Source organism: Numida meleagris, chromosome 8 (genome assembly GCF_002078875.1).
Source record: "Numida meleagris isolate 19003 breed g44 Domestic line chromosome 8, NumMel1.0, whole genome shotgun sequence".
Taxonomy (NCBI): domain Eukaryota; kingdom Metazoa; phylum Chordata; class Aves; order Galliformes; family Numididae; genus Numida; species Numida meleagris.
In genome coordinates this window covers 650,472-779,786 of record NC_034416.1, presented here as the reverse complement: position 1 = coordinate 779,786, position 129,315 = coordinate 650,472, and the positions used below count along the sequence as shown (strand labels likewise).

At 54.8% G+C, this 129,315-nt stretch overlaps 5 long non-coding RNA genes across 5 annotated transcripts; 2 read left to right on the top strand and 3 right to left on the bottom strand.

The window, feature by feature from the left end:
• Positions 22,073-53,790, bottom strand: LOC110403334. Its single transcript, XR_002441622.1, has 2 exons — positions 53,428-53,790; positions 22,073-28,239 (listed from the first exon to the last, which is right to left on the bottom strand). It is a non-coding gene; the product is annotated as an uncharacterized LOC110403334 (long non-coding RNA).
• LOC110403068 lies at positions 54,803-57,506 on the bottom strand. The gene is made up of 2 exons (XR_002441477.1): positions 57,257-57,506; positions 54,803-54,923 (listed from the first exon to the last, which is right to left on the bottom strand). It is a non-coding gene; the product is annotated as an uncharacterized LOC110403068 (long non-coding RNA).
• On the top strand, positions 62,057-64,161 carry LOC110403448. Its single transcript, XR_002441669.1, has 3 exons — positions 62,057-62,098; positions 62,431-62,555; positions 63,717-64,161. It is a non-coding gene; the product is annotated as an uncharacterized LOC110403448 (long non-coding RNA).
• Positions 81,261-91,501, bottom strand: LOC110403388. Its single transcript, XR_002441638.1, has 3 exons — positions 90,981-91,501; positions 83,972-90,884; positions 81,261-83,523 (listed from the first exon to the last, which is right to left on the bottom strand). It is a non-coding gene; the product is annotated as an uncharacterized LOC110403388 (long non-coding RNA).
• On the top strand, positions 94,250-97,394 carry LOC110403413. The gene is made up of 2 exons (XR_002441653.1): positions 94,250-94,608; positions 94,720-97,394. It is a non-coding gene; the product is annotated as an uncharacterized LOC110403413 (long non-coding RNA).

Genomic DNA, 129,315 nt, shown 5'->3' with positions numbered 1-129,315 from the left:
GCCCCCCCCACCCAGTGCAGGCCTTTCCTTCCTATCAGTGACCCAGCAGCCCATAAATGCCCTTTTGGCCTCTCCTCCCATGGAAGCAGAGCTATGCACAACGTCAGCCTTTTTCCAGCACTCATCCTCATTTCTCGGGCACAGTTTCTGACTCGGAGCCCAGCTCGGGGCAGCGCACCCGGCACGGCTGCGTCTCCCTCCATAGCTCCCAGGTGTGACCTTGCCTCCCCGCCCGCATCCAGGCTGTTATCTCCTCATGACTTGGTTCTTGACACATCCTTTTCTCAAGCCGTAACAAATGTGAGGGCAGCCTGCTAATATCCATCCAGAAGGCTGTTACCGAGATAATTCTTCTGGCCCCTCACTGGGACTGCAGCCAACCATAGCTTTCCTCTTCCTCACTGAATTCACCTTTTCACTCCCATCCCCAAAGGTGTTTGTCTTCATCTATCAGACCCTCCGAGAGCCAGCTTCCCCCATCACTCTCTCAGTCAGAACTGCAGGGTCAGCTCTGCCTCTTCCAACCTGCGATAACCAGCTTTTATCATGCACTACCTGCAGTTTCAAACAGATCTGCGTTTCTTCATCTTTCCTTGGATGGGGGAATGCTCCTGGAGATATCTGATGGTGCTCCCCCAGCTCCCTCGCTAACAGCCTCTCGGCAGCACCGGCTGCAGTGTGGGTGTGGAGCTGCCTGGCTGCTGCGGCTGGGGGACCAGGGCTGGCCCCTCCTGGCCCCTGCCTTGTGCTCACAATGGAGGAATCCAGGGACGTTGGCCACCTCTTCCTTTGGGCATCCTCTGGGACAGAGCCACCTCAGTGTGTGATGGAGATGTGTGTCGTGATCACGCAGATAATACTGATAATAATTAATACAACACTCTGGGCAGCAGCAGGGAATTTACAGCACTTGGTAGTGAGGGTTTGGTTTGGAGAATGTCCTCGTAGACAACAGAACAGGAGCTCAGATGTTGCACAGCAAGGCTGTGTAGCAGTAACAGCTCCAGTGTTATTTGTGTGCTGAATGTGACCATGTCACCCAGCTCGGCATTGCTGCAGGCCGGCTTTGCACCTCTTGGTGCTGTGCAGTGGTGGCTGCATGCAGCAGAGCTCCGTGCCCATGCAGAAGGACAGTGACATGCTTGAGGCCCTGGGCTTTGGGGCAGGGCACAGAGCCTTCCCCATGCCCAGGGCCCTGGCAGCTGTGAGCACTGAGCAGTGACTTCTTCTACAGACTGCCTTTGGGTCGAGGGTGTTGTGTGCACTCTTACATTTTGGGGATGCTCCTCCAGGAAGGGCAATATGGAGAAAAATGACCTTCCCTTTCCCAGGATCTGGTTCTGGGACAGTCCACGGAGCAGCTGTTTCTAAAGGCAGTGACCTGAACACCACAGCACACACAAGGAGGCAAGAGCTCAGCTCTGCCCTGTGCTGCCTTCCTGGGGCTGCACCCAGCAGAGCCCTGGATCCCAGGGAGTCCTGGCAGGGGACAGCGGGTTCCAGCCCACATTAGGCCCCTCCATGCTCAGCAGAGCTCAGCGCAGCACGCCCTTCCTCAGGGCATATCCCAAGCAGTGTTTCAATGGCTGCAGACATCTCTTGGATGTTCTCCCATTGCTCTCAGTCTTCTGAAGCTTTCTTGCACTGAAAGCTTTCCTGATCCCAGATTATCTCGCTCAGGGCGGCGTGGCAGGATCTGCCTCTCCCACTGTGAGCAGGGTTCCTGTGTGCTCAGGAAGGACGGCTGCTCTCTGCCTCCCTGACACCCCACGCCTGTCCTCGTCAGACAAGTGAAGCCCCAGCTAAACAGGATTAGAGATAGCTCTGAAACACTGACAATAGGAAGCCTGATGTAAAGCAGTGTGGTAAAAACCCAACACACACCGATGTGTACTCAGAGCAGCCTCACGCAGTGGTGCTCAGGCTGGAGAAGGGCTGATGTAAATCAATGGGAAAGCCGTGGGAATTAGCACAACGAACCCAAGGGCAGAGCCTGCTGCTCTCCCGCAGCGCACGATGCCTTATTCCCTGAGCCACCCATTGATTTCCCTGGGACTCTCCTTGGAGTAAGTCACTGCTAAGTATGAATAATTGGTCTGGCACGCAGCCTCGGGGGCACGGGTGATGGATGGACTTTAACTTTCACAAGTGAGACGAGACCCAGACTGGCTGAAATGAGAAAGGTGCCGACTTTCCTCCCTCACCTGCAATTGAAATGGAAATGAAACTGTTTTCGAGATAATGCAGCCAACTTCATTCTCATTTCTACTACACGCTCTGTCTGCACAGTGCATGCACCCTGCACACATTTCAGGCATCTGCCTCGTAGGAAACATTCCCAATTATCTGCTCTCCCTGCCTGCCCCATTCCTCACAATATGACTCACTCAGATGGTTACGGAGCTGCTCCCAGAGGAAGTCAGAGCATTTTCAGAGGGATGCTTTTTCCTTAAAACCTGTTGTAGGTCTGGGCTGAGCTCCTGGAGCTTTAGATCTACCCAACATCAGCATGAAACCCCCTAGAGTGCACTAAATCAGAAGGGTCTGCAGAGTGTCTACCTCACCCCGCACCCCACCCGAAGGTGCTTCTCCATCTCCCTGGAGGAAACGACACTGCAGAATAAAGGATGAAAAGCAAGAGATCAAAAACCATGGGAGAGGTTGGGAAGCACGGGGGCCTCAGCAGCGCTCACTGACTGCCGCCCATGGGAGCACACCAGGTGCCTCAGCCAGAGCATCGTGGCTTTGGGATTGTGCTACCAAGTGCTTGGATGCCTTGTAACATGCTGGAGCTTACTCAGCGATGAAGCTGAGTGAAGCGCTTCAGCCTCACTGAAGCATAATATTTAGAGAAGGCTTTTTGGGATTTATGCTTGGAGTTTGGGATTCTTATTTCACTGGAAATTTGGAGCTGCTAACATTGTTGTTCAAATATGGGATGAAAGAAAAATCTGCAACAGTGATGTTTTTGGCAGAATGGGAATTCTGTGTTGCAGCCAGCCCTAATAGACTTGTCTTATTTTCCTCCAAACAGAAGATAGATGAGAAACCTTTTAACTTTCCCAAGGAAAGCTAGAACAAACCGTCTAGCCTAAGTTTTCAGAGCTCAATTTGGGGAAAGACAATTCAGTCGACTTCCAAAACCTTTCAGCGCCTGAAGGGAGCTGCGGTGACATCTCCTGTTGGTGGTGGGGAGGGGGCTGCTCCGTGGGACACCCAGCTCCCAGGAGGCTGCTGGGCACCGCGGAGACGTCAGCATTCTGCACGCTGGTTGCTGTCTCTAGAGATGTGAGGCATCAGGAGTTGCTTTAGAAGCATCATAAGGCACACCCCATCAAGGATAACGTTACTGGTAGCAGTGTCCCCCTTAGATTCAGCCCTTGAGTGTGCTTGCGTGTTTTATTTTTATTTTTTTGGGCAGAATTTGCTCATTATCAAATTTCCCTTCCCACACCTCTTCTCCACCGGTTTCTAGCACCGGCCTGGACTTAGCACTTGGAGCTGTGTTACTGGAATGATGGGGAGAGTTACAGCGAGTTGCAAACCCAGCAGGAGCGATGGGCAGGGAGGGCAGCGTGGCACAGGAGCAGTCATGCAGCAGCTTCCAGCTGTGCCCCAGCCTCCAGTGGTGGGGGTGGGCAGTGAAGGCTGAGCATCACCCTCTGCACCACAGGGGGTGTCAGTGAGAAGGGCATTTCCCCTCCCCTCAGCTGCAATGCTCTGTGAGTGCTGCAGCGATGCATGGAACTCAGGTGGGAGGAGGGAGGTGGAGTTGGGAGCTGCAGCGATGGGATCTGCTGTATTCCAGGTGTGGCAGGGATAGTTTTCCTTCTCTCCCAAGGAAACAAGGATCCCAATGAGCTCATGCATGTCCTCATTTTTGAAGGTTCTACAGAGATGCACATCTCCATAAATAACAATGGCCTGAGCTCAGCTCCTTCGTTTAGTGGCTGCTGAATCAATACCCTTGTCCCCAGTTAATGCAGGCAGGAGCTGAATTAAAGGAAGACCCTTTCAGTAAGGGCGGTGTTGGTGGAAGGAGCAGCAGGGCAGCAGCAGCCTGGCTCAGCCACCAGTTGCAGATGGGCAGCAGTAACCAAAGTCTCTGTGGGTGTCCATAGGTGGCTGATGTCACCCATCAGCATTGCTGCTCCTGAGGGATGGGCACAGCCAGCCGCTGGGGATCACAGCAATGAGGACCTCCCCTTCACATGTGATAACAGTGACAAAGAGAATCTCCAACTAAAACATGAACAATGCTGTCTGCATGTGGTCTGAAGAGCTTTGTCTCTGCAGGTCCCTGCTGGATGGGCTGGCAGAATGAATAATGAAGTAGGTGGCTATAATCAAAGCAAAGAGGAATATCCCTGCATCTAGATCAAGACTAAAAGGCAGTGGGAGGGTGACAAAGAGAGATGGCATGTGACAGACAGACCTCCTTCCTTTCTCTAATGAGCTTTCGCAATTAGCTCGAGGTGATTTTGCAGAATTCTCATTGGCTGTGCCTGCCACAGCTCCTTTGCCCTTCTGCAAAGCTGCAGGACAGCACAGCACTGGGGGCAGCTGTACCCGAGGCTGTGACCTGGAGCCAGGCAGGAGCTCTGGGCTCAGCACGGGGTTTGTCTGAGAGCCACACTTACTGCCAGCAGAGGTAAATAAAGTGTGCAGGAGAAACAAATGCGTCATGACGTGGAAAGAGAAGAATGCGTGAAGTTATCCTGTTCTTTGATGAAGGCAAGGCTAAGCCAGCAGTTGGAATCAAGAACATCATTTCTCTAATCCAGATGGCTAATAAATGTGGATTGCTTTTCTAAAACCACTTGACAAAATACAATTACTGCCTGTTGCAGAGCTGCCTGCAGGAGAAACCAGCTTGGGTGCCGACTGTTCTCGCTGAAAAAGCCCAGGGCTGAGTGGAGCTGCTGTGGTGGGGACTTGAGGAGGTTTCTGCCTGGTATCCTGCAGGTCAGGGGCTGACCCAGGTCTCATGGGCACCTCTTCCCATGCTGGAGTTTGGTTTTCTCTGTGATTCTCAGAGAGCAGCAGGGCTGGGCATGGCTCTGAGCACTGGGTGCTGGAGTGCACAGGGTGAGCTGCAAAGCTAGAGCTCACTTTGGGCTTTTATTTCAGTCTTACAGAGTAAACAAGCAGTTTTGAGCTTAATAACATGCTTTCACTTGCTTCTCCATTCTGGCTTGTTTCAGGGTCTAAGCACAATGCTAAAGCATATTGCCCTGGAGGGTTTGCTCCTGTTGCAGATTCAGCCTGGGTTAGAGGTACAGTGCTGGTGGTGACCCTCACTTCTTGAAGTGATTCCCCACCTCCTTTTAGTGTCCTGTTTAAGGCACAGTGGAGAAGGCTGACTCCTGGGGGCTCTGAGCTCAGCCATGCCTTAAAAATGAAGGAACACGCATCAGGCCAGTAAATATCACCCATTCCCTTTGGCAAATGTAGGTCACGAGGCACGGGCCATTGCACAGAAAGGCGGGTTACTGGGGAGTGCTCAAACCTCAGGAGCCCCTGGGCACTGCTGCGTGCTGGTTGCTCCTCGGTGGGGAAGCAGCTGGGAAAGCAGCAGGTAGCCCAGCCCTTTTGCCACCCTTTGGAATAAACATCAACTGAGCCCATGTTATGCATCAGAGCTGTGTGGTTGAGGAATTTTATTTTAATATGCCTCCCCTACCTGGTGTTAATGGGTAGCAGACTGCCCGGAGAGATTTCACATCGCATCTGGTGCAATGGAACAGGGCAGCTCTGCAGGAGCTGATGGACCAGCAGAGCACCCTGCTGCCCCGGGGAGCTCAGATGCATGCTCAGAACCCATCTCACCCCATTTCTCCCACTGGTGTGGTTCTCAACAACCTTGTTCTCCACTCAGACCTGAGTACAAGCAGCTTCTGGAGCACAGCAGCTGTGACTGGTGTCCTCTTCTATGTGGAAATGCATCCTGCAGTGCTCTCATCAAGGAAGTTCCCTCTGGAGGGGACAAAGGTGCTGGCAGAGGAGCTGGGGAGGGCAGTGTGAGCAGGGCCGGGGGGGGGGGGGGTCTTGCTGTCAGCCACTCCTGCCAAGGGAAATTCACACATCTACTACTCACTGCAGCTTTTTTTTTTTTTCCCTTGGCTTTAAAAATGACACTTAGAGATATCCAAGGAGATCAGCAATGCTTTTTTTTTTTTTTTTTTTCTGGAAAAGAAATACAGTTTAAAAATGTTGAGAGAACTGATGGGGTGCGGGGACACCTCTCCCATCGCCAGGTGAGACCTTGCCCAGGTGCACGATGGGCGAGCGCTCACAAACACGGCCCTCCCCTTCCCAAGCCCAGCTTGCTCTGTCCTTATGCCAGCCTCAGGAGATTTCGTGGGGAAGTTACAGCAGCTGAATCGTCCTTGATGCAATCTGCCAGGAAGCACAGCAGGGATGAGTCCGTAGTGAGGGGCTCTCCGATTTTTGCTCGAAGAAGAGACAGCGTTCTTGTCCTTCCGCACACGAAGGATGGTCTCGTCTCCAGACCGAGCTCACGCAGCCTCAGCGAGCTGAAGGAATGTCCGCTGGCAGCTTTGTAGGCCAAACAGTTATTTTGTCAGAGGAAACACTTAAAACTAAAACTCTGCAGAATTTCCCCTGAGGTTACGGTGTTTGTTTAGGCTTCTTCAACCAAAGAATCTCAATCACCAGAGCTGCGAGCCTCCCACACATTCATTCCTCGCACATCCCAGGCACAGACCATCCTCAAAGTTTATACAGCAAACAACAACAGATGAAGAGCTGCTCCCCCAAATATCTCGGCCCGGAGGCTGAGCAGGGGTGAGGGAGAGGAGTGGGATCTGGGCGGCCTGGGGGGAGCAGGGAGGGGGCACAGGGCCCTGGTGCTGCTGCCCCGGTAGGTGAGGGCTGTCCCAGGGGCTGTGGGAGGGAGACTGGTGAAGCAAAACATTAACCCTGACCTCATACTTTTCTATCTAAAAATAACACATTGCCAGGGCACAGAGGCTGCAGCGAGCCCCAGTTTATCACACTGGAGGGAAAGCTGGGGATGTGCATCTGAGAGTGACAGAGGTCAACTTCGGACCATGTCTGGTGATGGTCTGTAAGGAGTAAAGGACTTTTTGGAGACAGAGGGATCTGAGGGTGGCATTTGGACCTCAAGACTGTCCTGGAGAAGGTGGCTTTGATTTTGCATCAAGTCACAGTTGTGCCAATGCAATTTGCACTTGCACAACCTTAACGATAATCCAGTGTTAATTGAGGCTCTCTCCCAGCATGTGCTGGAGCTGCCCCCTCTCTCAGGGAGTGATGCACTTGCACTGCTGCAGAGCAGTCCCACAATTCCCCAGAGGTGTTTGCATCCCCGGGTGCTGCCTGCCCCAGCTGCCAGCTCCCAGCCGGGGTCAGGATGCTGCTCCTCTGGGCAAGGGCTGCAGGCAAGTCAGGGCTAGGAGAGCAATCAATTGTTCGTTAATGGAGTTACGGTAAAGATGTTATCCAAAACCACCGTGGCTGCCTAATTATTCATAACATCCCTCTGGAGATTCTCCTTTTGGCAAACTGTGAATCTGCTGCTTTGTTGTCATAATAATAGCAGTTGCAGGGCTTTAAATGAGAGGGTACAAATTACCGCGCAGCCACTGACAATATGGCAACTACTGAGTATTGGATTACATGGCAATTTCCATGAAATATCCAGGTTATTACGTAGTAAGTGCCATGTCATTACTGGCTAAATGAATGATTATCACCCCTGCTTGACAAATCCACCTGACAAGTTTTGCCTCCTGGTCAGACTATGGGATATCTGTGGGCAGAGCGGTGCTCTCAGGAGAGCAGTGCCAGGGGCGGATGCTCTGTTCTGTCCCCAGCTCTGTCACATCCCACCTATGGGACTGCACTGTGTGCTCCAGGCATGAAGCACTGGGGGCGGCCTGAGGATGCTTTACAAATCTCTGGTTTCGCTGGTGAAAGCAGCTTGAATGTTCCCAAAAAGGGAGCTCGAGAGCTCGAGTGCAGCTGGAGGAACCGTTCAAAACTTTGGAGCTAATCCTGCCAAAAATTATTTGCAGTTTCCTCTCAGCTTTATCATTTCTGTCTTAATATTACAAGGGGAGTGCACACCAGCTCTGCACGTGTGCTGTCAAATGACTCTTGCTCGTGACTGGCAGCTGCTTACTTTGTATAACCTAAGGCCACTTGGAACTGCCGCTGACCTGATCCAGTTTTCAGACATTTTTGGATTAGCCTGCATGAGGCTTGATCAGATCTCATGGATTTAGGGAGCAGACAGACATTAGTGCAGAACATGAACTCAGCTGTTGATGTAGCTCAGGTCTTGGGAATGTCCTGGATCTTTCTATGGAAAGATCTATAGAAAACTACATCTAATCTTTATGTCTTTCTGTAGAAAGATCAGGACCAGGCTTACAATGTTTGAGGTGCATCCAGCATGAATAGCACGGGAAGGGATGCACAGCACTCAGCATTGCTTCCCAGATACAGAGCTTCACATCGGACAACAAAGAATGAAACAACAAGCACAAAGATTCGGGGGAGGTCCGGAACACAAGTGGAAAATGCTGTTCAGCCTTCCTCCAGAAAAATAATTGGAATGGCCTTGGGAGCAGCCCGAGGCATGGCAGCTTCAGAGCAATGCACCAGCAGCTCCTGCAGCGGGGCAGGGCCACCAGGAGCCCTGCAGCCCTATGGTGCTGGGGCTGTGTGCCTTCCTGTGCACCATCTCCCCGTGGCCTGCTCATAATGCTCTGCCATCCTCAGCCCCCTCCACATCGAGCCACCCATCCACATCGAGCCGTGCAAGCATTTCTCCAATATCTCTGCCCCAGGCAAATTCAGAGGTGAAAAGGGACCTCTCTTTGATATTGCCAAACACCCCGTGTGCACAGAGTGCTGCTTTCAAGCACGGATTGCAGGCTGAGGGGGCTTCTTAGCAGGATGTCTGTGTCCTTTGTTCAGCCACTTACATGCACACCTCTTCTCGTTTGGTCCTGCAGAACAAAGCTACAGAGGCCCCAGGAACCTCCTCCTGTCCTGCACTACCAGAGGTACCAGCTCCAACACTGCAGTAATTCCTGGGTAATTAACTTCGTGTTTTTCTACCACCAGCCAGTACAGTATCATGAGATCATCGTCAGCCTCTTGGTGTGAAGATAATTATCCTTCCGTAACTTTTAAGATAATTATAATCTATGAGGACAAGTTGCTTTCCAGGCCTGTGGATGGTACAGCACGGGCTGCAGCAGGGACAGGGATGCTTGAGAAGCTGCTGCTGCTCCCATTAACACCCAGCCTGGGACTTCCCCATGACCCAGAGATGAAGGTGCTGCCCTCCTGCCCAGGCAGGCAGGGTGTCTGCTCTGTGAGAAGCCCGGGGCCGGGACTGATGCTGTTGGCTCTCCCTGCTCACCAGGAGCCACGAGCCCTGATTAAGAGCCCCACTCCATAAGATGCTGCTGCAGCTGCTGGGAGGGAGCATCGGCCTTCAGCAGGCAGCGCTGACATTTAGCATCAAACTCCCCCTCCCATTCCTCTGTGTGAATTTCCTCGGTCACCTCTCAGAGTGAGAAATAAATGTTGCATTAGAGAGAAGGAGAGAGAGAGGAGCATTATTAGCTGTTCATGGGAGAAATTAAAACTGTTCATTAGTAACCACGGCACCGGCGATGTCGGCCTGCTGACGCCAGGCAGTGCTGCTGGCAGCCCCACGTGCCCCGGGGAGCGCTCCCCTCTCCTCCCTTTGCCTGGCACCTGCTCGCACCGTGCTGCCCTTCTGCAGAGGGGCACCTGGGGGACTGCGAAGAAATGTCACTGCTTCAGCTCCAGCAGCGAGCAGGCTCCGCTTCCCAAACCTGAGTCACTCCTCGTGTGCTCAGCATCACCGCTGCAGCTCGGGGCGGCTCGGTGTGCTCAGCCCCGCCGGGATGTGACCCTGTGTCCCCATGCCGGGTTAGGACAGCCCTACTGATGGCACGTGGGGTCACGAGAGGAAGCGGCCAGCAGGACTTCAAAGGCTCTGTATCTCCTCACGCAGCTGCCATAAAAAACAATCCAGGTTTCCGCTCCCGAGTCCCAAGTTGCCCTCACAAGGGACATCTCTCAGGGCAAACGGATAAATCTTTCATCTCCTCGGTCTGGGTTTTATTAAATGCCTCGCACGTACATGTAAAATACAGAATGCTGATAAATACCGGCTAGTCACTGGGAGAGACAGATAGAGATTAACTCGCTGTATTCACCAACAGTCTATTCCTTCCATTGAGATAGAGAGTGCTGAGATGCGCAGTGACCAAAGGGCTCTGCCTGCCCGGGCTTTGCCTGCGGTGGCTTTGGGGACAGGAACACACCCTGGTGGCCTCCAGGCACAGGGCCAGGCTTGGCCATGCTGCAGGGCTGGGTTAGGGAGGATGGAGGCTGAGGGGCTCGGCACCACCTGGTCCGCAGGACCCTAACAAGGGGAGCTTCAGGAAGAGCCCTGCTTCCCATCACCCCAGTAAACCTGTATGGATGATACTGAGTATGTAATAGGGGTTTGGGTGAAAATCTATTCTCCGCACGCAAAACCAAAACCCCTCAGGACCCGGCTGCTAGCACCCCTCTAAGCCAGCCACCTGCGGTCACTGCAAGAGAACAAAGCAGTCATCCCAGGAGGTGGAATAAATGAAAATAGGAGCAAGAAGCCCAAGAATGAACTCGGAATGCCCTTTGGGGTAGCCAGGCGCTTGGGGCTTTCCTAATCAGTAACCGATCCGTTCCCTTAACCTCTGCAGTTGCAACAAACACTTCTAAACAGACAGATTTTCCATTAAGCCAGGAAGAAATGGCAAGCTGCCTTAATGAATGTCAAAGTTAATACCGCGTTTGTTATAGACTGAGACTGCAATGTGATGGTTTTATAAACCCATTCCTTCATTACCGTTATCAATATTATCCTCGGTTGATTCCCGTCTGCGAGCCAGCTCCACATCCCGGCATTCAGCCTTTGTCTGTGGCTCCTTCACATGGGAGCTGGCTGCCGGGGGATCTGTAAGCCATCCTGTACCGGTGCATTTTGAAAACAGTAAAAAGGGGAATCAAATAAAATAAATAAGGCAGGTTGAGCACATAAAGCGTATGTCTGAATGAGTGCTTAGTGCGAAGCATCAATGGGAAGGCTGGGGCTCTGATTGAAACCAGACTCAGGAAAGAAGGACTGTAAATGTTTTTTCACTGCCTGTCCTAAGAAATTTATGTCTCACCCACTCCATCATATCCTTCAGGGCTGCCTTTTTCGCAGCTGTCTTCAGAGACCGGACTGAGCCCCTTACGACGTCCACTCCATGATGTCACCCGGAACAATAACTCACTCACCTCCAGCGCTGTGCTCTGCAGAGGTACCCTATAAATAACGGGCCGGGCTGGGGGTGCTGCGAGGAGACCTCTGCGAGAAAAACCTTCCTGACATCGGAAGGGCAGGGAGAGAAATTCTGTGTGTGTGGTGGTGGGGAACCGGAGCGGGTTTTGTTCGTCAATGAACGCAAAACCGCAACGGCCCAAAATAAATGGGGCAGAAAAATCACTGACACTATTTCCAGCAGAACCTGCTCGGGAGAGCCGGGGCTTGGCCCCAGCTGCATGGATATCCATTATACCCACCAGGGCTCGCCGCGGCCTCTGAAGAAATCAGAACCGTCTGCGGGAGTGCGCGGGCTGGCCACTCCCCCGGCCCAGAAGGTCGTTAGCTGCGTGTGATTAAAATGACTCAGCAACTGGGATGAGTTCTTCCTTCAGTAGCACCCAATTGGTCATGACTAAAATTTGCTCTGACTTACGGGGTTTGCTTGGGGCCCACATCCTGGTCGAGTTGCTGCTCACCCATCACATTTCCAGAGAGCAGGTGTCCACATCAGAGAGCGCAAGGCCCCATGGAAGGCACATATCCCCAGAGCTGTGAAGTCGAGCATAATTGTTTCATTCTGTCTGATAACATGTGGTTTTGTGATATTTATAATACAGCGCTATTAAAAGGGGAAAAAAGAGATCAACTCAAAATCCCTCCACCGCAGTTGGCTCTAATTGTCCCTGTCCCACCACTTCCCCCTCTCCCAGTCCTGCTTGTGGGCTGTTTTGGCAGCGAGGCAAGAGCCTGAACGAGCTGTTGAGATGAAGTTTATCCTTCAGTGAGATGGCCTCTCCTGGGGAGGACACAGTTCTCTGGATTTGCCTGGGAAGCTCAGGCTGCTGCTACCCAGGGCTGTATCTGCTGGGGAGCAGAGAGGAGGAACACCCCATCACACCCTGCTGCAGCCCCACCAAGGCAGGTCAGACTTCTCCCTCCCAAAGGGATCGCTCCACCATTGCCACCAGTAGGCTGAAGTCACCCGGGCTCCTTCTGGCATCTGGAAAATGTATAAGCTGAGAACAAGGCCTGTTCTCAGACCTCCTGCTCTTGGCATTCCTTCCCTTCCACTCACGGGTCTGCAGAGGCTAGATCTGTGGTCTCAGGACTCTTGTTGAACCACAGAGGTCCCCTCCCCACGATGGCTGTTGCCAGGAAAACAAACAAACAGAAAGAAACCAACAGCATCTGTGGGACAGCCACTGCTCTGAGCCACACATGGTTGGAATAGGGAGAGCTTTGTAGGGCAGGAGCAGATTCTGCATTCTCTGCTGTTGGGCCACTAGTCCCCGTGCCTGGAACACTGCCACATGCAGGGTCTGTCACACTGAGAGGTCCCTGGGGACTAGCAATGCTGGCCAGCCTGTCCCCAAAAGCAGGGAGTTGGCAGAGAATGGGATTTTGTGGTGCACCTCTGAGGAGAGGGAGCTGACCTGGGATTTACTGCCCCATCTCCTCTCCTCAGCACATACAGAATGCAGGAAGGCAATGGTGCCTTTCTTTCCTCTTAGACTGAAATTAAAAGCAACAAAAATGGCCCACAATGACACAAGCATCTGCAAGCTGAACTGTGCTCAGTGAGGGTGAGTTGGTACGTTTAAGGCAGCTGATGGATGGATCATTCTTACCAGCCAAAGGATTATTTCTGTGAAAAGGGCTTTCCTGTGTGTCCCTCCACCTCCATACCCTTTTCAGGCAGTTAACTCTCTTCCTTTTTAAAATTTTTTATTCTAAGTTGCATTCAAAGCCGTGAGAATTCCTCCTGCGTAGCCCCGTACAAAAGCTGCTGTGTGATGGAGATGCAGGTCCGTTGCCATGGCACCATGGCAGCCCTGCACCTTCACCAGGCAGCGCTCAGGGATGTCACCCTTCGAGCACATCACCCCTCAGGGATGTCACCCCTTGGTCCCAGGCAGGCAGGGCCATGCATCCCCTCGCTGGGTGCAGCTGCTGGGGTGCCAGCTCCCATTGCTAGGAGGGAGGATGTTTCCCTTCACAGAAGAGAGTGAGGGGTCAGTAACAAGGAGTAGGGGCAGGGATGGAACCCACTGGCTGCCATCTCTCTATCTTGGCATTCTCCTTGTTACCCCCTTCCCTTGTCTCACACCTCCCAGCTCCACTCCCAGCAGCTGTGTCCCACGCTGGGAAAATTGCTTGAACATTGCCATGGCATTCCACGTTTCTCTCGACAGCACTTTGAGGGTTTCTTGGTCCCACTCTATCCCTGTGTCCCTGGGCGGGATGAGCGGTATTATTTCCCCTCCCTGACACAATGGAGACAACGTTATTAAAAATATAACAACAAAAGGAAGGGAAGCAGCAGTATTTAACCTCTTGTGGGCGGCCGGGTGAGCGCTGGCTCCTGGTACAGTCCTGCACTGGGCACTCTGTGTCCCTGCATGGGAGTCAGCAGTGGGAGAATCACACTCAGCATGCTCAAATCACCCCACTGAGATGTCGCTGGAGATAACTTTACACACAGCCCCCAGCAAAGCAGGCAGGGAGCAGATCCGGCTCTGGGAGCTGCATTAGGGCAGCCCCGGGCGCTGTTTGGGCAGGCTTTGTTACCCGGAGGCTGCTGTGGCAAGGCTCCCTGCAGCACCGAGCACTTCGGCTTCCACCCAGCCTTCCCCAGCTCTGAGTGCTGGTGGTGGATCGAGCCCAGCAAGGCGCCCAGCCAGACAGAGCCATACGCTCCCTGAATTACGGGGCTGCAAAGCAGAGCAGCAGGTCTGCAAGCATGTCATGCTAGAGGACAGCTGTATGGGCTGTCGAGCAGTTCGTGCCGAACGTCAGAAAACAATTTCTGGCAGCTGCACCGCAGTGTGGGGCTGCGACATGGGTGGGTCCCCTGGTGGGCCCCAGGCTATCCCCGGGCACTGGGGGGGGAAGGGGTGTCCGCGAGTGGGACCTATGGGAGCAGCGGGCGCCTGCAAGGCCCCGCATGTAGCAGAACATCATCAGATGAAATGCGACCAGCTGGTCAGGGCTGAACAAGAGGCGATGGAAAACTCTTCCCAAACTATCAATTTGGGGGGGGGAATAATTTTGGAAACATCCAAACTCCCACACTACTCTTATTTTGGTGTTGTATGCGGTTTCCATTCCACAGGAGCAATTGTGGTTCCTTCCCCATCACTCCGGAGCATAATGCGTACCCCCGTCACAGCCTTGCCAGTGCTCTCCCTTTATTTCTTCCTGAACTCCTGGATAAACACCATCCAGTCTCAGTGATTTACTGCACTTTCTCCTGTTGCTCCCTGATTTCCTCCTCAGAGACTCCCCTCATTGTTAAGGGCACATTCTGATTTCCTATACACAATGCCTTTGAAATGGAAATGTTTCCCCTCATTGTCTTCTACAGCAAACATCAAGATGAAAACCCACTTCTCCCGGCTTTTCCACCCTCCATAATTGTCCCGCTCTCCCCAGCGACCAAACACACCACGCTCGACAATCACACCAGCAGCATCTTGCATTTTAAGTCCTGAAACGTGTTTCCAGGCCTGCTCTCATCTCTCGGTCTGTTGTCATCCTGTCATTTCTCCGTGTTGCTTTCTGATCCACCCAGTCTTCTTATAAACAGGCTTTGGTGTAACTCTAGCTAGCTCAAAGTGTTTCCTCATCCATTCCTCTTCTTTTTCCATCACGTTCTCCCCACCTATCATGCAGAGGACCGGGGAGGGTCGGGTTGGATGTTAGGGACAATTTCTTCTCCAAAGAGCCGTGATGCACCAACACAGGCTGCTCAGGGAGGGGGGGTCACCATCCCCAGAGATGTTCCAGAACCTCGGGGATGTGGCACTGAGGGACGTGGTGATGGGCACGGTGCTTGGGTTGGGAATGGGTTGGGATGTGAGAGGGCTTTTCCAGCCTTAATGATGCTGGGATTCCACCACACCCTCGTTTGTCCCAGCAGGTCACAGCTGCCCCCAGGAGGCGGCCACACCTCTGCCACTCACATACCATGTCACGAGAGGCAGCCCTCAGCGTGGCTCCCATCCTGCTCCACATCCCTACCAGCAGAGCCATCTGAATGCAGTTTGCCCACGTTCTGCTTGTTAACGGCTGCCCACAAAGACTGAGAAGTCTCAGATGTGTGTCCAATCTGTTGGTTGTGGTAGGGTGATCAGAAGGCACCAGAAAGACTCGTGACTATCTTGAAATGCTTTGAGAAGTTTGCTTGAGTCCCTGTTATTTTGGAACAATGCGCTTCTCTAAGACTTCAAGCCATCCCTCCACAAATTGGATTTCTGCACAAAACCATGTGATGGATAGCATTTGCTGTGTGCTGGGGGGGATAGGATTTCTGCTGGAGCTCAGCTAGCAGAGGGTGTGGTATAATACGTACTGAATTATTTTAGCTGTAGCATGTTTTTCTCTGAGCCCTTTTTCACAGCCTCTCCTGGAACACAAACTCTGCAACATTTGATCTTTTAGCTGAACTTTCAAATCCATCATGTTCAAGTGGGTTCAATATTAGGCCGAAAGAATTTGTTCATTCTGAGGAATTGCTGAAATGCATTAATAAGAGCTCCTTGCACTGTACTGGGAATGCTAAGAAACGTGGAAGAAATGACCAGATCCAAAGGAAACTGAGGATTGCTGGATCAGTAATGCACTTTTCTGCACTGCATCCTTATGTCCCATCACAGGGCAGTGTCTGTCAAAGGGCAGTCTCCAGTTCTCATTAAATTTGTCATTGGCATCACCCGCCACTTGTATCACCCATCAGGAGATCATTACGCAGAGCGGCAGCTATTATTTTTGTATTAGTAATGAAACAGAGAGAAAATTGGTGGCACAGCATTGATACAAATCATGAAGAGTGCCTGACGAGTCCCAGGTCCTGCGGCTCAGCGTGTTCCCTGGATCTATATCTGAGCCTTACAGAAAACCTCAGCCCCCGCAGCACCGCTCGGCAGAGGTCCCGGCTGCCTCCGTCCTGCATGCAGTGGGCACAGGGGGGCTCGGCAGCCACCAGCACAGCCCTGCCTCCCCTAACCCCAACCCCCGGGTCCCACTGGGACAGGAGAGGACCGTGGGCTGCTCTCTGCAGTGACCCCAGTGCTGTCGCCGCTGGGAAAAGCAGGGAGTGGGCTACGGGCACAGAGAGGGCTGAGGGGAGCACCATGGGGAGGGTCGCTGCCCACGCTTGTAGCTGTGTTCCAGCACAATGGAATCCAGGCAGGGCTAGAGCTGATGTGCAGAGCCATCCGCACAACAGGAGCGTGCAGCCATCCACCCCCATTCCCCACGCCGCAGCGGGACCCCTGGGAGTGCTCTCTGCAAGTTACCCACATCGGCTTTCAGCATCTCTTTGCCAGGCAGCTTGAGACAAGGACGCTTGGCAGCGCCTCTCCATTTGGGAGAGATTTTCCTACAAAACGGGAAGGAGCAACCGGCAGCGCTAAGGATGTATGCATCATTCATTAGGATACCCGAGCCCGAGCGCGGTGTGCAGGCCGTGAGCCCAGCCAGCCACAGGAGCTGCTTGGCAGAGCTCCGGGAGCCAGCACATAGCTCTGCAGCGAGGGGCTGCCACACGGCTGGCCAACACAGCATCACTGTGGACCGCAGAGGTGCCTCCAGTCCTCGGCTTGGTGCTCAGGTTTTCCTCTCGGAGCGAGGGAGCTCAAAATAAATGGAAGAAATCACAAATAGTCAGAACATGCCCTGTTGTTGTTGTTTTGTAATCTGATTTTGCTTCTCATCAACTACTGATGGGAACATTTTGGCCAATCCTAATTGCTACAGTGTATGTGGCTCATGGCTCTAAAGCAATACTCGGCTGGCGCGTGCAATTAAGGCCCAGAGAACAGCAGCCATGATGCTTCTGGCCGTGGAGTAGGGAGAGCAAGAAAAACGGATGGAAATCCCGTGCTTGTAACCTGCCTGACCTACCCATCCGCTGTCCTTTCAGCATCCTGCGTGCCTTTGTGCTCCCACTGTTTTCTCTGTTTAAATACATTCCGCAGTCCCTGCTCTGGTCTGCTGATGTACTTTGTCTGGTTGATATTTCTCTGGGGTTGCTTTTTCCATTGTTATTTCTTCAGGGCCAAGAGGCAGAATACATTAAAGCCACTGGGGTGCCAGTGATATTTTAGTCTCTCGGAGTAATTCTTCTCCAAATTGTTACATGCTCACTTCCATTCATTCATTCCGTCCACTTCTGTGGTGGGGAGCACTGGGGGCTGCTCAGGCGCTCTGATTTCTGCTGCTGGCATACAGTGAGCTCCGCCTTTGTAGGGGTGAAGCTGTGGGAACACTGCAGGGTGGCACAGGGAGATGACACCATGGATTCTGCATCAGGACGCACAGAGGTGGCTTGCCATCAGCCACCTGGTCCTGGGGTTCGCTCTGTGCAGAGCTGAAGCAAGCAGCCCAGCCCTGCCTGGTGCTGGGGGAGGTTTTCATTCCCATTTGTCCAGTTTTCCATGCACTCCACAGAGGCTCAGCCATGACGAGGCATAGTGGATTTTTACCTTTCTCCCCCTGCAAAGCACTACATTTAGATGCCTGGCACTTTCTGCTGAGCACAGGCTGGGGCCTCACGGTGCCACAGCCCCACTGCTGGCTGTGGCAGGAATCCTTTCCCATGGGTATTTTGCTGCTCTCTGTGCCGCTGATCTGGGTGAGGAACTGTTGGAGCTTCTGAATGGCGGAGGAAGGAAGGAGACAGAGAGCAGCAGTGCCTGGGCCCACAGCTACAGCACATGGGGAGGGGAAGTGCCATGAGTGGGAGCTGTCAATGACACGGGTCCAGGCCTGGATAGAAACCTTTGGGGCCAGCAGCACGCAGCTCCACATCCACCTTTCCTTGAACCAGATCCCCAGGTTTAAATCCCACAAATCAGGAAAAAAGTCCTGGTTGTGTCTGTGCTCACCACAGCTGCATCTGCCTTGGACCAGCAGAGGGCTGAGACCCCAAATCTCCCTTAAGCCTAAATATTTGCAGGGGTTGACAGCCCCAGCACTGCTCCCGGAGCCTGCACTCCTCTCGGCTTTGAGCTGTGGCTGTGACCATAGCCAGGAGGCAGCCTAATGAGCACCTATCGGCACCAGATCTGGTGTTCTGCCAGGGAAGGAGAATCCAGCTAATCCCACTCCATGTCTGGTGGGGCCACCGTGCTGCTGAACACTGTCACCGGGACAGCCGTAATCTCTGGACACCACATGAATCACTGGCAGGTCTCATGGCCAGCCCTCACCTCGCAGCACCCAGAGCCAGACTCTGGCCAATGAGGAATACATTTTCTGGCTGGCAAAGGAGAAAAGCTGTGCTGGCATGAACCAGGAGGCCTAGAGATGCCTGAGTGCAGGTGGTGGGACACACCGAGCCCACAGCAGGGATGCTCACCCCCACCTGTCTGCATCATTCCCAACCAGAAATGCCATCCCTCAAATGCTCATACGACAGCAGCTCGTCCTCCTCCCTCCTGCTCCGACTCAGAGCGTGGCTGATCACAGCCTGCACTGCTACAAGGAGTCCCAACCAAAGCCGTCAGGCTGATGCTGTGTATTAACCCCCAGTCTTTGCCCCCTGCTCCCCCCAGAGCAGTGATATATGAACGGTGCCACAGCTCCACCCTGCACCCCCTGCCCACAGCCACCCCAGGGCTCCTGCGGGTCAGAGACTGCCCCGGGATTTCCTGGATTTTCTGAATTCCTCCCGCAATGTTTCTGCCTTTCTGAAATTCTATTTTCGGATTAGCGGACATTTGGTAACAATCCGCAGCCTGCGTGCAGCCATGGGGTGACCCCTCCTAATGCTTTCCCCACGCCTCCTCATTCCCAACGGCCAAATCCTCCCCAGGACAACCCCAGGGCCTGTCCCAAGTGCAGTGGGAATGGAGCAGGCCCTGTCTGCCACAGCACAGCTCCCCTCGGCCCCAGACTCTTCTGCTTCCCCCACCTGGCACAGAGAGAGGGGGCAGGGAGGGAAGCAGATGGAGGGAGAGCTGCCGAGGTGAGGTGTGAGAGAGGCAGCAGGAGAGGAAATACGAGGGCAGCGCCAGGAAATTCTCCCGAGCGCAGCGAGGTGTCAGACTGAGCCACTGCCTTCGTGAGAACTGGGAGCAGCCCCGCAGCTCAGGGGAGAGCACGGAGGTTGGGTCAGAGCGGACCCATGGATCCTGTGCTGGCTGTGAGCGGGGCAGAGAGCAGTGGCTCTGGCTGCTCTCCACCCAGTGGGGGTGAGCTGCATGCTTCAGCTCCACACACATTCCCAGCACAGACCCTGAGCCATGCTCTGGCCATATCCCTGCTACCTGGCTGCACAAGTGTAGGGCCGAGCCCCCCACAGCCTCCTGGACCCAGCAGCAGAGCAGCTGCATCCCTATGGACACCACTGGACATCACGTGGATCCATCAGGCTCCCAGCACGGGGGCATCCCTGCAGGCATCACCGGGCATCGCTGCAAGGATGTGGGGAAAAAGAGCTGGGTGTCCACAGAGCAGCCCTGGCTGTTCCCACACTGCCTGCACCCAACAGCTGTGAGCTCCCCTCCAGAGCCACGGTTCCCTGGCAGGCGCCCTCTGTTTGCCGTGGTGCTGAGGCTGCATCGCCAGGCAGCACCGAGCTCCCTCCAGCCACAGGAGGAGCAGGGCATGGCTGATGCGAAGCAGGGGAGAAAATATCCCCGGAGACTTTCTGTCAAATTCATCCCCAAATAATTTTTAGAGAGATTTTTTGTATAATTGGATTAAGTGTGGGGAATTCGTCCTTGCTGACAGATTGCACGGGCACCGAACCAAAATCGTGCAGGGATTTTCACTTAATTTTCTTCTCTTGTTTTTGTTGCGGAAAGAAAATATGCAAATTGTAATATAGGTTTTTGGCCAATTTAGATTTATAAAGCGCTGGTCCAGTGGATGCATTGCTCCCCATTGGTCCCACAAAATCCACTGAAAACTTTTCTTCCTCTGGTTTCGTTTTATGGGTGTGAGTAATTCCACGCAGCATTTTTTCTGAAAGGGTAACATTTTTAACAGCAACTCGTGTTTAAGGTAACCTAAGCCACAGGAGATTCCAGTGATATATACACTCTAAAAAGGAAGAGCTATTAAAGAGATAAGATACTTGGAGAACAGACTCTTTGCAGCGTTAAATAGCAAAGGAGGGAGATAACTTGGGAACTCGGGTAAAGCCACCGAGTATTATGAGAATAAAACTGTTAGAAGAATCAATTTCCCTTAGTGCAGGTCCTGCCTTTCCTGCGTGTGATGTTTATGCACTGGCTCGTTTCCCACCATGCAGATGTTGCCCTGCGCCGGGGCTGGCGGTGCTGGGGGTGGCAGTGCCAGGGGTGGTGGCACTGGGGGCTGTAGTGTGGGAGGAGGTGGCACCGAGGGCAGTGGCACTGAGGGTGGTGGCACTGAGGGTGGTGGCACTGAGGGTGGTGGCACTGAGAGCGATGGCAGTGCTGGGGATGTGTCAGTGCTGGGGGTGGTGGCACTGGGGATGGTGGCACTGGGGGTGGCAGTGCTGGGTCATTCTGCAGGGCTGGGGCTTTGCAAGGCCACCAGGTCCTGCAGGAATTTCACGGGCTTGCCCTGTGCGCAGACATCCCGAGATGCCTCAGCCCCGACAGCTAACAGCCTGAAGTGTGCAGAGCCAGCTCTAATGACAGTTATTTACAGAGCTAGATGGGCCATATCCAGCACTCTTGGATCAGCCCCCGGCCTCATAATGAGATTACCAAGTTTATTTTAGTTGAGAAAGACACCAATAAAAAGGATTTAAGAGCCCCTCGGAGCCCTGCCGCATCCCAGCGCGCCCGGCGGTGGGAGAGCTCGTCCAGCTTCCCGGTTTGTTTTCCTTTCGGAGAGGAGCCGGGGCCGCTGCCTCCCGCGTTTCCGTGCATTAGCTGCGTCTTCCCGGGTTGACCGCATGTATTATGGATGTGCTAAAAGCTTCATGTTCTGAATGGAATCTGCATTATTCATGGCTCTGCTTATAGTTTGCCTTTAAAAGCCCTGCAGCCTTTTAATGAAATGCTCCGATTTTAACATCAACCAAGACCAGATATTTTTGTTTAAATTTTTTAATAGCAACCTCTGTGGATTTTTCTCCCCCGCGCTCCCCCTCTCTTTGAAGACTCAAGGCCGCTCGGAGGACGGGACGGTGTGGGGGGAAGATGTGACGCTCGGGGCAGAGAGGAGGTGGCAGCCACTTGTGCAGCCCCTGGCTGTTCCCATCCTGGAGGCATCAAATGCCCCACAGCGGCGTAGGGCTCATTGCCCTTAGGGCAGCTTCACCCAGGGAGGGTTTCCTTTGGGTTCCTCCATGCCATTTGGGACAAAATGGGTTTTCAAAGCATTTTCCTACCAAAAGGGAAGAGGGAGAGACTGGTAATGCTTCACAGTTCTCAGGGGTTCACTGCTAAATACAGAAGGTACAGGCAGAGGGTGGGGGTCATCGCATCAGGTTCCCTCATACCACAGCCTGGATGTCCCTGGGACTGGGCAGAGCCACAGATAGCTGAGTGCTGGGGCTGGGGAGTGCAGTGCAGGGCCAGGCCAGCACCTGGGCACAGCCCCAGCCCATCCCAGCGCTGCGCCTGCCTCCACCTGCAGCGCATTTGGCCTAACGACTTAACCACAGATCCTGTTTCCATGCAAACATCCCAAGTGTTCAGTCCCTGGTGGCAGGGAAACTCCTTAAATCAAAGCCAGGCGATCCAATAGCGGTGTCCACAGCTCTGTGGTTTATTGATCACATCTGCAGGGCTGGGCTCCACAAGGGCTGGGGACGGGGATGAGGATAGGTCCCCCAGGACAGATTTCTCCCTCCATGGCCCTGCAGAGCTCCAGTGCCAAGTACAGAGAGGAGAGAGAAGAAATGCAACGGTCCCATGACAGTGTGGGCTCACAGTACCATGGATTCCTTTTGTTCCTTGAGTTTCCATGAGTTTCTAAGCAAGCATGCTGAATGTGGTTATTATTGTTTGGTATGGGTTTGTGCTAATTCCTTGGTACCTCTGAGATCAGAGTATAGAAGGGTCTGAAAAAGCAAGAGATTTGAGGAATTTCCCTTTCTCCCCTCCAGAATGTGATTAAACCCAAACCTCCAAGCTCCCTCAGTTTCAGGCTGTGGCACAGGCTCCATGTAGCTCCTGGCTGCAGGCTGGTCTGGAGCTGGTGGGCAGCTGGCTCCCACGGGACATACAGCTGGTGGGTCCCGTGGGGTGTGCAGGCAGCTGGACCCCGTGGGACCCCATGGGACCCCATGCCCCCGCTGCATCGCTGCCCAGGGTGGAGCGCTGTGAGCGATGCTGCACTGCCCTACTCGGGTTACAATGAGAAGAACTTTGAGCCAAGTAAAGGTTTCACAGCTCGATGCCACTGGCGGCTTGCTGGCACTCACCTCGAGGGAGGGAGGGGGAAGGCAGGAGGTGGATTTTGGAGGGGAAAGTGGGGATGAGCGCTTCACCGCTGCCTGGGACCTGCTGCTCCGTGTGCTCCCCCCACCTGTCAGGGGCTGCTGATGCAAGGTGAGCGGCGCGGCCCCCGGGCGACAGCCGTCATGTCCCATTTGGGAGGCAGGATTCTTCCCGTCACATTGTTTTGTCTGTAAGCAGGTCACCTCTCGTTTCCATAATATCACATTTCCAGGACAGTGCTGCCCGCAGACCTGCCATTCATGCTCGATTGGAGAGCCGTTGTTGCTGCACAGAGTGCAGATATAAGTGATGTCTTAATTCATTGCACATTCTTAAATAAAGGAGAGAGAAAGAAAAGGAGCGGCTCAAGGTCAGCACTCATTGCCGAGCGAGATTCCTTCAGCAGATTGACTAAAATAGCTTGTGAAAATAAACAAGAGCGAGTGACGGGCACACCGCATTGAGGCAAGAGAGGGCTGAGATGAAAAGAGCAGTGCCAGCTTGACTGCCAGCGCGGTGCGAGAACAAAGCCCATGCAGCAACGTCCTCAGTTTGTGTTTGAACATCCGACCTGAATGGTTACAAAAAGTCTCAGCAGTGCTGACTCACTGACTTGATCCTTGCAGAGGCCGAACCCAAAGGCTAGGAGAATCCTTCCAAATACGCAACCAACAAAACTCTCAGATTCTTACCAGAGATGGCCAAATTCATTTGCAATCAACAGAAAGACTCTGACTTTCTGGAGCATTGCATCAGGGCCCCTGAAAGCAGCGTGGGACCACGGCCTCCTCCCCACAGCATCCCCTGCCCGGGCTCTTGGTGGGACCGCAGATAGGGACGACATGTTCCATGCAGGATGACCCATTGGGAACGGTGTCAAAACAATTCCCAGGGTGTGTGTGACAACCGTGAAGCATGAGCAGCACATTTGTGTTCGGATGTGACACAGGAGAGGAAGCGGAGCCGCCTGCAGAGGGGAGAACCAAGCTGCTCAGAGAGACGGGCGATGCTGTTGCCGTATTGTGGTCCAAGATATGACTTTCTGGTCAGAAAGAAAATACTGCTGAAAAAAAGATGAGTTAAAACGTAGGCGGATGCCTCGGAGGATTCTTCATGAGCAGTGTGATTACAGCCATGCTGACAGCTTCCTGGCAAGGAGAGCTCCTGAAGCCGATAACACTTTCCCTTGCAGGGCACGAGAAATGCTGCTGAGAGCACAGGAGTTTCTGGCCACTGAAATCACAGAAAGCGATGTCTGAGTGTCCTCCAGCAGCAGGAGGAGCCAGGGATAGGCATGCCGGGGAGAGCTGCATGCACGCCGTGCCTTGGCACAAGTACGTGCTACAGTGCTCCTCGCTCACACGCAGCACCGCAGGAGTACCACCACGGTGGCAAGAGCTCACAAGTTAGGAAAAGATGGACTGAGGCTGTCTTTGTGTAGGGTCCTCTCCGCACCGCCCATGCAAGCACACTCTGCCGCCAGCAAAGTGCCAACCTCAGGCTGCCCCAGCGCCAGGCTCCGTCCCTGGGGCAGCGCGGCCGCTCTCACCGATGGAGCCCTGCTGGCTGCACCCTGCGTGCTCGAAGAGAGCTCAGGCACCGATAGCAAAAGATTAAAAGAGTTGGCAATTTCAAGTGCCCCATTTGAGGCAGCTGATTTTTTTTTTTTTTTGATGGTACTTGGCCTTTTATATAATGCTTTCTGTGTTCAAAGCACAGCTTCTGACGGCTTCCTCTGCAGCCACAAACGTTTAGCGTCTCTGAAATCAGCTCCCGTGATCTCAGATTTGAATGCCCAAGAAGAGAGAAGCACGAGCTGTACGAGCAGCAGGAGAAGTCCTGCCTGGGGCTGCTGGCAGCGTCACCTGGCCATGAGCTGGTCCCCAGGCAGCGCCTGAGAGCCTCAGCCTCAGCCCCCCCTGCCTCTCGCTGCCTCACCACCCCTGTCCCCAGCAGGACACTGCATTTTAGTGGCAGAGGCACAGCAAAGTGAGAGCTGTGCTTGCTGAGGCTCAGCACATGGCCCCGTTCGGTCGTGTTCTCCAGGCAGAGGACACAAGGAGCACACCCCTGTCAGTGAGCCCCCCCAGACTCGAAGCTCTGCTGCGTGGAGACCCGACAAAGAACGAGAGCATCACAAGGAAGCAGCTGCCAGGATTCAGCACACTTTGATGAGTTTAGTTCTCAGGAGCAGATGAACCATTCGGGATGAAACTCCCCAGAAAAATGTAGCTTGAGGCAGACGCCAGCATGGAAAATTTCATCTCCAACAATTAAAGTTTGGCAGAGCTGTAAGCAACTGAAAACAAGGCCTGGAAATGTGTAGGATGGGATAAGCTCAGTAACCAGCACTGCACCCAGTGCCCCATTTACTCATCTATTTCTGTAATTATTTGCTTAATCACAGAACACTTCTAATACTGTAAGCATAATTAATGCATTATTAAGAGCCGTGCAGGCCATAAACCTCCTCGTGTCATAAGCAGGATAATTTGTGCTCGCAGACATATTTTCATCCAAAGATTTTGAAGCATTTTCCTGAAGCAGTCATCATTAACCCCAGGGTACGGATGGGGAACCCAAGCCCTGGTGAATGCTGAGCTGCCTCGCTCACTGCCCACGTCCTCGCCCGGTGCATTGCTCACATGCAGCATTGCTCACCAATGGGCACAGGCAGTGCTCACGGGGATATAGGAAGGATCCAGCTGGGCTGAGCTGGACCAGCACAAGGGGAGGCCAAATTCCCTCTGTGGGTGTTCATTTGTCATGATGGTTCTGTGGGTGCCCTCTCCATCAGAGGTAATTGGTGGGCTATATTGTAAAGCTCTGGAAGGAGAGGTAACAGGATAGCATCAGCAGACACAACGGAGGGGAGGGAGCTGTGTCTGAATGACGCTGTGCATGGAGGATGCCATGTCTGGATGATGCTGTGTCCACATGTTGCTGTGCCCAGATGATGTGCGGCTCGATGCGGCTCTGCATCCCTGTGGGCCTAGGACATGGGCAGGCAGAGATGGGCAGTGCTGGAAGGAGGAACACCATGACAGCTGAGCACGGAGACTGGGGAATCTCTAAGCAAACCCCTGTTGCACCGCCAGCCCAACACCCCGGTGCTGCCACGCTGCAGGCCCTGACCCCTGCAGCACTGCTGGGCATGGAGCTGGTGGGGAAAGGAGCTGAGTGCAACAGCATGCAATACTTGGCTAGAGTGATCCCAGAGCTTCTGAGGCCTTCTTGGGAACACGGGAGCCAACGAGAGGAACCACGGTGATCCCAGCTCGTGGAGGCCTCCCAGAGGTCTCTGTTTCCAAATATTTTTGCAGACAGAGGCAGGGGCAGGTGGAGCAGTGCCAGCCCTGTGCTGGGTGCCCAGTGGTGCCCGGGCTGCAGCACCAGTGTTGGCTGATCCGCACCGCGCTGCTGGCTGGCGCGGGTCTGGTTGTCTCCCTCAATCTGTCTGGGTTTGATCAAGCTCTCCATCCCAGAGCTGAGAGACTTTCCTCGATGACAGTTTCGTCAAAACGATTACATTTCGACACAAATCCTCGGTTTTGACAGCTCAACATTTTCTGACAAAAACCAAAACAAAACAACGCTCTCTTGGAAATTTCTCAACCAGCTGCAGCGTAATGCTGATGAGGTTGTACATATTTGGGTGAGAAGAGGAATGGGAAACAACCGTAAGCCTTCCTAGTTTGGTTCCCGAGGATTGAATTTCAAAGCGGGTGACAAACCTGACGGACGCGGGGCCCTGGCAAACAAGGCAGGCTGGGTGAAGCACAGCTGCCGTCCGTCACGTTAACGCCGTGCCAGAACCGCTTTGGACAGGAGGCCACGAAAATTGCAGTCGCAGGAATGTAGGGAGGAAAAGAATCAGTTCTTTTTGCTGGAGCTTGTCGGGGAGGTTTGCCGCGGGAAAAGTGACGGGGCTCCGGTTACCCGGCGCGGCAAGGAGGTGCTGACCAGCACAGCGTGTTCCCAGCAGCCATCCCATCACCGGTGCCAACGCTCACTTTAATAGTAATTGCCTAAGAAGTGTCAGCTATTTGAACCCCACTTTGCTTTAAATGTTCTTCCTGCCTAGCAGCAACCTGCTTGCCCTAAATTGGAAGGTCCTTCGAGGCCGCGCTGTGTCGGTTCCACGTTTCCAACACACAGATCTCTCCTCTGCACCCCTCTCGATGGCTCCTCAGCTCCTCTCTTTCTGCCTTCCCTGCTCCCTCTGGAGAAACAGAGGTGACCAGAACACCCTATGCTTGGCAATGCTTTGGGGAAGTGGTGGGGACACTGGAGAGCAGAACACAGAGCGCACAACATTCCCTGCAAGAGGGCACTGCTCAGGGAACAGGTGCTGATTGCTTTCGTGAGTGCTTGAGGCCAGCACAATAACCAATTAACTGGGTTTTTCTTACCCCATGGGCAGCTCTGGGACAATCTTGTTGCAATGCCACCCCTGGAAGACGCTCCCAGTGAGATGCAGGGACCTGCAAGCACTCTGCTGGCCCTGGGGAATGGTGACCGCTGCAAGCAGCAAGGACAGGGCTGTGCTCAGCACTGAGCCCTGCTGCCCTCCTGCCCATGGACTCGTGCAGTGATGAGGCTGAAAGCCCCATGCTGCTCTTGGTGGCACAGTGTGCACCTGGATTCTGGGTGCTGGAGAACTGGAGCAGGAGGGAGAGGCTTGATAGTAATGGAGAGCGATGTCTTTGAGATAGGAGAGTTTGAAAAATGAGGCCTCAAGCACTGCTGAGCCTGCTATTAGGGAGCTGCTGAGGTGTGGAGAAGGGGGTGAACGTCTTTTTTTTTTTTTTTTTAATGTCTTCTTGGTTTCACTGGGTAAACCCTATTTATGAAACAGCTGAGTTTTAAAATGCTGCAATAATCCGCTCATTAGCCCTCACTGCGAGCCAGCGCCTCTGGGTATTTCACGTAGACGTGGGATGGGCACGGAGGAGATATCTGCTGCTCACGTCTGGATCCCTCAGCACAGCACAGGTCCCACACGGGTGAATTCCTTCAGGAACAAGGACCACTGCCCAGCAGAGGGGCCACACTGTGCCATGCCATGTCATGCAGTGCCGTGGTGTGCCCTGCCATGCCATGTTGTTCCTGCAGCAAGGCAACTGAGCTCTGTGCAGGAATGTGCTCGGCTTTGCACCAGCCCTCAGTTCTGGGCACCAGTGGCTTCTGAGGAAATACAGGGTTGGGAGCTGGGAGCCAGAAGAGCACCTGAAGTGTTGCTGGCACCAGCAGTGGGAGCGAAGAGCTGTCCTGGGACTGGGAATAGTGTTGAGCTCCTCGGATGTGCCCAGGCTGGAAGGTAATGAAGAGCAGCACGTAAGCCATAAGTGAGTGACTTGTCCTGGGTGCAATGCTGCAATCTGCCCTTTCCGAAACCACCAGCAGAAGAATGCTCTTGAGCAGGTTTTCAGTTGAGATCCTGGGGCGTAGGGCTCCAGACCACAAAGCCTGTCAAAACAAAAGTATTTTAATGAAATATTTCGTTTTGATGAACTGGTGTTTTCTATTGAGGTGTGTCCTGCCCGGTGCTGCCTGGGGGAGCCCAAAGCTGTGAGTGAGCCCCAGTGCCCGGCTCACTCCCAGCCCTGAAGCTGTGCTGGGGGAGGCAGGGGTCCTGCAGCCCCCAGGGAGCAGGGTGCCACGGGGGCAGGAATGTGTGACCAATGGATTTACAGCCATCCAGGAGCCGAGCTTCTGACAAAAGCTGCTGCCAGCTTCCAGAATTATGCACAAATAGTTGGATTTCCCAAGCCCTTTAGACTGTGATATTCTAATAAAATTTCCAGGGGAGAATTTCATACACACAAAAGCTACCGGCGGGCCCGGTTACCCCTCACTACTTTCAAGTCATTCCTTTCCTGGAGGATTTCTCCTTTTTTTCTGAGCACCTCTCAGTGCAGGCTGTGCCCCATGGCACCATGGCACCAGTGGTTGCAGTGCCCAGCACTGAGCAGGGAACCTGGAACCATCCATCAGGGCTGGGACCCTTCCACGCTCCCGGAGCCTCGCCAAGCAGCGGAACAGAGGGAAAACAAAGGAGGATTTCTTTAAAAAGCTGTTTCCATTTTCAATAGCATTGTTCACTGAGTATGAAGCTAAGCTATTTCCCCTGGGCTTTGCCCCAGCCTACAAGCAGGCACATAATCTTTTACCATAATGGGATAAGCCTGTGCAGCCCCACAGCATGTCTGGGTCCCTGGCACATAAAACCAGGAGGTGTTCCTGAAGCCTGGGGCAGTCCCTCTTAGGGGACGGTCCTGCAGTGTTTCCAGCACCGGTTCAGTTCTGCTGTCCCTAACCCATTCCTGTTGCTTCCAGCCACTGCCTGGTGAGGAGGGGAAAACCCCATGAAGTTACCCCTGAGCACACCCCTCCTGCATGTCCCCATCCCTCCTGCATGTCCCCATCCCGCTTGCATGCCCCCATCTCTCCTTCAACCCAGTGCCCCCATGACATCCAGCAGCACCAGCACCGCCTCTGCCTTTTGCTCCCTTTCATCTGTTCTGTGACATTCATGCATTGGTATAAAGGGCAGGGAAGATTTCCATTTTTAAGGACACTGATGGGACCCCGGGGACTTGCCATTAAAAGGAGGGTGAGGGATGAGGGGAGAAGAAAGAAGCCAACCCCAAGCAGCTGCTCCCTTTCTTCTCCCTTTGTCCCCCAGGTTGCTAATTGCTCTGAGCCCCCAGGCCCCCTCCTGTGCCACCGGCCCTGTGTGGCCACCAGGACTGGGCCAGTGCCCAAACGCTTCGGCTGCGGGTGTGCGTGCCCACGTGGCTGCGAGCCTTTCATCTCCCCCAGTCCCAATGGGGCATTTCTTTCTGGAGGATGTGACAGAAAAGGTGAAATAAATAATTGCTAAGATCTGAGAATCTTTTTTTTTTTTTTTTTTTTGCGGTGGGAAATACATTCGGGGAAGGGTGGAAAAAATAAATAGGAAAGAAAGGTTTTGAACTGATGAAGAAAACAGGATCTCGTCAGAGCATCCCAGAGAGACTCCGCTCTCCATTAATGGAGAAAGCAAATTGGAGGCTAATTGCTGGATTTGTGGAGAGTTTTTTACGTTGCATGAAACTGGATCTGTGTCATGATTCATGCGTTCTGCAAACACATGAGAACCCGAGCAGCCGGGCTGCTTTAGCCATCACGCCTTGCTGGGTGCTAATGACGGTGACCTGGGGGCGGTTCATTGCTTTCAGGGCAGCAGGGTACTCTGATCCAATTCGGACATTTGTTGCCCAAAGTTGCCCAAATCTCCTCACCCTGCATATCAGAACCTGGGCAATTTGGGCGTTGTTGCATCTTGCAGGAGCGTGACTGGGAACGAGGGACGTGCCCGGCCCCTGCAGCCGCTCTGCAGCACCGACCCGGGCGGGGTTCCCTAGTTACAGGAAAATATTTTATGCACAGAGAAGGATATTTTGGCAAGATCCTTCCCATGCACTTGCTGGTGCTTGTCGCCACATGGGGAGCTGGATGCTGCAGCGCTTTGGACTCGGATGTTTTTGTTCTTTGTACCGGGCCCGGCGTGGTGAGCACACAGCCCAGGAAGGTGCTGCAGCAAAGGGAGAAATGCATTCTGAAAGCTGAACCAGTGCCCTGCTCTCTGCTGCACTCACCAACCTGTTTCTGTTCCTAAAATAATTGCATATATGTTAAATGCCAACTAATTAATGTGCACATATTTAGAGGAGGATTAACGGCAATGTAATCAATGCAGATCTATTATGGCTAATTATGTATGTGTATCTATTACATACCTCCTAATCTTCTCTAAATATGGTTTTTATAATCACTTCGTTAGCAGATATCTGAAGTAATGCAAAGAATTTGCAATACAAGTTAGCTCCTGGCTCCGCTCCAGCTCAGGTAATTACACCCCAGCCTCACTCAGCCCCTCTGGGAACGCGTTTATTTTTACCTCCCTATCCCAAAGCGCCTGGCAGCGTCACCGAGCACCACGTGCCGCACGCAGCCGAAGGGCACCCTGCCTCCGCCATGGCTCCGGAGCAAACCTCGGAACACGCTGTGCATGTTTAGTCCATCAGAAATTGAGATTAGGTTATTATTGGTCCCCACAGCGTATCAGTAACAGCTCTCTGGTCTGGGGAAAAAGACGCCGTTAAATAACAAGAAGGATCGGAGAGGCTCGCTGGGTCAAACCCATCAATCTGTCCATCCCAGCACACCGCGCTGCACAGCTGGGGAGGAGGGTTCGAGTCCTGGCTGAGTCACCAGCCTCCCTTGCCTTTATTTGATTTCATTTCATTGCATTTTGATAAAGTGATCTTGGAAGAATGTGCCAGGGCGAGACCTGCTATGCACGGTCCACGGGAAAGAGGTGGCAGCTGCGTAAAAGCTGGCTGTCCAGAGGGCTCAGGAAGCAAAACCCAACAAACACGTTTCCCCACAGGTGCAGTTACAGTGGGGTTAAGTTTGGCACTTCAGCAGTCAAAACATCTCTCGGTGTCTCCTCAAGCTGGGACCCCCCCCCATAGCCACAGAACGAAGGGAGGGTAACCCAATCTGCTGCTCCAGATCATTCCCAGCCCAACCATGTAATCGAGATTAATCACCACTTCCTGCGATGTCCAGAAATACCTTTCATGGTTGGAGCATTCTTCCCCCTTCTGACACTTCGGGGTGATGGAAGTGGAGGAGAGAGGGTGAAGCAGAACCCCTCCAGCAAAGCAAGCCCTTCCAAGCACCCTGTGCCTGATCCTAAGCAATGAGATTGCAAGCGCAGCAGCGTGGAGGAAGCAGCTCCTCTCCATCTCGTCACGTTGTGCCTCCTCATCCCAGAGATCCACGCTGAGATGGAATTTCCTCCAGAACACGGGGCCGGGAGCAGGGGGAGTGGGGCTGGAGATGTGGCAGTACCGATGCTCTCTGCTGGAGCTGCACCATGACTCTGCGCAGTCACAGCTCCACAGCCACCATCAGAACCTGGTTTCGTGACCTTCCCTCTACCTGTCCTCCCCCTCCAAAGGTTTTGCTGGCTAATTGGAAATCTCACCTCGTGAGCCCTGCAGGCGCTGTGGGAGCACCAAGCCGGGCACAAACCATCCCCGCCTGCCCCAGCACACGGTCACACTGTGAAGCACATTCTGCCGGGCACGCCGTGAGGGTGAGGAGCTGCAGTGCTGGGGTAGATAAGGCTGTTCCCAGCACCGTGAGCAAGGCACTGGGCTGCAGGCTCCTTGGAACTGGTAATATTGACTTGCAACAGTATGAAAAGCAATTGTGGTTTCCCAGCCTGAGAGATATGGGAAATCTTCTTTGGTCTTCATGAGAAAAGCGTACGTGTCCTTGCTTCCTTTCCCTTTGTGTTACCACCGTGGTGTGACGGTGTGGTGAGCAGAGCTCAGGGTGCAGCGGGGACACAAAGGGGCTGTGCTACTCCGTGCTGCCGGCACGGGCATGCGTGCAAGCTGCACTTCTTCGCTTTAACCTAAAGACCCTAAAATATTGTGTTCCAGCTGACAACTAATAAAAGCTGTCATGTCCCGTATCACAGCAAACATCTGCCGCTGCTATGGCTCCCCGTGGGATAAAAGCTCCAACAGCAGTTCAAGGCCTTTGGGATTGGCTGAAGGAGGGGTGTGGGAGCCAGGGCTTCTCCTCCCAGGAGAAAACTTGGAACAAACCATGGCTAACAGCACAGGAAGGGCTGGAGATGGGTCAGACACACAGAGACTGCCCAGAGGCCAGCAGCATCCTGGCATGGGAGACGTGGGACACGCGCACTAGGAGTGACTTGAGGGGGAGGCAGCCAAGCTGCTGGGAGACACCAATTTAACAGTGGTTCTTCCCAAGCCGCTCCGTGTTTATTGGTTCTGCTCTCAGGACAGGATAACCTTGCACATCGCTGGAGCTGGCATGGAGCCACAGAGCCCCTTCTTGGCATCGGCAGCACTTGGGGTTTAGTGTGCTTTGAAACTGAGCTGTGGGATTTTACAGGGGTAAATCCTCAGGACAGGACCATAACTGATGTGAGCGAGGGAGGCAAGCCTGTGCTCAGACACCTTCCTTTGCATTTGATAAATGAACAGCAGTGAGCACATCCTTGCCGACCCACCTGGATGGCTGCCCCACAGCTGTCACACAGCCATGTTGGAGCAGCAGGATGGAGCTGGAGCACCAGGAAATGGCTGGGCTGGGAAGTGGTCGGGTTTGGCTCTGCCAGTGCTGGCAGCCAGACTGCGCCATGGCTCACAACAGCGGTGGTGGCACAATGGCTTTGTCCTTTGAGGTGGGCACAGCAGGGGCCTTGGCATGGCTGCATGGCAGCTTCCAGCAAGAGGAAGGTTCAAGGCTGGGCAGCAAGCAGAACAAACCAGCATAACAACCGTGCGTGAAGGAAATGGGTAAAGAGCCTTCGGGACTCAATAACAGCCCCCACCCACCTCTGATGAGGTCTTTGCTGTGCCAGTTTGAACACATCCCATATCCCACAGACCCTCATTATCCTACTTGTGTTCACCGCCGATCGCCATTAATATTTTATGAGCATCCTCTCTGCAAGCCCTCCGCTTGGATTCACCCAGTGTGTGCGTCTGCCTCGAAAGGAGAGGAGATGGGAAGGGAAAAACAGAATGACTGCGGAGAAGGGCGTGTGGATGGGGAAGGTAACCCTGATCACTGCTTCACACCGAGTCTCATCCACACTGGGGCCTGGTAATGGGAGTGCAGCAGAATTGTGTCTCTGAATGCAATCCAGAGAAAGAAAAATAACAAGGTTTGGAAACTGGTATTCAGCATTGTTCTGAGCATGAGGCAGGAGGGAGCCGCTGCCCCGCTCCCTGCACACTGCCCAGCCCTGAGGCAGTGCAGACACAGGACCTCAGCCCGATCTCCTGCACTTCCTGGCCTCTCTCCGGGGAGCTTCTATTATGGGCCCTGCCCATCTCAGAAAAGTTGTCTGGCTCCTACCAGAGCTGTCCTGCTGCAGGAGCTGCCTCGCTAACTCCTCCTCAGCCTCTGGATTTCCTGGGACAGGGAACGGGGGCAGCGGGGGAAGTGGGGACCCATAGGGCCAGCATCAGCTCTGCACGCACAGCCCCAGTCCAAGGGCAGCTCGGGGCTGTGATCCACACCTCCCTGCCATGACCACTCACTCTCGAAGGTGTGAGAGGAGACATTTATTTCCCAGCTTTTCCTCTCCCAGATACTTTTTCGAAGATGTGCCTAATGGGCGAGGAGCTGGGCTCCCCCCTTTCCTTTGCAAGATGCTCAGCAGCCTGCAGAGCTTGCTGCTGGGGGATTTTGCTGCTGAGGTACATTCCTAAGCAAATAAATATAGCAGTTAAATAATTTCCTGTCCAATTGGTAAGAGAACGAAATAAGTGACCTAATCAGCCTCTTCTGTCTCTCCTTCCTGCCTGTCTCCCTCTGATGTTCCTTGCCCCAGCTTTTAGCATGGTAAGCCCAGAGCACGGTGGAGTTACTCCTGCTTCCACTGGAGCAATCACAAGAAGCATCAGGGCCACACAACCTCACTTTTGAAGATGTGGATAAAGCAAACATGGGACTGGAAGGGTTTCCATGCGAGGAGGATCTAGAAGCTCTGGGAATACCACATGCCACCTCCCTGCATGGGTCAGGCTTTGCCCAAGCACCCAGAGGGGGATGCAGCTGTGGTCTCCATGCCCCAGGCAGAGCTGCCTTCTCCCCTGTGCTGTGCCCCACACGTGGTGGAGGGCTGCACCTTCATGGCATATATTTTTGCATCTTAGAATTATTTCTTGGTGCCATAGGAAGACAGTCTCGTCTCTTCGCCCAGCTGACAGCTTCTCACTCCTCTGCCTCTCTCTGTTGGATGATTTCCCTGAAATTTATCATCTCTTTTCCTTTCCTCAGCCCCATCTTCCTAATTACACATTCCTCTACCTTTCTAAATCATTCTCCTCCCTTCTTTTTGCTGACTCCCTTTTAACTAGCTGAAGGTCAATGCCATTACCCTTCTCCTTGCTCTCCCACCCCCCACCCCATTGTGCTCAGGCTGTGTCTTTCCCCACAGTTGCTCCCCACTCCCAGCACTGACTTTTCCCCCTTTTTTCCCCCTTGGTTCAATGTCCCTGATATGGTCCTGACACACACAGACCCAAAAAGCCATGAGATGAGCTGTTTGTCCAAAAGGTTTCTCACAAGGCAGCAATTACACCAGGGCGTTTCCCACAGGCAGTGCCAGTGGGTGACATCCTCTGCTCAGCATCCAGAACATAGAATCAGAAAATCATTAAAGTTGGGAAAGACCTCTAAGATCATCAAGTTTAACTGTCAGATGGTCTTCTACCTTCTCCTTATCTTCTTCCCTTCCTCCTTTTTCTCCTCCTCCTCCTCTTCCCCTCCTCTCCAGAGCTCCCCACTCTCTGCCCCTGCCCTCTCTCCCTCACTCAGCAGCCACGTCCTCCCCCAGCTGTGTGCTTTCTGCAGCACACTCTGCCAGGTGCCCAGTCGTGGGCAGTTCTTGCTGCGGCACATCACAACAGCTCTATGCAGGGAGGCCGCATGCTGCAGGACACGCTGCCTGGGCTGCAGCCCCTCCAAAATTTGTCAGTTCAGACGTCTCAGACTTCTGCATCCTCACCGCGCCGCTGCCCTTTCCCTGTCTCTGCTGTGGCTCCTGCAGACGGCTGCAGGACCCGTGGGCCCTTTGGTATTCGTTGCGCGTCCACAAGCTGCTTCTTGTTGCATGAGACGGGAAAAGCAACTCAGCTCTGCCCCAGGGAGCCCTTGCTCTGACAGCAGGGGTGTGCAGCAGGGAAGGCTCCACTGGGGAGAGTTTAGTCACAGTTCACATCCCCAGCTCATTTCCTACGGAGATCATGGGTGGAATCAGAGTGGGAGCATGCGGGCCAGGGTTGCAGGACACCCGCATGGGGCAGGGTGGGATTCCTGCCGTGCCAGCTGCCCTGCACTGCTCTCAGAAACCAGGGGACAGCTCTGCTGCGCGCCAGGCAGCAAGGGCCACGTGATGCTTAGCCACAGCCCCGCTGCAGGGGACACAGCTTTCGCCAGAGGTGGCACTTGGTCCCTGCCCTGGTGCTGCCCTGCTTCCTGCAGAGAGGCCGGACAGGCTCCGTGCAGCTGCTGGGCTGCTGCTGGGTTGTGTCTTGTAAAGACGAATTTCAGAGGAGGGTCCATCCATCATACCTCGTGCATATATTTATTTTAGTTTGGTCTTTAAGTGTTCTTGCAGCCGAGGATGTGCTTTGTGCTAGGGTTAGATGGGGGGGGATGAGAGGCAGGGCTGGGCTGAGGGACACTGGGAGCAGTCCTTGAGGTGTGGGGGGAGGGGGGATATCCTCCAAACGGGACAGGAGCAGCTGGTGCTAAGAAAACCCTCCTCTTGTGTATGTTATAGGATAGCAATACTCCTGGGAGCAAAGGGCCACGGATCCAGGAGGAAGGACTGGGGATGCTGTGGGTCTGGGGACCAGGGGAGGAGCGGGGGACATGGGGACACAGAGGGGAAATCTGGACTGGGGCATCCTGGGATGTGGTGGGTGGTGACCAGGACCATGCGCTGCTGCCCTGCAGAGGTGAGCAGAGCTGCAGGTTCCTGCTGGGCACCTCCATCCTGCCCAGCACTCCCTGCTGTGTGCAATGGCCAGGGCAGCCATGAGCATTATCCTTAATAGGAGAAATTTAAGAAGGAGGGATGGCTGCAAACTGGGGAAACAAATTCCGCGAAAGCAGGACAGGCCGCAAAGACAAAACAAGCGAGTTGCATTTTCTTCTCCAAGAGAAGTTCACATTTTTTCAACCTCCAAAAATAAAGCAAACAAGTTTTGAGGCTTTTGTTTGCTCGGGTTTTGTTATGGCTTTTGTGTGCGTGTGAATGCGTCTGTGCGTATGTGCATGCGTGGAATCTCTCTCTCCTGCTTTTTTCCCAAGGGAAGGCAAAGCAGGGAAATAAAACCTAAAGTGGTTTTTTATCGATGCTGTTCAGGAACTAAACAATTTCAGCTATGCAAGAATCCTTACAGAAGAAGGCAATTGTGATCCGAAGGGCTTTTCACCACACAGACATTTTGATGAATATTTTCCAATCCGCTCGTCCTAGGAACGTTCATATCTTTCAGCCATCCAACAAAAGATTCTCCCCAAACCGGCGCTCCGTGGACCCGCCGTGCCCTGCTGGGGCCGTGCCATGTGCTGGGGTCAGCCTGTGCCCCAGCCCCACGCCCCACATCGCTGCAGGGCTGGCATCCACGGGGCCGAGCCGCAGCCACCAACCGCAGCACGGCCACCGATGGAAGTGGCACCGCGTGGCAGCGGCCCGATTGCCGGAGGAGAGAAAAAGAAAGAGTGCTTGGCCAAAAGCACAAATAAACAGTGACATATGGTTCCTGAGACCCGGGCAGGGAAACCTCTAATCAACTTCTATTTAACAAATTGTCTACGTAACACTATGAGCTCATGCCTCAGAGACACACTAAGCGGCTGCGGGGCTGGCCCACCCCAAAGCTGCTTGGGGCCCTTGTGAAAGTGCAGGAGGGCCTGGAAGCCCCCGCTGCTGCTGGCAGCATGGTGCCCTGGCCATGCTGGGTGCCCTGCTCCAGAGTGCAAGTCCCTGTGGGCACCCAGCACCTGCCTGCCTCCCAGCACTCAGTCCCACATCACCGTGCAGAGCCCTCCATTCCACCCCGCTCCCCGTGCTCCGTGCATCCTGCCCATACTTGCAGCAGGACCGCGGGCGGCCACGTGATGGGCAGAGATAAGGCTCTGCTCACGTTACCCAGCGCTGCCTTTCTGCTACTCGATAGCATTCATTACGAGTTATTCTAACAGAACAGAAACCTTTCTGAAGGCTTGTCCCACACTGCCCCTATCCCCGTGCCCATCATGAACACCCCCGTGCCCACCACTCTCCCCCTCCCTAAGCCCACAGGACTTCCCAGTTTCAGCAACATGAGATACAGGAGTTTCTTTGAAAACGCTGCGCTCTGGCAACTTTCCCACCCAAGTTTCAAATCTCACCAGATAATATTCTCCATATTCCTTTATGGAAACCAGAAATTCTGGCTTTTCCACGAGCCCGACACGGCGCCGTGCCCCAGTGCGCAGCATCACGGCACCCAGCAGCAGAGCGGGCACAGGGCCCCAGCAGTGGGGAAGCTCGGCACGGGATGCTGCGTGGAACCTCCCCGGCCAGCAGTGTGCTCGCATTAAGGTGCTGCTTCGGATCAGCCGAGTCCATTCACTACATGTTGAGTAGAGCTGTATCAAAAAATAGAAAAAAAACCCAACTAGATAAAGTCTGCTAGGTTGGAAAACTTCTTGTTACGATGACTTTCCAGGGAAGCTTTCTGATTATTTCTTTTTTCTTCTACTTTTCAATGAGGTTTTCAGACAAAATTTGCCTATGTGTCACTCACACCCACTTATAAAGCCTAAAAAAGAAGGAAAGCTTGTGAAAGCAAATGGACTGTTCGCTTTAGCACTGAGAAAAACGTTCTTGTTGACTTGAAACATGTTTCATAGGGATTTTTTTTTACTATTATTATTATTTTTCTTTTTTTCATTTTGAGGAGTGCAAGCTTGCGTTTTTGTCTATGTCTCCAACGTTTCCTATTACCCCTGTGGAAAGAAGGGCCACTGAGGGCTGTTACAGCCACAGGGCTCAGCACTGGGGTGGTTATGAAAATCGTATCGTCCCCAGAATGGCCACACGCCCATAAAGCAGAAGAGGAGTTCCGCAGCTCTCGGGAATTTCCAGCCTGAGCAATGAAGGATGACCCCGAGAGGACGCGGAGCTGGGAGGGGTCTGGTGGGCAGCAAGGGAGAGCCCCGGGGCACTGCGGTGCTGGGATCTGCAGTGCGGACCTCCAGAAATCCCAGCTGCAAATGAGCACAAAGCTGGTTTTCTCAAAGGACCTCAGTAGTCCTCCAGGCCTGTCCTCTGAGAAGAGGGCAAGCCGTGTCTGTCCCCTCATGGGGCAGCTCGGGGCTGTGCTACGGAGAGCGATCTGCACGGTACAGCAGGGACAGCAAAATCCCTTAAAACCCCCCAGACCGTCACAGTCTGAGTGCAACTCATGCACAAGCAGCTGTGCAGCAGGCAGGACAGCAGCCGTAGCTGGGAGCACCCTGCCCGAGCCCAAAGGTGGGCACAGCCCCGGGGCACAGGGACGCAGCCCCGGTGATGGCGGTGGCGGGGCCGAGGCGTGCGTGAAACAGGTGCGTGCAAAGCTAATGTCAACTCAGCTAAATGGAAATGTTCTCCCCCAGCCCTCTGAAGTGTAACTGCCAGGCTTCCCGCTGCTCTTAATCTATATCACATTGAGTAGCTAAATATATTCACAGTATAATACAGCAGGGCCTTACTAATCTGCCCTTCATCATTTGGACACACAGAAACGGTTCTCTCCGCATCTCAGCACAGGTTTAATAGCAGAGCCATCACACTCAAGGTCTCCTATTACCAAGACTTCATCGTTTTGGCAAGGGTGACTAGAACATGCTCACGAGGACATTACAGAGGATGCACATCAGTAATTGAAACAAAACTGCAGTTGTCAAAAGGAATGAGCAAAGTATGTTTCCTGCTGTCCTAACCTTGCCCTTTCCTAATTGCGTTTGTTTGGCAAACAAACTGCAATTGTTAATTCGCACAACAATTCTCCCAGTCATTAGTGTGACTTGGATCCTAATCCCTGCAAAATTGCCACTGCTGTGAGCTCGAGGATGGGGCACCGAGCCCCCACATCCCCATCCCACCTGCCCTGGCTCCTCCATGGCACCAGGGTGGGATGTGGAGCACGGCGGAGCCCTCCCTGCTGCTGGGCCTTCTTGGCTCACCCGGTCCAGCGCTTCCATCCCTCTGTGCAGGAAGCTGCAGGATGCCCATCGGCTGCAGGGTGCCCTTTGCTGAACCCTAACTGTAGTGAGGACGTGCTGCAGGCCCAGCAGCCGCTGCCCTAACGCCACAGGGCCAGAAAGCCGACCTGCACCAGCAAAACGGGCAGGAGAAGTTCCCCTTGCACCTCCCGCATCCCACACCATCCACAGGAGCCAGCCCTGCCACCGCACCCCTGGGAGCAGAGCCCTGGGCTGTGACCCGCGGCCGGCCGGCCCCGCTCCCCTGCATTAGCATTCCCCAAATCCTTTTAATGCAGGGAACCTGATAAGGGATCTGCGTGTATGGGGCTTTTTTTCTTCCTTTGACACACAACCCAGCTGGCTGGGTGGCGGCTCAGGGAGGAATCAAATGCTCGGTAACAAACGAGTAAAATCAAATTACCATTTTACATCTCTTTAAGTTGTTTCTTTCTAAGAGCTCCGCAGATTTTATCTCAGGTAGCTTTAATTTGAGCAGGACAGAGCGAGCTCCTCAGGCCTCACAGGGGACAGCAGCCCCAGCAGGGAGCTCGGCTGGGCGGGCTGGGAGGAGGGAAGGGGGGAAAAAGATTCATTGTGCTCGGAGGGGTGGCCCAGTGAGCAGCCAGGAGCCCAGCACCTCCCCAGCAGAACCAGGCGGCTGCTGCCCAGCTTTGTTATTTTCTTCTCCTCCAGTCTTCCCGTGCAGAAATTCACCGAGATCTCCCTAATCTAAGAGATAATAACCTGAGGAATTTCTAGTCAGGCTTCATTGGCCATGGCATTTCGCTGCTCTTTCAAAAATCCCTGATGTCTTCCTCTTCCAAAACACAGCAGAAACAGAAAACAAATCAATCCACATAACAACAGCATGATCGGCTTTTCTCAAGCTGCGGAGAGGGGGAGAAAGAAAGGGAGGAGAGGAGAGATGGAGCGATAGGGAGAGAAAGTGCAGGGATGAGGAGGGGCAGCATTTATGGACTCGTTGGAAACCATCAATCACTGTTAGTGCAATAGGCTATTTAGAGCTGGTGAGTATTAAATTCCAGCAGAATTTGATGAATAACAGGAGAAAAAACATTCCCACTGCAGAAGAACAAAAACAAGAGTTCCTCTTCACCCGTGCCACAACCCTGAGCCAAACACTCCCAACCTGAGCGAAGCACTTGGGGAAAGCTGCACGGAGCCCCAAGTAGAGCACGGTGCAGAGGGAGGGGTGGGCACAACAGCTCCTGGGGGAACCCTAAGGACTTCATCCTCACAAGCCCAAATCCCATCTGGGGTGGGAGGAGCTCAATTTGCCTTAATTATCATTGCTAATTATTAGCACATGGAGCAAGGCTGCTCTGATAAGATAAGGCTCCAGGCAGCCTCAGAGCCCCCGTCCTTTGGGGTCTGGAGGGGCTCCCCCTACTCACACTCCCTTAATGCAGAGCCTGGTCCCTCCCTGGCTGCAGCATGGCTGTGAGCTCAGGGTAGGGCTGCCTGGAGGCCCCAAACCAGCCCTAAAAACAGAGACCTTTCCACCATGTGACGGTGATTGGCATTTGTTGCATTCCTACTGTTGCTCACCGAAAGCAGTCAGCAATAGCATCTCTGCTTAATTAGACAGGCTGGTAATGAGAGCTGAGGACCCCAGAGGGTTGTCTGACATCACCAGGTACTGCCGTCAAGCAGACACAGAAAAACACACAGAGATTCAGTCTGAACATCCCTAGGTTGAGAAATCTGCCCTAAAAATGCACGGGCTGGTGCTTTCTCTTCAGTATCTCTCAATAACAGGAGGAGAAAAGGCAAGCATCTGAAATCAGGCTCATCCAGAGCCATCAGGGAATTGCAACGGGATTCATTTGGTTTTAGGACAAAGAGCTGATTTGGCACGAACAGAAACGTGAAGGGGAAAGCTGGCACAGCTCAGGTGACTTTTTCCTGGAGCCACGTGGGCCTTGCGGGGATGGCAGAGACACCTGAGTGCTGGCACAGCAGGGCAGCACCTGGACGTGAATCACCTGGGTTTGCTCAGCAGCAGGAGAGAGCAGGGCAAGGTGTGAGCAAACCCTGGCTCCGGGCCCTTCTCCCCAGCTGTGCACCCGTTCCCTGGAGCACAAAGCCCAAATCCAAGGGTCTGAAGGATGCATCCACCGCCCATCCCTCGTGTCACCGAGCGCTGTGCTCCGGAGCGGTGCCTGCCGCCCTGGGGAAGAGGACGGCCAGCAGCGAGCTCCTCCCCATCCCACCTGGGCTGCGGGGAGCGGGGTCCTGCGTGCCGGGGCACAGAGGTGGCACGTGGAGCGCGTCCCTGCCATGTGGCAGCCGGCCCCAGGGCCGCTCCGATGGGAGAGTGACTCACAGGGACTCCGCCGCGGTGTGTTTCCTATTAGGGCTGTTAAAGTCTCCACAATTAGGAATGTAACTCAACCAGAGTGTGAATCCTTAATAGGAAACATCCCCCAGATGCGCGTGAGGGCCCCGCGGAAGATGCCAGCCCTGGGGAAGGGCTCCCCGTGCTGCGCGCGCCGCCAGGATGGCTCCCACATGAGGCGGCATCAAAGGCAGCGGCTGCGGTCCCGGGCCCTCGTTGGCCACTTCTGCCAACTTTGATCAGGGCTTCTCTGCTGACTCCGAAACGCTTTTGTCACACTTGTTTCCCAAGTGTGAAGAGCCTGAAGCCGCGCTGGAAACTCTGAGACAATTTCGGATTCCTTTGCAACAAAGCCAAGGCCAGGACAATGGGACTTTGATGTTATTGACATATTGGTTCAGAGTTTCCTTGTTTCCATTTCCCAGCATTAGGACAGAGCATAGGGCTGCTTCTTTGCTCTGTTTAATTAGTTAATGTTTGTACAGTGCTTGGAGAATATAAAGTGCTCAGTAAGTGGAAAGCGTTATCCTTATTATTATGCCTTCCCATATCCACCGGCTGCATTCAGCGGAGCTGCAAAAGCTTTAGAAGGAAGAAAATAAAATAAAAAGGTCAAGTTTATTTTATTTGATTTAAATTTAAAATAAAATTTCCGCGCTGAGCAGCGGTGGTGGACGGGTGGCCCTGGGGAGGGAAGGGCCTGCCCACCTCCCACTCAGGGGCAGCACAGACTCTGCCAAACCAAACCCCCTCCGTGCTGCCTCCCATTGCCCCACCGCTGCTCCCCAGGTCTGAACTGGGCAGCCCTGTCCTTGCTCGGGGCGTGGGGCTCATCCGGGGCTCATCTCAGCTCCTCTCCTTCCCTGGAGTGAGATTTCCCCTCGCTGTGATCCCTCTCCGTGCTCCGATAAAGCACCCAACGAGCTGCTCCAAGGGCCCCCCCAGCCCTCCCGCCCCAGCCTCTCCCCCGCCAAATATGTTTGTATTTTTAACATTTTAGGCAACAATCTTAAACCAAAACAGATGTGACAATGAATATTTATCTGCAGCATCTCAGTATGGGATTTTCTCTTAAACTCGATAAAATAAACTGCTCATGATACAGAACAACATTTCTCCTAATATACAATACACGAGGGGCGGGAGGGGAATTAGCAGATGAACTCAGCATTAAAGCCATTTAAAATCAAAAGAGCAGCACCATTTACATGCGAGGAGAACAGTTGGTTGCTTTCAGTAGATCCCGGTGTGTTCTTTTTTGTAATTCCTTAAGGCACGCACGGTGCAGAAAGGTTACGGAGCCGAGCGGGGCAGCTGGGGAGGTGGGAGGAGCAGGGCAGGAAGCTCGGTGCCCAGGGGCAGGGGGAGCAAGGGGGGGCTGGGACACAGCTCTGCCTCCGTTATGCAGTGTTCTGCAGGCAGCTGGGTGCCCGCACACTGCCCCAGGCCATGGCTGGGATGGATGCGCGTGTGATGCCTCGGACTCTATGGCGGAGGGGACCTGACTTCGGCCAGCCCTGCCCTGCTCGGGGTCTTGCATTGCTGGATGTGGGGCTGGATGTGGCAAATCAATGAGCAAAGGGTGAGCAACGCAAGGGGCGGCACCCCCTGCCCAGAGCCGGGGCCGGTCCCTTCCTTGGCGCATTGAGCCAGGCGCCTTCCTCCGACCTGCTGCCAGTGACGCAGAGCCAAAACAACATGCAGATTAGAAATAGCAACAAGAGCAAGGGAAAAGCACGGCTTCCAAAACAAAGCTCTGCGCTGCACACGTCGGCTCCCTGGAGGATGGCGCGAGGCAGCAGGCGGCACATGGCAGGTGTTGGCTGGTGCTCCGCACGCTGATGGATGCAGAGGGAAGCACCCCGAGGGCCACTCCCATGTTGTCCGTGGGGGTGAGAGGGCAAAAGCACCTCGTGCTCATTCGCTCCTCTCCCACTCTGCAAAAGGAGTGAGCTGGCTTGAGCTGGGAGAGCTGGTGGCCGCTCTCTGCAGGCTGCCAAAGGCCCTGGTGGAGGGCAGGGTGCAAGCTGTGCTCAGAGCACTTGGTCTGCTCTGGGAAGATGTGCCTGGTTCCTCTGCTGCGCTGCGGTGCAGATGTAGGGCAGCAAAGGGTGTCAAGGAGTGCTGTGCTTTGGGAAGTTGTGCCTTCAGGGCTTGGCTTTCTGGGCACAGGGGAAATGCCTGTGGTCCTCGGGGCCACCTGGCTGGCAGAAGAGAATGGCAAGCTGCTCCGGCACCGGGGCACCAAGCCCACATCAAGTACCAGCATGGAGAAGTGCCATCCCCCCGAGCATCCATCCCACCTGCATGGAGGCTCTCAGGAAATGTAGCGAGCAGCTCAGAAGCGCGGGGCCATGCCCTTTCTGTCAGCAGCAGCAGGGAGGGGGAGCGGGGCCGTGCCTGAGGTTCATGCTCCGTGGACCCGGGTGACCCCAGCAAGCAGCCCTGGCACTGCGGGCTGCAACGCCTTGCTCCAAATTGTCCCAGGAGGCAAAAAGAAAACACTTTGCTCTGTGGGCTCTGCAAATGGGAGCCAGAAAATCTGCTGAGAAAAAGAGGCCAGCAGAGATGGAGCTGACCATCACTGGGGGCAGCTGCTCAGTGCCAGCAATAGGATATCGACTGCCGGAGCCTGGAGGGACGAGGCTGGCTCTGCTGGCAGGGCGGGCGCAGCCTCCTGCTCATCACCAGCCCTTGTCTCTGGATAGGATACAGGGAGCACGGGGCTCTACAGGGTCCCAGATCTTCCCAGACCACCAGAGCAAGGCACCGAGTAGCACCAGCCCCACGCAGGTTCCCCTGCCCAGCTCAGGGCCCCACAGTCCCGCTGTGCTGGGCTCCCCATGCACCATCACTGTTATCCCTTCAGCAGCGAGCCCTGAGCAATGTGGGGCTGCCCTGCGCTCCCCGGGGTGCGCAGGGGAGGAGGAGGAGGATGATGAGGGGGAAGCTGTGCTCAGCCCCGGGCACAGCTCCCGGAGCCGATGCACGGCAGCGCTGCAGGGTGCCATGGGCTGCCCAGCATCCCGGGATGTTCGCTTCATTCCCCAAACTATATAAAAGTTGCCTGATGTTACACTGTAGGCGCATAGCATTCCTTTGTAAGGAAATAAAGTGTCAGTGCCACAGCTGTGAAATATATGCAGAGCTCGCTCTGATTCAGTAGCATGCACCGGGCAGAGAGAAGCAGCGGGTTCCTGTTTAGGTTTTCGGTTACTGTGTTTGTAAAATATTTATTTTTCTTGGTGTTTCTATCCCAGCCTTTTTTGAATCTAAATATTTGGACGATGGAGGAGCTGCGGCCAGACCCAGCGCTGCTCTGCTCGCGGCGGGCGTGCTGCTGCCCTCCTGCACCGCTGGCCCCGCGCTGCTCCCCGAGGACCTGGCAGGATTTAAACGCAGTCAGCAGGGGCGGGGAGGGTGGTGTGGGGCACTGGGGGCCTGGTGGGACAGAAAGCCAAAGGAGAAGAACAAGAAAGCAAAGCAGCAGCGTTTAAATGAATAAATAATTGTAATAAAAAAGATCATTGGGAAGCAAAGGCATTCTTTATGGTGCATTAATGTGTTTTCTCAGCTGTTCCCTTGACTCTCCCCCAGTTCTCTCGGTTCCTGTCCTCGGGATGCTTTCTGCGCAAGCCGTGGGCACAGGAAGGTTCTCCTGTCCCCAGCTCCCATCGCACATCAACAGGGATGGGACCAACCGTGCTCACTGGGAGAACCTCCCCCCCACAAATGGGAAGTGCCCACTCAGGGCCCCCTCCCTGCGTTGCCTCAAGCCACCAGGGACACGTGGTGGAACCGCCGCTTATCTGCCCGCCGACAGCGCTGCTACCACGCTGTGATGAGCGACGTGGACGTGGTCCCACCTGCTCCCAGCGCTGATCGCTGGGTGCTGCTGCTGCTATAGAAACACCCAAGCTCTCACATCCACGTCTTTTTTCTTTCTCTCTTTTCCTTTTTTTTTTTTTTTTGCTTTAAATCCTCAGAACCCACTTCTGAATTCCCATATATTCCACACCAAGAGCCAGCGGGCTCTTCTCCACAGTTATGTTCTCACCAAGGCACGATGCCTGCTGCTGCAGCTCTCAGTGGGGATTGAGCCCCCACCCCTCCACCCCCTCCAGGACAGCGCTGCCCATAACTTGCTGATGAAGGACATTTGCTAAGAGCCATGAGACCCAACCTCAGGCCCCTGTAGTGGGCAGAACTCTTCATGTTTACGTGTCCCAAGGAGTAACACATGGGCTACGTGCAGGACACCTCCTTAGCAGGGTCTTTCACTCCTATCTATGGAGATTCCCCTGCTCTGCAGTTGCAGATGCAATGTGTGCTGCATCCCACTTACCATCCCACTTCCCTCCTGGGTCAGTATCTACCAACTTCAGGGGATTCACAGGCAAAAACAACACCCACTCCCTTCCTTCCAGGACCTCGCTTTGTATAAACTGTGCTCTTTTGCCAGAGCATGGGACCACGAAGCCTCCCTGGTGCACTGAGTGCCCCCAGCAGCCAGTGACTGCAGGGACAGAGCTGCTGTCGGCAGCGGGGCAGCAAGCAGGGAGCCCTTTTCTCTCTGGGCCATTTTGGCATGAGCACTATGGGCAAGTCACCCTCGCACACCTGAGTCCCCCCAGCCCCCCCTGCAGACAGCCCCATCGCTGCAGGGCTGCCTTCCATCACCTCCCGGTGACTCAGTCACTGTGGCTTAGGCAGCTGCTGAGTGATGACACACGCCAAGCGCAGAGCCTGAACGTGCTCTCTGCTGTAAATCCCCGTACTCGGGACCCTGCTACCACAGAGACAGCAGGGAAAAGCACCGGGCAGGACGGGTTCCTGGGAATGCTGACCCTCTCCATGTTCCCCTCTGGTTTCACTTCTCCTTTTCTGCCTGTTGCCTCTTCTTCCCGTTTGCCCTGGCGCTGTAAGTAAATAGGGAAGAGGGGAAGTCACCTCAGCCCTATGATTTTACAACAAACCTACGTGTAATGAGTCCTCTGAAACCCAGGTTTCAGCCCAGGCTGGGGGAAATGGAAGGCTCACTTTTTCTTGGGAGGATCAAGGAGCAGGGAAGGCTCCTGGGTGCAGAGCAGCACAACTTGGGCAGGGTGAGAGGCAGGACATGGCTCTGACCTCCAGCCTGATCCCTTCCCTTCCCCCTTTCCTTTCCCCTTCCCTCTACCCTCTTCCCTTTTCCCTTCCCTTCCCTTTCCCTTCCGCTTCCCCTCCGCGTGCCGGGGTCTCCTTAGCCGCGATCTACCCCTAGCGGCAGCGCGCTGCTACGGAGCGCGGCGGGGCGGGGCGGGGCGGGGCTGCGCGCTGTGCAATCCTGGTGAATGGGAGAAGAAAGGAAAGGGAAGGAAGGGGAACAGGTTGGGGAGGAGGGGAAGAAAGAAATAGAAAGAAGTATCAAAACCAAGCAAACAATCAAACGAAAACAAACAAACACACCAAACCGACCAACCACACAAAAAGCCACCTGCTTTGAATGACGGAAAATGCCCCGGCGGTGTTTGCTTTCAAGCTTAATTTTGTTATTCAGGAGCTTGAAAAGCATCTAACTCCCGAGCCCTTGCAGAGCAAGCTTAGATTTCACATTATAACATACAAATAACCCAGTTTTGCTGCTTGGACCAAGCCACTGAAACCTCTGAAGCTTTCTCTCTGCAGCCCTTAATACACAGCCCAATAGACCCCAAGCTCCAGAGGAAAGAACGGAGGCCCCGGGACCCCAGAACTCGGCCAGAAGGAGGTGAGGGAATGGGGAGCAATGGGGAGCAGGGGCAGCACGAGCCCCTTGCACTGCTGCAGAGATTGGGTCGGGCAGCCCCATGCTCCCTGCACGGCCCCTATGTCAGCAGGAGGCTGCAAGAAGCAGCAAAAAGCACTTAAAGGAAGCGTTATGGGAAGCATCGAGCACCTTTCATCTTCACCCTGCAGGTTAGCAGTGGCATCCTGGAGCAGAAGGTCTCACGTGCGGGAGGTGTTTGATGCTGTGTTAGCTCCACCTGAGCATTTGGGTCAAATCTAACACGGGGATTTCGAAAAATAAATAAAAAATAAAAATGACAACAGCACGGATGCCTGTGCCCGGGAGCAGCGCAGGGAACAGTCTGTGCTGCCGAGCAAGGTGCATGAGAGTCACCGTGAAGTAGGACAAGCACAGCACTGTTACTATATTGGGAACTCAGCAAGAAGCTTCCTCTCCATTTTTTGAAAGCCCAAATTTCCTACAGCCTCACTCCAAAGCACCGGGGCCCTGCAGGGCACTAAGCTGCCCGGTGGCACCTCAGGACACTGTCCCCATGGGTCCCAGCAGGACAGGGACATAAGAAGTACTTTGGGGAAAGGAGGGAGAGACAACGAGAAGCAGGGAACAGGCCATCCTCTGATGCATTTCAATAGAAAACAGACTCATCTCTTTTATTACCCAGACCATGTTTTCCATTTTAAATCAGCCCTGACACTTTGGTTACTTTTTTTTTTTTTAATAAGCCACATTTGTTCATTAAAATCCATTCATCCCAACCGTCACAGGGTATTTGAAAGAAAAACAGCACCTGGGGGAACAGTGCCTCTGTATTCTCCTGTTGAAGGCTCTGGGATCCAACAAACCTCATGTCACAGCTGGGGACCACTGCGAGCCAGACCCCTTGCAAGAGGCAAGGGGCACAGGGATCAGTGTCAGTGAGGGTGCTGCAGCCTCCCTGCTCCACCCAGCCCTGTGGGAGCTGTGCCGAGCCGTGCCAAGCCGTGCCAAAACATGCTGGCCTGTGCCAGGGGGTTTCCAGCTCCTCCCACCTGAGCCAGCGCCCAGACCCCCGGCTGCTGGCAGGGGCTCCCACATCCCTCCCCAGGGCCTGTGCTGGATCTGTGCCCTCACCATCCCTCGAGAGGATGGAACAAGGGGGAAGGCAGATGGGGAGAGGGGAGGAGGGAAGGGATGGGAGGGTATAACACAGTCCTGGGTGACGGGCAAAGTCTGGAAGAGAAAGCATCTTGAAGGAAGAAAGTAACAACCAGAAACAGTAGAAAAAGGATGAAATGTGACAGAAAAGTTGGCCTGAGGGAAATAACGGGAGCTAAAAATAAGCATCCAAGGGCTGCAATGGGAGAGAGAAGGAGCAATGTCGATCAGGAGAAATGGGGTTACATCGCAGCCCTCTGCCTGCTGAGCCCTGGGGGCAGGAGAGAGATGGGGGGCTGGGCTGGGGCATGGTGGGGACAGCAATGGGACAGCAGTGGGGCTCTGCAGTGCAGCCGCTGCCTGAGGCAGCACCAGCAAGGAGCAGCTCAGAGCACTGCACACAGCTCCATGCACAGAAGATGCAAGCCCAGGGATAAGCCCCATCCGAGCATGGGTATGAATGGATGGGGGCACGTTGCAAAGGGCAGCACTGTGCCCAAGCAGAGCAGGCCTCTTGGAAATGCCCATGCACTCCAGGAGAAACCAACTCCCAGCCTGCCCGGGCTGTGTGCAGGGACCCACACACACTGCTCTGTGCCCCCAGACCCCAGGGGCTGCCCCAGCCCTGCACCGAGCACACCGAGCTCCCTGCCCACGCGTGCCAGCCGGCCTGGCTCCGTGATTACATTTCTCTGTTTCCATCCCGACTTGAGCACAGAAAGCCTCTTTGCCATTCATTTACCCAGGGACTTCATTGGTATTTAATAAACTCGATTAAGCAGCCGCCTTAATTTGCTTTTGTAATGAAAACATAATTGTTTCTGGAGTTAAAACGCGAGGACTCTCCACGGCAAGTGGCAGGTGCTAGGGAGCAGGAGAACACAGCACAGAAGAGCCATGCACCCAGAAGCTGTTCGTTGTTCCCCTTGGGAAGCACTCAGGGTGCTGGGCACGGCTGGGGCAGGGGAAGAGCAGGGCAGAGAAAGCCACAAGAACAGCTGGGCCAGGCTCAGGGCACTCTTGCTCACCTCGTCCTGTGCACTCTCACCATCCCACGTGCAGCCCCTCCCACAAAAGCTGCACCCGCACAGCGTGCATAGCCACTCCTATTCACCTTGCAGCTCCAGCACGCATCCCTTGCATGGTGCATGCACTCGTGCTCTGTGATCCATGTAGGCATGCAGGTGGAAATACAGAGGCACACCTCTGTGCTTCTCATGTGCACCAGTGTGCATCCATGCACACACAGCCCTGCCCATGGATAGCTTGCAATGCTGTACATGAATGCACACATCACCTTTAGCACTCACCACGTCAAAAATGTGCACCTCGGCAGCCTTAGTACAAATAGGTGGGAACAGAAGCTGCTTTGCAAACAGAGAGTGCAATGGCAAACCCCTAAACTGAGAAACAAATTATCATCTGTACTGTTTGTATATCAGACGAGGTCTCTATAGAGACCAAAGAGAAAAAAGGGCTGCTCATTTCATACCGTTTATTTTGAGATACTTCTCGTGATTGATGACTGAGAAAATGCTGCAGCCCCCATGGGCGCCCGCAGCACCCGAGGAGCCTGGGCTGCAGGATGACCCACGCATGTTGCTGCTCCCAGGGCAGGACACGGGCAGGGACCATGCCTTTGCACAGAGCTGCTTGCGTGGGGAGGAAAAGCAGAAGAGAGAAAGAAACAGATGGCTCCATTTCATACAAAAAGGCAGAGAGGGAAGATGTAACTTGGGAATCTCCCCAGAACAAACCATCTGTAGCGTAAGGCCTGTGTTGCTGCTGGTGTAGCAAGGCAGCCAAAATACTGAAGCAGCAAGAGATGCGTTGCTTGGGAAGAACAGAACTGCGTTTCATTACTCACTCCTATTCCTTTGTGATTCTGAGGTCACGGGTGGCACCCAAACCTCTCAGGGTGGCACTGCCCCTGGCAGGACTTTGCACATCCCTCCCTCCCCCGTCCTCTTGTGCATGGGAGGGCAAAGCAGCAGCACGTGCTCCAGCAGCGCCGCCCCCCGCAGCTGGCTCCCAATGCTGACAGATCCGTGGGGCATACATCGGGGCAGGGCCACGCTCTGGTTGGAGTCCACCCGGAGTGGAGGCAGAGGGAAGGACCTGTTGGTAGCATGTGGTTATTTGGTGTTCTTACACCGAATTTGGTGCTATTGCATTCATCTGGTTGTAATGCTGACGGGCGGGCGGGTGTGCAGGCTGCAGAAAGCGGGCAGGGGCAGAGCAGCCCCATCGTTAACAACACGAGAGGCAAGCAGGGCAGGGATCATCTCCTTTGGGTGGGCAGGAGGAGGCGGAAAAGTAAAAGAAGCCGGCCCATAAATCACCAATATTAGAACAGCATGGAAGGGCTGGGGGCTTCGGTCAGGAGGAAGCCGCGGGTGGGAGCGCAGGAGGCACCGTCAGCCCGGCCGTGCAGCCCCGCACATATACATCAGAGCCCTCCTGACACATCATTATTAGCTTTCCTACGCTGAATTGCACAGGGATAAACTTGGGGCTGGGAGAGAAACCGCAGAGATTATTGTCAGTCCTCGCGCTGCCACGCGCTGTGCTTTTCTCCCACCCCCCTGCCTTCTCCAAGCAGCAACACAAAGGAAATTCGTGGCATTTCTACGGCTAATGCTGCAGGAAGCATTGGTGGGCTTGAAAGAGGAGAAAGAATTAGAGGGCTCATCCAGACAGCGGGACGTGGGGGGCGAGGGGGAGCGGGGAGGGCATAAGACGAGGCTGAGAGCAGCTGATCTGAGTAAAATGATAGTTTGATGCATTGGTCGGGGAAAAAAAGAAACTTCAATAAAACAAATTGAATTTAAATCCTCCGGTAAAGCCGGTTCCCAGCGCGGGGAATGCGGGGTTGTGTTCCGCCTGCGCAGCCGCGTGGCCCGGAGCCGCTGCTCGCTGAGTGGGGTGCAGGGTGGGCACAGCTCAGGGCAGCCCGGGGCTCACACTGCCTCTCACAAACACCTCCCGGATGAGGCCCCAGCTCTGTCCGAGCAAAACACTGCACTGCTCCCCTGGCTTTGGTTCGCCCCGCTCCCTGACCCCTGGGCTGTTTCACAAGCAGCCCGTGCAGAGGCCCAGCTCTGGCTGCCATGTGCTCAGGAACAGCCCCTTATCAGCACAGCAGCCTCCCGTTGCATGCGGTCTCCCATCAGCAGGGCTGCCCTGGAGGTTCCGTCCTCTCTGGGGTCTCTGCAGTCCCCTCTCCATGCATGCACGGAGGTCAATGGGCAAAGAGGAGGAAGCACCAGGCTCGCTTTCTCTTGCCGTAAATAGGGTTTGATGTCAGGTCTCTGGGGAGGTGAAAGCCTCCTGCATTAACTCCACTGCTGCCAAGTTAACTACCCATAACATTAAAGATACAATCAGCAATAAACCCTAAAAATAGCCCAAAGCAATTGTCAGCAGTGTAAATAAAGATTGCTGAGTGCTGTGGAGCGGGGATAAATACAGAAGATTCATGGTTCATCTGTCCCTCATGGGCAAATGATCTGCCCACGGGGGTTATCTAGGAGCACTTGTGACACTGGAGAGGTGTCCGGGCTCTTTGGGCTGCAGTGGGGGGGGGGGCACGAGAGGCACTCATGGCCTCTGGGGACAACCAGGCATTTCCTGGGGCCAGCAGTGATTTGTTGAAGCATGGCTTCAAACCGGTCTGGGCCTGTGCAATGCTAAATACCCTCTGGCACTATATGCAGGGAAATATTTCCCTGAGCAGCAGGATGAGAGCGTGCAGCTCAGGCTGCTGGTGGGAAGGATGAAGGCAGAGCTGGGCAGAGTCAGAGCAAAGGCAATGTGTGCGCAGAGTGACCCAGCAGAGCGCTCGGTGGCTTCTGATCCTGATTCCTCCAGGATATTGGAAGCACAGGGCCCAGCTGTGACTTCCCTTTGCCCCAGGGTCGTGTGCTTGGGCAGCTCTGCCCCTGCTGCTGTGTGAGCATTGGCCTCGCTCCTGCGTCTGTGGGGTCCGGCCTGCTGGGAAGCGTCCACATTTCAGGGATGCCAATTGGGGCAGGAGAGCTCGTCCTGAAAATGGGCTGAGGAGCTCCTGGGGCCTCCGAAGGCGCAGCACCCCCCGCTGCCTCCTGCCCCGCAGGCCGGTACAGCCTCGCTGCTGGATGCTCGTGGCATGGGGAGAAATCTGGAAGCTATTGCGCTGGTGCATTTCTCAAGAGGGAATGCCATGCCCAGTTCATTTCCTTTAAGGAAACACAACCTGAGGGGATAATTAGAGCTTCTTTGCGTACACAATCCCATACTGTTTATCCAACACAAATTAAAAAACGTGGTCCTCAGGAAAACGGAGCTGGGGAGATAAAGAAGCGATCGGCACCCAGACGGGTTTCATTACTGCCTGACACACCGGGCCCGAACGCCGCTTTGTATTTTGGCAGAAAAGCCACGGCCTTCCCAGCACCGGGGGATGAGCCGGGCTTTTATGATGCACCAGGGTTGCCGGAGATCATTTGCGATGGAAATCGGACGGGGCTCCGCACCGCCCTGCCTCCCTCCCTTGTTCCCGTACCTGTGAGCTTCGGGTGAGAGCCTCGCCGGGGATGGGGAGCGCTGAGGACTCGGACCAGGCGGTGCTGAGCGCTGAACCGGGCGCTGGGGGCTCGGGGCACCCTTCCCCAGCAGGAGTTGGGTGGGAGCACGGCGATAGCCGGGCACGGGGCCCCCCCAGCGCCTGGCAGCCTGCTTTAATCACCCCTCCTCCGCCCGAAGCCGGAGCTCATTATGGGCAATGCTGTTTGTTTGTTTTGTTAATGACACCGAGAGGCCGCCTGGGCTCCGCGCCGCGCTGCTCCTCCGGTCCCGGCCCCGGCCCTGACAGCGAGTAACGCGACGCGAACTTTCCAGTGTGGTTTCTGTGGCCTGGAAATGTAATGCATGATCCTCGTGTGGAGACCTCGATCAAACTTCCTGCACCGCCCTCCTTGCTCCCCGCTGCTTCTCCTTCTGCCCATCACGTGGCCAAAACCCCCTCCCCGGGCCAGCGTCACCCATTGCCCCCTCCCAGGAGCCTCCTGGGACCCCGTCACCAAGGTGGGGGAGGATGGAGAGTGCATGGTGAGCACCCAGTGCTGCACGGTGAGCAGCTGCCAGTGCATGGTGAGCACCCAGCTGCACGTGGTGAGCACCCAGCGGCAGCACCGTGAGGCACAGGGCCCCCCCGCCACCCCTGGAAGAGCCACCCAGAGCCCCACTGCCACTCGCCCTCCTGGCAGCCCCTGCTCTGATGGGGCAAAGAAGGGCTCCTCTGGAGCACAGATGCTGCCACAACAGTTTTTGCAGCCAGGCGGTGAAGACGTTTGGCTGAGAAAATGCACATCTTAAACAAAAGTCACCCTAGCTCCCTTTGAGGCGTTTCTGCTGGCTCCAAACACGCCCCAGGCAGCGGGCTGCTCCCCTGGCCCTGCCTGCACGCAGCCCTGCACTCCTCCACATGGGGCTGCTGGGGGAAGGAAATAAAGGCCATGAAATTCCTGTGGGATTTAATTTCCAAAAAGGTGAGGAAACCTTTATGGAGGGTGAGAACAGCAAGAGAAGGCTTTTCTCTGCCTCCCCGCAGGCTCCTCCACACGCACAGCCCAAGGGGTTGCTCCATCTGAGTGAGATGGGACACACGAGTGGAGGGAAATCCCGGAGAGGTTTGCACCCCTTTCCTCTTCAATAACCTTGCAGGGTTGGGATGGGCAGGGAGAGGGCCCCAGCTCCAGCTCCAGCTCCAGCTGCTCGCCCAGACCCATCAGCACCCTCCAATGACCGCAGCCCTCGTGGTGCTGCCTCCTGGGGGGAGAGGTGTCCCTGGGGATGGGGAGGCTACAGCCATGGGGCTCCGTGCACCCCCAGCACGGAGCTCTGCTCTGCCCCTCCTGGTGTCCCAGCTCAGCAACATGTGTCTCGCAGATTTTTATTAGCTGCGTAGCCTTCTCTTGCTTGCTTTCCATCTCTTTTTTTTTCCTTCTCCCTGCTTGCTTGACAGAATTTAGATTAGACAAAACATGAGATCATTTCTGCCTGCAAAAAAAAAAAAAAAAAAAGGGAATCAGAAGAAAAGAAGAAATTGCCTCTTTTCTGCACCCCGTTTCTGCTCACCCTCCCCATACCCCCCACGGCCCCGTCCCAGCAGGCAGCGTTTTGCTTTCCAGACATGACGAACACGAGCAGTGAGTGGCTGCCCACCACCACCTCATCCTCAAACCATCCGGGCACGGCCCAGCGGTGAGAGCTGGACCCGGCTGTGCCAGATGGGGCTCTGCAGCAGCAATAGCTCCGTGATGCTCATCCAGTGAAGGTGGCAACCTGCCACCTCCCTGCAGGGTCCCTGCTTGAGTCATCCCCCTGGGCAGCCCTGGGTGCCCCTTCCCTCTGCCAAGTTGGGGTTCTCCCCAGAAAAAGGCACGGGGAGGGGGCACTGCTGTGGCTTCAGGTTTCCTCCTCGCTGTTGCTCCCTCTCCGTGGAGGAATCTGCGGCCGGTTTTATGGACACCTGGAGGAGCTGGAAAAATGATCTAACGTCTCCAAGGGAATTGCAGAGATGGAGGGAGGTGTGAGAGAGGGGGAGGAAAGCAGCTCCGCAGCCACGAGCCGGGCGGGCAGCTGGGATGTGGGAGGATTTCCCCCTCTTCCCTGGTTTCCAGAGAAACTTGCCTCCTGGGGGAGTGGAAGCAGGATCTGTGGCTCCAGTTTGCATCCGAGCCCAAATTTTGGGGAACACGCAGAACTTGGTGCTTTCCATGCTTGGAAAGTCCGTTCCCATCACCGTGGTGCTCCATGGTGTGTCCCCTGCCTCCAGACCCAGGGCACTCCTGCTTAATCCTGCACCCTGTGCCCACGGGATGCACCCGCAGTGCTGGGCAGAGATGAGCAGAGGATAGCAGCAGCCTGCCCGGCTCCATGCTGTGGGAACCTTCAACTTCAAAGATTTCAACTGAGAGAAAGCCTCCTGCAACTGCATCCTGCAGCCTGCAACCATGTCCTGCAGCCTGCAAAAACAACCTGCAGCCTGCATCATCACCCTGCAGAAGAGCCTGCACACTTCCTGCTTCCAGCATCTTCCCTCTGCAGCCTCAAGGGTACACTCCTGCAGTCAGTGAGGCTACAACACTTCATCTCAGGCCCCTAACAAGGACAGGACAATGGCTGCATTCTGTCTGCACGGCATCAGGAACAGGGAGCTGTCAGATGGAGCTCAGTCGGCTCTGGTACTGCGCTCTCTAGCCTCTGGATGAGGAAGCAAATGGACTCCTCCAGCCTCAAGTTCAAGTTCTCAATCAAAGATTCAGCCCAGTTTGTATGCAGAGAGCTTTACCGTCCTTTGCAAGTGTTGGTAACGGTGTTGTCAGCACACAGCCGTGCTCACACACACACACACCCCGCGTTCCTTCATCCTGCGGGTGACCACGAGCAGCACATTTGCATCCCTGAGCACAGCAAAGGATGCATCTGCGTACCTCACCGGCTCACTTTTGTTTCTCTTCCATTTCCTTTCCTCCCCCTGACCTTCCTCTTGGACAGGACACCTGGATGACTAACTGGAATTTAATAAAGACAACTGGATAAATAAACGCAGCCCACGCTGCTGTGCTGACATCGGGCCGTGACGCGGCCGTGCCTCCAAGCTGTGCACGAATGCTGTGCGTGCTCCGGAAGAAGGAGAAGGCGCTGCAGGATTACTAATTGAGATATCCACCAATTTCACAGCCCTGAAGTTTGCTGAGAAACATCTGACTCACTCATGAGTCCTAATTCCAGCTCAGGTGACCTCAGAAAGAGGAAATCAGAGTAACACCCCAGCGGCAGCGGGGAGGCCTTGGTTTGGGTGAAGTGTTGTTCAATAACACCGCAGAGACAACCCCGAGAGTTTAGGAGTCAAAGCTAACCTAGACACAACTTGAAAGAAATCTTGACTTGCCACCCTTGGGGTCAAGTGGGAGTGATGGATTTCCCTCCCTTGCCTTTCAGGGTGTTGGGTAAAATTTCACTCCTTTTTTTCAGGTCTTCTTTCCTCGATGATGTTTTTTCCATGACAGTCATCACTTCAGGCCCCTGTTTGCCCCCAGACCACATCAGTAAGAAGTAAAGGACAGCCTGTGCGGTACCCGCGGCACAGCAGGGCTGCAGTTACCTGCTGTCCCGTGCCTCCCAGCAGCTCCATGCTCTGCACAGAGGTAGCTCTGTGGGGTCAGCCTGGCTCTGCTTCCCATCCGTGTTCTGCTCCTGCAAGTGAGGAGCACCCTCACCCCACAGACAGAGCTGTGGGGCAGGACGTGCAGCTCAGCCTCGTGAGTTATGTCCCACCATGATGTCACAGCGTGAAGCAGTGCCAGCAGCCTGGTACATCATCTCACCAATATAGCAGCACGCGCTGTTCACAACGAGAGCAGAACATCTTGAATCCTGAAGTTTCTGATCTGTTCCAACTCTTTGCAAGCCCAGGAAATGTCATCTGTTTGCTTGCAATGCAGTGGGACATTGCTGAATGCAAGCCAGCCCCGGCCCTGGTGAAAGCTGGTAGATCCATCCCACGGCTGACGCTCGGGAGGGTGTCACAGCAAGGGAAGGTGTTTGGTGAGGAAGCAGCACGTGCTGCCATGCTGCTCGGTGGGGGAGGGGAGCGGTCCCACCAACCCTCCCAGCACCACCTCCCCGTGTCACCACGGTGCTGGCACAGCTCGCTCACACCGCGGTCCCATGGAGACGTGGAGGAGCTGCCAGCAGCGTGGGCGTGAGCGGAGAGATGCGCACCCAACCTTTTTCTGGGGGATTTGACTTCCTCCTCCTCCTCCTCCCTGCTGGGCTCCTGTGCCAGAAGGAAAATGAAGGCTCCCTCTGCCCGCTGCACCCAGCCCTCGTGGTGGCACTGCCACATTGCTGAGACCCCGGTCCCAGTTCTCAGTGCTTGCACTTCCTGACACCAGCTCACCCCCTGCTCCTGCCCTGTCCCCTCGCTCCCAGCCGGCCCCATCCTGCCCCACACTGCCCGTGCCACAGCGGCATGGTCGGCGGAACACAAGTCTCCTATTAGAGCTTATTAGAGGGCTATTATAGACTCGCTCATTTAGAGAATTACTCATTTTTTAGGCCTTTCAGGAACTTTAATGAGTTGTCTTAAACATATGCAGCAGCAGCAGCAGATGTGGCCTTGGGATGAGCTCTTTGAAACCCTCCGTCCCTCAGGCATCCAGCAGCAGCAAGAAGCAGTGTGATAGTTCCTTGCGTGGGGGGGTGGAAGGAGGCTGGAGATGCTCCGTGCGCTCCTTGCCTTCAGAGCATCCCAGCCCCTCACCTCCACCCAGCCTGCTGGCTCCCTGCTTCTGCTTTCCTCGCCTTCCTGGGTGGAGGACTCCCATGGCAGGCAGGAGAGGAGTCAGTTACAGGGAAAAGAAACAAGGGGGGATTGCGAGTGCTGGGGCTGCCCGGGGGCCAGCAGCAGGCTTTAACCTCCCATAGGTTCAGCTTCATGGGACCTTATTTGGGGAACAGAACCAGTGTCTGCTGGTGTGCCAGGACCAGGCGCTGCCACGCCTGCCGTGCCCAGTGCCTGCTGCAGGGTGCTCACAGCTCACAGAGCTCCGTGTTCCCACCCGTTCCCTTCCCAGCCTCATCCCTTCCCAAAGCCACCACAAAGGATTAAGCTGCAATTTGCTGAGCTGGTGGATGATGCAAGGCGCTGCCCCGTGAGAAAGGAGCCTCCCACAGCACGCAGACACTCAGCTCCGCTCTCTGCCTCCTCCCAGAAGTTTCCTTGGAGTTTTCATTCCTTTTTTTCACTTTTGGATACTCAACAATGTATTCTGAAAACCTGGACCAAATTATAGCCCATTACCCAACGCAGCTCGTTCCAAATCCCCTGCATTACTGCAATAAATAAAGGGAAGGCAGCTCCCATTGCGGCCCCCGGCCCCGCTGCGGTTCCCTCGTGCAGGTGACGGTTCCCTTCTCTTCTTCCCTCCTCCTGCGCAATGCCTCCACTCTGCCAGGCCCCGGCTGCACACATCAGCACCACGGGGAGAAACTGAGAGAGGAAAGGAGGGAGCAAAGGGAACCTGAAGTCTGTGGGTGGAAGGGGAATCTTCAGGACGTGCTGGAATGCAGCCTCTGAGTGGAATTTACGCACACTCCCTGGATCACAGGTTACAGATGCGATTGCATACACAGAAGGTGACTCCTGCAGAGCTGGGATGGGGACACGAGATCCTCACTGCTGCTGCAGAGGGGGCATGGCACAGCTGTCCCACTGAGCTCCTCCTGCATTGCACATTGCAGGGCCTGCACATACCCACTGCTTGCAAAGAGCCCCATCCAACTGCTCACATGATTGCGGTACACTCCTTGCTTCTTTATGTATTTTTTCAGCCTGCCACTGAAATGCCGCCAGAACCAAGGGAGTGTTTAATTGCAGCCAGAGCTCTGCTGCAAAATGGGACATGGGGAGGTGCAGCGAGAGGACCAAACCCGACTGCAGAAGTGTAGAACGCTGGGAGTGATGGTGGCAGCTCAAATTGCTCTGACAAGAAGTTGCCTTTGGTGCTTCCTTGCTGAACTTGCTGTGGTTCAGATGCAAACCAGCAGGCGTGGAGGTGCCTGGCTGATGGAGCAAAGTATTTTCATCAATCTAATGGGTCTGGAGCTTCACCTGCAGCAGCTTCTGTGCGGTCAGGTCACAGGAAGCAGCAGAGAGCAGATGTGGGATGTGCAGCAATGACCACAGCTGTAGCTGGCAGCGAGAGGTGGGGATGTGGGGCAGGGCAGAGGCAGCGCCCTGCAGACAGCACAAGGGGCTGGGGAGGAAGGCAGGCTCTGCCTCAGCTGCTCGGCAGCACCCAGGTTCAGCAGCAGCCACAGCACGGTTCCGGCCCCACGAACACAGGCGCAGGCTAGGGCCAGTCACAGGGAGCAGCGATGCCTCCGCTCCCCCCACAGCACACCCCCACCTCCCCAGGGCACACGCACAGAGAATGCTCAGCGCTCTGGGATGTCTGCCAGGAAAACATAATCAAATGTAAACCAAAGCGCACTCCCTAAAAGCGCAGCTTCCCCTGGTTTCTCGCACGTTTCCCTTCCTGCGCTGCCTTTCCCTCGTTCTTTCCCTTTCCCCATGGCTCAGGGATGGCTGCGGGTGCCCCACTGACTCCCAGCTCTGCTTCCACTTCCAGCATCACATCGGCTCTGGGGTTATTCCCCCCTGTTCTTTGGGCTGGGGAATTGCACCAAACTGGGATCAACCCAGCTCGGCTCGGCCTCACCCTCTTACTGTAAAGCAGTCGATCAAGAAAAAATCTAAGACTCAAGTCAGAGTGTTAGAAAGTAGGCATTCTTTAATATCAGTGCTGAGTGTGTGGGGGATACACTCCTCCTATCACACACACCTTGCACACAAAGGTCTCCAGTTTGTGTACACTCAGAGGCCTTTCCGGAGGTACATACATATTCCATACAAAGACTCCTGGAACCTTCCTTATCGATACAAAGCCTCCAGAACCACAAGGTTTTCCATTCTGGGACTTAGCAAGCTGCAACTTGTACCAACCGCAACCTGCAGAATACTCCAGGCGGCTCTCAGAGCAATGCAAACCGGAGCAGCAGCGCAATGCCTTCAGCAGCACAGAGCCCTGCAGCAGGTCCCGCACGGCCGCCCAGCTCTGCACCCCACGTCTGCATTTTTGCAGAGCCCCACGGGGTCTCGTGCCGCTGCATCCCTGGCTCCAGAGAGTGCTCAGCCATTGGCAGCACTTTCTGTCTGCCCCTGGGAGCTGAGTTCGAGTTCCCAACGGGAGCGGAGAAAAAAGGCAGCGGGTGCTGTTTCCTCCTTCCCCCCGCACGGAGCTGGCAGCTCTCCTGCCTCTCTTATCTCCCACCAAACACAGCACTGAAGGAGTATTCTCCAGCACGCGAGTTGCAGCTGGAGGCCTGTGTGTAAATAATAAATGCATAAACAGCGAAGGAGCAAAGCATGGGGCCAGGGAAGGAACCTCGGCGTAATTGGAAGGATGGCATCGGGCGGGCAGGAGGGGAGCGCGGCGTTTTAAGCAGAATGCAGATAGTTCAGGTTACACAAACATCTCAGGTGGGTTTCTCGTTTGCTCATCCCCAGGAAGGAAGGCCTCCTCGTGTGGCTGAACACGGCAGAGATTTGCTGTCGCTGGGGGCTCTGGGGGCTGTGCCGGGCACTGCCCTGTGCTCCCTGGGGCACCGCCTGCAGCCCCGGTGTGGCTCCCAGCCATGGCACTGCTGGGGCTCCCTGGGGCCCTGTGCTCTGGGGAGAGCAGGAGCCTCACTCTGCAGCAGTGACCACACCGATGTCTTCCTTTCTTAACGCAACAACCTAATAAAAGTTGACAATAGCATCTGTTCCCAGGGTTTGAGCTGCATCTAGATCAGGAATGCAGTGATTCCAGCAGGCGGAAACAAGATTGTGATGAAAGGAGATAAGATGGAAAAACACCATCCGGTAAATACAGGAAGGAAAGGTTGAGGCCATGACAGTAATGAGAGATGTAAAAAATTCCTTACTCCAAATCAGATTGATCTGGGATCGTACCTGGGCTCTCTGCCCATTGCACGGGACAAGTTTTCTTGTGCTGTCTGGGGGGGCTCTGGTGCCTGCCCCTGCTTTAGCCTCCACTCTGCTGTTAGGTCTGCTGGGAGAATGCCGAGCGAGGGGAGAGCCCCTGGGCTTTGGGCTTGCTTCACTTCATGCCTTCTCACTTCACTCCTGAGCAGAAAGTTCATGGTGATGAGATGGACCCCAAAATGGGACAGGGGCAGGAGAGCACCAGAAAATGAGAAAGAAACCATCTGTGGATGTTGAGAGATATGGGGCTGCTTCGTACCCCAGGAGGCCTCTTTGCACCAGGCAATCCTGAGAGGTATTTCTGCTCTTCCTACTCCATCCCCTGAATGCTTTGGGCCCTGAGAGGGCAGGGAAGGTGTTTTCCCAGGAGTTTCTGCTTCTCATTGCAGTACGGATAGAGTTCTGTGTGCATGCACATCAGCCCTGCTGTGCACCATGCATGCACTGCATCATGCACGTACTCGGCCCCCAGCAGCCCTCACCAGGGGGGGAAGGAGCTGAGGCCCAGGGGGCAGCCCCACGGCCACTGTCCTCCAGCATTGCCCCCAAGGCCATGACGTCATACACAGAGGAAGTGACCTCATCGGAAGGGCAGCAGAAGAAACCCAGATGCCAGGTGATGGATTCAGAAATATTGCGCCCATTTTCATGCAAATGTCCTTAATGGTAAAGAATGAGGGGGAAGAGGAAAACACAGAGAAAACTGATGTGTCGACAGAATTGTTTCTATACAGAATATTTTTCAAAGACTTCAATAAGGGAGTGTGCACAAAGAAAACACAGCTGCATCTTCATTCATGAAAGGAAGGAGGCTGGGTCTGCGCCTATCAATCTCTGCTGGGCGGGGGTGCAACATCAGGGACCGATTGGGGCAGATAATGCAAGCATTTTTCCGCAAATATTTGCTGGCTGAGATTAGTTTGCTTTTGCTGCTTCTTCCCCCTTTAGTAACCCAGCTCCACAAACATTAGCACCATCAACTTTTACTGGCAAGAGCCCTCGCAGTGCGAGACTTCAACAGCTGATTCGCTGAGGATTCGCAGGAAAGAGAGCTGTGAAGGGAAATGGGATTGGTAAGAGCTCGTCACATTCAGCACACACGATGCCATGAGCCTCGTGCGGCCAATTGCTCCAACAATTGCACAGCTCTGACGCTGCTGACGGAGCCCAGCGGTGCCCCAGGCACAGCCACCCCACGTGCACGCTGCCCTGGGAGCAGGGAGCTGCTCGTGCCCCACAAGCCCACACCAATGCATGGCCCGGACAGCCTGGTGTGGGGAAGGGCTGACTGGAGACGAAACACCACATGCTCAGAGGAGCATCCAGCAGTTCAGATCTGGAATGTTTTTTTGCTCCCCGGGTCACTTGGATGCCATTGCACAGAAGTTCCCCCGTGATGTTTGCACCCCATCGTGGCTCTGCCGGAGCCACAGAGCCCCAGAACTGTTCCTCGCTTCCCAGCTCAGAGCTTTCATTTCTCATTCTGGGCAGAATCCAGAGGAACAAAGATGTCTGGGGGAAGAATATTGAGCAGGATTGCCCAGCTTCTAAAAGATTGCTCCCAAGTGGGCGTTCAGGCCCCAAGCCGTGGCTCAAGTCAGGGCCCGGGGAGGAAGATCTGAGTCCGACTTTCACTTCCCATCCTTTTTGCCTCACTTTCTGCTTTGCGGTGCTATTTGGGAAAAATGCTTAAACATTTTGCACCTGGCACTGCTGGGTTCATGCCAGGCACCAGCACAGCCCGGTGAGAGCCAGCACCAGTGGGGCAGGAGCGGGGCGATGCCGTGGGATGATGCCATGGGGCAATGACAGGCGCTGCTCCCTGCTGCTCCCCGGGTCGTCCCCACGCCGTCTGTTTTCTGCTCCTGCACTTCCATTGTCTTCCTTTTTTTGCCCCCAAATTTCATTCTTTGGAGCTGTTTAAGACAGCGTTCCAAAGGGTCTGCACCATTTCTTTCAATTAACCTTCATATCAAAGAGATTGCTCTGTGTTCAGCAAGTGTTTTTGGAGTAAATGCTAAAAAAACACCATCTAGATTTTTCTTTCTTTCTCTGTTATGCCTCGTGGCATCAACACATGCCTGTCACAGCTCTTTCATTCCTAAAGCAGCTCCATCTCTAACTCGTACTTCTTTTTTCTTTTTCTTTTTTTTTTAATTTTAATTTTATTGTGCAGACACTCATGTTTTTCTGCCCCTTTGTTCTGATTCCTTCAAAATGTTTTCTCTTTCCAGCTTCCCATCCGACAGCAGCACGAACCCACCCATGCTCGGGGGAAATGATCGAATTCTCGTCCGTTAACTCAGAGAGCTGTGTGCTCTCCTTAAAGCCACGGCAGAAATCCTGCTACAAACCGTGCCATGTTTTCTTCTCCCTCCGTCAGGACCGAGTCATTTCTCCCAGGCTGGTTGGTGAGCTTGGGGCATCGCTGGCCCCATCCGTGCCCATGTGCAAGGAGAGGCTGCAAAGAGAGGCTGCCCTGAGCCGCGGTGCCTTGCAGAGCGCGCAGTGCACGGGGCCGAGCAGCCTTAATTACAGCTCTTCAAAGGCCCGGCTCTCTGGGCAATCTAGCGTGGCCAAATTGGTGTTGTTTTTAATTAAAAGTTGCAGAAAGTCGGGCCTGTTAGGTCAAAGGAATGCTCTACTGCTCCGACCCATCTTCTGCTTGGAAACTGTTTACCTGGGCATATTTTCCCCCCTTTTTAATTAAAGCTGAATTAAAATGCAGGTTATTTGGGGAGTGGAGCTAACGACCATAAAACCCCATTTGCATTTTCTGTTCCTTAGGACTGAACCCTGTCCCCTCTGCCACGGGACCCTGCCCAGCTGCTGGCAGCTCCCGCAGAAGGGCACTGTGACCTCCCCAGGCCCTGCCCCTCCGGTCCCATCCCAGCGCTCAGCCCGGGGCTGCTGTCCCTGCCCGTGTCACATCAGGATGCTGCGCAGCTGCGTGGGAGCGTGGGGTCGTGGTGGGGAGCAGCTCCCTCATGGACGTGGCCATCCACAAATGCACCCCATGTTCTGCTCATGATGTGGAACCTCAGGCAGCATTATAGAAGTAATTAGTTTATTTGGGGTGAAAGGTGCACACGGAAAAACCCTACACGCAGAGAAAGCGTTTCCATCCAGCTTGTGGAGCATCCCCCCAATGCAGAACGCATTGGCTGCTGTTATTTGCAGTTCTGATCCTGGCGCTTGTGGGAATTAATGGCTGTAGGTTTTGAAATGCAATTATAGGCTTTGCAGTGGTAATTTTGTTTTTATTTCCCACTGCGTTTGCCGTTGCTCTGTGGAGAGGAGAGGCTTTAGTTAAAACTCATGTATCACAAGCGTACCTACAATTTGTTTGCTTTTTCTAGAAACTTTTTCCTTTCCCTTTGCGGGCTGTCAGTGCACGGGATGTTTTGTTTCCGTCTCAACACAAATAAATGTCTGGGACCTCAACGCTTCGGCCTGGTAACTGGATCCAGGAGCTCTCACCTCCAGGTCGCAGCTTGCAGCTGGGGAGCAGGCGCTGTGCAGGGCTGAGCCGCGCTGCTGAGCTTCCTGCTTGCTCCGGGAACTCAACGGAGATGGTCGATGGCTGGGGGGAAAATGGCCAAAGCCAAATCTGTTTGGAAATATGTTTTTTTATTTATCGTTTTTCACAAATCTCTCCTGGAGAGCAACGGAAAGACTCGGCACCAAAAACACTGGAAAACCCAGAATATGGTGATGAAACAGAAGGAGAAGCCTGCCACTCTTGGATGGTTTGGAAACCCACGGAGGCGGTTTGTCTCGAGAAACTGAAGAAGCAGTATTTCAGACCCAAGAAACTGTTAGGGTGGGACTCTGTGGTTGGTCAAGCAAGTCACTAAGCACAGGTGTTAGGGAAGGCCTTCAGAAAGCGTGCTTTGGGGGAGCAGGGGAGGATGGAGGCCTCTGTGCGCAGCCATGCACCGCGGCACCGATGCAGCATGGGAGCGAGCACTGGGCTGCGGCCCTGGGGGCACGGGGACCCTTGGGTGCAGCCACAGGGACACAGCAGAGCGCTGGCAGCTCTCTGAGGTAAAGCCCTCTGTCATTTTCCAAATCACAGCTAAACAGTCCTGTCTTGTTAGTACTGCCTTGGTAATGAGAAACCAATACTGCCCTTGCTGTGAGCGTTACTGCTCTCCAACCACTGTGCGCAGTGCATGCGCTGCCACCTCCACCACTGCATGCTCTGCTCCGAGCCCGCAGCTGAGGGCACTGCACAGGTCCTCAGGACCACAGGGCTGCCAGGAGCACACTTCCCCATCCAGGACACTGCCTGCAGCTGCGGGGCTCTGAGGTGCGGGGCGGGCTTCTCTTCTCCGCTGCTTAAAATAACAGGGTCAATGTATACACGCTCCTCATAATAATGATAATGGGGACTGCTGGAGAAACGCAGCCTCCAGATGAACTCGACACAGACAATCAACTGGAACTCTGGGGTAATTTTGGTTTCTGATCAATCTAAAATCATTTTGACCCAAGGTATAATTTAAAATGTTCCTACCTCGGTTATTATAGCCCCGGGGCACTGTTGGTTGTTTTCACTCACTCGCCTGCTTGTTCTCGCTCTCCCTGCTTATAAGATCCAAGGAGCAGCTTAATGAAAAATGAGTGTGTGGCTGGAGGGGTCAATGGTTACTCATTTTGGATCTTTAAAAAAAAAAATCGGGTAAGATTTAGTTGTGTTCCTTAAATAGGGGTTTCACACTGGAGGAGACCTGCAGAAGGAGGAAGGCGTCAGTTCACGGGCAGCTCTCCTGGCCTCCTGCCCCCTCCTTGTGTTCCCTCCTTCTCCTTGTCCCCCCGAAGCACTCTGGGGACAAGAGCTGCGGCCTCTTGGAGGTAACTGCGGTGGGAGCGGGGGTGGCAGCCCAGAGCCACCAGCACCACTGGGCCCAGGGGGGGTGCAGAGAGATGAGATGTAGCTGGGCAAGGACAGGAGCCGGCCAAGGAGGGGACATCTCTGCCCCTTATCGTGGGCACGCTGTGAGCTCCGTGTGCATCCTCCACAGCAGCAAAAGGGGGGGAACCTTCCCTGAGAAATAATCAGGGCCTTGGGGCCGTAGCTAAGGAGTAGCTGCTCCTGTGGTCCCCCTCCCAAAATGATGGGTTGGGATGGGGCTGGGCTGGGGCTGGGGCTCGGGCAAGGGGCTGGGACTGGGCTGGGAATGCCTGCACGGAGGGTTTGAGGATGTCAGAGTGAGCTGTTGGCAGGATAATTACTGCAGGCGGAAAACAAAAGAGAGTGACAATTTTCCTGCGGATGGATTCAGCCCTCATGCTTCTTAATTCCCATTGAACAAAGAGCTATAATTGTTCTCAATAGCGAGGAGGGGAAGAACCTAATTTCCAATGTGAGTAAGAGAAGCTTTCAAGCAGAGGGTGGGTGGAAACTATTTATAAAGGACCATTAGGGAAAATCAGATTTCTACACACTGTAAACAGAACAGAGAAAAACCTATTTATATTTGAGGCTGGGAAGCTGGTCCCGTGCCGCACAATGGAGCCGTGGCCGCGAGGCCCCGAGCGCGGCGCTGAGGGTTCGCCCCGGGCGCTGCTGAAGGTTCTGGTGCTGCTGTGTGTTCCTGTGCATTTCTGTCCTTCAGAACAATGCCTCCTTCCCAGGCACGTGTTGCCAACAGCAAACAAATAAAACGTGCGCTTGCTCCGTCCGTTCTCTGTTGTCTTTGGGGGGGGGAAGAAGGGGGGGGGGAATGGAAAAAGAACAATTGGTTTCATTTGGCCAAAAAAATTGCAGAACGCAAACACCACAGTGATGGGCCAGAGTAATGGCAGGAGATGAGCTCCCCGTTTGTTCAGCATTAGTTTCTGCAGGTCCTCTTGCACCCTTCTGCCGCCAGCCTCTGTGCACTGCTTGCCATCCTTTCTTCCAAGCATGGAAAAGCAAACCCTCTCAAGGTAAACTGCAGAACAGTTAGAATGCAGCTGTCAGCCTTTGGGGGGTTGCCATGCAGAAGGCTTCCTCAGCATTCACTATTTCTGGGCATTGCTGAGAGGGATCGAGTCGTGCTGGGGCCGTGGCAATGCACCCAGGGGGACCAGGGTTCTCCAGGGCACGCGGATGGAGAACTGAGTGCTGTGCACTGCTTAGCGCCGGCCGAGCATTAATGGCAAGGATCAGCTGAGCATCAGCTCAACAGCTTCACCACTTCTCTGGGGTTACTTTCAGGGAATGAAACCGACAATTTTAGTGGATTTTCTCCTCTTTTATGGGCTTGCCAATGGAAGGCAGTGAGCTGTGGCCGCAGCTCTCCTCAAAGTCCTGCTCCCTGCCCTGCCCTCCCTGCCCTGCCCTGCCCTGCCTTGGTGCTCATGGCTGCGTGGCACGGACCAAACCCCGGTGACGCGGTGCCTCCTTCCCAGCCGGGCCATGAAGCAGAGCCGTTCCCATGCAGTGTGCTCGTGTGCGTGCAGACCTGATTTATATCTCTTCCAACAAGCTGTTCTTTGCTATCGTGAGCCAACAGGACCCATAGGGTGTTACAAGACATATTACATGCAGCCAAGAGCTTTAATCCCCCTGGGGGAGTGATTACAAACAACTACACACGTCCCGGAGTTGCTTAATCACTGTTAAGAAATTTCTTTATAATCTGAGTAAATTACTTTAATTACTTGCAACTACCAATTAGCGTTTGAATGCTTCCACTGAGAAGTTTGCAGGCATTAATCTGCTCCCTTGGAATGTTAAATCACTGGCTGGAAGATGGCTTTCGTCTACGCAGCAGCAGCAGCAGCAGCAAGCTGCAGGGCTGGGCAGCAGCCGGCCTTGTCGCTGTGCCCTGCAGCTGCATGGCCAATGTTTTGAGTTTGGTTCTGGGTTTGGTTCTGGGTTTGGTTCTGGGTTTGGTTCTGGGTTTGGTCCTGCACTTGGTGGCTGGGGGGGAGGAGCCCTGCCCAAGCTGCAGCAGCGGGAGCAGTTTGCACAGGGCTCCCCGCCTGGCACCGTGCAGCTCTCTGCAGCACACCTGCACGGAGCACCCAGCCCCTCTCCTGGCAGACCTTGCTTGCTCTGGCGTCGCACGCTGCACAGGCTGTGCTTTGTGAAGTGCAGGCTGGGGATGGACTTCATCTGCGGATGTGAATGCAGATGAGGTTTGGATGAGCACGGCTCCGTTTCCCACTTTCCCACTCGTCCTGACTCAGAGGAATTTTCAAACCTTGAAAACTCAGCATTAAGGTCTGAACTTGCTTTTCTGTCCACTTTCAGTCTGTAGTGGCATGGAACAGATTCAAGCTAATTTTACCTTTGATATTTAGTCATTGAGTTGCTGTCCTCATCCTCTTTCTCCCTGCCCATCACCAGGAGTGTGCTGGCACCAGGAATCCGGGCAGCAAACCAAGGAGCAGGCTGCCCGGGGTGAGGACACTTCCTAGGCAGAGGTTGGAGCAAAGAGGTTGCAGGGGTGCAGCAGCTGGGGGGGACATCAGGAAACAAGACACCAGGATAGGGGAGGCTGCTGTCGGAGGGCAAGGTGGCAGGAAGGAGCTCTGCCTGCAGGCAGGTGCAGGCTCTTTCCCTTCACCCTCTCCTGAGCTGTTTCCCCTTCCGGAAGATGCTGATGAGATCGAGTTCTCCCCATAATATAAATCCCACAAAGATGTGTTACCTGGGAGACCCTGCAGTGCCCACAGCCTGACCTGGGACGCGCAGGTGATGTTGCAGTCTGGGCACAATTTTACTTTTGTATAAAATATCAGAGATCTGGATAATTGAATAAATGCAGTGTGTGCAAACGATGAAAAAATCCCCGTGCCTGTGATACTGGTATTCATTGCTCTTGGTACCAAGGCGATGTTTTGTTTTTTCCCATTTGAAGTGGCACGCCCGGCACGGGAAGGAAACATTTAGGTCCAGGGGAATGGACGGACTGAGTTCCTGCAGCTCTGGGTTCTGTCATCGTTTGTGGTTTTCCTTGAGATTGGCCAATAACTTCCGAAACTGCTGGGAAAGCAGCAGGCTGGGCGGCCGCAGATGGTATCAAGGCAGTGCTTGCTTCAGCCCTCGTCATGGGAACCTGGGCAAAGAGGGAGCTCAGAGCCCAGAGAAGGGCACTGCGAGTCAGAGCTGCTGCTTCTTCTCGTGCTTCCCATGACTCATGCTATGCTTTGCAGACAGCATTCACATGTGTGCATTTCAGTTTTTCCACACCTAAGCTAAGCGTGCAGTCCCTCCACTTCATGAACGATGCTGAGTGCTGGGCTGGACCCGGCACTGCCAAAAGCTTTGGCCACTCGTGGAGCCCGTGCCAAGTGCTCCTGTTCTGCAGAGATCAGCTTCTGTTTAGAAAGATGCTTTTCTTCCCCCCTCTCCATGCAGAGTCATTCATACACATATGTCACAAATGTACTCATTCCACAGGTGATACATAAATAAACACTGCCAGCCCTGAGCGGAGAGGGATGTTTTGCTTGCTTGGATTTAAATAAGACTTTGCAGGAATGATCTGTCTGCAGCTGCTTGGTGCAGATCCCGCTCTGAGACACCCCCAGGCTGAGTCACTGCATCCCGGGCATTGCACGCAGTGTCCCCACGCTGCCATGGGGCCGCGCAGGGCTGTGACCTGGCACCCCCTGCAGCCCCTCCTGCAGCTGCCCTGCTCCCCCGCCAGGCAGGGGGCAATGCCTTGTGTCCGAGCAGGATTCTCTTACACCTTTTATAGGGTCAGGAGGGTTCTTTCTGTGCCCTGAAGGACAGGAGTTGTTGCAGGAGGTTTTCCATTCAACCCCAACCCATGCTCATCCATAATCTGCGTCTGTGGGCACCTTGCTCAGCTCCCTGGAGGCATTTCTCACCCATGTGCCAGTTTGGTTTCCTGGGCACTGCTGAATGATGTACTGTGCTACGTCACCTGTGAGCTACCAAGCACAGGGTCTGTGTGAGCTATATGGCAAAACTCTCCCCAGGTGCTACAAGAAGGTTCAGATTGAGCCAGCTCCAGCTCACCCAAACCAGGTATGCTGATGGCCGAGCTGTAGGGATGGCAGGCAGTGCCTGCCTAATGGCACACAAACTGCAATCTATCTGAAATTCTCAGAGCCTTCATTGTGGCATCTCAAAGAGTGAATGTTTGGGTTTTTTTTTTTCCTTTTTCTTTGAAGGAGACAACACGTTGTTTTGTGAAATGCAGAGCGAGCAGCAGTGGCTGTAAGTGCACTAGGGTCACGACAACCCCACCAGGGCCACAGCTTCTCTCTCACCAATGGTCTCCTCACCTCTGGGCCAGGCTCCGGGTGGGGAGCGCTGGGCTGGAGGCAGGAGGGGCTCAGCGCACATGGCAGCCCCTCCATTCCTCTTTATGACTTCAAATCCACATCACTCAGAAAGCGACGTCCTTATTCCTTCAGATGCACCCTCGGGGCAGGTGTCAGCTTCGCACCAGCTCGTGTTGCTGTGGGTGCAGGAGGCACACGCTCCGCACGCTGCATACATGCACACCGAGCTACATTTACACATTGCTTGCTCCTGAGAAAGATGGGAAGGTCTCAGATGTTATCAAATCTAATTCCCTGCATGCCCAGACAGCGCATACTCACGTGCACGTCTATGTATTACACAGGTCTGTGCATTTCTAGATGACAATGTGTGTTGAGGACGAGGGGTTCAGATTGCCCACCCTCGGAAAATATGCTGCTGGGGGAAAGCGTGAGCTGGGAGGAGCTGGGAGGAGGAGGAGGAGGAAAAGTGCAGCCATGCCTGGGGCTGCAGGGCCACTTGCTCCCCGATGTCCTGCCCAAAGCACCCCTCGGTGCCCCCAGCCCAGCTCCCCACCTCCACAGCTGTGCCCAGGGTGGGGCTGCTCCTCCCGGTGCCAGGGACCTCACGGCCCTCTCCCAAGTTGTGTTTGCCCGTTGTGATATTTTCACATGAGAAACAAATAAAGCTGATGATATCTCCTGGAAGAAAAAACCAAGGTTACTCTCCTGACCTGATTAATGCAAATAAACTGAATGGAGTCCTGTCGCCCGGGGCTTGCAAATTTAATATCTGTTAAACTGATTCATTTCATGCTGTTCTAGCCTCTCGCCCTGTGACTGCAATTACCTCTGATGGGCTCTCCAGGCTGACGGTGCCTGCTCCCCACAAACCTCACGTGGAGCACTTTGGGTTGGTTTTGTTTGTTTTGCTCTTTTGATTTTTTTTCTTCTTGTGGTTTAATTTCCTTTGAGTTTATTAATTATGCCTGGGGGCGGGGTGCAGGCATGTTTAGATAATGCTTCCTCTTGGCACAGAGCAGCACTTCAGGCCCGTAATTCCCCTCTAATTTTGGCAGCCCCAAGATGGGCAGGAGGCAGCGGGGCGAGTTGGGGTGGTGGGAATGGGATGGAGATGGGTTAGGGATGAGAATGGGATGGGGATGGAAATGGGATTGGGAATGAGAATGGGAATGAGAATAGAAGGGGGATGGGGATGGAGATGGAGATGGGGACGGAGATGGGATGGGGATGGGGATGAGAACTTCTCCCTTTCCTGTCCTTCCTTGGAACCCTCTCCCATCTGCCATGCATCACTCCCAAGAGTTTGTCCCACAGCTCCTGGCTGGCTGCACCCACACAAAGCAAATGCTTCTCAGGAGGTTTGGGAAGCACTTCCAACCATCCGATCAGAACAGTGCACGGCGCTGCTCTCATGTGAGCTGAGAGGTGCCCCAAAGCCAGGACTCAGCTCTACCAGCAGCACCTGTGCAAGGCAAACACCAGATTTTATTCCAGCCCCCACTGCCCCCTGACGCAGCCAGGCCAGGGCGAGGCCACGGCTCCGGGCACCGCGGCCATCAGCCTCAGCCCCTGATGTGGGAGCAGGAGGGTGAGTTCAGCGCTCAGCATCCCTGGTGCTCCTCTGAGACATCCCGCGGCCAGGAGGTGAAAGATGGCCAGATAGGCTCCACTTCTTTCCTTCTGCCCCGGGAAGCATTTAGGCTACCAAAGTGCAGATAAAAAGACCAAACGCGGGTTCTGAGGGCTGGGAAGCCAGAATACAAAGAGAAGGAGCTTTTATATCTCCTTAAACAAATAACGAGCTAATTACCAAGCCACTCTCACAGTACCGCGCTGGGTGCTCGGCAGCCCTGGGTTTCCCCAGCCCATTGTGCTCCGCGCTCTGCAGGGCGCTCGCAGCCCCACGCGGGCTGTACCTGCGCCGGGCGAACAGAGCCGCCACCCGCCCGCTGCCAACCCGCCTTCCAGCGAGCAAAATGCACTTTAAAGAGAAGAAAAGCGCCTGTGTGAATGGCCCTTTATAATTCATGAGCGGGACCGAGAGCGACGGGCTGCACCTCGCTGTTTGCTGACATCTTACTTCAAGCCCTGAGCTGCCAGGGAAGTGAGAGGAGCAGCGATGCTGACTTCCGAGCGCACACACGTCCCCACCCGCCGCACACCCTTCTGTTTACTTTGCATTTCTTGTTTAGTTTCAGCCCGCGGAGCTGCCAATCTCGCCGCGTTTTCAGTGCCTCTGTGCGGAGCCTGTCACGATGCCTTAATGGCTGTATCACCTTGTGAGGCTCTCAGACATCCTTAGCTCCTTTCATCAGCCGTGGGAAGCCTGCCAGCCCCTGACAGGTCCTTCCAAACAAATCAGGGAGCGATGGAGGCGGGAGGTGTGACGGCGCGGGCAGGGCGCCAGGCGGGGACACGCACCCAGCAGCGCGGGGCACCCAGCCCCCCCAGCCCCGCTGCCTGTCCCAGCGCTCTGCTCTGCGGGGCACCACGCACCGGGACCCGCGGAGCCATCCCGCAGCGCCCGGGGCTCCAGTGCCGGCAGCGCCCAGCCTCGCTCGAGGGGCTGCACTGAGCACAGCGGGTTCTTCTGGAGGCAGCAGCGGACGTGGTGCTCGGTCTGGGGGCCCAGGCTGCCTCCCCCACCCCAACAGGGGAACTGTTCGTGTGGTTCAAAGTCTTATTCATTCTGTTGTGTGTTTTGGGTTTTTGGTTGTTTTTTTTTTTTTTTTTTTTTTTTCCAAACCACCCACTTCAAGTTTTGGGTGAAGGTTCAATTTCATTTTTCTTTTTCCCAGCTCGTCTGCCCATCCCTAAAACAAACATATTAGAGCAGGCATGTGGGGGAGAGGGTGTATTAATCAAGGCAGAGGAGAAGTGAACTCAGCGCAAACAGAGAATGACAATGTGCCATGTATTTGCATAATGCGGTGAGAACGCTTTCCTGCTGAAAAGCCAAAGCTACCGGCGTGGAGGAGCATGGGTCTGAACAGGAGCTCTGGTCCCGTGCACTCGCAGACTTTGAGGGTAATAAATCAGGGACCTGAGTAAAGCTGAGGTGGTTCCAGCACGCTTCCCAGACTTTGCATTTGGTTTGCTTTGATAGAGGACCCTATCCTGCCCGCTTTGAAGCTCATGGCCAAGCTGCTTTGACTGCAGCAGGAACGAGCCCGGGCCTGAAGAACAGGTGCTTGAGTCGGAGTCACAGGGAGACCAAACTCATCAGCAATCAACGTTGGCTTTATGCAAATGCTTCCAAATGAGGAGAATTGTCTTGCCAGCTGATACAACCAGAACAAAGCCCCAAGCACCAGTGGAGGGTAACATATGCAATTTCAGGGCTAAGAAGTCCGGGGAGGGATTTAATAGCAGTTGGCATTTTACAAAGGAAATAGCTATTCCTGCAAAGGGATGATTAGAGGTATATATTAAAGCTGCCTTTTTAGGAGAGCACTGGCTGGCATTTCCCACTTTGGGGTGACCTTGGTCAAGTTGTTTCACCTTGCTGTGCTCCGTGTTCTGCTTCCCCAGTGGGATCGTTTCCTCACCTCGCAGGTGGGAAGTGGACGTGTTTGCTGGTATTTGTAAATAGCTAGACATCCCCTAATGGGTTGTGTTAGAGGAAGGGAAGGAAAACAGAGCTCCAGGTGGGACCCTGCCCTGGTGGGTGGTGCAGGGCCATGAGGGCTGCAGCCACCTGTGTCAGTGGCTGCTGGGGTAGGAGGACGCAGAAAGTATCAAGGAGGGAACAATGAAAGCCATTGGGTTTAAAGCACAGCCAATGCTGAAGGACTGCGGCCTGTTCAGTGTGGAGGGGAGAGAGCTAAAACAACAGTCTTTACATACATAAATGAGGCTGAGGAAGAGAGGGAGCAGACTGTTCAGTCTGGGTGATAACGGGCTTAGCTGGCAGCAAGGGGAAGCCAGGTCAGGGCCTGGGAGAGGCCTTGGGATGGGGAAGCTGCCACAGTGCAGGCTGGGATGCTGTGTTATCTGTGGCTCTGCGTCCGGGAACGAGCCAGAATTAAACTAAACTGAAGCACACAGGGAGCAGGGACTGCATCCATGCACGGCACAGGCAGCGGTGGCCGGAGCTCACAGTGTCTCCTGGTGCAAGCTGAAGGCACTGCTCCCACCGGAGCGTGGGGCTGGAGGCAGCTGCTCGCCCGGCTCAGGGGAAGGCACAAGTGGGTAATTCCATATGCTTCCTTCCCCTGACATTTTATGGCTGAAGGTATTTGATCAGCCCGGTTATTCGCTCACCATCTGTCCCTCGCACAAATACAGCTGATTCTCGTTAGAGCTCTGCGATGGAGGCTGCCCCGCCGCGGGGACGCGCTCAGCTCCGCCGCGCCCCGGCCCTTCCACCAGGGAGCGGCTGCTGCCAGGCACCCGCCCGAGCCGCGGCCGATGTCTGCGCTGATTGCGGCGGGAGGATATTTAAAGCCCATTCCGCGAATCAGTGCCTTGGATACTAATATAAGTAACTTAAAAAAAAAAAAAAAAAAAAAAACAGAAAGAAAGGAAAGCGGGGAGATAAAAACCCCGTCATTTACATTTCTAAGGAATATGAAATTGTGCTTTTGAAAAAAGGCAATTTGTAAACTTTAGATAGCAGCAAATTCCTTGTTTTTTGGACACAATACCAGCTTTGCAAATGCGCTGAAAGAAAGAGGGAGAGAAAATAACCCTGAAGCATCCTGCCCACTGCATTAGCTTTTAAAATAAAACCCATTTATATATAAATGTTGGCTTTTTTCCCAGTCTCTGTAGAAAAGCTTTTCTATATTAAATGCTACAATGAATTAAATTAACCATAATGATTTCTTTGTGAATGGAAACCCTTTTTCCTGTGTGACATGTTTTTGATCATTTTTTTTTTTTCCCAGTTACAACAACCCGTCCTCCTATCAAGTCGAGGATTTTGTTTGTTCTGCTATTTGCACAGTGCAATACAATTATTATTTGCACTTTCTGTTCTTAAGAAAAATAAATCACAGCTACCAGGCACGCTGTCCCCGCACAGAGCCGGGCGGTGCGCTCAGGACAGGCCCCTCAGCCCCACACACCACAGACCCAGGAGTGGGGCAATCACCGCCTCTCCACTCCCCCCTGCCCCCCAGCAGTGGGGCAGCAGCAGCAATCGTTCACCTGCCACTCACGGTGCTCCTTCCCTGCACTCTGTTCCGTTTCTGTGTTGCTCCACTCCATGGTGCTGTGGGGGGTGGGCACGGGGCCCCTGCTGGGCTGTGTCGCTGGTTGGAGCGCTCTGGATGGCATCCCATTTGTTCTGGCTTTTTCCGAACTGGTGACTGGCTTGGATTTTCCTCCCAACATGTTTGCTCGTTTTTTTTTTTTAATCATTTTTCCTCTTTTTACTTGAAAATGGAGGAGTGGGGGCTGAGCATCGGGAAAGCCAGAGAAGCCAGCGGCTGATCCGGGAGTGCTGCCCCCCCCCCGTGCTGCTGTGTTGCGATCAGCTGTGCAGGGGAAAGGGCTTCCAAAGTCAGTTCCAAGCAGCAAAAGCAAAGGAAAGAAGCCTTCCGTGTTGGCCTATCCACCATCCAGGTGAAAGACACCTTGTGCCCTCCCCACGAAACTGCTACGTTAGGATGAATTCTGTGAGCTGTACTTTCCCTTGCTTAATCTTAGTGCAACATGCAAAGGCCAAAATCCCATGCAGCGGAGCCCTGACCACATCGGGATTTGGCCCCTCTGGGTGGGTGCTGGGCTCCATCACAGCTCACTGTCCATCACTGCCATGGGCAGTGCAGGACACGATCTGTGCCCCTTTTGGGAGGGGATTTCAGCCCAGCCATAGTCATCCCAAAGACGCTTTCCCTGCCATTACACTCTGGTTTGCAGTGCTGGATTGGATCCCATCACTCTGCCCTGAGTCCCTTGAGCAATCTCTCTTCCCTCTCGCTCCATGTCCTCAGATGTTGTTGAGCAATGGCAAATCTCCATCCTACAGGGACCCCCCTGTCCAGGGGCTGCTGCTGCAAACACAGCACAGGTCAGAGCTGGAGGTTCTGGCACTGTCCAGGCTGGGAGTTACAGAGGGTGCAGAAGGGAATCCTGCCGTGCAGCACCACTGCCCTCCCCACATGCACTGCGTGCACTTCCCTGCAGGAACATCTGAGCTTCAGGAGTGGAATGTCACTGAAAAATCGAGGTTTCCAGGGTAATATTTGATCTCTTATTGGAGTGATTAGCATAATGAACATTTTTATTCCTGCATAAATAGCACCCGAAAGGAATTCCATTTAGTAGAGAATTACCAAATTTAGCGAAAGCGCCTGGCACTGTGAGTACCCCCAGGACTTTCCCTCAGCACAGGATTGGCCGGTGCTCCTGGAAGGACAGACCTCCCAGCACTTGCTCCAGACACTGGGTAACTGCAGAACGAGCAAGAAGCAGTTCCTCAGCATTTTGGAGGAGCCGTGCCTTGCAGAGATGGGAATGCTTTGCGCCTCATGCCAGAGGTTCTGCTGCCATTCACAAAACCAGCGTGAACATTTAGAGGCGGGGACAGATCATCCCGCAGAGCAGGGAAGAGCCCAGCTCTGATGCAACCACGAGTGCTGGGTCGGTGTTTTGCAGAGCGGCAGGAAGCAGGGGAACATTCTGTGATTCTATGATTCTATCTTGCCATGGGAAGGGTGGCATTGCCAGGCCCAAGGCAAAGCCAGACTGTGCCTGGGCTTCCCATGCTGGTCCTGGGCCCGAGGCGGGCTGGGGGGCTGGATACCCTCTGCAGTGCAGACCCACATTGCTGCAGACATCAGCAGGCATTGAACCCGGCTGCAGCTCCCCCAAACCCACCGTGGCCTGGGCTGGGACAAGAGAACGTGGCCCCTGCCTGACTGCAGCAGCAGGGCTGAGGAAAAGGCAGTGATATTGTGGTTATTTGCTATGAGACTGTGGCACCGCGCTGTCCTCAGAGCTTTAATTTGGATGATTTAGGGTCCTTTTATTTAGGTTCAGCCCATTTACAGTTGTAAAGATGCAGTGAACCAGCCGCTGGTCTCCGTACATATCGACAGGGCTGATCAATTGCCTCCTTGGAGGGGCGCGATGTGGGGAGGCAGGAAAAGCATTATTTTTCCCTCCTAATTAGGTGCTTCATTTGGCTCTGCAGGCTCACGTGCTGTCAGGGGCAGGGGTGGCATTCCCAGCTCAGCGGGACGATGCCGGGGGAAGCAGAGCACACCGGGAGCAGACACGGAGCCTGCAAACAGCCCCATCTCCGTGCCGCCCTGTGGCTGCCAACCCAAGGCCCTGCTCAGCTGGGTCATCCCAGCAAGGAGCCCTGCCCAAACCCGGCTGCGTTGTGCCCCACATCCCACATGGCTGGAGCGGCACTGGGGGGGACGGGGCTGGGGAGGGAAGAGCTGGGAGCTCTGCATGCGCTGGGACCTGACCTGGAAACAGCAGGAAGGAATTCACACATCAGCAAGCAGACAAAAATTATCGTGCACCTGAGGAACGCCGGAGCAGCAAGAATGCAAAGTGCTTCACGTGGGAAGACCAGAGGAGAAAATATCAGCATTAGCAAATTGCTGCCATTGTTCTCCCACCTAGACTGCTTCAGCATCACCTGTGTGCCCTTAATTAAATCAGCTGCTTCTAAAAGCAGACGGTGGAGAACCCCCACCCATCAGCTGCACCACGGGCAGCTCAGGGCAGTGCTGTGCTCCACACCAGGGGGCACACAGGGCTCTGCAGAGCCACGCCATGGGGTGCCAGCCCTGAACCAAGCTGCACACCTGGGACGGCTTCATCCGTTCCTCTCTCTGAAGCTTTAAAATATGAACTGTAGATCCGAGATGAGTGCTAACATCCTTCCCACAGCTCGTCGGGAGCACGCAGAGTCCTTCTCCCAGCTGGACAGATTTCAGGGATCTGTCTTCATCTGTTCTGTAACTGCAGCACGCAGACAGACCCAGAGTTCCCCTGCCACGGGAGAAAACATCCCCTTTTGTAATGCCCCCCCCAAAGCACGCTGCCCTCACAGGTAAAACTCAGTGAAGATGGCCCAGCGTGGTAGAGCCAAAAGAGTTACCACTGGGAAGTGAGGGAATCAGCAGAGATCCCCGGTGTTATCTGTCTTGTTCTGAGATCTCTCTGGTGGTTACCCCGACCTCACGCGGTACCAGGAGCTGGCTGTGGCTGTTGGGTGGCACCGCAGGCACTGGGCTCGGGGCTGTGGGTGCAGGGCCAGGGCATGGCTCCATTAGTGGGCTGCTGCAGGGGAGGTGCTGGGAGGTAGCACGAGGAGCTGCTGGCGGTGGTGTTCTCGGTTTCCTCTGTTTTTTTTTCCTTACCATCTTCCAGATGCTGCAGAATCCCCAGATGCAGCCACAACAAAGTTCTTGCATTTTTAACTTTAAAAAACATAATTGGGTAACTGAGAATAATGACTAAACAATGCAATAAATCATGTCTACACCTGGCTTGGAAACGGGGGGAGGGCAGTTCAGGGAGAAGTGCTTCTTCCCTCATTAAGGAACAGAGCTGAAACATCGACACAAAACGCTCCCAGAGTCAGCAAATCTGTTCCAGGCTCAGCAGAGAGCCCCTAGCACCCGATCTGAGCCCGCAGCCCCAGAGCCGCCCCTCGGCCGGGGCTGAATGCGAGGCAGAATGTCACCGCCCTAATAGCTGGAGACGTTTTTATGTCCCAGCAATAATTCCTGACTGCACGGTGCCGCTCACCTTTCCTGCTGTATAAACACGGCAAATAACAATCGCCAACGCTGCCGCACTTAAACCGGGGTAATTATGTAGGGCAGGAAACTGCGATAACTGCGGAGAAGTTGTTAATGTTCATTTTATTTGCTCCTTTATGCTGCTGGTAGGAGCTGCAAGCCTGCCTCCAGCGCGGGGAGCCCCCAGTAGCTGGGCCAGTCAGTGCGGGGCCGCAGAGGGGCCACGACAGTGCACGCTCCCCTCTCAGTCTGCCTTGGGCTCTGGCTGAAGGTGCAGGTGAGCGTTTTGCTTCTCTGGGTGCCTCCTCCTGCTCCCTGCCTCGCACTGACGTTGCAGAATTGTGGGTCTTGCTCTTTCTGGCCACCCCTCGGTCTGGTCTGGAAGATGCTCCCCTGCTTGGGGCAGCCCAGGTTGGGCCCGCACTGCCCTCGTGCCAGTGATGTGCTCTCCCCAGCACACGAATTTATCTGCTGGTTCAAAGTGAGATGCTTATCTGGTTGTGCCTCTTCAAGCCGACAGATGCTCTTATCTCTGCTGCTCTCCGAGGGCTGCAGGGGCTAGGAAGTTTGTGGAAAAAAGGCAAGGGAAATGTTGTGTGTTTGGAGGCCCGAGCCTGAGGTTGCTTTCTGGGGCTTCCTATCCGTGCAGCCCTGCTGGCCCTCAGGAGCTCGTGGCTCTCTGTGCTCGGTGGGCATGGGAGCAGATCTCTTCTCCCAGCAGCTCTGCCCGGCATGGCAGGGAGCTGTGCAGGCACTGCACGGCTGTGGGGCACAGTAAGGCCAGTCAGGAACCTCGTTAGGAAAACTGGAACGAAAGCTCCGCATTTGGCTGATGTTCACTTAAAGGTCCCTTCATCCACCCTGCAATTAAATACTTTGTTCTTTAGCTGCTCTGATCCTCCCGGCTTACCCTAAGCTCTCTGACTTCCCGGCTTTGTCTCCTGACCTTCTCCGTCCCCGTGCGTGCAGCAAAAGGTGCCGAGAGGCCGAGTGCCCGTGGGCAGCTCCCGCGAGCTCCAAGGAAAACATAAACAACATTGAAAAAAATAATTGAAACTTGCAGCGGCGCTGATGGGAAAGTTTTCTCCTTGGCCTGCCATTAATCGTCAGGAAATAAATACTCTTACAGCCTCTGTAATTATGGCCTAAATACAACTGAAAGAAATTTTCTATCATTAAACACATCCTTAACGACCTCACTCCTCCACCTGCTTCCCTTGGAATGCCACTTTCCCAGACTGTGCCCGTCCAGCAGGCGCAGAAACAACTTCCCAAGACAAAAGGTCACCTCTAATCCCAGGGAGGGTGAAATTCTCCAGGTTCCTCAGCAGAGCTTTGCCCGTCGGCCCGAGCTCACACCGCATTGCCTCAAAGCAGTGTCTCCATGACGGGACGGGCTGCAGCCCCGCTCTGCCCAGTGGGACCAGTACCACCAGCTGGCTTGGCTGCTGCTGGAGCGGGGAGCATGCCCTGGCATTGCCAGGTGCCACTGCTCCTAAGGTGCAGCACTGTGGGATCCCAAGCTACGAGCGCTGATCCCAGCACTGCCCAAGACCCAGTGGGATGCTCAGATGTTTGTTCCTGGAACACGGCGTCCCCAGCAGCAGTGCCAGTGCCCACGGCCGCAGCTAACTGGGCATACTGGGAAGTGGCTGGAGACCCTTCGGCTACGGAGCCCTCGGAGAGCAAAGCTCTGCTGTATCTATTGTATTTATAAGCTTGTTAGTTGATTAACCACACTCGAACGCTGGCTGAGCGATTGTTTCACTGAGTGGCTTCAATAAGAGCCTGGAACAATAAGATACACACAGACAAAGGTTTTAATGGATAATTAATTGTTCCAGTGTGTAAAGTTTCAGTGCAAAGATCGTGGTGAATCAGAGTTTCCGATTTCCACCCCCTCGTACAGTGTGAGTAAACAGTAACACCAAAACCACGGACTGGATCGGACGCGTTCCCAAAAGGAGCAGAAATGTGTCTACAAGGGGCAGAAGAGGAGGAAGGCACGAGGTGTGGGGGCAGGGAGCTGGGGCACGAGGGCGCTGGGCATGCGCAGCTCTGGGTTGCTCTGCCTCTGCTGGCAGCGGATGAGCTCATTTCCCAGTGTTTATCTCCTCTGGATCCACGCACCCATCTGCTTGGCCCTCCCAGCCCCAGGTTCCCGACACAGCAATACCCAGAGCAGCTCAAGCAGATTGGGAATTTCACCTGCAGAGGTCGGGTGGCATTGTCATCCCCTCCCCACCTCAGGGTGAGCGCCTGGGATGCGATGTGCTTCCTGCTCTCCGGTAATTAAAAAACAGAAGCAAAGCAAAGGAACTGGAGTCTGCTGCCTGCCCCTCTGCAGCAGAGGCTCTAATCCCCGCCTGGGAACAGGCTCCTCGCAGAAGGTGGGAGCTGATATCACAGCATCTTCTGATGTGTCTGGAGTCAGTGCTGGGAATGGAATTGACCCCATAAGCTCCTCTGGTGCACGGCATCCTGGTGCGCACCGCTGCAGCTCTGAAATCGCCTCTAATCCCAAAGCAGGCTCAGGGCATGCTGCACGCCTGGGGAAGGTGCTTCTTCAAGAGGGATTAATAGAGCAGGATGAGAGAAAGTGAAGGGACAGCCAGGGCTGCCGTCCCCACGAGGACAACCCACTGAGCAGTGCTGGCACCATGGCACTGGGACTGGCCCAGGACCTGGCCCAGCAGCATCCCACAGACCACCAGCAAATGAGCACCCCTGTGCTACATGGGAAACTCACAGCCACGGGGCTGACTGCAGCCTCAGCAAAGCACGCTCATCTGTGCTCAGCTCGCTAGAGTGCATCGCACATCGCAGGTTTGCACCTACATGCACATCCACGGAGCCCGATCCCCACAATGCAAAGCCCATTTCTGCCCGTTTCTGCCTTACGTGCACTTTGGCACCTTGCAAACGCACAACGCAGCACAGCGCAGCCCCGCAACATGCAGCACGGGCACAGCCCCGATGTGCAGCTGCACATGCTTGCACATACATTAGAGGCAGACACATGCTAAGCACACGCACATGCATATTCATCACTTTGCTCTGTCTGTCTCCCTCGCTGTCTTTTCTGAGCTGTGCTTAAAGCCAGAGAGATTAGCTGATCACAGCCAAATGCATACTACAAAGCAGACTTCAATGGAGTCCGAGTATAATGGTAGATTACATTAGAGAGAACAGACAGACGTGTCCTTGTCATCCCAGGTTAATATGACTATAGATTAATGCTGTAGCTGTTGATTGTTATGGAAATCCCTCCATTTAGCTCGTTCCTAAAGCATTGACAGTTCTAGCCTTGAATTTGGAGCAGGGGTGGAACTTGTTAATGGATTTCATTTTCCTGCAGGAAGCCAAAGCATTTAAAGGGAGAGGGAGTGCAAATTTGCTGACTTTCTGGAAGGGTTCCAGTGTGCATTGAGTCCGTGTGGACATTTAAGCCCTTGTTCAGATGCAAAGCAATGCGAGGAGCCGTGCTGGTCTCGCCTCTCCAGGAGAAAGGAGGAATTCAGGGTTGGGGAAGTGATTGGCCGTAGGGCTGCCTCTTCTCAGAGCCTCTCCCGACGCAGGGCCCTGGGGCTCGGGCTCACCCCGCTCACCCGCACGGTGCTGCTGCTCCTGTTGAGATGCGCTGCCTGATGCCAGCTCAGGGCTGCAGCCGCTCTGCCCCTCCGCTCCGTGCCAGCTGGAGTTGCTGCGTTTGTTTGCTCGCTTTCCCCTCGCCGAGTGGGAATGCTCCAAACCCCAGCAGTGGGGCTCAGTTTTGATGCTCTCTCTCTTTATCGCATTCTTCCTCTTTCATCGCTTCATTGCTGTTCCCCAGCGTGGTAGGAAAATTTCCGGCAGCCCCTGTGCGAGCCCAGTGTCTCTCCTTAGATCCCTGCCCCGATGAATTATTTAGGTTTCACGCAGACGAGGGACAATCAATCCTCCTCAATGCTCGATCATCGAGGAGCAGAGAGCTGCTGCTTGCTACTTTCAGCCCTGCATTTGCTGCTTGGTGGGGAAGTTCAGAGGCACTTCACGTCCACCCAAAAGGTCTCGGTACCCGCTGCAAGGTACCCCACTGCAAGGGGAAAAATGGAACCAAATCAAAGGAAATCCCCGAGGATCACAATGCTTTTGTTCTGGTGGTCACCTTCGGGCCCACGCGTCTCAGTAAGGTTGCTGGGGTTGGAGCGGCTGCAGGAGGTGGCTGCGAGTCCCCAGCAGCAAAGACGAATAACAGAGCTCCCTCCGCTTTCTGAACGACTCATCTCTAGTGCAGCCTGATACACGTTTGAATATAGAGAGGGAAGAACTGCGTTCCCACCCAGTGTGCAGGATACCTGCTCCCAGACGGATCTCTAGGGTACTCCCGCAGCTCTGCAGTGCGGTGCAGCAATGCCGGCAAACTGCCCCTTCCCCGCCTGGTCCCATCCCACGCAGTCACAGAAGCGTGGGCTCGGAGGGTCCCGGTGTCCCGTGCCCACTGCCCCGGCCCCGCGGCAGGCAGCCTGCGGCACGGCCCTCACCTCTGCCCGGGGTCCCGCAGGAGCGGCCTTCAGCTGCGGGAACGCGCGGCCGTGGAGCGGAGCCCGGAGGAACAAAGCTGCCCTTGTCACGCACATGTCTCTGGAGGTGACGGGCGGCGAGAGAGGGAAACGCAGGGGCCCTCGGATCCGATCGAGATGCTGCTTTGTTTCTCATTAATTAGCATGTTTTCCAAAGCTTTCCGCGAGGCGTCAGCAGCTTTTTGAGGGCACTTTGCCAAAGAGCATTTAAATGGAAATCCCCCTGAGATACAGCCTAGCCTCTGCAGGGTCTCACCGTCCCGCAACCCCGCACAGCGGCCGGCCCGGGGCAGCGGGAGCCGAGGGGCTGCGGGGCCCTGCACCCCGCACAGCGCAGCCCTGGGAGGGCAATTTGCAAGCTGAAGCCAGGCATCAGCACTGAGTCTACGTTATCCAAACTGGGCTCCTCTGTCGGCGTTCGGGCATGCAAATCGTGTAGTCCCATTACCGGGCTCGTCTCAGGGTGGCCGGGCCAGCTGCTCGATTGCAGGTGAGGTTGGTTCTGCAGCCTGATGTTGCCCTTGCCACCTTCCTTCCCCACCACGTGGCAATTCAAATGCTCCTTTCCAAAAAAAAAGACTATAACTTCCCACGCTGAAGGTCTCAGCGACGTGCCCGAAGCCAAGCTGCAGTATCTGAGTTGAACACACGCGTTTTCCTACACAACGGAAGTTGCAGTAGTGCTACTTTCACCAAGGACATGGAATTTCATATTGGGGCACTGTGTGGGCATGCATTCGTAAGATTTTCATGGCTCTGTGATTTATGCTGGGGCCTGACTTATAACTCACATTTCTGTTTAAAAGCTAAACACACTAATAGTGGCGGCTATTACTGTCATCACGCACTTCTGAGATTCAATCTAGCCAAAGCTGGCCTACGTGATAATATCTGTGTGTTCGTCTGCCTGATGGAGCTGCCTTCATTTTTTCTCTTTCGTATTGCTGTCTCAAGGACTGTTTTCCAAGCAACAATTCATGCCTCTTTCAGTCATCAGTGAAAACAATCAAGCTCAACTTTATTTTTGGCAGAAATCAAACGCTAAATGGGATCGTGGATCCATAAACAAGAAGGACATGGATGAATCGGAGTGAATTTGGAGAAGAACTGCAGAGACGATGGAGGGCAGGAGGGACGGGCTGGTGGGGAAAGATTAAAAGGGGTGAATGCTTACAGGTAGACTAAGGGAAGACTGATGGGGGACATAATAGCTGTCTAAGAATATCTGAAGGGTGTAAGCACTGAAGAGGAAGAAATATTGTTTGGAGTGGACCAAAACCAGGCCAGCAAAGAAGGAAGGTGATGTAAGTCAGCAAAGGAAGACCAGGGCTGACCACCAGCACAGATTTCTCCTATTTCTGCTGATTGGCAATGCCTTGGGTTTTCCCAAGGAAGGCAGCAAAACCACCTGCTTGAGTGCCCTGAGCCTGCCGAGGAGAACAACCCTTAAATAAATAACCAGCAGTGGAACACCTTCAGCTTTATGCTGTCTTTCCTGGTAACTCATTGGAAAGGATGAACAATCCGTGCTGGGTATCTTACTCAAAGAATTTTGCTGCTGACATCGCTCACAGTTTGCCTGTGAACAAATTGCACATTCCCCCAGTCCATCTATTACTTCAGGTTATTTGATTCATTTTCCTGCCCCCAGTGATTGGGTGCAGCCCTGGGGCTGTGCTGGACACGGGGACCCTCCTGCCCCTCTGATCAGCACCACACAGAGGCTATCGGGGTTTCATTCTGCCACAAAGAAAGCCGTTTGGGATCAAGGGAAGAGGGGCAGAAACAGAGACTCGTGCAGGTTGGAGCCTCCTGGGCAATGCCGACCTTACTGAGAGAGGGGGGAAGGAGAAAGAGCTCAGGCTGCTGCTTAAAGAAGCCGAGCTGCATCACTTCTGGTGTTTGCAGAGCACTGAGCAGCTCACGCTTTGTGGCAGGCATGGCCGCGTCCTGCTCTGAGTTGTGTGAATGGGCTCGGTGAGGAGAACAATGCTTTTCCCCCTTTGCTGGCAGGTAGCACCCGCCCACACAGGCTGCCTGTGATGACCCGTCCTTTTCTAAGCTGCTGGAACTGAGTAATTGGACAGTCCTCATTCCCAGCCCTGCAGCAGGCTCCTGATTCCTTCCCTGTCTTGCTGGCTTGCTTCTCTGTGAGAAGTGTGGAGGAATGCTGCTGTGCCTGAGCTCCGTGAGTCAGTGCCCCATCGAAGCACCAGCCTCTTTGATTGCCTATAAAACATGCAGGGTGGATAAAAACAATTGCAATGGCAAGAGGTGGAGAAGCAGGGCTGGTCCCAGAAGGGCTCAGGCCAAGGCTCCTGCTCTCCAAGTCAGCTCTCCTAGTGCACGACAGCAAACAGAGCTGGACCGAGCAGACTGAAGGTCGAATTCAGCTGCAGCCTCACAGAACTTCCACGCAGGCTTGGGCTGGTGGTGCTCACTGAGCCGCAGGAACACTGCTGGGGAGGGAGCTCTCGCTCACACTTCCCCTTCATCACATCTGGAGCAAGTGCAGCTCTCTGGGATTTATCGTGGCGTGGCGGTGAGCAGGGTGCTGCCTGGCACTCAGTGCCTCGGCGAGCAGCAGCAGCCTGTGCTCAGCAAAGCTGCCCGCAGAAAGGTGGGACATGACTCCTGTCTGCCACGCCTTGCACGGCTCCCCAGGACACAGGGTGTGAGAGGACATCCATCTTCCCAAGGAAGGTCACTCCCTGCCTGGCTCACATTGTCTGGGAGCTCCTGAAATTGAGGGCTGAGTGGGATGTCAGCCCAGCAGCAGAGTGACAGCTGTTTGGATTACTTAAGAACTGAGAAATGGGCTGTTAACCTGGCACTGCCGGCCAGCAGGCAGCCAGAACCCCACGTCACATAAACACCAGCCAGCATCCATCTGGCGTCCCGCTGAGATGCAGGGCATGGAGCGGGTCTCCCCTGGGCGCTGCGCTCCGGGCCAGGATGCCATCATCCTCTCCGTGGGCTCTGTGAAGGAGACGCACTGCCCCAGCACACACTCGGCGCCCATCTCTTCCCTTTCCTTTCTGCCACCTGCACTGACCCCGCCATTGCCGGGCCAGCCAGGGCTGACCTCCAGCACCTCTTGCTCTGTCCCTGCCCGCCCGGCGTGGGGCTGCGGCGGTGCCTGCAGACGGAGCAGCACAAATCAGAAACACATTGGGGATTAGTGGGGGAGATAACGACAGCGGACGGGGCCCCGCCTGGCCTTGATTATGGTGAAATCACTGCAATCGCTGCTGTTTATAATTCCAGCAGAAGTCTTTTTTGCCGTTTTCATTGTACTTTCTTGATTGTGTTTTGGGTTTGTACCCCCTCTATTGTGAAGTTAAAGGGACCTTGACATGTAGTTCACCATCAAATCCGGACCTGATGGCAAATCTTTGTAATCTCATTACATGGGAACGTCCCCCAGACCTGAAGCACTGATTTAATTGCATTTGGCCTGTCCTAAGACATTATTTTTACTGAGCAAACAGACATGATTCAGTTTAATACGTCTTGGGCTCTTACTGGTGAGATCAGGAGACGGTCCCACTGTTGCAATGGAAGAGCAGAGGGTATTGCAGGGATTTCCTCCGGGGCCGGGGGGCACCCACAGGTGGATGATGTGGGCAATCCAAGCAGCAGGGCGATGTTTGAGCCATGGACACAAGCACGGTGAGTGTGACCAGGTGCAGCAGTTGGTGGTGCACGGGGCATTGCCTCATGGGGTGCAGTGCTGCCCAGGCTGCGGGACCCAGCACGGCCAGGGGTCAGACAGCAAGGGAGGGCTTCACAGCAGTGTGGTTGCCCCCTAGGTGCTGTTTTCCGAAGACACGGAGGATGAATGCTGTCCCCCCAGGAGAAGCAGACGTGAACTTTGCATGGGGATCAGGCTGGAAAAAGAGGAGCCTCTGTTTTCTGTGCAGGGGTTCAGTGTAGGAAACAGACCCTTCTTTGCGGCCTCTCCCAACATCCCTTTTGTCCTCCTCGATCTATTTTGTTCTTCTGCTCATTTGTCTCTACAGCCCTCTCTCTCTCCCCCTCCCCGCATGTCAAATTTCACTCTCTCTTCATACCTGGAAAGGCTGAATTAGAGGGTTTTGAAAACCACTTTAGAAGACAGCCATCACCCATTGTTTTTCCAATGGCATATGGTGATAATAACAGTGCAGCAGCCCCAGACCTCCTGGCTTCAATTACTTTACAGGATCAGCTAATCCCAGTTAAAATTACCTATGTAACTGAAGAATAATTGTAAACCAGGCTCTCCTCTGGACTCTGGCTTTCTGAAAAATCGTTACTGAGGTGCTCCCTGTGCCAAGGCTGCAGAGGATCAGTGGATGAGTAACAGGTTCTGGGGGATGCTGTCCCAGAAGATTGGTTTCTTTTTCTTTTCAAAGCAAACTCCAAACAGATGGCCACTTTTTTCCCTCGTCTCTGTGGAGTGAGTGGGAAAAGGAGAGGCTGCGGGAGTTTGTCTGGGGAGAGCTCAAAGGACGGAGCCTCTCCTGGGACCGTCCCATTTGACAGAGCGGTACTGAGGGTCCCAGTTCTCTCTGGGAGAACCGTGCTGCAGCGAGGGCAGGCACGGGGCCAGGGCAGAACCCAGAGCACAGTGGCTGCAGGACTGCAGATGGGAGCATTGCTTGTGCCCACCATCAACTCACTGCCCACTGCAGCTCTCAGCAGGGGCAGGAACGGGGGGAGAAATGGACAGGGACGTATGGGGACAGTGTGTTTCTGCCCATGGCATGGAGGGCACTGGCCATGGCACCCCCAGGGAGCCCTTCCCAGGCATGGCTCCGTGGGTTCCCTGCCCACTCTGTGGCCTCAGAACACCTCTGGTGGAGTAAATCTGCCTGTTAGTGTGACAAGCCATCATTCTTCTTCAGATGGGCGATACATCTCTCCTGAACCAGAGAACTGTGTTTTGTTTTGATTGCTTTTACCCTTATGGCAGCTTTCATGACAGGTTTCCCTCAGATTGCTCCCTTTAAATCTAAAACTCGCTGGATTTTACCCAGCTCTCGACGAGGTCACCTCCTCATTGTGATTCCTGCTGCCAGCTTTGCCCAGGTATTCGGCATCCCGTGATATTTTGCCAGCTGCCTCCAGCTAACCAATGTGTTTTCCCTGGCAGTTTTGCCGTAGGCCCTGATGAAGGAGCAAACTGGCACTGATGCTCTAAGTCTCAATCAACCTTATGAAGCCCTTGACAGGCTGCTTAACGCGCTCCTTGTGAGGCAGTGTGCTAGGGCAGGGCTCCAGGCGCCGCGTGGTGCCTCCAGCAGCGAGCCCCGGCCCTGACACTGCTTGGCAAAGCTTCTCAACAGCTGTAGATGAGATCTCTACAAAAGAACGGAGTCAGATGTATTCCAGCAGCTATCATCCGTTCGGGTGGTGCCAAGAACAGCACGTGTCGCATCCTAAGCACTGCACACAGTTCTTCCAGCCCACTGCAGCCGGCGCGCGTCACTCCCGAACAGCAAGCTGCTGCAGGGCCGTGCCACCTCTGCCAAGCTGGTGCTGTCAGAGCCATTCTGGCTGCCCTCCGGCTGCCCGGCCCCGTGCTGAGAGCATCCTGACGCGCTGCAACGTGCCGTCATCTCCGTGCAAGTGGCCACACCATTGTGCCAGGATGGCAGCTCCCCGGCCCGGCCTCCCATTGCCAGCACACCGCAGAGCCAGGAGCGGCTGGGGAGGGGTTGGCAGCGCAGGGGACGGGAGGGGGACTGCCCATGGGACTTGCTCAATGAAGACGAGATTATCTCTAAATCGCATAAACACAATTGAAATGTAAAAAGCAACAATACAACGTTCAGCATCTAATTGCACCTCGGCTTAAATGAATGTTTGTATTGTCTGGAGACAGCTGAATACTTTTGCAAAGAAAGATAAAAATGGGAAAACAGTGGCATGATCAATGTTGCTATTTGGTCCTTCTCAAATTGTTTTTCTTCTGTAAGTGTAGCCCAGCACTTCTGTTCCCATTATTACTCTCCCCTATTTTTCAGTCTGGTTTATGAAAGCTATTGATCCATCAGATGCTTGAAGATCCTGCTTCCCTGCCTGGGATGTCTCATCCGAGGCCATTATAGACTCTGCACACTGCAGCGGTTTGGGATCGATACCAGCGTCACGCACGCGCTCACGCTAGCCGAAGTGCAACGTAATTGCTGTGCTGGTGGGAAGGCGCTGGGGGATGTCGTGGTGTGGCTGTGGGAAGGGCCGCGTCCGTCTGCGGCTCCGCGTTGCGCTGCAGTTCCGGCAGCCAGCATCCGGCCCTCAGCTGCCGGGCTTACCTTAATGATATTTGATTTGCCCCTTACCAGCGGATAAATAATTGCACAACGCCAAGAGCTTGCTCAGAGGAAGGATGAGGAGGAAGACAGTAATTTTCGGATTTCCAGTTGCAAACTTGCGGTGTTCTTCTGGGAGGAGATGAAGCCGCGTCTCTGCCGGGGCCGGGCTGGCTTCAGCCTGTTGTCTTCTTTCTCGGCACATGTCACCGAGTAACTCAGATGTGCTGGTAACTGCACGGGGGGACAGAGGGGATCTTGGAGCATTCACAGCCTACCAGATATGGATGGCCTTAAGCAACGCGCTCCTGAGGATGCCCCTTATGCCCACGGTGCAGCCTCGCACTGCCCAGCTGCCACCCGCGGGGCTGGCCCCCACCTGGGCAGGGTGGTCCCCACCCAGGCCTCTTCTTCGTGCTGAAATGATTTTGCACATCTGGAACGATTCATCCTGAGGGTTCCTCTCCAGGTCCCGGCCCACCGCTGTGCAGACGAGCCGCTCCTCTCCCCTCCTGCCTGCCTTCAGGTGTTCAGCACTCTTTGACGTTTTTACAGACGTTTCCTGTGACCATCCCTGGCTTTAAATTGAGAAAAAGTAAATGACTTCTGCAGTCCCCCCTTCCTGCCATCAGCAGGCGCGTGCTCTTTTTTGGAACAATCAGAGCAGCACTTACCCAGGAAATTCAGCTCAGGTCTTTGGTCCGCCTGCACCGGGACGAGGCACAGCGAGGTGCTTTGCTTCAGGTGGAGATTGACAGCCCCATCGGAGTCCATGAGAGTCGCAAAGTGGATGGCAATCTAGCTTCATTTTGGAATTAATATTAATCCCGAGCAGATGAGGCCAAGCAAGCCACACACCGGGGTTATTTGCACAGCAGGCTGAAGGCTCAGCGATACGGAGGCTCTGCTGAGCTCTAATTCCCTTCCAAGCAGACGCTGTCAGCGCAGGTCAGCTGGAGGCAAGGCAAACCAGCGGCATGCTCACCTGGACAGCACGTGGGAAGGGCAGGGGCTGCCTTGCTGCAGGAGACACGAAGAGCTCCCCCCGGGCCCGGCTGCAATTCAGGCACGCGCAGCCCCTGCCTGCCGTGCTGGGAGCGGAGCGGGGCCAGCGTGGAGGCAGGGAGCTGGGACGGCACCCCGAGGCCTCGGGAGCTCTGCGCTGCGTGGAGGAGCTCGCGTGGTTTTTGCCTGTGGACCGGCAGCGCTCCGTGTGATTTCCCATGGGTCCCCCCCCCCGGCTCTGTCCCCGGCCTCGCGGAGCGGCAGTGCCCTTTTGTTTGCTGGAACGGACGAGTGGCTCCGGGGGGGACGAACTTTTGTGAGGATTTTTCTCGTCCCATTGAGCGTGCTCAGGGAGCCAGAGGGACGAGTTGAAGTGTTTGTGGAAGGACGTTTTGGAGAGGCTCTGTGCTGCATTCAGCCCTGCGGGCAGGGCACGGACCTCCCTTCTCTCCAAGTCATTTGGGATCTCGCTGGGTGCAGAGCGAGAGAAGGGGACGGAGGGGCAGGCAATGCTGCACTCAGCGATGTCAGCAAGCTGTTAGCGAGCAGACAGGGGAGAGCAGCTCGGGAAGGGGCCTGGAGCTCCCAGCTGTATTTCCTTCAGTGTTAGGAGCTGCTGGCACAGGGAGCTCCACAAGAACTGTATATTTGAAGGTTTGCGGGTACGTGTGTACTCAAACCCCTCCCCTCACCCACGGCCACACTGCGCTGACCGGGGCCGGATGGGGATGGCCTGGAGCTGCACCACCACACTCTGCACAGGCCCAGGCTGCTGGGATGCTCGGGTCGGCTTTGCATCTTACTTTCACACATCCTCAGTTTTGTGATAAGAATATTCAAAGCCAAACCCAAGGTCTGGTGTATTTTTGGCTGCAGCAGAAATGATTATCCCCTGCTCAGCCTGGCTTCTGCAGTCAGTGGCTTGTAACAGCTGCCTGAGGAATTAGTTCCAAATGCAGGGAGCTGTACGGGGAGAGAAGGGGGATTTTGCTCAGACAAGCCACGATACTACCCCCCATCAAAGGAGCAGGAGCAGCCTCTCTTCACAGTGAGGGTGTGCTGCCGTGGGGCTGGCTGGCAGTGGCCCAGCTCAGCAGCAGCTGCTCGTGGGGCTTGAGCTGATGTCAGGCTGGGATTGTGCTGGTTCCATGTTCTGAGACCTCACCGCATTCCTGCCCCAAGTCCCTGCCTAAGACAGTAGGAATGAATGTCAAGCTTGGCCTGCAAAAGCAAGAGTGTCCTTGCAGAAAGCGTAACTTGATTTCATTATTAAAAACAAAGGGAAATTGTGACATAAGGTTTTCCAGAGCATGGAGGTCCTTGCAGGTGTGTGAAGTAATGCGAGCACGTCACACAGCAAGACCCAAAGGGTGCTGCTGGCACGCAGGGGGTGGCAGACCCCCACAGCGCTTTTGCCAGAGAACCTGCAGCCCATCTGCTGCCACATTCAGGCCAGGGACCAGGTAATTTCTGTGTTCTGAATGATATCACACGAGTTGAAAGATGTTCATAGGCAATTTTCAATCTGAAACCAAATAGAATTATTCTGTTAAACAGGGTACTGTGAATAATTCATGCACACTCTAGAGGTTAAGGTGAGATCTATTACAAATAACAGAAGGGTTTTGCTAAAGAGGAGAAAGTTTGGGCTGGGATGGGAGCAGGGTGCTTGGAGCTCCAGACCTGGGCCTGCTGCTGGTGCCAGAGGCAAAACGTGTGTCTTATGCTGCTGGTATGTACCGACACCTCCAGCACGCAATGAGAGCTATCTGCACATTGCCCATGTGCCCTGCCACAAGGCAGCATCCCCATCCCCACCACACTGCCTCTGCCCAGGCAGCTGGGCTCACCCAGGCTGAGAGAACCCTATTTCACAAAGCAGCAATTAAAATTTTATGCTCCGAGTTTTCCCTGAACGATTTCAAGATGTCTTTTCTGACAGCTTCCTAGCAGCGACTCAAGTAAATTTGAATAGGAGCTCAATCAACGTCCTTAACGCAGATACCAGCTCAGGATCTGGGGAGGCTGCATCTCACTGAGCTCTGCCTCCCCGGGAAGGTCAGGGCTGGGCGTCCTCGGGGGCTGCTCGCCTGGAGCACTGGCAGGGAGGAGAAGCACCAGAAAGTAGGACGCCGTCCCCCGAGCAGCTCACAAATCCCACCCTGCTCAGCAAACTTTACTTCTTTCCCTCGTATGTATGTTTTCTGTCACGTCTTAGGAGATGTGACTTTGATGATATATGAATAAAGGAGCATCACTGCCAGATGCAGCTGAAGCAAACTTCTCCCTGTGTGCCCTGGGTAGCAAGGGAGCAGTGGTGCCCATCACATGGCAGTGCAGCAAGGTCACTCCTGTGGGCAGCTGGCCCAGCAGGGGATTGGGGTCAGAGCTTGTTCCTGGGCTCTGCTCAGCCCTATGGCCACCTCCTGCACTGCAGCACAGCCTTAGGAGCCCACTGTTCTGTGCTGCCCAGAGCCAGGGCTGTGTCTGAAGGTCCAGGTGCTATTGACATCCTGGTGCTCAGCACTCCCCGTGTGCTGCAGTGATGCACCAGGCAGGTCCTGGTCTTGAATTTCTGTACAGAGGAGCGGCTCAGCCCATTCATCTCTCAATGCTCTGCTCTGCTGTGAGGCTGTGAAATCCCCAGCTGGGGCTTGGAGAACATCATGGACCTGGAGAAGGACCTGTCCACAAGCACAGAGGAGCTCTGTGTGCACTGTGTCCCCTCGTACACAGTGACACGCCAGCTCTACAGTGCCAGGAGGCTCCATCCCTCGAACACAGCCCCCAGGGCAAAACCTTCAAGCAGAGACAACCCTCTCACAGAGGAGAGGGGTGGAAGACTTTTTCTCTCCAGTTGAAAGCTTGTTGGCCATGATATGCTGCAGCTGTAGAGGAGCAGGGTTGTTAGCCCATCGCTGGTGTGCACAGGTGGGGCTAGGGTGGGCTCAGCCCTCAACAAATTGCAGGGCAAACAGTACACGTCGGTCACGTCCGTGGTTTCCAGCAGCTGTGCTCCTCAAATGGGCTCGCACTGGTTATATCAGCATTACAGCTCACGTTGCTGCGTGATAACAGCGACAGAACCCCGCAGCAGCCGCTGGCGTCGCACGGCACCGCGGGCAGGCACCGAGCAGCGGCCGGGAGCATCCCGGGGACGAACCCGGCCCGGCCGCACCGCTCCGCTCCGGCTCCCGGCGCCGCGTGAAAGCTGGTTTTGTTTCTCCCCTGCCCGAGAGCCGGAGGTGTGTAAACAGGAAGAGGCACTCCCTGCGCAGCCGGCAGCGGGGAAACGAGGTGCTGAAAGGATGACAGCCGGCTCTGCCGGGGACTTCACCTTGCTGGGGACGGGGGGAGGCGGGAGGCAGCAGAAACGGAGAGCTTGGGAAGTTTTATCTTTTATTTCAGGAGCAGAAAATATTCCCCCATCGCTTCCTGGCATCAAAGGTTTCTCCCGTTCTCCCACCCTGAAAAAATAAAGCCAGGAGCATCGGCGCGATGAGAGATGGAGGGGCAGCGCGGAGCCGGGCGGGCAGGAGCACGGGCAGGATGGAGAGCATGAAAAGAGCTCTGTGCAGCCCGACTCTCCTGTGGGCAATAAGGGCTGCTGAAAGGCCCAGAAAGACGCTTCATCACGGAGTGTTTATCGCTGAGGTCATTTCTACCCTTCCTCTCTTCCCTCCTTCTCCTCCCTCCCTGCCCCAGCACTGGGTGCGGGTTTCTGAGGGCAGAGCCTGTGGTGTCCCATGTCCCCTCTGTGCCACACAGGTGTCCTGTGGGTGCCTCTTTTGGGGTCAGCTGTACCTGGGACATTCTTACATCAAGGAACAGCAAACAGTGCTGCAAAGCCCTTATTCTCCACAGGCTTCTCGCCCACTCCACCGCAGCAGTTCTGCACGGTGGCAGCGTGAGGTGCCCCCTCCTTCCAACCCCCCGCCCCCTGCAGCAGTGCAGGGCCCAGGCTCCCTGGAAGCCCCATCCCAGCACACCGCTGTGGTCCCAAGCTGGATGGCACTGGGGACAGCCCGCTGGAGCTGAGATACGCGCTGTAACCACCTGGTGGCACCAAAAAAAAGTTGGCTGGGAAGGGTCTAATTAATACCAGTTGCAGTCTTTGGCTTGGGAATTCCAGCGCAGTTTTTAGCATCTCTGTGGTTCGCTGTGTGGTTGTTAAACACCAAGTCATGCTTTATAGCTGGAGGGTTAATGTCTGTGGGCTGCAGCCTCGCAGCAGGGGATGGGTTTAGGCTCAGGCTGTTTGGCAAAACTAAAAGGTGCAGTGGTGCCGGAGAGGGGCCGAGCTCAGCATCATGCAACACTCCCCATTCTGCTCCCTGCTATACGAGTCGCTGCTGATGCTGTCCCAGGACTGCCCAGGAGCGCTTCCTCCATCTTGCTGCACAGATGGACTCATCTCCCCAGGTCAAAGCCTGACTTGGACAGCCAGCACACTGACCACCCCGTCCCATCTGGGGGCCCCCGTCAGTTCCTGCTTCTGACACCTCATCTCCCCGTGGTGGCTCTGCCCTTGGAAAAACAGATGGGATCCTCCAGCAGATGTGGGGAGATGCTGGCAGCATGGTGGGGATTGAAACCCCCTTTGTGCTGTGGATGCTGTCCGCAGTCAGCATGGCAGATGGGCCTGGGTGCCATTTCTTTCCAGGTCTGTGGCAGATGGATCCATTCCCCCTCCAGCACGAGCCCTCAGCCTGAGGAGGCAGCAGAGATGGGCTGATGTTGGAGCTAAATGCCTTCTGTCTGTTCCCAGAGACCTCATGCTGTCCCTGCACCCTCCCCAGCAGCTCTCCTCCATGGCACTATCCCACTGCTCCCCCAGCTCCAGCAACCAGCACTGGAAACTATTTCAAAGCAGACCAAACAGCAAAGGCAGCCCCAGGAATGCGCCAGCCAGGAGGGAGGCTTCATGCCGTGGGCCCCCGGGTCAGAGCTCAGGAATAGCAGTCCCAGCGGTGGCTGTGACAGCATTTTGTGGATAGCAGCTGGCTCTTATGGCTCAAAGCAACCCTAAAACTGTCCAAACAAACCCTGAGCTCACGGCTTTCCCGACCCGTGTACAATCCATCACTGGCCCTGCTTTATTGCAGGGTATCACACAGCTGTGGTGCTCCCTGTGCTCCAGGGAAGGCCCCGAGCTAAGGGTGTGAGCAGCACTGCTCATGGCATGGCTGGCGGGGAGGGGGTGTGAGCTGCCCAGTGCTCCAGCATCGTGCTGACACCCTCATCCCTCTCTACTAAACCCATCTGCACCCTGTAGGATGACAGGCACGCAGGTGGGGTGAAGATGGGACAGTGCCTGATGGAGTTGAGCAAGGAGGTCACTGTCCTGTGAGCAGAGCACTGCATCCTAATAGGGGTGAGAAGCTGCAGAGGAAACGGAGCCTGGTCCATACCCATGAGCACCGCCAAATATCCCCAGTCCTCATCCTTCTCTGCTTTCCGAGCAGCCCTGCTTCCCTCCTTGCCACACAACTTGCACTGCAAGAAGACCAGCACAGCCTGCGGGATCCTCTCCAGCCCTGCCACCCGCAGCAGCTGCAGGATGGAGCAGCTCGGTGGGACTTACTGCAAGCTGCGCCGTGTCCAGCCCGGCCCTGTGCCAGCCTGCAGAACCTCCCAGGTCCTTTTCCCCATTATATTGCTAAGCAGGATGCAAATTAGCACCAGGACTTCTGATGAAAGGGAGTTTAATTGCCTCAGGTAAAGCATAGCTTAAGGAAAGTGTGGAGAGAGGCAGCAGCTCTTGATAGACTGAGAGATTTATGTGCTTCAGCTGCTCCCGATGAGCCCTGCTCGCCCCTGCTCCCCATCGCATGGTCTCCATCCTTTGGGGCTGCCCCATGTGTTGAAATGTTTGGGTGTCTCTGGGGGACTGAGCCTTGGCTCACATTAATCCCCCCTCGCTAACCCGACAACAGGGAGGAAATTGGCTTCAATTAAATGTGTAAAGTTTCATTTCCCTTTGAAGTGCAGAGCAGCACAAGAGGCTGCTCAGGGAGCGCTAGAGAGTAACTAGATAAAACCGGGCCCAAAACCTCAGAAGTGGGGACTGGCAAACTGAGGAAGGTGCTCGTCATCAGGGCTGGACGAGGACCAGCAGAAGGAGCAACACGGTGATGCTAGTGTGTCCAGGGCAGGGCCAGGCTGCAGGGAGCCTGGAATGAGCAGAACAGTTCATGCACCTTCCCCAGATCAGTCAAATTCAGCCACTGCTCCAGGGAAGAGAAGCATCCTCTGCTTGGAGTCACACCAGGTATGTTTGGTTCCTCATGGACGTAGAGGTGGTACCTGTTCATCGGCGCCTGCAGAGTGTGAGACCGATGTCCCCAGTGTCCCTCTGCCTGGGACAGGGCCCCACAGCCTGTGCAGTTCCTGCAGCCCTGTGCTGTGCTGGGGCTGAGCACCTCCAAGTGGGACAGCTTCACCCATCCAGGGACACCCACTGTGCCCTCGGTGAAATGGGGACTAGAAGCACCTGGCCACATTTTCTGCATCTTCAGGAGCACTGTAGGAGTAACAGCTCACCAGCTACTGCCTGTCATCCATCCTCCTTATTTCCTGTGCAGGACCTGATTTATGCCTGCATCTCTTTCCTTTATGCCATCAGTGCATGCTGATAGATAGCCCCTCTCTCTGCTCTCGCTGTCCCTTTGTGCTACATCAAACCATTAATTCTTTGCCAATGTAAACCTGTCTCGCCTTCAAGACTTTAATTTTGCAGAAGCATAAACACCTTATAATCCGTCTGCCTTCCTCCGGCTGGCTCCGAACCTTCCACTCCCCTTCCCTGGGCCTGAGGTTATCTGGGGTGACAGATGGGGGGGACAACGGCAGGGAATGCCCCCGAGGCACCTGGCAGTGTGGGTGCACTCTCAGGAGAGGGTCAGAGGGGCCCAACAAGCCTTTAGGGCCAAAGCTCCAGCACCTGGCAGGGTAGGTAGGAGCCTGAGCTCTGAAAAGGGCTCTGAATAATGCCCACACCTCTGTGCATGGAGAGCCTTCATCCAGAATGAGCATCTCAAGAGGCTTTCAGTCCTGGTGGGAGACTGAAAACGGAGCCCTGGGAGGACCTGGGGGATGTGCTCACTGCCCCCACTGTTTTGATCCCAGCCTGGCTCCTGCTGATGAGCAGATCTGGGATGGGAGCTGGGGCATCCCCCACCAGGCTCGTGCTCACCTCTGCGGGTTGCTGCACGATAAATGGAAGTGCCCTGAGGTTCCTGGCTATGACATGGCTGGAAAGAAAGAGGAAAGTCCAGCTGGGTTAGAAAAAGAAGCTACAGACGTTTTGGGGCTGTGCTGAGAGACAGACGTATCACTGAAGGATATGTTCTCTTTACAAAGAGGGACACAATGCATGAGGACACCTGGCAGGGCTGTGCAGAGCCCCCAGCATGGGCAGCAAGGCTGGAGCGGGGCAGGGGGGCAGCAGGGCACTTCCTGTCTGCTGCAGAGGATGCAGGCATCCCCGGTGTGCCCAGCCCTGTGCTGACCCCCCCCACACACCCATCACGGAGTCTTCACTGAATCCCCGCAGCGTTTTGTCTCCCATAACTTTCCTCTTTCCCTTTTTTGATCCTTATTTGAATCATTTGTCCCAATCTTCGTCGATTCCTACAGCACACAGAAATATGTGCCACTTCTCCCTTTGGGGAGTGGTGTTTCATGGCTGTAATCCATTTAGTGCCAGGTTATTAAAATGAAGATATCTTTCAGCACTACAGACCTGTTAATCAGGGGAATGGCTTCAAAGGGCTTTTGTGGGCTCTGTTAATTTGTGCTGCATTGAGCCACGTAGAGCTGAGAGGAGCATTAGGGATGGGAGTGAAGGGAATAAATCAATAAAGTGGATTGAAGAGTGCTCGGCTGGCTTGCTGTTCTGCGGCTGCTGTGTTCTGACTTAAACGCTTTACATCCATCACAGCCCGTGGATGGAAGCGCTCACGGCAACAAGTTGTGCCCTCCTGGTGCAGCATCACCCCCAGCCCTGGGGCTGCATTCCGCAGTGTGGGCAGAGCACACAGGTAGCATGATTGAGGCACCTATTGGATGCACAAAGCAGGACGCTGCTGCTGAAGGCTGCTGGCAAGCATGTCTTGCAGCCACCTGTCCCATCCACAGCCTTACAATGCATTGCAGCACCCAAGATGCGGAGGTTGGTGGCCCTGCCTGCAGCAGGGGGATTGGATCTTGATGATCCCTGAGGTCCCTTCCAACCCAAGCCATTCTTGGATTCTATGACGCTCAGTAGCCATCTGCACGTGGACATGAAAGCCAGTGTTGCTGCCACTTCATCCCAAGCACCTGTGCCAGCCCGGCCTCCTGCACGGCTCGCGGGGCAGCTCTGTGAGGAGCGGCTCCTGGCTCTAGATCAAAGCCCCGAGAAGGAGGATGAGGTCTGCGAAATTTCTGCTGCTCTGCTCAGCCTCGCCGAGTGTAAACAGAGAGCCCGCACCCTCCCACCTTCCTGCTGGCACATAGAGCACGAGAAGCTTGAGCACGCTCTGAGAGAACCTCCTTGCTGCAAGGGCTGTGGAAAAACTTGGCCTTTGGTGGGGGCCCGTCCCCAGGCTGTGCTCTCTGTGGATGCCTGCGGTGCGGTGCAGCTGCAGGGCAGAGCTGGCCGGAGCCGATGGATGCTGGGAAGAGCTGTCCCTGCTGCCACGTGTCCCAGCGCAGCTCCCCCCAGGCAGTGCCTCTGATGTAAGCACACGGAGGGAGCACTGATTCAAAATAATCGATAATTAGCACTGCTCCCCCTCCAGGTCTGTGCCAACTGGTTGACTTGTAGAAATCCATGACTTCTACTAATTGGGATTTTGCTTTGTGTGATAATGGCGTGCTGGCAGACAAAAAATGCATAACGCTACCTCTGCATCGCCGGTCTACCCGCGCTTCCAGCAGGACAATCTCCAGAGCTCTGGTAAATACGATGGGATTACGCAAAGCCCTCTTCGCAGAAGCACGGCTGCGTTCTGCTGTTGGCAGGGCTGATCGCTGGCTGCTCATCTGGGGCACGTGTCATCCTCCATCCTCCTCCTGGCTAAGAGGGAGCTCTTGCTTCTGAAGGAAATATTGTATTTTCATTGGGCTTAATTCTTGAGGCAAAGAGATCATTTATGGCTTCTGAGTTTTAAACCTGGAAGCCTTATCATCTTGCTACTTAAAATGATCTTTTTGCTGAAATATTACAGAGCAGCAGCTTTTAAGCCTCTGCTTCGGTCAGACAATGGGAAGGTGGCATCCGCTCCATGCCTGTGCGTGGCTGCACAGGGGCTCTGCAGAGTCAGATGCTGGAATTTAAGCCCCAAAGAGATGGATCAGGATTGTTTTCAAGTCCATGGTGCTGCTTAGAATGAAACATTGTATGGAATTATGATCCGCTTTGAGCAGCGGATTTGGGGTTTTCGCACACGGTGGGGAGAGAAGGCACGGGGTTGGGTGCGGGGAACCCAGGTGGGTGCTGATAACCCAGCGAGCACAGCAGGCAGTGGGGAGGAACCCGGCAGAGCAGTGGCCCATCAGCACCTGCTGGAGTTTGCCGGTCTCGAGGTTCCACAACAGTAATCTGTAATTGATGTTTTCCTAAAATTTACTCGTTGGCACTTGCTCGTGCTGAGAGCAACTGGAAATTGTTCCTGTGGTGCCCAGATGGAGCTGGATGAGCCACGTCACTCCAGACTCGTACTATGAGACTTTTTCCAGCACAGCAAATCTCTCAGCCTTCAGACCCCAAGATCTATGGGTGATCTGCTTAACCTCAAATGTTGAAGCAAAAATAGCCCCAGCTGGAGGGCACAGCCGAGGTGCCTCAGGCAGCAGTAGAGGAGATGCCGGGCAGCCCAGCAGTCCCTTGCACTGTGAAAGCCCTGTGGTGGGGAGGATGGGAGGTGCACTTTGGGGCTGTGGCCATGGGGCTTTGTTCCCCATCTGACTGAGGATGTGATGGGTGAACCTATGGAGTGTGGTTTGGGGCTTTAGCAGCGCGGGAAGCTGGCGGCTCCTTTGGAAAAGACACCAAGGGCTGCAGCCTGCAGCCTGCCCACCACCCTGCCCCGGCTGCAGGGAGGGTGCACACACCGAGCTCTGAGCTGAGGCTGTGGGAAACGCTCTTTGTCAGAGCAGAAGAGATTTGCATGCATTCTGTGTATGTTCCTCCTGGGCTGGCTCCCGCTTCGTGTTTAACAGAACCTCCTGGTAGCTCTCATTCTCTGCACTCAGCCTGCCTCCCAGCTCGTGTTTGCTTTCTCATTTTTCCCTCCAGGTCAGTTGATCTCATCCTGCTCTCGGTCTCACTGCATTCCCACCCCTTGCAGCCGCTCCCCGTGCCCCTGCAAGTGCCAGCACTGTCACCCACTGTCCCCAGGGCAGCATCATGCCTGGCACCTGGGAGGAGGAGCTCTGTGCCTGTGAGCACTGCAGAGCTGGCCCATGTCCCTGCCATGGATGTGGAGATGAGGCGGGATGGCAGCAGCGATGCGGTAATGCAACACAGCAGGACGGGGCTGGAAAACAAGCGCAGGGCTGAGCGCCTGCTCTGCAGCAGTAAATCTTCTGTCCCAGCTGCAGGACCCCGTGAGCCACGGCTGGTGGCTTTGCAGACGTGCAGGCAGGCAGGAATCCCGCACTGTGTGCTTCCTGTCCTGTTTTGAACTCAGTTTGACAAATATTTTGAAGTTAAGAACCACCGGGGGATTAAAAAAGAATCAACATGCTCTGTTCCAGCCAGGTTACCCAAACCCTTCTTTCTTCCAAAGGAAACTCAACTGGAGGGCCCTTCCTCCTGTGGAAAGCCCTGCTTGCAGCAGGGCCGTGTGGGCAAGGCGACATAAAACCTTACTGACCAGCCCTGTGTGGGAATCACAGGGACACCCCACCAGAGCTCGGAGCGGTGCCCGTGCTCCTGTAGGCGCTGCGCCCATCGTCCTGCTGGTGTCCCCTGCATTCCCTGACCCTCTGTCTCAGAGCATCCCGGCCCCGCTGTCACCAGCAGAATGCAGACCCCTGTGATGCCCTTCCCAGCACGGAGCTGCCTTAGGGCCCTTCCCAGTGCACCTCCTCCATCACAGGCAGGTGGACATGTGTCACCTGAGTGGTGAGTGCCCCAAGGGGAGCCCCTCTGCTGCCAGGATGCAAAGGACAATGAATGCTTGGCTTTCCCTTCACTGCACAGAACTCGGTACATTCATCTTGTGGGCCCACGCCCCAGCTTCACCCACCCAGATTCTGCTGCCTTGTGTTTTTTCAGCGAATCCTCTTCTCACATCTGATAACTGCCACGCAAGCCTTGGCCATTCTCCTCATGCCATTCACCAGACCGTGACACGGGGCTTGAGCTGCAGAATCCTCTCTGGGTGGCAACCTAAACCTAACCATGATGTACGAGGGTCTCCTGAGAGGGACACTGAAAGATGGGGAGCTCGGGAGGTCTGAAAGAGCAGCCGGGAGGAGTCGGGGTGAGGAGCACGCCAGTGTCTGCCCGAAGGGAGCCAGAACCCAGGCTGGCTTTGCAGAAAGCCCCCTCCGTCCGGCTGCTGGCTTCAGCAACATCAGTCTTCATGTCTGCACAGCTCTGGAAAGAAATCGTGATCAGTTTGATCCTCTCTCCTGACTGCGCATAGCGCGCTTCATTTGTAGGTCCTATGCAAATCGAAACCGCTGTTTATTTGTTTTTAAATTCTTATCAGCTGTGATACATTGTTTGTTTTTAAACAAGGAAAGGCCGGTGTTTGAGTGATATTTCTCACTAATTAGGACTCATTGTGTGGGATGGAGCAGAAAGGGCACGTTGCCTTTTAGCTGAGCCCATGTGTAAGAGCACTCTCATTTTAATAAAGCATAATGCCGCTCGCTGCCAGCTCTAACGTGAAAAAGCAAAGTAAATATTTCAGCATCTAACAGCCACTTCTCCATGCTTCAAAGCTGGGGGGGGGTGGGGGGAGAATACATTTTCATAACTGCACTGCATGACAACGGATCGGAATGCGTCTGGATGGAAGCAGAGCAATGGCTCCAGCGGGGGCACAGGGCAGACGTGGGGCAGCGGGGGAGCGGCTCCCGCGTGCTGTGGGCATGGGGGGCTCTGCCACCGCCGTGTGCAGCGTGGGGGGACACAGACAGGGCCCAGCCCGGGGAACGGGCGCTGCCAGGACGCTGGCAGAAATGTCAGCCCCTCCTCTCTGCCACATGGGAGCTGGGAACTGGGACCGTGTGATCATCCCTAGACCTCAATCCATTTATTTGAATTCTTTTTTGACTGCAGAAAACTTTACTCTGAAGCTAATTCTTCCAGATGGCAAAGCTGAGCCCGGCTCCTTTGGCTTGTGGGCCTTTTGTGAAGCTCATTAGTTGTCTGCAATCTTTGCCTGAAACTCCGAGGCCAAGGGAATAGTCCTATTAAATAAGATGTCACAATCTCAGCACAGAAGTTTAGCAGTGGATGGCAATTAACAAACTTGATGATGCCTTTAGCTTTTTTTTTGTGGCCCAGAGACAGTGGGGCAGGCACACACTGGAGGGCTGGTACGCATTCAGAAAGGGCTGGTTAATGGCTAGAATAGCTGCCTCGGTGTTGGAAAGATTTTGAAGAGCCAGGGAAGCTGTGAATGCAGAGGAGCGTGGGCATGATGGAGGACATCCTGCAGAGAAAAAGGGAGCGCTGGCCTGCAGGACATCCTGGGACGGGGAAGAGCGGAGCAGATCGGCTGTCTGATGGCCTCTGCTGGAAATTATCATCAAATCTTTAAAGCCAACAAAAGTTCTCTCGAATTGAAAAGGTATTATCTGGATGCTTTCTGAAAGAGGAGGTTTGAACAGCACAATCTATTCCGTCTCCGAAATGTCAGGGAACGTTTATGCAGCTGCTCCGCTGGCATTACAATCTGGGTCTTCTGCAGGAGCATGGCGAACAGCTCCAGGTCACTGGGGTAGGCCCAGCACCTCGGGCACGGCGCGGCCAAGGACGGCAGCTGCGGGAGCACGGCTGGTGCTGGCACTGCTGGCAGCGGTGACTCCTGGCCACCAGCAGCCCTGCAGCCACCGGCTGAGCTCAGCAGGCAGACCAGGCTGCGGGCAGCGTCCCTGCACAGCGCTGAGGGCTGCTCCAGCGCTGCAGCATCTGGGAAAGGCCAGAGAATAGAAGCAGGAAGGGGAGGTGAAGAGACCTCTCCTCCCGTGTACAAGCTCCCTTCAAGCTCCAGCAGGACGCAGTGAGGTCTCCCTGAAGCCGTCCCTTCTCCAGGCTGACCACCCCCAGCTCTCTCACCTGTGTTGCTGATCTCCCCCCTCTGGTGTTCCTCCGCTCTGCGCGCACCCAACATCCAGATCTGCCCTATGCTGGGCTCCTCAGATGCCCATCTCTGTTGCAAGTGGAGGAGGTGCCCACAGACACTGGGGCTATGGAGGAGGCTGAGGGACACGTCTGCACCTTCCATCCCCCCAGGAGCTGCCCTGAGCTCCACCACCAGCTCACCACGAGCTGCCAGCAGCTCCCCAGCCTGTGGCTTCGGGTGAACATCTCCCACTTTGATCCTCTCTTGTGGCTGCAGTTCCCTGTTTACGCAGACAACCACATCTCTTTGTGTTCGCCTCCATTAACTCTTCTGAAGCATTTTTTGATTACCCTGATAAGGCTCCGTGCGTCTGAGCACACCAAGCCCACATCCCAGCATTTCCTTCCATGCCCCAACAGATCCCGTGGAGGTTCTCACCTGGTGTGTTGAGCATGGCACCATCCCAGACCAACCCGTGCAGGCTGGCTGGGGGGCTTCTCTTCCCCAGGAGCCAATGCACAAGGAGCACCTTGCAAAGGGTGGTCATGGGGAGGACCACAGGTAGAGCTCCGGGGGGGGCACGCCTCGGAGCCTTCCCTTACGCACATTAGGGATTTTTTCTATACATATATATATTTTTGCTCGCTTTTATCCTCCTCGCCTTTCTGGCTGGCTTTTGAACATACATAATGACTTGGAAGGTGCAGTCAAGGTTCTGGCATCTGCAGAGTGAGGCGGGAGCGGAGCCAAGACACTGGCCCACACGGTGGTTTCATCCCATTTGCAAACTACAAGGCTGCCTTTGAGCGGAGGGGGGCAGTGCGAAAGAACATGTGCTAAACATCATGTTGGGAAGCTTAGCGCATTAAGGGGAACAGCATGCTGGCTACGGACAAATGGAAATAGTTTGTGATTTGTTATAGGAAAAGGAGAGGCAAGGAGCAGTCTCCTTTGATTTAGGGCTCAGAGCACGGTCTGGCAGGGCAGGTACGATGGTCCTCTCTAGGTGTTTTAGCCAAGCAAGTGTCAGAGTGGCATAAATCAGAGAGTTTTACCCGAGTCTATCAACTCTTCGAGCAGAATTCTTTGGTACTGGAGAGCTCACACACAAAGAGGTGTGCAGACACAGGCAATGAGACAGAAAGAGAGAATTTGGGGAAATGAGAACCCAGGCAGCAGCCTGCATCATGCACTTCAAGCCTGGGCTCCACGAAGCTCCTCTGAGCCACCTGATCTGCTCCTGGCCAGCCCTGCTGTATCCTCAGAGACGTCATGTGGAAGGGGGACAGCTGCCTCTGCCAGCTCCAAAGTGAAAGGAGTCCATCTCATTGGGCCTTAGTGCACCCACAGTGCTTGCACAGTGTCCTCCCTGTCACAGCAGGAGCCCCAGATCTCAGTGTCCCACCACATGCCTCGGCTGCCTGGGCTGCTCCTGAAACCAAAATACCTGCAGGGCTGACAGACCCTATCCGTCATCGTGCTCCTTGGGATGGGGCAGGATGGAGCGGTAACCTTCAGAGCCAGAGCTGTGGGTGCTGACTGATGGGATCGCTTGGGTCAGCTTCCCTGGGAGCTGGAAGGAAGGTTCAAAGCTGCAGTCAAAACCCAAAATCTTCCCCCTGAAAGAAATTCCCATCTGTCCCCAACTTTCTCTAGCCTGGGCCTGAAGGAGACTGTTAGGTCAGCACTGGGACAGCAGGCAGGACTCTGATGGCAGCTGCAGCTGGATGAGGAGCTCCTGTAGGAGTCCTTCTCCAGAGCTTTCTGAGCTCTGAGCATCCACAAAATGGAGTGCACAGATATCAGTTTTGGGAAAGAGAAAGGTTGAAAGAAAAAGCAGCAAGCTGAGGGGCTCCCAACTAATGGAGAAGAGATGCTTGCAAGGCCAGGTGAAGGGGGAAGGGGAAACACTGAGAGCTGCATCCCACACCTCTCTCTCATAGATCTCCCATGCACTGTCCCCAAAGCCAGGCAGAGGGAAAGCGCCAAGCATGCACTGCTCAGAGCCTCTTCGGGCCATGCCAGAGCCCAGTACACTTGGGGCACCACGGTCTAGGACCAGTCATGGCTCCAAGCATGGCTGAGCTCCCTGGCAGTGCTCTGTGTTGTGGTGCAGAGAGGAGGGGTCTCTGATGGCATCTTCCCCTGCTGCACAGCCAGTGCCCAAAGTGCAGCACAGCATCCCTGGGAGAGCCTGCAGAAATGCCCCCGAGGACCCCTGCATCCCTGTGGCCGGGAAGGTGCTTTCCTGCAGCCACGTGCACGGGAGGAGTCCCAGCTCCCTGCAGGACAGAGTGCTGCTGATGCGTGCGTGTGGTGCCAGCTCCAGGCTCACCAGCCCCTTCTATTACTTTGCAGCGCTACAGACCCAAATGTTTAACAAGCAATGCTACAACACTGGCTGGGTGGTGGCATACATCAAACCTCAAGGCGCACACCAGGCTGCTCCTGAATGGGGAAAAGCCTCTTTCCTCTGCATCACTTCCAGCCTTAATGGATATAGCAAATAAGTCACACCCGACAAGTATAAAAACAGCACTTCCCCCTGTGATCTCACTGGGAGGCCAGAGCAGCAGCTCTGACATCACAGCCCATAGCTGTGGATTCTGCACTGCACGGAGAACTCGGTGCTGCTGCAGGAACTCCAATGCAATGCAGTGACAGGGACACCCGCCGAGCACTGGCCAGCCCCGCTGCAGCCGCTTCCACCCGCAGCTCGAGCGCTCCTCCGCTCCCCCCCCTTTTTTTTCCATTTGTTTGTTCATTCTTTCTTTACTCTCCGCAATTGTCCTTAATGGAAACAGCATCTCAGCAGAAGTCACCCTGCAGGAAAGCTGCAGCGCAGAGGGATTTTTGTAGATGGCTTTAATAAAAACATTGAAGGTCTGTTGTTGTTACAGTGCTGTGTGATCCATTAAGTCTATTAAATACAACACAGGGAAGCTGTGAAAAAAGCCAGAGGAGGCCGTGATGTCACACAGAACAAATGAGCAGGGGCTGCTTTCCTGGCTCCCTTTGCCACGTGGTGCCACAGCTCTGTGGCACAGGAGCGTCACGCTGCTGCTCTGCCTCGGCCACGCGTGCATGACTGTGCTCCCACAAACAAGGAGCTCCCAGATGTCACATCCCAAAAGTACCAAAGCTGAGGCCGCAGGAGATCTGCTCTCACCTGCCCAACACACGTGGACTCGGTGCAAAGCAGCACAACAGGGCCAGGCGTGCGCAGGGAGGTTTTCTTGCTGCCGAGTTGGCTGCAGGCTGTGCAAAGCCTCCTGCCACCAGGCCAGGGGAGGGGAGGAGCCGCAGCCCAGCCCTGGGCTCACCCCAGAGCTCGGTTGGTGATGTCTGATGGCAGCTCCTGCTTGGGAAGTGCCAGGAGACGCTCTGCTGGAAGACGGATGCAGCGTGTTTGTGCTTAGGTCCCTACCCTCCACGTGTCTTTGTGCTTCCTGGCTGAGTGCTGCTCTCGCCCCTGTGCAAACAGTGTGGGATAATCCATCCATGCTGTTTATTTGCACAAGATTATTTTTTTGTTGACATTCCAGAACCTTTTTTCCTCCATTCCCCCTGCCCCTACATTGCCACAAAATGGCAGCCCCAGTGTCACAGCGGTGCAGCAGGGGACACCAGCCCAGGAAGGCTGCACAGTGCATCCAGCCTGGCCACATGTGGCCAGATATGGATGCTCAGGGAAGAAGACGAGAAATAACTCAAGCAGAGAGTGGCTGTATCCCACTGCATCCTCTCATGCCCTGCCAGGATGAGGTTTATTCTTCTGGAGGTGCTCAATATCCCCTGGACTTGCCTTCAGAGAAGGCCCCCAATCCCCTCTTGAAACCTTTTAATACCTTCATGTTCTGCGCTGCTGTGTGGCAGCGAGTCCCCGTGGGGCTGGCAGTCCCTCCTCACCACAAGGCTCTCTGGCCATTTACAGTCCACGACGAGTTAAAATGGGTGTGTGGGCTCGAAATAAAAACCCAACACTGTTATCCCCATTGCAATCACTAGTTATCAGAATTACACGCAGCGGATGTGGGACTCAAGGAGCTATAGACAATACCTGGGAACAAAGAGGGCATGGAGAAGAAGGTCTCTGTGCTCAGCCTCAGTCGGGGGCTGTTCTGCTGCTGTTGTCCCGGTGCATGGGGAAGCACCGCAGCACCGTGAAGTTGTGCCACGGTGAATTCAGAACCATCGGCTCCGGCTCTTCCAGGAAATGGAAGTAAAGAAGATATTTTTCTCTTCCTTGTGCTAACCGCAGACGAGGAATGCAGGTCTCTGCTCCAACCCAGCTCGAGCAGGAGAGTTCCTTGATTGCGGAGGAGCACTGCCAGAACTGGGTCAGAATAAAGAAGTCTGGTCTTGGAATAACAATATTCACAGCAATAGACTGTATTATATAACGTACTATAATAAAAGATATTACAGTATTACCGAGGGACAGGAATGCAGAGGGAAGGAAGAAACAGACGTGACAATGATAAATAAATCTGGAGAAGAAATACCGAATGCAATATACTTTTTGTCTCCTTTTGTTTGAGTCCGTGATAGATGTTTCCCGGTTCAAATAACAGAGCTCGCAGGAACATACTTCTGCTCCTGCTCTCCCACTTACGCATTAAGCTGATTTTATTAAACCACTCCGTAAACAACCATCGCCATGTATCTTTCCAATTTCCCCCTGACGCTTCTCTGGCAGCTGTTATACAGATGTCCAGCACCGCCGAACAGGAGTGGCTGCACTTATAGGTGAGGTAATTCAGCTTAAAATTGCTCTCCATGAAGATAATGCAGGCCTGGGGCTGCTGCCCATAGCGCTGCTCCTTAGGGCAGTGGGTGGGGAGCGCAGGGTGCGTGGGGTGCAGGGGCACACAGCGGGTGGGGAGGGGTGCTCAGAGGGGAATGCAACTTTTCAGGCCTGGGTTCAGCAAGGGGTTCAGTCACCTGTCCGATTTCAAACGTTTAAGAGAGTCCATTGACTCCAACGATTTTCTTCAAAGGAGCAACCTAGATATTTAAAGTGGCAAGCCCTGATGAATCAGGGCCTTGGCTCTTTCCCAATTCTTTTCAGCTGGTCTTCAAATTGACCAGTTCCTTTTATGTAGGGCTTTTTTTCCCCCCCTTTTTTTTTTTTTAACTCTTTGATGCTGTTAATTTACTTTTCTTATGACTTTTAACCGGGGGGAACAAGAGCGCTGCAATTTTTTTTTTTTTTTTAGCTGTGGAAATTAGGAGGAAAAAATGGTGACCTGTGACTTCGTCAGGAGGCATTAGGTTGTCATTTCCCATAACGTCTCCCAGCGCTCTGCTTTGTCTGTCGTGCTGCTCTGGGCAGTGTTCTCATGTCAGCACTATGATGGGACAGCTCGCAGGGGCTCTGAGCAACGTTCACCGTGCAGTGCAGGAGGGTTCGGGGTGGATTTCAGCTGCCTCGTGGTGTTTTAGGGCACAGCATGGCATAGGGGATGGGTGACAGCCCTGTGCAGAGCAGACAGAGCACATGGCTGCGAAAGCCCTTGACCCCAAAGGCTGCGATGACTAACTGTGATGAACAGACAGGGGAAGATGACCACGATGGGCTCTGTCTACTCTTTTTCCTTATTTATCCTTACTAAAAAAGCAACATTTCCTCCTCGTTCTTTCAATGACCCGTGGAAATCCTGGCTGCCAGCTGGCAGCGGTCAGCTCCGCAGGATGGGGAGCCCAGACAGGAGACCCGCTCCCATCTCCTTCTCTGCTCTTTTCTCCCCCTCTCCTCCTGTTTCTGTCTCCATCATGACTTTCCCTCCCCGTCACCTCCACGCATGCCCCCCGTGTTTTATCTCTGGATACAAAGATCAGACCTCCTTTAGTTACATATGTGTCTCTTGGCTGCGTCTCCAAGCCTCGCTAAGAGCCGCGCTGGCTCAGATGTGACTGTGTGCAGGCTTTCTGCTTGGTTACACTTGTTTATTACTCGTTCATTAGCTTTTTTACATTGCTGGAGATCTGAGCCACTCACATGGCAAAGGAGGCTCGAGCTGACAGCAGAAAAAGCCTCTGCTAGTGAGATTATAGCTGCTCGCTGGCTCGGATGGGAGAGATGGAGAGGGCAAGGGGAGCGCTGCCTTTGTGCTGGGCTGAAAGGAGCTGTCAGAGAGTGGCAGGCAGCCTCCTGGAAAGGAATTCCCGGCCGAGCCCCGGGCACCTTAACCCCTTCCCCGGCAGCTGCTCCCCAGAGCCATGGCAGAGGCAGGAGTGCTGCCTGCACCCAGCACACACACACTGTGCCACAGCGCTAGGCACAAACCCTCTCCTTCCCTTTATAAGATGGGTTCATTTTTTCACATTGAGGCAGAAGCTTCCATATCTTGCAGTTAGTCAAGCTGACAATCATGAGTCCAGCAGCAAACCAGCTCCCTCCTGTCCTTCCAACATCAACTCCCTGAGTTTGCTGCAGGCCCGTGCAGGGCAGTGACTCTGGTTACCACCTGCTCCACACCACTGCATCCATCCCATGAGGTCGCTCGGCTCTGCCGTGCCCTTCTTCCTGCAGGAGCTGCATGGTGAGGAGGCTGAGTGGTACCCGCAGACAGCAGGGTCCTGTGCAGCCACTCTGGCTGCAGCACCCCCAGGCTCCTCTGCTGAATGCAGGCACTGAATCCAGGGTGATGCTCTACACAGGAATGCTGTAACGCTGTCTGGTTCTCATAGCACAGTTTGCTCTGGAAGTTAGGACACTGCAGAGCCCAAGAGGAGCAGGGAAAACATGAAGGTTCCAGGCAGCAGCAGGCAGAGACATCAGACGTGGTCCCAGCGGGCAGGAGGGGAAGGGGAGGCTGATTCTGGAGCACACAGATCAAAACGCATTGTGTGAAACCATGTGCAGGAGAGTAAACACCGCAGACATCGGCCACAGCCTCTCCTCCCCGTGCAGCTGTGCTGTGATGGGGATGCCAAGCAGGACGTGAGCTGCCCATGCTGGCCCTGCAGGCTCTCCTGGAGCACCACTGGTCAGAGTGGGTGATAGTGGGAGCCCCTGGGCACGGTTCCACGTGGTGTGATGTGGTCCTGTGTGCCATGGCACGGTCCCACACGGTGTGGCCACACCAAGCTGTGAAATGCTGCCTGCCACTGAACACCGCCCTGTCACAGCCCTGTGCTGCTCCCGGAGTGAAGCCCTCTGCAGATCGCCCTGTGGGCTCACAGACCCCTCTGTGCCCCAGCTCGCAGGCCAGGGAAGCTCCCCTGGAGTGGAAAGAAACAAAGAGCAAGGAGCCGAGCCGACGGGCCCTGGCACTGCGCTGCCTGCAGGAGGTTTCTGTGCCGCCTGTCGTGGGCTCCAGCCCTTCCCCGGCAGTCGTGGCTCTAATGAACGAGCCCGCTAATGGGCTCCAAGGGTTTTAATTGCTTCTCCACCACGCCGGAGTCAGAGCTGCAGGGCGCACGAGTGAGAGAGGTTTCCTTTCACAATTTGCATTGTTCCAAAGGAAGCACATTTTTTTTTTCCCAACTCCTAATGAATATTGCAAATTCCAAGGGCTTGAGGAGATAAATACTGCCAGGCCGGATCGTGCTCTGCAGAAACACTTTGTCACTAGCTGTTCCCATCATGTGCTCTTTAAAAGCCTGATAAAGTCTAACTCATGATTATGGACAGCTAATGTCTTCAAAGCCCGCACCGACAGAGTCTCTGGTTTCAGGTCATGGAAATGCCACTGTCACTTCAATGTCGGAATGTCCCAAACACGTTGTCAATAGGGATGTAAAATGCCCTGAGTCAACGGGAAGGAGGACAAAGGGGAGAGGGGCAGGCGGCAGCACCGCCCAGCGCAGCGGGCACAGCTGGGGTCCCTTCCCTGCAGCGCGGGTCCCTTCCCTGCAGCCAAAAAATTGGGAGCACTGCAAAAAAAGTCAAGAGAAAAGACGAAACATGCATCCTTCAGAAATGCAGCTTTGCTTTAACCCCTTCCTGCTCTCCCCAGCTGTTTGTGTGCAGGGTGCCGGGCTCGGTGCCGCACTCCCCTCTCCCCCACAGCGCAGCCCGACCTTCCCTGCTGCGTGCCCGGGCAGGGGGGTTAGGGGCTGCCTTGCTTCAGGGCCTGATGCGCATAAAGACAGCAGCAAAAAGAGACATTCTGCTGTAACACAGCTTTCTCTGCGCTGAGGGGTTGCGGTTTGTTTGGCTTTGCTGCCCCGTGCTGCCCGTGCCAGCCTGCACACTGCGCAGGGCGAGGAGCAGAGGTGGCTTTGCCTTCTGGAGAGCGCTGCCGTGATTCAGCCTGGGAACTCGCCCGGCCCCGCTCTGAGAGGGACAGCGCCATGAGCATCGCTCAGCTGCCACGGGCACGGGGGAAAGCTGCAAAGATCAGTGCGGGGAGGTTGGAATAGCAGCCGTGCACTCAGAGGAACCATTTCTAGCCAAGTTACTGTGATTTTAAGGAAAGCCAAAATGAGTTGACAGTGCCACAGAGTTAAATTAACCGCTACCTGACATTGCTGCCTCTTTCTTAGCTGAGCCAGACAATATCACTTTATCTCCAGAAGTGAGACGTTCCTCTGAGGAGCAGAGAGGTGAGGACAAGGCCCATTGTACCTCACTGAAAAGTCGAGGGTTGTATTCCCGGAGTGGGGTCCCTGGCTGCTGCCAGCCCACACAGTGAGAGCTGGGGCAGCGAGAGGGGCTCAGCACACATGGAGGCAGCTGTGCAGAAGGGCTGGAAGGAGCCCTGCTGGGGCTGCGGTGCTGCTGGGGGGGGAGTGGCAGGCAGCCCCAGGCCTGGTCCCAAAAATGGACTCAGGCTTTGTGGGAAGCAGCAGCAGCTCGACTCTGTCCTGCTGCAGCAGGAGGCAGCACAAGGGGATGTTTGGATAACACTGAGAGCACTTTGATAGTATTTACTGATAGCACTGGGATAATGCTTCTCTCTTTCATAGTGTCAAGTTGTCACATTTTATGATAAACCATTATAATATTTGCTGTGAGCATGTTACGCGCTGTACTCTATTCATTTAACATTCAGTGTATCCACGGATATCAGCTGAACGTTAAAGTGCCTCGTAACACAACTCACGTCGTTGGAGGGTGCTCGTAAGTTGCCACTGATATGTGCTGATAATCTCCGGAGATATTGAAACAAATGAGTAAACCTTTGGCCCAATGAACCAAAACGTTCCGACATCGCAGAGCAGAGCAAGGGAGCACCAAGGAGCTGCAAGCGAGCTCCTCTCCCTTGGGAACAGCAGCATCCTGCCCGGGTTGGCTGCAGGAGGGATGGGAGCTGTCCTGCATGCTCCGTGCAGACACGTGCTGCCATGAGTGCCCGGTTCCAACCCCGCAGTTCTCGGTGGTGCTCTCGCACCGCTGCCTCCCATTCATCCTCTCCATCTCGTGGTAAGCTCTTCTCGGACGGTGTAAGGGTTTTCATTGTGGAACTGCTCTCTCCAGGAAGCAGGAGGCAGGAGAGTGGTCTGAAAGCCCTCGGCATCACTCGCTTCCCGATTTTACCTAATTATTTTTGATTTGTTCTTAAAGCTGTCACGGCAAAGGGAAAGAGCCATAGCGGTGAGAGGTAAATAACTGCAAAGCAAAAGGAATCCCACGTGTTGTGGCACAACAGAGCCAGAGCCAATCTCTCCCTTCCTGGGAGAAGGAATGGGGGGATCTGCAGCAAAATCTTATATTGAAATTCTGAAATCAAATTTGCAGGAAGGAACAAGAATACATATGATTCTATGATATGAATACAGCTTTTTGGGTTTCTAATATCACAAGATTATATGAGGGACAGCCATACACAGCCTCATACTGAAAAACACTTCAAGTCAATTCCCTTCCACTGAAATGAGACCAAGAGAGGTTGTGGTTGTGCTGCTGTGGGCACAGCCGTGTCCCACAAAGCCTGGGGAGAGCGCTCCACGGGGCAGACAGAGCTGGGATGCTGGAACTTTCCTCCTGTTTCCTTTTGCACAAGGCAGAATATTTTTTCTGGCTTCATACATCCTCCTTGAAATTAAAAATAGCCGGGTTCCTTCCTGGCGGAGCGGAGCAGTTTGCTTTTCCTAGATTTGTCATTCAGATTTCCCATTCCCCTCACACCCAGTAATTGCTCCTGGAGGCAGAGGGGTGAGGGGAGCTCTCGGTGCAGATCTCCCATCCCCGCATGCCCGCACTCCGCCCAGCACAGCTGCTCCGCTCGGCCCAGCGCAGTGCCAGCACTGACAGCCTCCCAGGAGCGTGGCTGCCACGCAGCGGATTTGGGTACAATCGTGTTTGCAGCCTTCACCAATCTCAGTTTGGTTGCTGCTGCCGAGGTGCTCACAGCTCAGAGCAGGAGCAGAGCTCAGTGACAACCCCGGGCTGCTCCCCAGGCACGATGCTGGGGAACGGGGAAGGGTGCAGCGTGCGCTTGGCAAAAATAAGGGGAGCTTTAGAGACATGCTCTAAGTTTAGTCAGTTCTCCTGGTGTATCAGTTGTGAATCAGGCTGGGAGCTCAGCAGAGCAGCCTTTGCACTGACACTCGGTGTTTTCCCAGCAGCCGTCCGTACTGCTGCCCTCCTCCAAATACCTCTCTGCTGCCCCTGGGACTGAACTCTTGGCAGCCACAGCTGCAGCTCTGCTGATGTGAAGCTCTCGCAGCATCTCCTCGCTGAAGGAACAGCCATGGAAGTGGGCCTCCCCTCCCCGCCCGTTAGATCGCTTGCACTGCTGCCTGACACAGCCTCAGGATGGCACTTGCCCTAATTGCTCAGCACTGGAAGGAGCTTTGGCTTTGCAGACGGATGAAGTTTGAGGCTCGGAGCTGAGGACTGAGCGAGCTGCTCGAACAAAGCACGGTTCCATTTCTCTGCCTCCTCTCCAATCCGGGGGAGGGCACCGCGGTTTGGAGCACTGCCCGTGCTGATGTCGCCCAGAGGCACTGTGAGCAGGGAGTGCAGAGCTGCAGACACAAAATGCCCCTTTCCTGCTTCTGTGCAAGTGTCAGGGCAGGAGCAGGAGGCAGGCAGGGAAACCCAGGGCTCCAGGCTGGGGGATCAGCACTGGTTCTGGCAGCACGCCACTTCCCTGCACCAGCATCCCCAGTGCCTCGCCTCTTCACTGCAGAGGTATCTTCAAGTGGGAGCAAGCAAGAGCAGTCCCACACTGTGCTTGCTGAGCAGATGGCACTGGAGTGTTCGTGCTGCTCCCACCTACAGCACACTCGTGTCCATCCCGGGGGAAACGTGGGTGACACAGCAGAGCACTTTGCCGTGTGAGTGGTGTTTCTGCAGGGTGCAGGACGAGGGGCATTTTGCCCCACGCTGCCAGGCACCTCCTTGGGCTGTGCCTGGTGAGGGCCCTTCCTGCAGCACCTACCTGGAATTGCCCTGCAGCCTCCAGGCCCAGAAACCCAATGCCCATGGCATCCCCCTCTTTCCCTCCTCCCACTGTAGTGCTAAATAAACGTGAACCTGGGCCCCTCCTGTTTACAGGCTGGTGTGAGCAGCTCCCGGAGCACTTATAGAGCAATCCCCGTATCGCTCACATGCAACTCCTCCTCCCCCTGCCCCCACGTCCCCCCACGTCTCCCCACCATACAGACACAGCTGAGCAGCTACTAGATATTCAGAGCCGTGAAGGTTGATAAACAAAAGTGAGATAGGACATGGCACCAGAAAGACCTCAGCTAATGGAATTTTTAAGCTACTTAATTTGGGGGCTTGTCAACCTTGACAGCAAGCCTTTAATAAATGATGTGTTGTAATTTGCACCGAGTTCAGTAGGTGTGGGGAGCGATGCTGCACGGGGGGAGCCCAGCCGGGTGGAACCCCAACAAATCACCACCTGCAGTGCAGCACAGCGCCCGCACTGCCCCACAGCCCTGCTGCAGCTTCACCCCGACACTGCAAGCTCGCTCGCACACGGCCAGAGCCCACAGCCCCTGGGCAGCTGAGCTCTGACAGCAGCAGGGCTGCCCTGGGTCTCTGCACCAAGGCACACGAGTACCAGGCAGGCACTGGGGTGAGACCGCCTGCCCAGGGCAGCGCTCACAGGAAACGGGCGCAGAGCCTGGGCTGCTGCACTGGCAGCCACATCAGATGGGAGCATCGCAGAGCAGGAAGCTGCCCTTTTCCACTCTTCCCTCACTGGGGCAGTGTGTCAGGGCAGCAGTGCCTCCTCCACAGGCTTCTGCAGGAGCTCCGGTTTTTCGGAGCCCTTCTGCAGAAAGCTTTGCTCCAGGCAGGATGCAGGCAGGGCACGGAGTTAGCTGAATGCACTTAGCAGAGGACTTAATGAGTTATGGCCCGTTCCTCATCAATTCACTGTGGCACATGCTTCACGCAAGTGACTGAAAATTAGCTTCGGAGTTGCTCTAATCCACAACTTGGCTGCGTGCAGTCCTGGAAGCCTTTGCTGTGCCATGGCTGGATCCATCAGGCTGCGTGCCGCATGAGCTCAGGATTTTTCTTTGCTTCATTGTCTCAGCGAGGCGGGCTCCAGCTCACATCTGCTGCACGCACACACCTGCCCTCTCCCTGAGCGCAGCGGTCCCTCTAAACCTGTGAGGGAACAGCAGAGGCACCACGTCACCACCTGTACCACCATCACTTTCCAATCCTGCCAGCTCTTCAGGAGCTTGCTCTTACTTCAGGTCCTGGAGCCACCTTGCTCAGTGCAGAGAGAATGACCCAGAACAGCTCAGCTTAATGAGCACTGCCCTGGCAGCAGCACAGAGACAAACCTGTGACCACTGCTGACTCAGAGACAGCAGCAGCAGCCAGGCTTCTGCACATGCTGGAGTCTCTGAACCCAAGCAAGAAAAGTCATTAGGAAGAAAGTATCCAGGTTGGGAGAGAGCCAGATGGCAGAGGTGGTGGGGAAGCAGATGGGAGATGTAAAACATCCTGCACATCCGAGCGCGCTGAGCCCTGCGCTGCTGCGGTTGCGTGGAGCCACCGGGGCTGTGGGGCCGGGGCCAAAGCTGCGGGGCTGTGGGGCAGTGTGCCCAGCACAGGGGCTGTGCCCGCAGCTCCAGGCTGCTTCCAGCATCCCCAGCTCCAGCAGCTGTCCTGCTCCACCGTGCCCTTCTGCCAGTGCCTGGCTGCCCTTGGAAAGCCTCTCTCCCTTGGAAAACCCCATCCCATCTCCCTGGCAGCTTTGGGGGAGGCCCAACGCTGCTGTGTGAGGCAGCAGGAGCACACAGCAGGATGCAGCATCTGCAAAGGCAGCCATACCATGGAGCCCTGGGGCAGCTGCTGGCCATGGTGTTGTGCTCTCATGAGCAGGGGACAGTGTTACTACCACAGCCAGCGCTGCCACTGCTGTCACCACTGCCACCTGCTCCCTGTGCCTCCACTGCTGCAGGTTCCATGTGTAGTAGAGTGCGCTGATCGGTGTCCCAAGGGCTGAGTTGTGAGCAGAGGCATTGGGAACAGAGCCCACGTCTCTGAGAGGAAAATGCTGATGGTGTAACACCAAGGCAGGACTGCAGGAGGGCTGCCGTGTCCTGGGGAGTGCTCCTTACTCCAGCCTTGGGCTGCAGGATGCAAAGCTGCCAACTTCTCACGCTCGTTTTGCGCCTCTAGCCTCAAAGTAAAACATTCTCCAACCAGAAGTGTTCAGCAAAACTAGCTGAAAATCCTGCATAGGTGTGAGACGGCTGAGCTCACGTTTTAAAGCAAACGTCTCATTTGCTGAATGCCTCTCGCCTGCCTCTAGAACCATGCACAGGAGGCCCCTGGGAAGAGGAGGATGGAGAGGAGCCAGGGGCCAGGCCATGGGGCTCGGCCTGGGCCAGATGGCTCCAAGCACCCCGTGCCGTGGTGGATCCTGCCCGTGCTGATCTGAATCACCCTCTCTGGAGCTTTATAGCTAGCAAAATTAATTTTTTAAAAGCCCCTCTACGATCTCCGGTGTCTGGCATTTGGCTGAGGCGTCGGATGCTCTCCAGCCTCCCATTCCCATGTCCAGATGGCAGGGTTAGAAGTGGGAAAGCAGGGCCCCACCAGAGGGGATGCAGCAATGGGGATCCCCAGAGCACGAGGACCCCATGGAGCAGGGACAGCCCACAGCCTGACCTGCCCGGAGCTGCTGGGCACCGAGGAGAGCAGGCTGGCACTGCACGGCAGGGCTCCCTGTGCTGGGGCACCACTCTGTGCTCAGAAAAGGAACCCAAGGCCCTCGTCACCAGCTGCCTCCAGCATTCAATTAGGCGTGTGCAAATACTTGGGACTAAGGTGGCTTAATTACCATTCCTCTTAGTTCTGAGGCGCAGGCATCCAGCTGGCACGCACACAGCCAAAGGTTCCTCTCCTCTCCAGTGCTTTTCCAGGTCCCCCCTCCCTGGTTAGCTGGTGCTCCCAGGCAGCTTTTCTCCTCTCCGTGCAGTCTGTCACAAACTTTCTGCAGACGTGAGATGGGCGCTTCCCATCACCATGTGGGCACTTCAGGGGGAAGCTGCCGTGGGGTCCCTCAGGTGGGACCACCCCCCATCACCGGCGTACACCCAGCCCCAGACCAGTGACCCCAGGTCACGGCACAGCCAGGCCCAGCTCCCACTGCCTCCAGCTGCTGCCAAAGGACGCTCTGCGGCCGCCCCATGCCCGGTGGGAAGCGCCCAGCTCCGCTTTCCCAGCCCAAGCTCCAGGGGAAGCCAAACCTCAGCAGCCCAGGCAATTACCAGGGGTTTATCACTCGAAACTGAAAACCGAGCCTATAAATAACCTGGATTTCTGTCTAATGGCTGCATTTCAGCCTATTTTTAATTATCATTTTATGAATGGGTGCATTAGAGTATATTTAAATACCAACTTAGCCGCTCTGTTAATGAGGCAGGACTGTTACAGGCCAGGTCTGGCTATATATTTCGCTGGTATATACATATGCTTCGACATCACATTTAAAAATTAGCTATTTGAAGCGTAAAATTATAATTGGTTTGCCTAATAAAAGGATAAATAAATATCTATTTAACTTCATTACTGTCAAAGGCAGGAGGCTTTTCTCCATTGTCTCCTTAGGGTTTTATGGCAGAAAAGCTAATTAGCTGTAATTGGGTGGATCCGAAGCGAATGAGGCCGGCGCAGCAGCGGTGCCGCTGGGAATGGGGCAGCGGGGCCTTTCCCGGGCTGGTGCCCTGCCTGGAATGGGGCTGCACCCACCCGTGTGGGTCCATCCCCTGCCGCCTCAGGGGCTCTGCGTGCCTCCTGCTCTCAGATGGGGTCCTGGTGGGGATGCTTTGCCCGGGGCACGGTGTGCTTGGCAGAGCGGGCTCTGGCTGGAGGCAGGACCCACAGCCCCGCTTTGCTCTGCAGGATCCCACGCACCGAGCTCGCAGCCTCTCCCCGTGGTGGGAGCAGTACTTGTTCCGCTCAGAGACGACGGGAGCCTCAGCGGATGGCACAGCTGTGCCATGCATGGTGATGCCGGTGCCCGTGCGCGTGGATTTCCGTTGTGTATGTTCTTTGGCACGAGGGGAGAGAGAGAGGCAGGGCTGACGCTTGTAGCAAATCACCGAGCTGCCAACGAAACCTTTCCTTTTATTTTTTTATGAAAATGAGGAATATGGAATTTTAATAATTGCCCATCTAACCTAACGATGAGCGCCGGGAGGGGTGGGGGGGGTGTTCACAGGGAGGGTGCTGCCTGTGTTTTGCTTATCAGTTCTCCTTGTCGAGCGTGCTCCAGGGATGGAAGAAACTCCGACAGACAGCGTGGAAAATTAATTTTTAATGCCTTTTATTAGCACTTAAGCCATTCTGAGAGGATGAAATAATCCCTGTTTAGGCGGAGGGGCAAAGGTCTGGCAGGGCTCAGTCATCCCCACGGCCAAAATCAGCGACATCCACAGCCCACGCCCTCACCCAGGGCTGGAGGCCCCCGGGCTGGGGCTGGAGCACAACCACTGCCAGCAGCTCCGCTCAGCGGGACTGGGAACAGCCCTGGAGCGGGGATGGAAAGCATCGAGGCACAAGGAAGGGGAGGTTTCCCTCACTGGGGCTGAAATTCTCTTTCGTAGGAAAACTGCAGCCAAAATAACCCAGCCGTTTCCCGTAGCGCGGGGAAACCTTCTTTTCCTTGACATTAAATGTGGCCCTATCGCTTCGGTGAGGAATTAATGTGCCCCGCACTTGAGAGCTGCCCTGGCAGAAGGCTGCTCCAGCACCAGAGTGTGATCCTGTGGGAAGGCCAGCATGGGTTCATGTAATTAAAAACTGTATCGTGACACATGCTCACAAGGGGGCCGATTTAGACTTGTACAAATGACCCCTTTTGTTCTTGTAATGTATTCCTTTCTTCCACCTACTCTTCTTTCAGTGCATGCATTAAGCGCCAGCAGTACATTCTCTGCGTACTTTTAATGAGCTTTATCTCTGGGCACTCACACACACACATATCCCACACACACGTGTACCTCTGTAACCTGTACATGTGTGGGTTCACCACCTGCCCGGCACCTGTGTGACCCCAGAGCAGGAGACCCGGCTGCACCAGCCCCCTGGGCTCAAGGTTCCAGGCCAGGCCAGGACATCTCCTTGTCCCCAGGACATCTGGGGCGGGATGGGAGCAGCACGCCTGCCCTCCTTCCCCTGCACCTCGCCCAGGGATGCCGGCACCCTCTCCCCAGGAGGAAGGAAGCTCTGGAGAGCCTCTTCACATGATGAATCTTAACGTTTCTTTCCACATTCAGCCCAAGTGCAAATCCCTTCAAAGCATCAGCCCAGAGCAGCAGAACTAATTTGAAATGTCACTGAGGTCAAGCCCGGCTTCCCCAGCCATTAACCCGCTTCTCAAGCTGCACACTTCATATTTATTTACATAGTCACTCATTTATTTAAGCCTCAGATCCCAGACCGAGGGAAGGGCACTGGGGCTGCAGAGGGGGGGGGAGCCCTGGGATGCCACCACAGGGACACGGGGGAAACTCCTCCAGGGACTGTGTGCCCAGAGCACCCCAGGGAGAACGAGGGGGGGGCTGGGAGGAGTGGTGCTCCAGCCCAGCTCTCCTGGCTTGGTTCTACTTCGCTCACTCCTGTCCAACAGCAGAAAGAGCAGCTTTGCCCCCCTGTGCAGGGCTTCTATTGGCATAAATCAGTGCAGTGTCCTCCAGTCAGTGATGCTGCTTGGCAGCAGCTTTGAACCTGCTCTGTTTTTCAGCCTTTGCTTCTGCTCCCTGATAGACGAGAAAGTATAGAGACTGGGGGAACACTCTGCACGTGTGTTTTCTTCCAAGTTCGGTCATTTGCCCATTTCATGTCACATTTCCTGGTACACCATGAAACTTGGTGAACCTTACAGCCACCCTCTGCCACATCTTGGTTCCTGGTGCTGCTGCCCTTGGTATTGCTGCAGCTTTGTGCTACCTGCAGATAGAACAAGAACCCTTATTTCTGTGTTCCTCGCTGCTTTGCCCATCACAGCCCAAACTCCCCCTGTTCCTGTCTGACCAGCCCCACTGGCACGGATCTGCTCTTCATGGGGAACACGCTCTGTGTTGTCATGAGCAGCTCTGTGGGAGAAGGCTCTCCCCAGAGCACCAATGTCTTTCTAAATGCTTTTCCATTAGGATGTGCCAATTAGGAGATTAAAACCTCCTGCTGAGACATGTCTGGGCCCAGCTGGGACTTCTTAAGTTTGAGTGGGTGCAAAGGGGGTCCCTGGGAAAACAGAGACCCAGGCTGATGCTGGAGGGGAAGGCTGGGCAGGAGAGCACACACTGTGCTCTGCCTTGTGTCTCGTAGCCCTCTGCTGGGGAGGGAGATGGGACTGGGGGGGATTTCTGCCTTTGTCGCAGTGTGGTCCCATGTCCTGTCTGCCTCTGAAGTGCAAGGAGCCCCACGCATGTGGGGTGGTGCAGTGGGACTGTCTCCCCATCTTCCTTCCTGCTGGGCTGGAGTCTGGGGAGCAGGAGCTGACCTTTGCTTTTCTTTTTTCAGTTGTGCTCTCGTTGCTCGCTGAACTCCTCGCTGCAGAGCTGGCTAGCCTGTGGTTTTAAAAAAAAATCTTCAGAGAGCTCTGGCAGGGTATTAAAAGAGTTCATGGTAACTCAAAATGAGTTGGATGTTCTGAGACAGATGTGAGCGAAGGGAGAGGAACTCGCTTGCTGCGTCTCCTCTCTGCTGCTGCTTGAAAGACACTAATTTGATGGTTTGTTTTGTTTTGTTTTTCCCTCAGAAGCAGACACCTCTCACCTCTCAGCAAGAGTAATGAAAACCCATTTCTCTTATGGTATTCCAACACCTTTCCTCCTGCTTTCTTCTCCTTCCAGCGCACCCTGCTGCTGACCGGGGGGGTTGGATGAGGCACTGGCTCAGCCGCCTCCATCCTGCTTGGGGCTTCTCCTGTCCCTGGGTGATGCAGTACCCACGGCCAGCTCCTGCGGGGCTGTGTTGGAGGGCAGGAGAATGATGTTCATGGGGGGAAGTCCTGGTGCTGTTAGTGACCGCAGGGTGTGCGGGGGATGAAGGAGAAAAAGCAGCAAAATGTAGAGCAGTTCTGCATCTCCAAGCTGCTCACCAGTGCAGTCAGGTAGAGGATGGAGCGTGCTGGCAGGAAGGTTCCCATCAAAGGCATGGATGCTCCATCTCCTGCAGCAGCAGCTTTGGGACTTTCACTTCCAGAAGGTGCGCTGGCTGCTCCCAGCTTCTTCCACTTTGTGCCACTTTGCCTTTTGAGGGCGCCTGGGCCCAGTAGACTGGCTTCAGAAGAGCTCAGAGGTGCAGGGAGGGAGCTGATGAGGTTATCCTGCTGCAGCTCCTCTTAGGGGAGGCAGTACCAAGGCAGGCAGCAGCTTGGAGTGGCTGTGACAGCACAGGGAGAGGTGTCAAAGTGCGCTGGCAGCATGTGGCACGACAAAAGGTTCTGAGGAAAAATGCTGTTTGTCAGCAGGCTGTTGGTGGGTGAGATGAAAGAGCGCCTGCCACGCTGCCAGAGGTTGTGCTGGAGTGATGGGAGGGAGTCGTGGCAGTGAGATCCTGTGGGGCAGATCTCATTCTGCACCAGCCCTCCCATCCCCAACTGTGCCAAGCAGCGCTCCTCCTCCTTCTCACTTGGGTTCGCATCCAGGACCTGAGGGATGCATGCTGTGCCACAGGGCAGGCTTGCTCAGTTGTCTGTTGGTACGTGGGCACAGCTGCCCTGTGTGCTGGCACCTGCAGGCGTTTCACCTCTTGCCCATAGTGTGACATGCTGCAGTGTGGCTGGGAAGAGGTCGTGCCTTAGTGATCGCCGTCAGCTCTGTGCAAAGCAGGCCTGACATCAGCAGGACAGCTGGTCGGGATGCCTCTGCCCCTAACTGCTCAGAGATGTTTCCCAGTGGGAGAGCGAATCCTCATCACCCACATGAGGGAGAGGAGTGTGTCAGGAGGCGCAGAGCTGCAGTGCTGCGCAGCTGCCCAGATGTGCTGTACAGCTGGATGCACCAGTGGGAGCCTGAGCCTCTGCGTGGCAGCATTGTGTGTTACTGAGCAAAGCGGGGCTGGAGAGCACCCGGGGTCGCTGGCTGGAAATGTGCAGAAGATAATCCAAGAAGGCAAGTGTCTGTCAGCCGTTCAGGTGTTAGCAGAAGTTAATGAGAGTCTCGGTGTCTGATCTCTTGCAATCAATTCCACTTCCTATCACTCTGTGAGAGGTGAATATCCATGCTGCTGTGATGCTGTTAACTCTGGCTGACATGCCTGCTTTCAGCTTTGGTGCCAAAGGAAATTGCTGGATAACATTGCTGTGTGGCTGCAGGCAGAGCATGGGGAGCAGAAGTGTTCTCCTGGTTGGCCTGGCTCAATGGGAATTCTTCTATCTGAGGTCCAAACACCCAGGAAAACTGCAGTCTGTCTTTCCACAAAATCAAGTCTCTCCTTGTTTGGGAGAAAACAGGCAAAGCAACCAACCAAGACAAATGCAGTGCAGAGCTTCTGGTGGGGGGCACAGCGAGCTCACTGCTTGTTTACTTAAAGCAAGAGGTTTGCAATGCCTCTTCCCCAAGAACAGAGTTGTTTGCAGAGCACTGACACACTGCAGCTGCTGCCCCAGCACAGGTGAGGTGGGTGCTTGGGGGATGCTTGCAGGAGGGTGGGCAGGGCTTGATCAGGGGCACTAAGCCTTCAGAAATCCTCCCTAATGGAGAAAGCAGCAGGACAAGGGCAGACACGTGCCTGAGTTTGCACTTGGACTGTTTTCCTTCTCTAAAACCAGCTCCGCAATGGATCGTCATTGCTCGGCATCGGCTACTGCTCTGCCGGCCTTGAAATGGGATCTGCAGGTGCTGTGAGGTTTGGGGTGAATGTACCGCGCCTCACCCGCTCCCATCGCCCGTCCCCAGAGACGCACCCCGACCCTTCGCTCCCTGCTCGCCGCTGGAGGAGCAACCCCGGAGCTGCCGAGCCCCGTGCACGGCGCGGCTCGGGATGCTGCCGGCGGAGCGATATGCAAATGTGACGAGCGGAGACGATGTGCAACACGACGCCAGCTGCTGGCTCCTTCTGAAATGCAAATCCCGACAAGGGGCCGTCGGGCTGACAGCGGCAGCGGGCGGCTCCGAACACGACAGCCGCTCTGTACAGCGCAGCGCCAATTTGCTGCGGGTGACAGATCTGATAGCAGAGGGAAAGGCTGCCGGAGCCGGGCCGGGAGCATCTTGGTGCTGCCCGTGAATGGTGCCGGCAGGGCGGGGACGAGCCGCTGGGGAGCGTGTGTCGGGAAATCAGCCCCCACAGCCCCACCTGCTTCTAGGGTACCCTAAAAAATGGGGTGGGAGGGAGCAAAAGGAAACCTGAGTGCGAGCGGGGGGCTCTGCAGGGTGCCTTCTGTCAGCTCTGCTGTTAGCTACCTCCTCTCAGGTGGCTTCAGCAGCAATTGCTGTGCCCATGAGTGCTGCCTTGTTCTTCACTTTGAGAAGTACAATTCCTGGCCCCTAGAGCCAGAGATCCCGAAGATATCAGGAGTGCTGACTTCTTTGCTCCCAGCTGGAACGAGCTGTTCTGCAGACAGCGTCGCACCGACAATGAGGGCAGACGGCCTCCTCCACTCCCAGGGGGCAGTGGGTGCAGGTTCCCGCAGCCCCTCCGTGCTGGGCAGCAGCAGAGGTGCCATGGGCAGGAAGGGAGGGAGCGCCGGGCAGCCCCGAACCTCCTGCTCCTGCTGGCAGAGTGCTGTCGTGGAAGCCCAGCCACGACAATTTCTCTTCAGCTGCAGGGTCCGTGGCTCTACCTTAGATGGAGCGTTTCATTTCTGTGGGATCCAGCAAAGCCAAACAGCCCTCTGTCAACCTTAGGAATTTATGAGACCTCTCCACACCTCTGGGGGAGCTCAGGACCAAGCTAACACAAGAGCAGGGGCCAGCAGATATAAATTAGCACTGGCTCCAACCAGCCCCTCATCTCTGTGCTCTTTGCACCATCCACAGCTGAGCAGCTCCCAGGATGCTGGTTATGCTCTCGGCCTATACTGGGCTGTAAAGCCTGGGAGGTGGCGGAGGTGGGAGGAAAAATCTCTACATGTATACGTTATATGTATGTGTGTGTCCATAAAATGTTAGCGGAAGCCAATACTTGATCCAGCACAACCTAGAAGTGTTAATCATAATAAATGGGGAAAGGGAAATGATCGCTGTTAATAAGGGAGAGGTGTTGCTGTGCTGGTGGGCTGAGGGTGGCCAGTGGCCGAGCCCCTCGCTCCCCATCTCCACTGCCTGCCCAGGGCCACGTGGGGGTGTGGGGACACCGTCCCTGGTCACACCAGCACGGTGTCCACGTGCTGTCACCGCATCCCGTTCCTTGTATCCATGCAAAGTGATGGAGGAGAACATGGCCAGGCACCGCTGGAGAGGGCTTAACCAGCCCAGCAACTACCCGAGCTCCCAAAGGCCCCACTCTGCTGATCTCCAGCTGTTACCCAATGATTCCTAAAGGCTCCTCAGGGGCCCAGAGGGGGCTGCCCAGCAGTAATTACCTTGGCTCCATGCCACCCCCCAGCCCACTGCTGCGTGCCTGGGGACCATGGCCACCACTGCAATTATGTGCTAGGGGTGTGCAGCTCTGCTGCTCCCCCTGCGCCGAGGTGGGAGGGAACGCGGCCGTGGGGAGAGGGGTGGGAGGTGGGCACGCGGCTGGGTTGGAGGGTGCAGGTGTGAGGGGAGAGGCATGGAGAGCCTTTTGCTTTCTCCCATTACAAGCCCCTAAAGCAGGCGCTGACGGAACGATTTGGCCGGGTGCAGGCAGCAGCTCGGGGCTGCCCCGCAGCTCCCCGCAGGTTATAGGAGCTCGGGGAGCAAGGAGAAGAAAGGGCCTGGCTGTGATGGAGCGGTGTGTAATTTTATCACACGTTGCAGCATCTTGTCCTGGCAGCTTGTCACTGGCTAGGCTGTTAAATTCCCTTGAAAAATGAGGGATCCATGGCAAATTACTGATTATAAGATAGGAAAGGTAATCTTGCTACATGTGATGGATCACTTTGATACTGCAGCGTCAGGTGCCCTAGAAAGCCCCGGCGAGAGCTGCAGAGATAGCGCTGCGCCGTGCCAGCCAATGGCAGCAAGGCAGGCAGCCAACATGGTGCGTCTGCAGGACAGACAGACAGGGCAGTCTGCTGACGGACAGCTGCACAGAGGAAAGGGCAAGCAAGAGCTGGTGGTTTTTAAGGGAGCTCCAGGAATCCTCGTTGTTCTCATGTTCGGAGCATGAATTACTCAGCAAGCTTGCAGGTTGCCACATCCCACACTGCTGGGTCGTCCTCAAGTTGTCCACATTCTTACTCAGGAATAGGAAGGGGACAAGGACAGGGAAGGAGATGGGAAGGAGTTGATTGCTGTGCCGTGACTCAATGGTGCTTAAGCACCAACCTCCAGCGGGAGCCCTGTGCCAGCCCTGCCCTTCCCTAGTGCCACATTTCAGGGGGAGCAGAGCAGGGGGTGGAGGACGCTGCGCTGCATGCCCGCTGGTCACAGCGGTAACGAGGCAGCCAAATAAAAGGGCATCAAAAGGAAGAGCAGACCTCCTGGAAATGCCGAAACAAGTCAGGAACAAAAGGCACTTGTGGAAATTCAATGTGCCATTTCTCATATTTGACCACACCAATTCTCAACAAAAGAAAACCCGGGCTCATTACATAGAAACATCAAACCAGCCAAGATAATTATCTCTAATTAGTGCTAATTTAAAAGTGAGGTCTTTTCTATAGCTGGATTGTTGCATATTTCATTAGTTCATTAGATGCTGAGCAGACAATGCAGATAAGAGAAGCAGTTCAGTGGGATGATACAAATCCCGTCCTCCCATCAGCAGCATCCCCACGGCTGCTGGGTGTCGCACCCAGGTTCGAGCCAGTGGCTCGATGGTTCGTCCTCTGGGAAAGTTCCCTGCACGCTGCATTCACTTTGTGGAAGTAGAAAAGAGAGAGAGGAACGAGCGGTCCGGCCGTCAGTGTCATTCTCTCGCTGTCTCTGCAAATAGCACTCCGTGGATTGGAGGGCTCTCTCGGTGCCTGCGCAGGGAAGGAGGACGCAGTGTGCTTCAGACCCCAACATGCCTGGGACCAGCTCGCAGGGACGGCTCTGGGTGGTGCCTGAAACCAAAGTTCCAAAGAAGGACCAGGTGACTGCGGAGATCTGCAGCTCCAGCACTTCAGGATTGCCAGGAAATAACCGCTTCCACTTGCAAACTGTACGTGAAGTAGAATCCTTGCAAGGAAATAAAATATCCCTTCTCTTCACACTGCAGGTTTTTAATCAGATTAACCTGACTTTATGGGGCTTTCTGCTGCAGCCACCGCTGGAGTGAGGGCCCGATTCAATGCAAGTTATTGTCAGGCAAAAGGCAGAGGAACTTTTAATCCTCAGGAAGTTACTGAGCAGGAATACAGCAATCGAAGAACGTTACCGCAGGTGTTTGAAGCTGTAATTAATCTTTGAGAAAGGAGGGAGAGATTTAAAGGAGCAAACTTTGGGGCTTTGAAGCACTTCAGAAGAGCAAATCGAGCAGAGAGGGAGCATGCAAGGGAGGAAGCGGGGAGCAGGGAGCGGGGCTGGGGTTCACCCGCTGGGGACGGGGAACTAGAAGGGCTCATCAGGTCAGCGCGGGCTGAGGAACCTCGGAATGCCATTTGCCAGCACCCAAACCCCAGCGCTCCCCCGCTGCCAGCTTCTGCTGATGGAGTACTGCTGCTTTTCAGAGCTGTCGCTGGGGAGGCTGGTGTGGCTATGTGAAAGCATCCAGGCAGGAAACCTGAGACACTGAGTGCTTTACTGAGAGCAGCACCTGAAAAGAGCAAGGTACAGCATCCAGGAGAATCAACTAGTTAGTGACTGCCATTGCAGATTGTGGAGATTTAATGAGCAGTAATTTAAGTCATTGATTAATTGGAAAGCTTTCCACTCCGGTAACGCTCACCTTACCGTGCAGGCATCTCCTGGTCGGTCCTGCCCAGCTCCCCACCTGGCAATGCGCAGAGCAGGAGGTTGGGCACCGGGAGCTGAGGCAGTGGCACAGTGGATGCGGCTGGTGCCCAGCACTGCACCCTGCCCATCCCATCCCATAATGCCACCAGGGGCTGCCTCCAACCTTCTGTCCCCGAGATCCCTCCTGCCACCCCCAGCTCCCTGCCCTGTCCCCGTGCCATCACGCCACGTCCCTGCCCTCCCCAGGGCCCAGAGACCCCTGGCACCCCTCGCTTTGCCAATGCCTCAGCTGTCGCCGAGCCCCAGGATCAATGTTTAGATTTCATGCTCAATATTCGCAAAGAAAATCTAACATCAAAACCTCAGC